Below are 140,155 nucleotides of genomic sequence, written 5' to 3' on the forward strand. Positions count from 1 at the left end.
CACTGTCCCCGCAAGCTTGGGTTAAGGGGTTTTGGAATCTTACTCCCTGCCTCCCCCCTTTCTCAATCCACTCAAGTTCTAAACACTTGGGAAAAGGGAGAGAAAAATCTAATCAAACAATGGAAGGATCTAAACCACATTCAGAGGCAAGCCAGTGACTTAAGGAATCCCTTTCTGTGGGACCTATTTCCCTTCCCCTGAGTCATAGTCTCTGGTTTGGATTGTCGTCCGGATCTAGATTTTAAAAGCTAGTCAGCTCCCAGGAGAGGCATTCCTATTCTAAGGATATTTCTCCCCATGTTTCTATTCTGTTGTGTCCTCATTTTTGTAATGCCTAAGCTTATAAAAATTTGGGAAAGGTAGGTCTCAGCACTCAAACCTTCCTGGAAGCTTCCTCACATTGTGATTTACTTGTGTATTTCTGTAGGATTTCTCTATTTCTTTTTTTTTATTTTAATGCTTATTTATTTTTAATTGAGAGAGAGAACATGAGCAGGGGAGGTGCAGAGAGAGAGGGGGAGAGAGGATCGGAAGGAGGCTCGGCACTGACCGCAGAGAGCCCAATGAGGGACTCGAGCTCATAAACTGCGAAAATCATGAACTGAGCCCAAGTCGGGTGCTCAACCAGTTGAGCCACCCGGATGCCCCAGATTTCTCTATTTCTTATAAAGGAAAGGAAGAACCAGACACTCAGAACCCAGGTGGGGTTGCTCCCAGACTGGCCAGCAGGGCTCTCCCTGGTCCTGCATGGTGTTCTTTAAATCTCTCACCAGAAGGAGGCGCTGAGTCCCTGGGGAGAAGCAACATCCCTGCAGCCTCTTCTGGCTCTTCCCCGATTTACCAGCAGTGTGGGAGATGCCCTGTGAGCATCTGGGCCTCATTTTCATGAAGGAAAAAAACACTCTATTTAAAACATGAGCCCAGCGGGTCCCTATTTCTGGAGAAGAGAGTTTCTGTTTCTCCCAAATGCTGGTGGTGGTAACTGATCAAGAATCCACGTGAATCTGTGTCAACCTTTACAGAACATAGATTCCGATTCGTGGGCTGTGAAAACAATAGGAAAGTATCCGTGATACGGTCTTTCGCGGTTTCTCAGATTTGCTCAACAAAATGCCTCCTGGGTCAGTGTTACTTGGAGCTGAATGGAGGAGGTGGCAGGGACAGACCTCTGCCGGGGCCTGCAGGCAGGTAGGTGGTCACGCTGCACTTCTGTCCATCAGGTGTCCCTGGGACCACAGACTTGGGTCCTCAGCCTCCAGATCAGTGTAGTCAACCGACTGGCGGCCTCATTCGTATATTTATTTAAGTGAAGCAAGCCTCAATATATTGGTTCAAGTATGAATACTAGCAGAAACTTGGGCTTTGTATTTCATCAGATGGAAAATGTTTCCTTAACAGAACAAAAACAAACATTTATGGTACTTAAGAATACAGAAATTCTATTTTTGCCATTACTGCCAAAGCAGTAAGATATTAATATAAGAAAGCTATGCGCAATTACAAGTTTCTTGCTGAAACAGGAGGTAGCAACCGTTTATGAATTCTTGGAATATGTCCAGGACCACTTTGTTGAAATAACACTGCAAGGATAGAATATATTGACCAAAAGAGAACCACCTTACCAAAAGGGATTTAAAATATATATATTTTTTAATGTTTACTTGTGAGAGAGAGAGACTGAGTGTGCGTGGGGGAAGGGCAGAGAGAGGGGAGACAGAATCCCAAGCAGGCTCCAGGCTCTGAGCTGTCAGGACAGAGCCTAACACGGGGCTTGAACTCATGAACTGTGAGATCATGACCTGAGTGGAAGTGGGACACTTAACTGACTGAGCCACCCAGGGGCCCCTATTGAAGGAGATTTTTAACCGACTTCTAGTGCAGAATGCAATCTTTCCCCCTGTAGCTCTACTTCCTTTATGGCTTCCTCCTTTAAAAATTCTGAAGACTGGCTTTTTAATACTCAGTTCCCGGGCTGGCTCGTGGCTCAGTCAGTTAAGCGTCTGACTCTTGGTTTCAGCTGAGGTCGCGATCTCGCAGTTGGTAAGCCTGCTTGGGATTCTCTCCCCGTCTCTCTCTGCCCCTCCCCTGCTTGTGCGCTCTCCCTCTCTCAAAATAAGTAAATAAACTTAGAAAAGAAAAAAAGACTCAGTTCCAGAATGTAACTACACTTGCCCCTTGAACAATGCAGGGGTGAGATGCCAACCCCCTGTGCAGTCAAAAATCATGTATAACTTTTATGTCCCCAAAACTTGACTGCTAATAGCCTGTGGTTGACTGAGAAACCTTACTCATAACATAAACAGTTAACACATATGTTGTATGTTCATTGTATTATAGACTGTATTCTTACAATAAAATAAGCTAGAGACAGGAAAATGTCATTTAAAAAAATCATGAAGAAGAGGCGCCTGGGTGGCTCAATGGGTTAAGCGTCTGACCTCAGCTCAGGTCATGATCTTGTGGTTTGTGAGTTCGAACCCCACATTGGGCTCTGGGCTGACAGCTCAGAGCCTGGAGCCTGCTTCAGATTCTGTGTCTCCCTCTCTCTCTACCCCTCCTCTGCTTGTGCTCCCTCTCTCTCAAAAATAAATAAACATTAAAACAATTTTTTAAAGTAGAAAAAAAGAAAATTATGAAGAACGAAAAAGACATAATGTCTGTAAAAAAAATTTATAGTACTGTATAAATTTTATAGTACTATAAAAAAAACCCACATGTAGGTAGGCCCGTGCAGTTCAAATCCGTGTTGTTGAAGGGTCTACTGCAGATAGCTTTAAGTACACAAAATAGACATGTAGTGATAAGTGGTATTGGTAAAAATGAAGAAAAGGGTTTTCTATATATGAGGTCATGGCATCCACAGAGACCATTTTACTTGTTCCTTTCTGGTTTGGATGCCCGTTATTTCTTTTTCTTGCCTAATTGCTCTGGCTGGGACTTCTGGTACTCTGTTGAAATGAAGTGGTAAGAGTGAGCATCCTTGTCATGATCTCGATCTTAGAAGCTTTCAACCTTTCACTATTGAATGGGATGTTATCCCTGGGATTGTAATTTACAGCCTTCATTATGTTGAGGTATATTCCCTCTATTCCTAATGTGTTGAGAGTTTTAAGTTTATTTATTCATTTTCAGAGAAAGGGGGTGGGGAAGGGGCAAAGAAAGAGGGAGGGAGAGAATCCCAAGCAGGCTCTGCACTGTCAATGCAGAGCCCTATGCAGGGCTCGAACCCATGAACTGTGAGATCATGACCTGCGCCAAAATCAAGAGTTGGACACTTGGGGTGCATTGGGTGGCTCAGTCGGTTAAGCGTCAGACTTCAGCTCAGGTCATGATCTCGCGGTTCATGAGTTCAAGCCCCACATCGGGCCCTGTGTTGACAGCTCAAGCCTGGAGCCTGCTTTGGATTCTGTGTCTCCCTCGCTCTCTGGCCCTCCCCCACTTGCAACCTGTCTCTCTCTCTCAAAAAATGAATAAAATGGAGAAAAAAAAGACATTTAACGAGCCGAGCCACCCAGGTGCCCAGAGAGTTGTTGTTTTTTTTTTTTTTAAACCATGAAAGAGTGTTGAATTTTGTCAAATGCTTTTTCTGTTATCTGTTGAGATGATCATATAATTTTATCCCCCTCTCTTTTTTTGTTTGGTGATGGTCACACAGCAGCATGCATGTACTTAATGTCACTGAACTGTACACTTTTAAACAGATAAGGTGGCAAATTTTATGTTATTTGTATTTTACCACCATAAAAAAATTGGGGGAAAAAAACCTTTATTTTAAAAATAGGCCTATCTTTAACTGAACAAAATTTAGACTATAACAGCAGTATGAGATTCATTCTTCAAATAAACAATGAATCAAATGATAGTTTTTTTGGTGGGGGAGGAGGGTGATAGATGAGAATTTTTCCTACAAAATTATTTCACGTCTAGCTTTTATTTTTTTTTATTTTTATTAAAAAAAATTTTTTTAACGTTTATTCATATTTGAGAGACAGAGAGAAACAGAGCATGGCGGGGAAGGGGCAGAGAGGGGGAGACACAGAATCTGAAACAGGCACCAGGCTCTGAGCTGTCAGCACAGAGCCCGACGCGGGGCTCGAACTCACAGACTGTGAGATCATGACCTGAGCTGAAGTCGGATGCTCGACTGACTGAGCCACCCAGGCGCCCCTCACGTCTAGCTTTTATAACCTAAGTCATAAACTTAATTTTTGGAAAATTATTCTAGGGTGCTGATGAGGTCCCCAGAGACCTCTCTTACTCCTTTGATCTCTGTATCATACTTTTTGAAGGCTCATCATGCCATTATCCTTGTGGATGATAGTTTATTCAAAAGTTAACTAGTCAGGGTGCCTGGGTGGCTCATTCAGTTGAGTCTCTGACTTTGGCTCCAGTCATGATCTCAAGATTCATGAGTTTGAGCCCCACATTGGGCTCCATGCTGACAGCAAGGAGCCTGCTTGGAATTCTCTCTCTCTCCTTTCTCTCTCTCTTTGCCCCTTCCCACTCATACTGTCTCTCTCTCTCTCTCTCTCAAAATAAATAAATAAACTTAAAAAAAAAAGTTAACTGGTCTGTCTCTGTCAGATCCCAGTTGGTCAAGGGATTTGAGTGGGATTCCATCACTTTCCCCACCCCCTCCCCCCCACTTCACTTTCAAAGACTTTTTGTAACCAAGCGTCTTTTGTAAGATCTGCAATTTCACCTTGCATCAGAGGGTCACAGAGAGGCTGGCCTATAAGGAAGTTTCTGTGATGAGAGAGGATTCACACTAGTGGTAAACAGGGACATACGTGCTGGTGGGGACTACTGCATTAAGGGTCAGTTTAATATTTTTGTGACAACAGCTTTTATTTCCCCATGCAATCTGGTAATTGCAAGACTTAGATAATGAACCCTGATAATGAGGACTCCTGCAGCCAAGAACCTAGTGGTTTGGTAAATGTTTGCTGCTATTATAGCAAACAAACAAAGTTTGTGATAAGCTGCAAATACTACACATTTCTCTATTAAGTTAAGCTGCGACATGAGTCCTTGTCTTTTTTAATGTTTATTTATTTTTGAGCGAGAGCTCGAGAGGAGGGAAGGGACAGAGAGAGAGGGAGACACAGAATCGGAAGCAGGCTCCAGGCTCCGAGCTGTCAGCACAGAGCCCGACGCGGGGCTCGAACACACGAACCGCGAGATGGTGACCTGAGCCCAAGTCGGACGCTCAACCGACTGAGCCACCCAGGTGCCCCCTTTTTTCTTCAGTGCTAATTCTTTCTGAGTCCACTAGCACTTCCTCCTTGTTACCTCTGCCCCTGGATTCAAACAAGCCATGCGCAACTACCTCAATAATTGCCAAGTCTCCTTGAACCCATTCACACTGGCAATACTCTACTCCTCACATCTTACCCGCGCACGGCAGCCAGAATGGCCGCTTCACTCCACCTGAACGCCTTTACTGGTGTCCCATTGCCTTTTGGAAATCAGGCAAACCCTTCATCATCCTAGAAGGGCCTGCCTAATCATGTCCCTCAGCAGTGTATTTGGCCTCCTCTTAGCTCTCCCGGTGTCCAGTCTTCCTTTCTCATCTGAGGGCCTCCTCACTTGCTTCTTCCTCTGCCCAGAATGTTCTCTCACCTGTTCCTCAGAACGAAAAAGCCCTTGGTCCTCCAGATTCCCTCTCCTGCCCTACCTTGAGAGCCCCTCCCCCCCCCCCATTGTCACTGCCTCCACTGTCTTCATTGTATGTAATTTCGCAGATGGCCTGTCAGTGTCTTTTGTCTTTCCAGCACGCTGTGAATCTGCTTGGTCTGGTTTACTTGGCATTACACACTGTTGACAGATCAACAAATGTGTCGAGGAAAGGAACTGCCTGTATCTTCCCTACACAGAATTCTGCCACAAATACATTTCCCATGAAAATAAGAGGAAAGAGCCTCAGAAAATTAAGACCACATTTCACAAATGTGTTCTAAGGGTGTCTCAGTCTCCGTCTCAGTCTCTTGGCTCCGGAAACCACACTGCATGGCATGTTGCAAGACGGAAACGGCTCTTTTCAGAATCATCCCTTTAAGTCCTCCGCGAGAGGACCTCCACATTGTCTTGATACCTGTGTCCCTGTTGAACCACCATTCCTACCGGAGGTTCTCTTAAGAATCTCTCTCTGCGTGTGTGTGTGTGTGTGTGTGTGTGTGTGTGTGTGTGTGTGTAAGTATGTATATCTACCCTTTTTTGTCCTTCATTTTGTTACTGTGGTGTATCACATCTTTTACTCGTGTATGTTGAACCACCTTTGCAGTGCAAAAATAAATCCCATCTGGGGCGCCTTGCTGGCTCAGCTGAAAGACCACGCAACTCTTGATCTTGGGGTCATGGGTTCGAGTCCTGCGTGGGGTGTAGAGATTACTTAAATAAAACCTAAAAAAAAAATCCTATTTGGTCATAGTGTGTGATCCTTTTTATGTGTTTTTTTTTTAAGTTTATTTATTTATTTAGAGAGAGTGTGTGAGTGGGGAGGGGCAGAGAGAGAGAAACCCAAACAGGTCCTGTGCTGTCAGCACAGAGCCAGATGTATGGCTCGAACTCACAAACCGTGAGACTGTGACATGACCCAAGATCAAGAGTCAGAGGCTCAATTGACTGAACCACCCGGGTGCCCGCTTTTTATGTGTTGTTGAATTCAACTTGCTGATGTTTTGTTGAGGATTTTTGCATCTGTTTCATCAGGGATATTGATCTGTAATTTTCTGTTAGTGTCCTTGTCTGGTTTTGGTATCAGGGTAACACTGGCCTTGTAAAATGAGTTCGGAAATAATTCCCTCTCCTTCAGATTTTTGGAAGAATTTGAGAGGGATGGGTGTTAATTCTTCTTTTCAATGTTTGCTAGGATTCACCAGTGAAACCATCAGGTCATTATTGGTCTCTTCATCATTTCTCTTTCTTCACGATTAAGTCTTGGTAGGTTGTATGTTTCTAGGAATTTATTAATTTCTTTTAGGTTACTCAAATTGTTGGCATATACTTGTTCATAGTAGTCTTTTAAGAACCACAGTATTTTCCTGGTGTCAGTTGCAATGCTCTTCATTCATTTATACTTCTTATTTGAGTCCTCTTTTTTTTTCTTGATTAGTTCAGCTAAAGGTTTGTCCGTTGTGTCTGTCTGTTTTCCAAAAAACCAACTCTTAGTTTCATTGATTTTTTTTTTTTGTATTGTCTTTCTAGTCTCCATTTCACTCATTTCTGTACTGATCTTTGTTATTTTCTTCCTTCTGCCAACTTCGAGCTTAGTTTGTTCATCTTTTTCTTGTTCCTTATGGTGTAAAGTTAGGTTGTTTACTTGAGATCCTACTTTCTTAATGTTGGCTTTTATCACATTCCCTCTTAGAACGGCTTTTGCTGCCATCCCATAGATGTTGGTATATTGTGTCTCCATTTCTGTCTGTCTCAAGATATTTACATTCCCCGCCCCCACTTTTCCTGAGATATAATTGACGTACATCACTGTAGAAGCTTAAGGTGTACAGCATAATGATTTGATTTACATAAATTGTCAAACAGCTACTGCACTGAGTTTAGTTAACATGAGTGAAAGCGGGGCACTTGGATGGCTCAGTCGGTTAAGGATCTGACTCTTGATTTCAGCTCAGGTCAGGATCTCATGGTTCCTGATTTCGAGCCTGGAGTCGGACTCTGTGCCGACAGCACAGAGCCTGCTTGGGATTCTCTCTCTCTCTCTCTCTCTCTCTGTCTCTGCCCCTCGCCCACTTGTACTCTGTCTCTAAAAATAAATAAATAAAACTTAACAACAACAACAACAAAAAAGAAATACTCTTTTTAGCATTTCTTGAAGGCAGATCTACTGGTGATCAACTCCCTCAGCTTTTGTTTGTCTAGGAAAAAGTCTTTATCTCACTCTTTTCTGAGGGACACCTGTGCTGGGTAAAGTACTCTTGCTTGGCAGATTGTTTCCCCCCCAGAACGTAGAATATGTCATCTCATTCTCTTGTGGCTTGCAAAGTTTAAACTGAAAAATCCACCATAGACTTAGGCTATTTCCCTTATTTGTGAGGAGTTTTTTTCCCTTGCTGCTTTTAAAATTCTCTTGATCTTTGATTTTAGGCAGTTTTATTATAATGTATCTTGGAGAACACTTCTTTGGGTTGAAATTTTGGGGGGTGGGTTAAGAGCTTCATGAACTTGGATGCTTGAATCTCTCCCCAGATTTGGGAAATTCTCAGCCATTATTTTGTTAAATAAGCTTTTTGCTTTTTTCTCCCTCTCTGTTACTCCAATGATGCATTTTTTTGTTTTGTTTTGATGGCATCCTGTTGTTCACAGGTTAGGCTTTTAAGGTTTTTTTTTTTTTTTTCTAATTTTTAATTTTATTTTAAATTAATCTCTACCCCCAATGTGGGGCTTGAACTCATGACCCCAAGATGAAGAGTTGCATGCTCCTCAAACTAAGCCAGCCAGGTGCCCCTCACAGTTTAGGTTTTTAAAACTCTTTTTGGGGGGCATCTGGGTGGCTCAGTCAGTTAAGTGTCTGACTCTTGGTTTCAGCTCAGGTCACGATCTCACAGTTCATGGGTTTGAGCCCACAATGGGCTCTGTGCTGACAGTGTGGAGCCTGCTTGGGATTTTCTCTCTCCCCTCTCTCTGCCCAACACCCATGTGTGCTTTCTCTCTCTCAAATAAATAAACCTAAAAAAAACTTTTTAACTCTTTTTCTTTCTTTTTTCTTCTTTCTCCTCTGATTAGATCATTTTGACTGACTTGTCTACCACTTTACAGAGTCTTTCCTCTGCTTGATCATGTCTGCCACTGATGCTCTCTATTTCATTTTTTTCACTTCATTCATTCACTTCTTCAGCTCTGGAATTTCTGTTTGGCTCTTATGATTCCTATTTCTCTGTCGAACTTTTCACTTTGATAGTGTATTGTTTCCCTGAGTTCATTGAATTGTCTTTCTGTGTTTTCTTGTAGCTCATGGAGCTTCTTTAAAACAACCATTTCGGGGCACCTGGTTGGCTCAGTCAGTTGGGTGTCTGACTTCGGCTCAGGTCATGATCTCACAGTCTGTGAGTTCAAGCCCCGTGTCAGGCTCTGTGCTGACAGCTCAGAGCCTGGAGCCTGCTTTGGATTCTGTGCCTCCCTGTCTCTGCCCCTTCCCTGCTCATGCTCTGTTTCTGTCTCTAAAAGATGAATAAATGTTAAAAAAATTTTTTTAAAAAAAGCCCAACCATTTTGAATTCTTTGGGAGGTAAATAGCAGGTTTCCATTTCTTTGTGGTCAGTTACTAGTTACTAGAAAGTCATTGTGTTCCACTTGCAGTGTCCTGTTTCCTTGACTTTCCATGTCTCTTGAATCCTGGCATTGCTGTCTTTGCATTGGAAGAAGCAGTCACCTCTTCCAGTCTTACTGACTGGCTTTGGGAAATACCTTCCATTGATCCTGTTAGGGATTCTGAGGCTTTCTTAGACCTTTTCTTTTTTATGTTTTTAAAATGTTATTTTAAGTTCATTTATTTTTGAGAGAGACAGCACGCAAGTAGGGGAGGGACAGAGAGAGAGGGAGACACAGAATCCGAAGCAGGCTCCAGGCTCTGAGCTGTCGGCACAGAGCCCGACGCGGGGCTTGAACCCACGAGCCGTGAGATCATGACCTGAGCCGGAGTCAGACGCTTAACCAACTGAGCCACCCAGGTGCCCCTAGACCTTTTCTATGGATCCTCCTGCTCCACACTACTTGTTCCTGCTTTGGGTGAAATTCTTTTTTTTTTTTAATTTTTTTCAATGTTTATTTTTGAGAGAGCGAGCAAGTGGCGGTAGGGGCAGAGAGAGAGAGAGAAAGGGAGACACAGAATCCAAAGCAGGCTCCAGGCTCCAGGCTCCAGGCTCCAGGCTCCGAGCTGTCAGCAAAGAGCCTGAGCAGGGTTCAGATTTGCGAGCCGTGAGATCATGACCTGAGCCAAAGCCGGACACTTAACTGACTGAGCCACCCAGGCGCCCCTGGGTGGAATTCTTAAAATCGGGTGCCTTCTCTTGATACTGGAAAGGCAGGCCAGGTGCTGACAGCCTCCCATTTGTTTTTCCTGGGCAGAGCTGAATGCCCAAGTTTGTGTGCCTTCTACCCATCCTGCAGAGCTGGATCAGTGTCCTACATGTGCTCTCTAGCTGTATGCAAAACCAATGTGAACTGGCTGCCCCCCCCCGCCCCCCCCCCGGGGCATGCACTAGGATGAGTGTGTGGGGGGTGGGTAGAGATGCACACGGGATTGGAGGTGCCTGTGGGCCATTTGGAGGGATCTACAGGTGAGGCATCCCTAGTAGCTCACGGGTGGGCTTCCTGGTGGTGTGTGCAAAGTAATTCGTAGGATCTGTAGCACCTTTATGCCCTCAAGACCCTAGCTTCTCTTCTCCCAGCCTCTCCCCGTTCCCCAGTCATGTAGCACACCTCCGATCTCTGGATGGGGTAAGGAAGAGGTTAATCTCTTTGGCACCATTCCACACAGCTGGGGAAGCCACGTGCTTACTCACAGGCTCTCACCTTCCCCATGGGAGAAACCACAGCCTGAGAAGGTCTCTCCAGGCGCTCAACTGTGCTGCCTTTGGGGAGGTGTAATGAGAATCGGGTGAAATGGTTTCTCTTACCCTTTCCAGTGTGGCCAATCTTAGCTTTCCTTTCCCCTTCCTTCCTTCCTTCCTTCCTTCCTTCCTCCCTCCCTCCCTCCCTCCCTCTTTCTTTCTTTCTTTCTTTCTTTTCTTTCTTTTCTTTCTTTTCTTTCTTTCTTTTCTTTCTTTCCCCTCCAGTGGTGTGCTGGAACTTCTGTGTTGGACCCCAGATTTCCACAAAGGCAGCCTTGTTTGTGGGTGTTACGACTTTGTTAAATTAACAGTTGTTAAGCGGAGCATGGAGGGCCAACTAGCTGGTAAGCCAAGGTTCAATTAAAGATCACAAGAGAAATTGAAATAAATAATTTGTTACAGGTTCTAGAAGAAGTACATGGCAAGACGCAAGGGGCCACATGAGGTGGTCAAGGCAGGGTGCAGGCAGAGAGAGAGAGAGAGAGAGAGAGAGAGAGAGAGAGAGAGAGGCAGGACTCTGGGCACATGCCTTTATTTAGGTCTATGAGTGGAATGTTTTGGGGTCCCTGGGCTAAGGCCAGATTGGTCCATTTAAACCATAAAGGGCAGTGTTTCGGTAAGGTCCACAGGGATCTTATCTAAGGGGCACCCAGGGGAAGGCCCTGCGGGGTAAGGGAGACTGTTGACCTTAAGTGCTGTTAGGTAAATCAGGAACTTAGATTTGCTTCTGACTCAGCGGGCTTTTATGTGGGGTATGCACTTGCACGGGGGAATGGGGGAGGGTGCCAGTTTAAGGTTCCCTGAAGGCTGCTTGGCCAAATAAAAAGGATTTTGAGGCACCAACACCGTGGAGTGGCTGAGCTAAACTCTTGAATGGTAGGTGATCGTCAAAATCAATGCTCTTTGAGGGGAAGATGGTAGAAAACTTCCATTTCACCATTTTGATGACACTTCTGTTACTCCTTCAGGTAACTTAAGGCAATTAGAAATCCTCTTTCCCAAGGGCTGGACACAGAACAATGTAGTAATCTCTCTTGGGCGTTATCTCTAAGGGTGAAGCCTATAAGCCTTACTAGATCCTTCTACTCTGCTCTTGCAAGAATGAAGACTCTTTCCCACATGCCATTAGCAACTTGAAGCATAATGAACTCAGCAGCTAGGAGTCCCAATAGGCCTACTGGCATCTGTCATATCTCTTAAGTTAGGAGGCCATACAGAAGTACAAGCAAGTCTGAAACATGCTGGAAAATCTTCTCCAGAGAAGTTATGAGTCTGAAGAGCACATTATTTTTGCAACAGAATCCCATGGATATTTAATAGCAAAAGGGGTTTCATAGAGCAACCAAAGAATCACGGGTGCCTATGGTACATGGCACCTCCGTGAGGTGATTGATTAACACGTATCAGCAAGGGTGGTGAATCAGGACAGAGGGACCGAAGGACAAGGGAGCAATGACAGAGATAATGGGCAGACGTTAAAATGGAGCACACTGGGAAAACCAAGTGGCAGTCAGCTAAGGTCTCTCCAAGGTGGAAATCCCAGGCTCTTCATTGCACAGATGCTGATGCCTGCCCCAGCCTTCCTTTCCAAGCTGCCTTAGTGGAAATTTATTTTCTTCAATATCTTTCCAAATGAGAAAACATCTTTCTGCTGCAAAGAAGGAGGAACCAATAAATTATGAAGCACAGACAAGGGGATGAATGATAAGATTTGAGTCACTGCTGGAGATTAAGTGAGCAGGGTGTCCTCAAAAGGAATGGCCTAGACACCCACACTCCCTTCCTCCTTTCTCCTCATCCCTACCCTCTTTTCCTCAGCCAGGGGCAAGGTTCTTACCTGGCACAGTCCCCGGAGATGGGGGAGGAATAGCATCGAGACTTCACACCCAGAACCTTCAACTTCACAACATACTTCTTGGGGTCAAAGGACTCAGGACAGCAGAGCTCAAAGCAGGGCCAGAAGGTGCAATTAGGGCCACAGAGGTTGGTCCGATTCAGGGGCAGGATGGTGTCATCATTACAGCACTGCTCCAAAGGGTTGTAGATCTTGTCCCCACACCTGGGTGCCTGCTGACATAGCCACAGCCCTGGGCCCATGGGGGCATCTGGGCAGAGATTGCTGGTGTGAGCCCAAGGAGGTCCCGGCACTAACTCCCCCAGTCAGGAGCCCTCTGTGAACCGTGACCCCACTTCCCAAGGGGAGCCTCGTCCCTCTTCATTCTTCCCCATCCTGGTACTCACCAGTGACAGTCTTTGAGTGCTGGAGGAGAAGAAAGACTAATACACACACAGGAGCTGGAGGAGAGGGAAAGGAGGTTGAGGATGGGGCGGGAGTGCGGCCACTGGGTTGACTGGCCTCAGGGAGGTCAGGCCAGTATGGGGAAGGCTTGGCTCCAGATTTGCTCTATAGGCTTGGGTTTGGGGCCATCTCTGCCCAAGGGCTAGTTCCTGATGCATGTAAGAGTCTAGACAGCTGGGTCCGAGCAGCCTGGACCCTTTAAAGGGGAGTGAATGCAAGAAAAACTTGGGATGCCATAGCTTAGGATTCTAAGAATGCAGTGGAGTTTCCCAGGTGGGAGAGGGGGTGGGGTAGGTGTTAAAGATATCCAGAGGATGGAAAGGAAGAGGAAGGAAGCTGGGGTAAGATTGACAAGGAGAGAATTTGGGTGCAGGGCTGCTTTGGGGATACGGCTGGGCTTGAAAGGGTCTTGGGCTTGAAAGGGTCTTGGACTTGGAGCTCCCCTTACCTGTATTGCGCCTTCTGCCCGCCCCCCCCTCCCCCCCCCCACGACTAGGGATGGAGTTGGAGAGATGCAGGAAATGGGAAAGAACGGAGGCGACCCGAAGGGTGTTTATAAATGCAATCACGTGACCGGGTTAGTGCCCAAGTTCACGCATTCCACAGCTGTCCTTGCTTTGAAAGCACACAGAGGCAGGTAACCATGAGATCATACGGATAAAACAGGAGGCAAAGGTCTGGGTCCATCTTCTACGACTTGCAGATGGAAAGTGTCCTGTTCCTCCATAACCTGAGCCCCCACCTCCTGGGCTACCGCATATCAGGTAGCGAGTGCGGTTTCCTCCGCGTGGTGGCCCCAGCATTAGCGAGGATGCAGAGAGGATGGCTTCTCCATTTGTTTCAAGTTTCCTCCCCTACAAAACACCTGCCATTTCTGTGTCTCCCAGGTACCTTATCCTTAGAACTTTCAAGCAACTCTGTCCCAAACCACTTTATTTACTCTCTGGAGAGCTATTTGGGACCCTGCTCACGGTTATCACGTGATCTAGCAGAAGGGCGCAGGCTCCATGAACTCGAGGCAGGGAACCAGAGGAGAGTGACAGTTTGCGGATTTCTCCCCCCATGGATTGTTGTGAGGATCCGAAGAGCATATGGCTCAAGGGCAGATCATAATAATGTTAACGGTAAGTAACGGATGGCATGTGAGGTGGCACTTGAGCATGCAGCCCAGGTAGAGGGGAAGCTTAGGGTAAACTGAGGTCTTTGGATCTGGACACTCCCGATGGGCCCCACCTGTCAGCTTGTGTGTCTAATGTGCTTTTTAAAAAAATGTTTACTTATTTATTTTCAGAGGGGGCAGAGGGGCAGAGAGAGAGGGAGAGAGAGAATCCCAGGTAGTCTCTGTGCTGTCAGCGCAGAGTCCCATGCAGGGCTCGAACTCATGAACTGTGAGATCATGACCTGAGCCTAAGCCAGGGGTCGGACACTTAACCATCTGAGCCACCGAGGTGGCCCTAAGGTACTTCTGAGATGACCCAGTACTAGAGGGGAAACTACTGGCCAAAATCAGTTTAGGGAGTAAAGCAAAACTGGGGCAGTGGGACCTTTACTAGATGTGGTCTGCTTATAAAAATTCAGGGAAAGATCTGAAACCCCTTTATGATAATAGTCATTTCTGAGATGCATCTATTGAATTGGTAAAGTAATACCAGTGGCTTTTTGTCATGTCCTTCGTCCCTTTAAATTTCATTTTAAAAATTGGGGCACCTGGGTGACTCAGTCGGTTGGGAGTCTGACTTCAGCTCAGGTCACGATCTCGCGGTTTGTGAGTTCGAGCCCCAGATCGGGCTCTGTGATGACGGCTCAGAACCTGGAGCCTGCTTCACCTTCTGTGTCTCCCTTTTCTCTGCTCCTCCCCCATTCACGCTCTGTCTCTTTGTCTCTATTGAGAGAGTAAATAAACATAAAAAATTTTTAAACAAATTTCACTTAAAAAATTTAAAATCCCCAATACTTTTTTTCCCTTGGGATTTTTCTGCCTTCTGGGCCTTTTTTTTTTTTTTTTTGAATGTTTAAAAATATTGGCCTGATAGTTCAGTTCTTTACCAGTGACCTAGGTGTAATACAGTTATTGTCACTGGAACTTAGCGAGTATTAGTCATGCACGTGTGGGGAAATATGTTTGGGTATGTATGCTCTTGTGAAATCAGAGCTATAAGAGTAGGTGGTTAGAGTGCTGATGTGTTGCTCTCTATGGTAAGAACTAATTCTGTTGCATCACACACGCGGTTACCAATCACTTTTCTTCCCTCTTGCAGTGCAAATAAAGGTTTTGAGTTCTAAACAAACAAACAAACAAAAAAAGATAGATAACCCAGCAATAACTGGAGACTTCAACACCCCATTTTCAATAATAGAACAAAACAGCAGATAGATGGTCATCAAGAGTATAGAATACTTGGGGGTACCTGGGTGGTTCAGTCTGTTGAGTGTCTGACTCTTGATTTCAGCTCAGGTCATGATCCCAGGGTCATGGGATCGAGCCCTGCATGGGCCTCTGAGCTGAACATGGAGCTGCTTGAGATTTTGTCGTGCTCTCTCTCCCTCTCTCTCTCTCTCTCTCTCTTTCTCTCTCTGCCCCTCTCCCCAACTCCTGCTCTCTTTCTCTTAAAAAAAAAAAAGAATATAGGATACTTGTAAAAGCACTAGAAGCCAATTAAACCTAACAAACATCTGTAGAGCGCTTCAAAATAGCAAAATACACATTCTTTCAAGTACACGTGTAACATTCTATAAGCTCTACCATATTCTAAACCATAGGAAAAGCCTCAATAATATAAAAGGATTGAAACCATACCAAGTACGTTCTCTGACCACAGTGGAATTCAAGGAGCAGTAAATAACAGAAGGAAATTTGGGAGGCTCACAAATATGCAGCAATATAAGAGCCAGTTCCTAAGTAAAATAACCAGTGGGTCAAGGAAATCTAAAGTCACAAAGGAAATTCAAAAATGGTTTGAGACAAATGAAAACAAAAACACCATGTATCAAAACATATGGCATACAGCTTACAGCAGTGATGGCAGAGAACTTATAGACGTAACGCCTATTTGATAAGAGAAGAAAGATCTCAAAGCAATAATTCAGTCTTCTGACTGGAAAAATAAGAGCAAACAAACCCAGGGGAGCAGAACCAAGGAAACAGTGATGATACCAAGGAAAGTAAATGAAATGGAGAATAGAAAAAACAACACGGAAAATCAATAGAATTAAAAGTGTGTTCTTTGAAAAGATTAACAGAGTCGACAAAACTGTAGCTAAAATGACCAAGAAAAAAACCATCCTTAAATTAATGCCAATCATTCATAAACTTCGAAAAAGAATGTTGGGTTGTTTTTTTGTTTTTTTGAGACAGAGAGAGCATGAGCAGGGGAGGGGCAGAGAGAGAGGGAGACACAGAATTCAAAGCAGGCTCCAGGCTCTGAGCTGTCAGTACCGAGCCCGACATGGGGCTCAAACTCACGAGCCATGAGATCATGACCTGAGCTGAAGTCAGACACGTAACCGGCTGAGCCATTCAGGTGCCCCATAAATTTCAAAAAATAAAACAACAGAACTTCCCAACTCAGTTTATGAGGCTAATATTACCCTACTATCAAAACCAAAGACATCACAAGAAAAGAAACCTATAGACCAACATCTCTTATGAATATAAATTAAGAAATTCTCAAGAAAAAATACTAACAAACAAAATCCAACAGCTTATATAAAGGATTCTACACCATGACCAAGTGGGATTTATCCCAGGAACGCAAGGTTGGTTCAACATATGACAATCATTCAATGTAATAAACCTTATTAGTAGAATATGGGCAGAGGGAAACATGATTATCTCAAATGATACAGAAAAGGCATTTGACAAAATTTATACTCTTTTGTGATTAAAATAGTAACAACAACAAAGAACAAATTGGGAAGCCAGAGATCTTCCTCAACCTGATCTACAAGAAAACCCACAGCTTACTGTACCTAATGGCAAAAGACTGCATGCACCTCTTCCCAACGTCTGGAACAGGACAAGTACATTCACCCTCACCACTCGATTTAACATTGCACTAGAAGTTCAAGCCAGAGAAATTCCGCAAGAGAAAAAACATTCAAATTGGAAAAGAAGATGTGAAACGATTTCTGTTTTCAAGTACCACGATCATCTAGTACGTTAACAATGCTTAAGGAAGCTACTCAGGCCACTACAGAACTAACAGATGAATTAAGCAAGGTTGCAAGATGCAAGGCCAACATATAAAAGCCCATTGTACACACTAGCAAAGAGCCATCTGAAATTGAAATTAAGAAAATAATTCTACTTACGGGGGTGCCTGGGTGGTTCAATCGGTTAAGCATCCGACTTCAGCCCAGGTCATGATCTCATGGTCCATGAGTTTGAGCCCAGTGTTAGGCTCTGTGCTGACAACTCGGAGCCTGGAGCCTGCTTCGGATTCTGTCTCCCCCTCTCTCTCTGCCCCTCCCCTGCTCACACTCTGTCTCTCTCTCAAAAATAAATAAACATTAAAAATTAAAAAAAAATTCTACTTACAATAGTACCAACAATAATAAAATGCTTGTTAATAAATTTAACAAGGGGAGTGCAGAACGGGCACACTGAAAACAATACAGCTGTTGAAAGAATTTCAAGAACATGTAAATAAATCGAGCTCCATAAATGTACATGAGTTGAAAAATGTAATACTGGTAAGACGTCAGTGCTCCCAATTGACCTATAAGTTCAACGCCATTCCTGTCAAAATGCTAGCTGGTTTCTTTGCAGAAATGAGCAAGCTGATCCTAAGATTCAGACTGAAATACAAGGGGCCCAGAGTAGCCAAAGCAAAGAACAAAGTTGTTGAACTGATGCGCCATCATTTCAAAGCTTACTCCAAAGCTATACTAGTTAATTCTGTGTGGTATTGACCTAAGGGACTCACATGTAGATCAATGGGCCGAATCGACAGTCCAGAAATAAACCAGTGTAATTACAGTCAATTAAATTTCAACAAAAGTGCTATGACAATGAACTGGGGAAAAGAATAATCTTTTCAACAAATGGTGCTGGGAAAACTGGGTGTCTGTGTGCAAAAGAGAATAAGAAGGATGTGGAGAAGGAGACAAAGAAGAATCTCTCCCATACCATACACAAAGATTAACTTCACATTGATCATAGACCTAAATATAAGAGCTAACACCATAAAATCATTAGCAGAAAACAGTGGAGTAAATCTTAATGACCTTGGGTTTAGGCCATGTTTTCTTGGCTATGACATCAAAAGCACAAGAGACCAAGAAAAAAAATAGAATTTATGAAAATGAAAACCTGTGTGCTGCACACAAAAATATCAAGGAAGTGAAAAGACAATCACATAATGGGAGGAAGTATTTGTAAATCACATATATGATAAGAGGTAAGTATCCAGAATTTGTTGAAAAACTCCTACAGCTCAATAATAAAAGACACCCCAGTTTAAAAGTGGAAAAAGTATCCACTTTTCCAAAAGGACATACAGACAGCCAGTCAGCACATGAAGAGATGCTCATCACTGTTCATTAAGGGAATGCAAATTAAAACTATAGGCTATCTCTTCACATCCACGAGGGTGGCTATAATAAAAAGAAAAGTGGAAAATCACAAGGATAGGGAAGGAGGTGGAGAAATCTGAACCCTCGTACATTGCTGATAGGAATATAAAATGGTTTAGCAACCGTGGAAAACAGTTTGACAGCTCCTTAAAGAGCTAAACATAGAATTACCATTTGACCCAGAAATTCTACTCCTAGGTATATACCCTGAAGACGTGAGAACAGGTACTCAAATACACATATACACATGTTCATAACAGTACTATTCCCAGTGGCCAAAAGATGGGAACAGCCCAAATGCCCATTAAAAGATGCACGGATAAACAAATTGTGGTATATAGACAGGGTGGAATATTATTCAGCTCTAAAAAGGAATGAAGTAGGGGCACTTGGATGGCTCAGTTGGTTAAACATCTGATTCTTGACCTCTGCCCAGGTCATGATCTCCTGGTTGATGAGTTCAAGACCCGTGTCAGGCTCTGAGTGCTAAGTGCAAAGAGCCTGCTTGGGATTCTGTCTCTCTCCCTCACTCTCTGCCCCTCTCCAACTCCCCCCCTCAAAATAAATACACTTTTTAAAAAAGGAATTAGTACTGGTAAATTCTACAGTGTCAATAAGCCTCAAAAATATTATGCAAAGGGGAAGATGAAAGTAACATAAAAAGTCATGTATGGTATGATTGATTCCCTTTAATTTTTATGTTTATTTATTTTTTGAGACACAGATCAAGCTGGGGAGGGGCAGAGAGAGGGGGGGGGGAGAGGGAAACCCCAAGCAGGCTCTGCACTGTCTATGCAGAGCCCGATGTGGGGCTCGAGCCCACAAACCATGAGATCATGACCTGAGCTGAAACCAAGAGTCAGATGCTCAACCGACTGAACCACCCAGGTGCCCCTGATTGATTCCATTTAAACGAAATATCTAAACTAGTAGGAAAATCCATGGAGACAGAATGCACATTGGTGGTTGTCAGGGGTGGGGATGAGAACGAATGAGCAGCTAAATGGGTGTGGGGTGGGCTCTCGCTGGATTCCTAGGGTGGCTTGGATAAAAAGCAATTCTGGAAGGTGGTTGGGCTACTCTTCATTCAACTTGAGCGAGAGGAGAAGAGAGGGGAAGGAGAAGGGGGGAGGGGCAGGAAGTACACAGAAGGAGATGCTGGAGACTCATAGTTACCCAAAAGGAAGTGTTATGAACACAGCAGGCATTGCTCATCTGAATGGACCATAGATGACAAAACTCCATCCACTTCTCCTTCCTCCCTGGGCCTGAATGTGAATAGACCCCTCACATGGGCACAGATCCTGGTGCAATCGAGCCTCATGCCTGGGACCTTCAACCTCCCAGCAGCCTGTTTTGAGAGCTCAAGGACTTGGGAAAACAGTGCTGGAAGCAAAGTCAGCAGGTTCACCTGGAACCCCCGAGTCAGGCCCCCTCACCACAGCACTGCTCCACAGGGTAACAGGGGTCTCTACACCTGAGCACCAGCTGTGACATCCACAGTCCAGGATCTGGGGGACTCAGAGCTGGATTGGATTCCAAGGATTAGTCTGGGACCTCCATCCATAGTACCGTCCCTTCTTCCCTTCTCGCTACGCCTGCTCTCACCTGTGATTCCCTCTGAGCCTGAGCTCAGGAGTTCAGAAATCCAGACAGCAGCTGAGAAGCAGAAGGGGAACGCGAATAATGCGAGAGAGGAGCCTTCTGGTCGCCACCAGGGTGCACAACGTGACGTCACTGACCTCCTTTCGCTGTTGGGAACAGCTCAGGGTGGATGTTGACTCAGGGTGGCACGGAGGGCCAGGGGAAGAGCTGAGTCAAATATTTTTGCAGGATAGGACCGATGAAGTCAGAGATAACCTGGGGGTGATTACCAAGTAGGAAGCCAAGCATGGGTGGGCAGGAGAGCATTAGGTCTGAGGTTCAGAGGTGCATTAGGGGTGTGATGTCACAGAAGCTTGGGGCTGGAGTGCCCTTACCAAGGGTCCTGGGCACCATGGTTCTCGATGCAGCTCCAGGGCAGTCGATGGCAGGGCAGCAGAAGAGCTGGGTCTGGGGCCTTATACAGAGACTTCAATAGACACCGTTACCCACACCTGGGGAACCTACTCATCTCCCATTGCAACACAGGAGGCAGTGCTGCTAAAAGGGGAGGGGCATGAAGACTCCAGGTGAGTGGAGCCTACCTTCAGCCTCCCCAGGAAACACCTGGGACTAAGGATGGAGGAGCTGAATCCATTTTTTATTTTTCATTTTTTTTAAAGTTTATTTATTCAGAGGCAGAGAGAAAGACAGAGGGAGAGAGAGAACAAGCGGGGGAGGGACAGAAACAGAGAGGAGGAGGAGGAGGAGGAGGAGGAGGAGGAGGAGGAGGAGGAGAGAGACTGACTCCCAAGCAGACTCCTTGCTGCCAGCGCAGAGCCTGGTGCCGGGGCTCGAACCCACGAACTACAAGATCATGACCTGAATCCAAGTCAAGAATTTAATGTTTAAAGCACCCGTTGTGACAAACTCGTTGGTCTTACATCCTGGGCAAGTGTCATGATCCACAGTTTGGAGAACACTTCTCTACCTTGCGGCTCACTGAGGAGAGGAGAGGCCTGAAGAGCAGGGGAGAATGTACTGGCAGGACAGCGTGCCATCCCCCATCCCTTGGAGGGAGCAGACATTTAGGACTCTGGTTACTCCACAGTGTCTGCTTCAGAAGCCTCCTCCTTGGCCTCCTGCCTCCATCTCAACCCTCTGACCACCCCCCTCACAGGAGACAAATGCTGGGATCTTCCACAGACTCAAATCTCACCACTTCCATTTCTGCATAGGACCCCATGAGGTTAAGTCCAGAATCCTCTCAGAGGCCCACGGGGTGATTTGCCCCACCCTATGCCCTCCCAGGGCTGAGCCTCCTTGAAACAGTCAGTTCTCGCTCATTCTTAGAGTCATAGCTCTGATGTCCCTTCCTCCAGGAAGCCATCGTGATCCCCTTGACCCTCTGTTCCAGCCCTACTCACTGTGAGTCACTATTGTTTGGGATGATTTATGTTCCCCATTGGACATAAGTACCAGAAGGATAGGTCCTGGGACTAAGTCACCACTGTGTCTTTAGCACTGATTACCATAGGGCTGGTGACAGAGCAGGTGCCTGAGGAATATGGAATGGATGGATAGATGGATGGATGGATGGATGGATGGATGGACGGATGTATGGATGGATGGATGAATGGATGCATGCATGATGAAAGCCCTGTGTTCAGGGTGTATCTAACTCCACATGTCTGTCTTGACATAATGGCTTTCTGTGAATTGGTCAGAAATCAGCCTGAAGCTCGAGCCTCTCCCACCCCAGGCAGCCTCTCTGCCCTGCCTGTAATGCTGTTGCTCATGTGGGTCCTGTGGGATTTCATGCCCTGGGGGCGGTCTCAGGACCTCTCTCCTGGGTAGCCTCCCTCACAACTCCCCACTCCCCAGCTCCTCCACCCCATACACATCAGACTCAGCCCTGTGCTGGGGGCCGGAAATTCAGGCCACCAACAGCATGGGGGCCCTGCCAGGACCGAGGGAGTTGATCTTGGGCTCAGAGCCTTCTCTGTTCCTGATTTTACTAACCACTGGCCTGTGTCCACTGGGGAAAATAGATCGTACGTCACTGTGCAGCTTACACTCAGTCTCAAAAGAAGATGAAAAGAAAAATAGGCAACAAAATGCACTGTCAGCCTCCCTAAGGGAAGTGGCTCCATGTTCTGGTCCCAAGTGGCTTCTCACTGAGGAAGAGCTACTCCCCTGTCTCTCAGATCAAGCATAGTCAGGCACAAAGCTGATTTATTTCCATGAAGGAGATGAGTGAAAACATTTATCCATCCTGTTGTCTTCATTCTAATGAGGCCATGGTCTACCTGAGGGTCTAGTGATGGTTGTGGGCTTTTTCATCCAGCATATCAATGAAACAAGTAGGATAATGACACTGATATCACATCAATCAACTCCAAAGCCATTGATTACTCACCTAGTGCCCAGCACAACTTCTTCCCGTTCTCTCATTTATATTCTCTCTCCTCTCCTGGGCCCTTCCATCTCTCCCAGTCTCTCTCCCCTCTGAGCCTAATGAGAACAGTGAGTTTTGCGGGGTCAGCCTCCACACTGACTCTCAGATCCTGAACCTAAGATCAGTGCCTGCGATGTACAAGTTGTGTGTCCTCAAATAAATGACTAAAAAGCTGATATGAAAGTTGACATGGTATCCCTGTGGCATTTGAGTCCCTGTCTTGGCTTCACGAGTGACCCCCAGAAACCTGGCAAATTTCCCGTTTTGCCGACTCATTCAAATAAGAATTTCCAAATCTGGAAAGAAAATGTCACTGCCTGTCACAGTCTCTTGCACCTGAATAATATCAGCTGTGGTTACTACACTCTGGTCCTTGGGCTGGGAGTGTGAGGTCAGGGAGTGGACGGGCAGGGCAGGTAGTCACATACAGAAGAACCTGGAAAAAGATTTGCAGGGTCACATCGATAAGGCATTATTCACTATTTCAACTTGGGAGAGTGGGGATGGCTCTGAAGTATATGCCACACCTTCCTTTTTGCTCAAGTGGCCTTATTACTGGAGGCATTTAGGGGAATGAAGGGGTCATCTCTCCTCTCCTGGCTCTTAAAGAATCTGACATCAAGTTCCAAAGTGACAGCTATCCTGTCTGACATCTGCCCCAGCTCCAGAGCCGAGCAATACCCCTGGGGGGCCAGGGAAGAGGACTGGAGATCTGCCATCACCATTCGTTCTCTAGAGATAAAGGGACCTGCGGAATCTGCTGCTTGACCATCGACTGAACCAATGGCAACCCCAGAGATGTGACTATCTCAGTGCAGCCTCCAGGGGACAGAGGACAGAACCCCATCTCCAGTCACAGCCACTCCCAAGCGAACCTCATCTTCTACCCCAGCCTCTTCCTTTCCCTGCCCTCATCTCCTTCCATAGCAAGGTCCCATCCTCACCCCCAAAATCAGTTTCATTTACATTGTTAAGCTTATTGCCTCCCAAAGCAATCTATAGATTCTATTCAATCCCTAGCAAAATCCCAATGGCCTTTTCCCCTCCTCCTCCTCCTCCTCCTCCTCCTCCTCCTCCTCCTTTTCCTTCTCCTTCTTCTTCTTCCTCTTCCTCTTTCTCTCCCTCTCCATCTCCTCCTCCTTCTTCTTTTTCCAGAAATGTAAAAGCTCATTCTCAAATTCATATGGAATTTCAAGGGGCCCTGAATAGCTAAAAGAATCTTGAAAAAGGAGAACGAAGTTGGAAGATTCAAACATCCTGATTTTACTTATTTAAAAAAAAGTTGTTTTTAATGTTTATTTTTGAGAGAGAGACAGAGACAGAGACATAGCGTGAGTGGGGGAGGGGCAGAGAGCGGGAGACAAAATCTGAAGCAGGCTCCAGGCTCTGTGGGGCTCCGTGGGGCTCCATGGGGCTCGAACTCACGGACTGAGAGATCATGACCTGAGCCAAAGTCGGACACTTAACCGACTGAGTCAGATGCTTAACTGACTGAGCCACCCAGACAACCCCACACATCCTGATTTTAAACTTACTATAAAGATACAGTAATCGGGGCGCCTGGGTGGCTCAGTCGGTTAAGCGGCCGACTTCGGCTTGGGTCATGATCTCGCGGTCCGTGAGTTTGAGCCCCGCGTCGGGCTCTGTGCTGACGGCTCAGAGCCTGGAGCCTGCTTCAGATTCTATGTTGCCCTCTCTCTCTGCCCTTCCCCTGCTCATGCTCTGTCTCTCTCTGTCTCAAAAATAAATAAACGTTAAAAAAAATTAAAAAAAAATAAAGATACAGTAATCAAAACAGTATGGTACTGACATAAGGGAAGACATACAGATCGACGGAATGTAATTGAGGTTCTAGAAATAAATCCATACATCTATGGCCAGTTGATTTAAGATTTTATTTTTAAGTAATCATCACACCCAACATGGGGCTGTAACTCACAACCCCAAGATCAAGAGTTGCACGCTCTGACTGTGCCAACTAGGTACCCCTATGGCCAATTGATTTTTTTAATGTTTGTTTGTTTATGTTGAGAGAGCAAGCAAGCATGGGAGGGGAACAGAAGGAGAGAGAATCCCAAGCAGCCTCCATGCTCAGCGCAGAGCCTGACTTGGGGGCTTGATCCCACAACTGGGAGATTATGACCTGCGCCAAAATCAAGAGTTGGATGCTCAACTGACTGAGCCACGCAGGCGCCCCCAGTTGATTTTTGATGAGAGCACCAAGGCCATTCAATGTGGAAAGAATAGTTTTCAACATGTGGTGCTGAGTCAAATGGATATCTACAGGCAGAATAATGAAACTGGACCTCTCTCTATCAAGAAGCGCGGAAATACAGCCCACAGAATGGGAGAAAATATTTGCAAATCATAATCTGACAGTGATCGAGAATATCATATCCAGAATATATATAGAACTCTTGCAAAAAGACAAGACAATTTAAAAAATGGCAAAGGGCTTGGATAAATATTTCTCCAAAGAAGATATCCAAATGTCCCCAACACGCACATGAAAAGATGCGCAAAGTCATTTTTATTCAGGAAATGCAAATCAAAACTACTAGGAATTATCTGTCACTACGCACCCACGAGAATGGTGATGATTTTTTTAAGTGGGGGGAAAGGTATTAGTGGGTTTGGAGAAATTGCACCCCAAACTGTCTGTCCTTCAATAAGTTATTAAGCAGAGAATTACCGCGTGAACCAGCAATTATGCTCCTGGGTAGATACCCAAAAGAACTGAAGTAGTTGTTCAGACAATCACTTGTTCACAGTGGGAGGATTCCCAAGAGTCAGAAGGTGCAAATATCACGAATGTCCATCAGTTGACGGGTGGATAAACTGAATGTGATGTATCCGTATAATGAAATCTTATTCCTCACAACATACACAAGATACCGATACACACAACAACCGGATGCCTATTGAAAACAGGTGAAAGAAGCCAGACAAAGCAGAGGACCACGTATTGTATTCGTATTTTTTTAAAGTTCATTTATTTATTTTGAGAGAGAGCCTGGGGGAGGGGCAGAGAGAGAGGGAGAGAGAGAATCCCAAGCAGGCTCCCGCGGTCAGCGCAGGGCCCAATGTAAGGCTTGATCTCGCGAACTGTGAGATCATGACCTGAGCTGAAATCAAGAGTCGGATGTTTAACCGACTGAGCCACCCAGTATTATTCTAACAATATGAAAAATCAAAAATAAGCAAATCAGTCCTGTCTGGATCTCCCTCCACCTTCCTGCCCTTTTGTGACTCAGCTCCTTTGAGAGATGAGGCTCTGGGCCCTGGAGCATGCGGCTGGGGCCTTGCTTGGCTGTCCCTCCTCAGAGACCTCTCCAAGCCATGCCCCGTGGTCTGTGCTGTCGCCATCACCCTGGCTGGTCTCTATGCCTCTACTGTACTTTGGATGTTGGTGAGGCGTCCAGGCCTGCCCTGCGTCTCCCCAGGAAGTGCATTGAATCCAGGCCTCGAGAGATGGGCCCTCAACTGGGAAACAAGACGGGCAGCCCAGTCTGAAAGCGGGGCTCTCGCCTGGAGCCCGCTCCATTACTGAGTATCGAACCATTTGGCCGCCAAGGTTTACAACGGCCCTGAGGAGTTTCAGTAAACAGCATTTGATACGATTCTGTGAGGCACCTAATAACCATTTTCTAATCTATTTTGATTATAAAACATATCATTCAAGACTAACTCAAGGGGTTGTACAGCCCGCTACCGAGGTGGTGAGACCCACAGTGGAGAATGCCGCTGCCAGAGGAAGCAGGCCCGAAAGGGGGCCATGTGGGGTGGGAGAGGAGAGCTTCCTTCTCAGGTCTCTCTTTTCCACTCCTCTGCCCACATTCTGTCTGTCCCTCCATCTCTGTCTGTCTCTCTCCTGCTCACCTTCTCTGTCCCTCTTCAGTGTCCGCTGACTGCTGGATTCTGCTTCCTGAATGATCCTGGAGAGAGGGGTCTGTTGTTGAGTTGGGTGTGGAACATGGAGTTGTGTTTGGGGACAGGAGACGCTCAGCCTGACTCTCTCCTGCGTAGGGTGACTGGTCCCCTTTCTATGATTCTGGACAATCCTGAGAGATTATTGTGCTCTGGGAAGTCCCCAGGGCCCTGACCCCTCACCCTTACCCCTACACAGTATCATTAGGTACAATCCCCAGGCTGGCCCTGGGGACACTGCCCTGACATATTTTTCAAGACCTTAGGCCCTTTTCTGGCCAGATGCAAAACGCAAGAGACTCCATACATCCTACAATTTTACCTAGATTGTCATCAGGGGAGCTTGACAGTTTGGGAAGGCCATAAATGGTGAACCTGGGGCGTTTCTCTGCTCTCACAGGTGGCGAGGTACGCCTGCTTTTTCAACGTATGAACGCATTTCAAGATACTCACCATGGTCGCCTGGTTTCAGTGAGTAAAATCCCATCTTTATCACAAAGCCTGGGGTTCTTGCATCGACCTCGCCAGGGTGTGGGACAGGGGGTTGGGCCACCATCCATAGAGAAGGAGGAGTGGTCAGTGCTGAGTACCTCCTGACTCCTCTTGCCCGGAGGAGGGAGGACCGGACCGCTGCGCCCCCTGGAGGGCATCGGGGATGGGGCAGGGCTGTGCGAGCGTGGACGAGGTGGGAACGGCCACCCCCAGGAAGCAAAAATTCGCCTCTCCTGGAATCCCAAACCCAGGGCTGGACTCACCCCTTGGCCCCACGGCCAGTAAGCAGTGGTGTGGGAGTTTGGACGCTCACACGGGAAGAATTTATTTGCCTCCAAAATGATTTCTTTGTAATAAACCAAACATGTCGGCATTATGAGATTCTGGAAACTGACAGATCTGGACTTAGTAACACAACATAGAGGACACGGTCAAAGTGGACAATCCATAAGACTCTGACCTTCCCCCTCAGAGGACTCTTCAGGGCCCTCCTGAATCAACGTTGATGGATGGGAGGCTGGGATGTTTGAACTAAATGTCATCTCAGGTGCACCTGGGTGGCTCAGTCAGTGAGCCAAAGATCTGGAACCTTTGAGAAAGCCCGCGAGGGAGGCGCCTATTTGCACCCTGTTTGGGGAGACACCACCTCAATGACCCAGAGCACCTCCCTTTTCTGTCCCAATTTTGATATAAGTGTTGAAAAATGAAATTAATACATAGAAAATAATTTTAAGGTCTCAGAATTTATTCTTTTTTAAGTTTATTTATTTTGAGAGAGAGTGTGTGCATCTGGGGGAAGGCCAGAGAGAGAGAGGGGGAGAGAGAGAATCCCCAGCAGGTTCTGTGCTGTCAGCACAGAGCCTCATGCGGGGCTCGATCCCATGATCCTGGGATCATGACCTGCACTGAAATCATGAGTCGGATGCTTAGCAGACTGAGCCACCCAAGGGTCCCTAATGTCTTTCACAATTTGAAAAGTGCATTATCCCACAAACCCTGGGATCAGGAAGGGAAGGAGGTTCATTCCAGACTGAAAAGGGGGATCTGGACGCCATTTCAAACCATCCCTCACCAGAACTTCTCTCCGGGAGGGGGTTGGGTGCAGCTCTGCTCGGAACTGAGCTGGAGAAGATCAGAAGTGGGAGGTGGGGCACTCGAAGTGTGGCCATATGGGGCCCCCCGCCCCAGGAAACATGGGGCCAGTTCTCAGACTAGCAGATCAAGTGCTGGGTGGACACAGCCGGGGGTGAGGCAGGCTCTGGGGACACTTGGAATATGGCAGAATCAGAATCAAGTCTTCATTTAGCCCCTGGGGTCTCTCTAGGCTCTCCTTTATCCTGCCACTTCTGTGACCTTCCCAATTTCCTCTCTTTTTTATGCTATGTCCTCTGGGTTCAGATCCACCCGTATGTAGCCTCACGACCAGTTTCCAGTTTCACATCAGGGTTTTGACACCATCCCTTCTGGGTCAGATGCGGGGGGATTATGGGCACTGGGACTAAGGATTGGCACTCAGTTCTCTTCCTCTTTTCCTGTGGGCCGGGGGGTGGAGGAGGGACTCTGAACCTGGGCTCAGGTTGGGGGGAGGGGTCTGTCCCCATCATGTCTGAGGTGGAGAGGGACACTCCCTCCAAAGCCACCACCCAAACTTAGGGACGCATGTCCCGGGACAATGAAATGTCCTGGTGTCTCCAGGCTTGGAACAGGACTTGAAATGGCCCCGGTTGATGCATTTCTGGGCCCACAGGGCCGTGAATGAGATCATAGCCGGGTCAACCTTGCAGAGCTTGTGAGATGATGAACTCATTGGGTTGGAGAGAAGATTCTCATTCTCGAGGGGTGGAGGTGACCGGGGAGGGGATGATGCGGGGGAGACACTTTTGCAGTGCCGACCCTCCTTGCTCCATCCAGATCCCCATGATTTGTTCAGCTCATGAGCTCCGTACTCCCCTCACCTGGCTTCACGATGAAATGGTGGCCACTGGTGCAGAACGTGCTTGCAAACGTACTAAGTGCTTTTTTAAAAAAAATCCACACCTGTATACGGAGAGAGAGAAATGAAAACATCTCACTTTTTTCAGTGTAATGTACCACATAACGTTCCCCAGATACAAGGCCATGAATATCTCAGTAAATATTTTAAAGTGTATTGTGTTCCTGGGGCGCCTGGGTGGCTCCGTCGGTTAAGTGTCTAACTCTGGATTTTGGTTCAGGCCGTGATCTCGGTTCGTGAGTTTGAGCCCCGAGTCAGGCTCTGCACTGACAGCACGGAACCTGCTTGGGATTCTCTGTCTCCCTCTCTCTCTGCTCCTTCCCTGCTCACACTCTTTCCTTCTCTCTCTCTCTCTTTCTCTGTCTCTTTCAAAAGAAGTAAATAAACATAAAAAAAGGAAAATACAGGGTAATAAGCTTAAAACACAGTGGTAATAATTGCGTCGTGATGACATATGAGAAATTCAGTGATTCAGACTCTTATCCAAACCAAAATCTTTTTATGGTATAATCGTTTTGTGGGTAGAACTGAGCGGATGACAACATCTGTGGATGTTCGGGGAGGAACCATGGTTTTTATGTGGGAGAATGAAATTAGCAATATGGAATTGCAGAGGGGAAAAAAATAACCGGCTAAGGAACCAGGCCACCCCCCTCCCCATGAAATTCCTCTTTAGAAAGTCTGGGGTAACCTATATAATTGACGGGTTGAGTGCAAGTCCTGATGTTATGCTTTATTTATTTTGACAGAGGGAGAGAGAGAGCGTGCGTACGACCTGGGGTGGGGCAGAGAGAGAGGGAGAGACAGAACCCCAAGCAGGTTCTGGATTGTCGGTGTGGAGCCTTGACGCGGGGCTCAAACTCACGAACTGTGAGATCATGACCGGAGCCGAAATCAAGAGTCAGATGCTTAACCGACTGAGCCACCCAAGTGCCCCCTGCTCTTATGCTTTAAATTCACCCAGAAAGAGTGAACCTGTGAAACCCTAGACACCGCATCCTCGGCCCCTAGTAGAAGCAGAGCCCCAGGTGCGTGCATCTTCCCTCTCTCGCTACCTGGGACCTCGCCGTGTGTCCCTGGGCATGCCGCGTACCCTCTATGACTTGTGCGTGATCAGTCTTATTCACAGTTCCCTGGTGGTTGTTGCCGACGCGTGTTCTGGGATCATAATAAGAAATACAAGGGTGGGGGCACCGGGGTGGCTCAGCAGTTCGTTGAGTGTCCGACCTCAGCTCAGGTCATGATCTCACGGTTTGTGGGTTCAAGCCCCACGTTGGGCCTTGTGCTGACGGCTCAGAGCCTGCTTCAGATTCTCTGTCTCCCTCTCTGTCTGCCCCTCCCTCGCTCACACTCTTTCTCCTCTCTCTCTCTCAAAAGTAAATAAACATGAAAAAAAAAAAACCCACAAAGGCAGATCCAGCCACCACACTGCCTGCGGTTGGGGAAATGCCAGTGGGGACTCACCACAATGGCACGGGCGCCCGGGTGAGCCCTTCAGGCGTTCCCAGCAGATAAAGGCTGAGACCCACACCACACCCATTCACCAGCTGATAGACATTCAGGTTGCTCCCAGCTTGAGGCTATTATGAATAACTCTGCTACAGATATTCTTGTACAAGTGGATGGGAGGAGGTATTTCCTTCTTTTCACCTGGGAGGGCCTTCTGAACAACGATGGAAAGAATGCCCTCAGGATGCCAGGAGGGAGACGCAGGTATTTTCTCCTGGAGCGAAGTCGGAAGCCGGTGACAGGAGGAACGGAAATGTCCTTTTCTGTTGCACATTCCAGAAGGTACAGATTTGCCAGCGGTAACCAAGAGGTGTGGGAACACGGCACCCGGGGCCTCTCCCTCAGGAAGGGCTGAGGGCAGGACCTTCCTGTCCTTTCTGGAGGAGCTGGCCAAGGACTGATGGAGGTGGGCCGGGAGGTCAGTCCAGACTGTGTCTGTGACCTGCGGTGGGTCCCTTTGCTGGGGTCTTTCCTGTATCCTGGGACCCAGGGTGGGGATGGGAGATACTCTGACTTCCTGTGAGACCCTGAGCATCCTGAGGGGGAAAGAGACAGAGTCCCGACAACTGGGTATGTGGCGTTGGACACGGCAGCCCTAGTCTGTTTCCCCGTAGAACTCTAGGACCATTACAGATGGTTGACTCATCCCTGGACAAGAGTGGCCAGGGCTGGGATGGGGGACAAGAAGGCAGCTGGTTGTGAAACTTTTTTTTTTTTTAATGTTTAATGTTTTTTATTTTTGTTTGAGAGGGAGAGAGAGTGCAAGAGGAGGGAGGAGCAGAGAGGGAGATATAGAATCCAAAGCAGGTTCCAGGCTCTGAGCTGTCAGCACAGAGCCCGATGCAGGACTCGAACCCACGACCTTTGAGATCATGACCAGAGCTGAAGTCGGAGGCTTACCTGACTGAACCACTCCCGCGCCCCTGGTGGTGGAACTTTTTATTTGAGTATCTAGTGTCTCCTGTTGGAGGCTGGACAGCCCCTGCCCGGGGAATTTATATTGATGTGGGACAGATGACACCCGTACAAAATAGAGTTGATCGTGCACACAGAGAGCAACGGTACAGGGCAGGGCTCATGAGCAGTCCGGAGGGAAGTCCACGTGAGATGACTGAAGTGGGTGGCTTGGCCTTCCTTTGGGCTAGGACTTGGGGGCCAATGAGGGTTCCTGGATGTGGGACGGGTTTAAGCGCTTGGAACTTCCTGCCGGTGCCAAGAGAGGGAGAGTATTGGCTCTCTCATAGGTCCGTCTGCCCACGCGAAGCAGAAGCCGGGGGTATGGGGCCTGAAGCCGTCAGGACCTGACATCAAAAATGGAGGTGGGTAATACTACCTGCGAACGGCATCTTGGCACCTTCGGAAGGTACGGGGACAAGATTGAGACTCGGGGCTGTCTGACCCCAAAGCCTCACTGCTGTCAGATTGGCGGCCTCCAGTGTCCGAGAGCCCTGGCCCCGCCCCCAGCATGGCCTCCAAGACCCACCCCACCCCCACTTCCGTACCTTTTCCTGATCTCCCTCCTCCTCCTACCCCAGGGCCTCGCTCAGCTGCCCTGTGAGACCATGTTCCGGGCCCCGGAAAGCCGGCCAGCCTCCTCCCGTCTCAGAGACACCAAGCTCAACCCTGTCCTGGGTAGCATGGTTTCCTCCTGTGCCCTGACCTCACCCTCTTCTTTGGTAAACACGACCAGGCCTGGAGCCCAGCCCACCTCCAGCCTCGCCAGGAAACACCTGGACAGAGGTTAGGAGAGGTAGACTCCTTCTGGGGAAGACTTGACTTCGAGTCAATGGCTCTTGGCAAAGGGGCCAGTGAGCCCCTGCCCAAAGCCTTCTCCACCCCGAGTTCACTAACCATTTGGCTGTGATTCGGTGGGAAGCAAGCACAGTGGTTGTTCGGCAGCACTGAGTTTGGGGCGTATTGTTACGAACTAGGAGGTAACTGAGACACCGTGGAGGCATTGTGACTGAAGTCAAGGAGGGTGTGGCATCCCTTAGTTCACTGCTCCCTCCTCAGGCCTACATCAGGGGCTCCACGGTGGCCATTGTCAAGAACGTGACTTCCAGTGGCGCCTGGGTGGCTCAGTTGGTTGAGTGTTGACTTTGGCTCAGGTCATGATCTTGCCGTTTGTGAGTTCAAGCCCAATGTCAGGCTCTGTGCTGACAGCTCAGAGCCTGGAGCCTGCTTAGGACTCTGTGTCTCCCTCTCTCTCTGCTCCTCCCCTGCTTGTGCTCTCTCTCTCCCTGTCTCTCAAAAATAAAGAAACATTAAAAAAAAAAAAAAAAGAATGTGACTTCCAGTGTGCCCTTGTGCCTGACAGTTGTGGGAGGGTCTTGTCTCTGGTTGAGTTTTTGTGTAGCATGCTTCGTTGCGCCCCACCTCGTTCTCCTTCTTCTCAAGGGAGAGGAAATATTATCATGCAAGTTTAGTGAGTGATTATGTGCTAAGAGCCATTCAAGGCTTATACCCCTTGGGGCACCTGGGTGGCTCAGTCGGTTAAGCGTCCAACTCTTGATTTTAGCGCAGGTCATGATCTCATGGTTCGTGGGATCAAGCCCCATGTTGGGCTCTGTGCTGACAGTGTGGAGCCTCCTTGAGATTCTTTCTCCCTCTCTCGATGCCCCTCCCCTGCAGTCTCTCTCTCTCTCAAAATAAATAAACGTTAAAAAACCTGTGTTCTCCTTGATCCTTAAGTCTCACGTCAGCCCTGACAAGTAGGTACCATGTGATCCCTCTTGTACAGATAAGGAAACTGAGGCACAAGGAGGTCATGCCCTCCTTTGGCATCCAGAACAGAGGCCTCCCTCCAGAGCCTGCTCTTCCCCAGGGCCTTGCCCTCTGGGGGGTCCCACGGGTCTCCTGGGGGCTGAGGGGACTCTGTGTCCTGTGGTATTTCAGTGAGTCTCAAGCCAACCCCATTCCACAGGAGACGCTGTTGCCTCCCCCAGTCATGGCCCTGTTCTTGGTTCCCCTTTCTCTTTTCCTTTTGTCCTTTTGTACCCATTTTCCAAGGCAGCCATAACAAGGTACCACAGGCTGAGAGGAGCTTAAATGACAGAAACTGACTTCCTCATGATTCTGGAGGCCAGAAGTCCAGGATCAAGTGCTGACATGGTTGGTGTTGCCTTTTTTAATTTTTTTTAAATTTTTTTAATGTTTATTTAATTTTGAGAGAGAGAGACAGACAGAGTGTGAGCCGGGGAGGGGCAGAGAAAGACGGAGACACAGAATCCGAAACGGGCTCCAGGCTCTGAGCTGTCAGCACACAGCCCGACTCGGGGCTCGAACTCACGGACCGCGAGATCATGACCTAAGCCAAAGTCGGACGCTTGACCGACTGAGCCACCCAGGCACCCCGGTTGGTGTTTCTTAAAGCCTCCCTCCACGGCAGTCTGCAAGTGTGAAATCAAAATCCAAATTAGGTCCAGATGGTGGGAGGGGAGGGTGGAGAGGTTGGACGAAGGTAATCAAAAGATTCAAATTTCTGGTTACAAGACAGATGAGTACTGCAGTATAACCTAGGACATGACCACAGTTCTATGTAGTTAGACTGCTGTGTGGGATATTTGAAAGTTGCTAAACGTTTCCTCATCACAAGAAAGAAATTTTTTTCTTCTATCTATATGAAATGACAGCATTAAAAAAAAAGTTTTATTTATTTAAGTAATCTCTACACCCAACGTGGGGCTCGAACTCACGATCCCAAGATCAAGAGTCACGTGCTCTTCCAACTGAGCCGGCCAGGGACCCCGACATGACAGATGTTAACTAAGCTTATCGTGGTCGTCATTTCAGGATATATGTAAGTCACATCATTACGCTGTATGCCTTACACTTGTTTATACGGTGCTGGATGTCATTTATATCTCGACAAAACTGAAAAAAGTAAAAAGAAACAAAAAACAAACCTCCCCCCCCCACCAAATCAGGTCCAGACTCTGTGATTGGTTAGTATGTCTCTTAAATGCCTTTTAGCCTGTCGATCCCCCCTACATCTTTTTTGTTTGTTTCCTGGCAGTTTACGTGATGAAGGAACAAGGTTGTTTGTCCTGCGGTTTTCCACAGTCTGGAGCACAATCTCGGCCTCTGCCAAGGGCCTGCGCTCGGAGCAAGATTCCTCCTGTTTCCAGGGAAGGGAGGGACACATCACGTGTAGTGCGCAGGACTTCCACCAAGAGGCGCATCCCATCCACTTGCCCCGCCCCCCCCCCCCCCATCCCCACCAACTCCACGCTGCTACGAGGGCGGCTGAGCTGCCGCTTAGATCTATTCATTCATTCAGAGTCGCAAAATAGTAATAATGTAACTGCCCCCTTTTTCTACCTTTATTGGTTGGACTAATTTTTCTTTAAGTCTATTTATTTATTTGGAGAGAGAAAGAGAGAGCACGCGAGCAGGGGAGGGGCAGAGACAGAGGCAGAGAGAGAACCCCAAGCAGGCTCCGTGCGGTCAGCACAGAGCCTGACGTGGGGCTCAACCCCACGAACCGTGAGATCACCACCTGAGACAAAAGCAAGGGTCAGACGCTTAACTGGCCTGAGCCACCCAGGTGTCCCTATTTGGACTACTTCTAGAAAGAAATACTTGTCTTTCTCAGCTAATTGTCTACACTGCGGTCCAGTTCTTGCGTAAAAAGCAGGATAGATGCTGAATTCATTATCTTTTTTCTGGGGGGTGGGAGGACCAATTTTCGTAATACCGACCTAGTTCCTCGATCCCGTAACAGGAAGAGGGCTTGTCTGATCCTCTCCTGTCCCTGGAGGAAGAAAAGGGTTAAGAAACAAAATCCAGGGGCACAGTCAGTTGAGCCTCAGACTTTGCCTCAGGTCATGATCTCCAGATTTGTGAGTTCAAGCCCCACATCTGGTTCCCTGCTGTCAGCACAGAGCCCGCTTCAGATCCTCTGTCCCCCCCCTCTGCCCCTCCCTCGCTTGTGCTCTCTCCAAAATAAATAAAATCTGGGGCGCCTGGGTGGCTCAGTCGGTTAAGCGTCCGACTTTGGCTCAGGTCACGATCTCGTGGTCCCTGAGTTTGAGCCCCGTGTCGGGCTCTGGGCTGATGGCTCAGAGCCTGGAGCCTGCTTCCGATTCTGTGTCTCCCTGTCTGTCGGCCCCTCCCCTGTTCATGCTCTGTCTCTCTCTGTCTCAAAAATAAATAAAAACGTTTAAAAAATTTTTAAAAAATAAATAAAATCTTTAAAAAAAAGGAAATAAAATCCAACTGAGTAAAATTTAAAAATCTCATGGGCTTTATTCAATGATTTATCAATCAGGCAGCATCCCATCCTGCAGGCCCCACCCCAGGCAGTGACCTGTCACCTCACTGTCCCTGACCTCCTCTGCCCAACAAGACTTCAGCCCAGAGCGTGTGTCTTCTCTCACACCCAAGTGTGGGGTATCTGGTGCAGGCTCAGGGAGGCCTCACCTCTCTGAGCCACCCCAGCCTTGCTGCGCCCTCCCTGCCCCCGGCTCGAAGGTGAACAGGGCAGGGACTCCCAGGTCTCAGCTCCCGGGTCCTTAGATCCTGGGGCTCTGCCCTGTGGCCCTCGCTGATGACAGTGCAAGAAGAATTCAACATCAGAATATCCCAGGGCCAGCCAGTGGGGCCTCCCAGGCCCACCCAGAGACAGGGCCATGAGGTCATAGTGGACAGTGAGGGTCCCCCAAGGGAGGAGGACAGCCACCCACGTGATTCCCTCGACAGGTTCAAAGTTTCTAACAGCTGCCTCCCTCTTTCATTATTTAAATCACGCTATTCTGTCTCGTCCTGTCCCAGAGGCGAGAGCACAGGCTCGAGTGGAGTGTTTTGGGATGGACAGGACAAGAGAAGGAGACCCGAACAGTGTAGAAGTCAAAAGACTATACATAGGAGAGGGGCCTTTGTTTCCAGAAGTTACAGGCCAGAGATTCAGAGATGAGGCGGTGAGGGGTGATGCTGGCCACTTACTCTCAAACGGTTCAGGAAACAAAAGTGAGGAAATAATATTCCCTCGTAGGGGAGATGTGAGGATTGAGTGATAGGATGTGTGATAGCTTGTAACAGTCCTTTGCATGTAACCTTTCGACGGGTGGTGATTCATAGGTGAAATCACTCTCAATAATGAATAAATAAGCTGAAAAAAATTATTGAGGCTCCCCAAAGAGTTTTCATTTATGCGGGCTAGATATATATAGCGTAGCCTACTGGTAAAGCAGCTGTCTGAAGGAAAAGTAACCCGGTGATGCGGTGTTTCCATGGTGTAAATACTCCCGCCACGGCCCATTTCAAGCTACTCAAATCCTGAAAATTACCTTACATAAATTTAAACAAATTTTTAAAAGATTTAGCTATTCGTTTTGAAATAGCAATAATAAACCCACTACGTGTTAATATCAGAGCAGTGACATCATCCCCAGTCACATGGCCTCTGAAAAAGTTCACTGGACTCTGGGGAAAAGAACCGGCAAATAACATCTCGGAATTATTATGGGAATGGTTTTGCCCTTGTGGACCCCACGAAAGGATCTTAGAGACCCCCAACCTCTGGGTTAGAATTTCATTTCTCCATTCAATCCAGTGCCCTTCTTAAAAAAAATAGATATTTTAGGGGCGGTTGAGCGTCCGGCTCTCTTTCCGGCTTAGGTCATGATTTAATGGTTTGTGAGTTCGAGCCCTGCGTCAGGCTCTGCGATGACAGTGCAGAACCTGCTTGGGATTCTTCTCTCTCTTTCTGATCTCTCTCTGAGATCATGATCTCTCTCTCTCTCTCTCTCAAAATAAATCAATAAACTTAAAATTAAAAAAATACTTTAGATACCCTTTTATTATCATGAAATTCAGTTCACGTGCAGCATAATTTACCCGTGCATATCATCTCTAACTGAAATGCCTTGTGAGAAGTTGTCTGTAATATAAAGAAACAAAGGAGGGGCGCCTGGGTGGCTCAGTCAGTTAAACGTCCGACTTCGGCTCAGGCCGTGATCTCACGGTTCGTGGGTTCGAGCCCCGCGTCGGGCTCTGTGCTGACAGACAGCTCAGAGCCTGGAGCCTGTCTCAGATTCTGTGTCTCCCTCTCTGTCTGTCCCTCCCCTGTTCAGACTCTGTCTCTGTCTCAAAAATAAATAAACATCAAAAAAATTTAAAAAAAAAAGAAGCAAAGGAAAAACTACCACGTACAGTCCTTCACAGATGCGCGTGTTTAAGAACTGAGGGGGTAGGTGGTTAGGTCTTAAAAAGGCGTCGCACATATATGGTGCATTACTGTGACAGCCCAGCTGGGGTCAGGGTGGCACTTTAGTATTTCTGCAGGGACATGCGGGCTGGCCACATCAAAGTGGGATAAATACCGATTACCAAAAATAGCATCAGGTCAGGCTTTGCCATCCACTCAGACAAACCTTTCGTTTTCAGTTGTTTGGATCTGGGGATTGTGAATGACCGATGGGGAGCCTGTAATTTACAAGAAATACAAGGTGCTCCATTAGGTCAGTGCTCACAGCCATAACACAGCCAGATGCTCCTGCTTTTGGCGAATTGGAAGTTTAACTTTTTTTTTTTTTAACCGTCTCTTTATTTTTGAAGAGTCGGAGACGGACGGAGCACGAGCGGGAGAGGGGCAGAGAGAGAGAGCGGGAGACACACAGAATCCGAAGCGGGCTCCAGGCTCCGAGCTGCCAGCACAGAGCCCGACCCGGGGCTCGAACTCATGCACCCTAAGATCATGACCTGAGCTGAAGTCAGCCGCTTAACCCACTGAGCCACCCAGGCGCCCCGTGGTGAATTACAGGTTCAGATTTAAGGTGAAGAGGACAAGATTTAGTCAAATGTCTCTATTTTTTTCTTTACCGTTGACATTTTGGAATAAGGGCTAAATTAGACGATTCGTATGTCCATGTGGGTTGCAGGAGAAGCCAAAGCAGAGGGGTCAGCTTTGTTGTCTGGGATTCAAATATCATGATGAGGGGGGATGTTGGTGATGTGATTCTCCGAGACAGTCAACGCTCCCCAATAGCAACTGCTGTCCCAAACAGAGTATGATCTTCCCTTGATTCACATGGACTTGCTTTTCTGGAAAATACACAGCATATTAAAAATAGAACTAAATTCTTGCTTTTTTTTTTTTTTTAAAGATCCAGCTTCTTTTTCTTTTTAATGTGTATTTATTTTTGAGAGGGGGGAGGGCCACAGGGTGGGGGTGGGGGGACAGAGGATCCGAAGCGGGCTCTGAGCTGACAGTGGGGCTCAGACTCAGGAAGCCGCTTAACTGACTGAGCCACCCACGCGCCCCAAATTCCTGCCGTTTGTCTATGAAACAGGAGTCGCTGTAGCCTCTGACAGTCACAGATTCTTCCTGCACGTACCGATTCCAGGAGGACCCAGGAAACCCTTCCTCGTCAGGGCCGTGCAACGGCGTCGCAAGAGCTGGGAGCCCCTGGCCCCGGCCACCAATGGCCAGAAACCTTACACACGTACATAACCCTCCTGGGACGCCCTGGCTGCTCAGTGAGCTGTAAGAAGTGTCAGCAGGTGAGCTGGGGGGCTCAGGGCCCTGGGAGATTCTCTTGCGGGGGGCGGCGGGGTGTTGAGGGAGCCAGAGGGGGACCTGGGCCACAGCATCCACCCATCATCCCACGGCCCGGGGCAGTTACCTGCACCGACACAGACATGCACACGAGCATCTGTACAGGGACCTGGGACGTGCGTGAGACCCTTCCGTGCGTGTGACCATCTAGGCATGCGCGCGAGCTGCCTCCCATTTCACTGATGTCAGGTGCCCTTCTTTACGGAACCCAGATGCACACTCATGCCAATGCTCACCCGCGCGCCCACGTCGACAAGCCTGCGCATACCAAGGCCTGTCTAAGGCTAAGACACAGATCTCAGTCTTAAGGTCTACGCCATGTGGCTTGTTACTGACGTGCATTAACACCATCCTGTCTTGTGACCCCTACCTGTGCGACCCCGACATCCACGTGACACGTATGCGCGTGGACACGTACATGGGTAGTGAAAGTGCCCGTCTGAGCCTTTCTCGTCCACCCTCCAGGCTGGAGCCCCTTGGCCAGCAGGGACAGTTCCGGTGAAATTCTCTGACGCTCCACCGGGCAGAGAGTAGATGTATCATTAAAGCTCGTGTAAATGACCGAGTGAATGATAACTAATACCGCGAACTCGCCAGGTGGCGGGCACTGTGCGAAACACTCACATGCCTGCTCTCATCAAATCCACACCACAGGGGCACCTGGGTGGCTCAGGGGGTTGGGCGTCCAACTCTTGATTTTGGCTCAGGTGGGATCAGGGTCGTGGGATCGAGGCCCGTGTGGGACGCTGCGCTGAACATGGAGCCTGCTTGAGATTCTTTCTTTCTTTCCCTCTGCCCCCCCCACCCCCAATCCACACCACAGTCTAAGACGTAGGGACTATTATGATCCCCACCATCCAGACGAGGAAAACTGAGATACCAGGACACTATGTAACTTTCCCAAAGTCATACACCATGTACGTGGCAGACCCTGGATTTGACCCAGGCCTCCCAAACTCCAAACTGAGCATCCTTAACCACTGGCCTCTAATTGTGAGGGGAGAGTCCCCTCCCCCAATTCCTGGGACACACTGCCATCCTTCCAGGGCAGGCACTCAGCAAGCTAGAAGAGCAGAAGGCAAGCAGCTTTCTATTATCAATTCAGAGAAGAAAAGAAACCAAAGATACACTTCGGTTTTTTTAAAAATGTTTATTTATTTTGAGAGAGAGAAAGAGTGAGAACAGGGGAGAGGCAGAGAGAGAGGGAGAGAATCTCAAGCAGAGATGTGGGGCTCAGTCTCACGAACCGGAGATCACGACCCCAGCCAAAATCAAGAGTCAGATGCTCAACTGACTGAGCCACCCGAGTGCCCCAGTAGATACACTTTAATCCCAATTTAATCCAGAAGCACGTGTCCCTGTGGGGGTGGGGTCCAGTGGACAACTAACTTTCAGGTAGAAGTAGGTGGGGGGGGGCTCCTCTCCCTTCCTCATCATCATGGATCCATAGTCCTTATGTTAGTGAGGATGTGCACATATTGGAACCCTTGTTCATTGCTGGTGGGAATATAAAGTGGTACAACCACTGTGGAAAACAGCTTGACAGTTCCTCAAAAGGTTAGAAATTACCAGCAATTCCACCTTCTAGGCGTATACCCCAAAGAATTGAAAATGGGTGTTCAAGCAAATACTTGTCCATGAATGTTCATCATTCATAACAACCAAAGGACAGAAGCAACCCAAATGTCTATCAACTGATGAATGAGTAAGCAAACTGTCGTGTAGCCATACAATGGACTAATATTCACCCATAGAAAGAAATGAAGTAGAGATACAAGCTCACCCTGGGTTACTGTCTGAACCTTGCAAACATAGTGCTAAGTTAAAGAAGCCAAATTCAAAAGGCCACATAATGTACAGTTCCACTTACATGAAATATCTAAAATACATAAATCCATAGAGACAAAAAGTAGGGTGGTGGTTGCCAGGAGCTGGAGAGGGCAGAGACAAGAGTGACAAGTGAGTGACAAGTTTTCTTTGGGGCTGATGAAAATGTTTTTGAAGTAGATACAAGTGATGGTTCCACAACACAGTGAATATACTAAATGTCACTGAACTATATACATCTTAAACCGGTTAATTTTCCATTATGTGAATTTTGCCTCAATGGGAAAAAAAAAAGAAGGGCACCTGCGTGGCTGAGTCGATTGAGTGTCCGGACTTCGACTCAGGTCACGATATCATGGTTTGTGAGTTCAAGCCCCACATCGGGCTCTGTGCTGACAGCTCCAGGCCTGGAGCCTGCTTCGGATTCTATGCCTCCTTCTCTCTCTGTCCTTCCCTTGCTCGTGCTCTCTCTCTCTCTCTCTCTCTCTCTCTCTCTCTCTCTCTCAAAAATAAATAAACATTAAAAAAAATAAAAAAGAAAAGAAAGAAGAAAAAGAAAGAGCTACCCCAGAAACTGAAAATAAAAAAATTCAGTTCCCCAATCACCCTGAGCACATTTCAAGTGCTCAGTAGTCACACAGGACCAGTGGCTGTCATTTGGGCCGGCAGGGATCTAGAACATTTCCATCAACTTAGAAAGTTCTGTTGGGCAACGCTGGTCTAGAGTTGCCCGCAGTCTACATCTGGCTGATTGTTCTTTCACAGTGTTGTTTAATGTGTTCGTCCGTCCACTGCCTTTCCTGTAAACGGATGGTTACATCCGGGAGCTTAATCAGATGCAGGTTCAGTTATTCTGGTGGAAGTATTTCATCGGTACTGTGTCCTCCCAACAGGGGGCACACCACATTCCGTGGAGTCTTGTGTGTGTATACCGACAACAGCATCTTTCCCCTCTGATTGGCCAAGCGATGTCACGTGACCAAATGGGCCAGGGAATGCGTTCCATTTGCTTAGGAGAGCCTCCATGGTCACATGGGAAAATCATGGACGGGTGGTTCTATAACAAGGAGGGAATGGAGACTGGAAAACAATAATCCAATCTATCCCAGGTGATATTATTTTCTATCAAATGCATATATATATATATATATATATATATATATATATATTTTTTTTTTTTTTTTTTTTTTTTTTTTTTTAGAAACGGCTCTCTGGGGCGCCTGGGTGGCTCAGTCCGATAAACATCTGACTTCAGCTCAGGCCATGATCTCACAGTTCGTGGGTTCAAGCCCCACATGGGGCTCTGTGCTGACAGCTCAGAGACTGGATGGAGCCTGCTTCGGATTCTGTGTCTCCCTCTCTCTCTCTGTCCTTCCTCTGCTCGTGCTGAGTCCCCAAGACACCGTCTTATGAAGAGTGTGGCAGGGGCACCTGGCTGGCTCAGTCAGTGAAGCGTCTGCCTCTCGATTTCCCCTCAGATCATGACCTGATCAGGGTTCGTGGTTCGAGCCCCGCCCGGGTCTCCGCGCTGACCGCGCAGAGCCTGCTTGGGATTCTCTCTCTCCGTCTCTGCTCCTCTCTTTCTCTCAAAATAAATTAATAAGCCATGATGTGAGAAAGCCCAAGCTGCCACGTGGAAAGGTCACTTGTAGGTGTTCCGGCCCCAGCCCGCCGATGAGGTCTCAGCTGACAGCGGCATCCACTGCCGGGCAGGTGGGTGGGGACGCTTCAGATCCTTCCGGCCCACAGCCCTTGAGCTGCCCCAGCCGAGGCCAGGTAGGGCAGAGACGGCTGTCTACGCCAGTCCCTGCTCGGATGGCAGTTCACGAGCAAAATAAACCTCGGGCGGTGGTTTGTTTCAGAAACTAGAGAGCTTATAGTTAGTTCTTTCGTTTAAGGGAAGGGAAGGAGGACTTCATTCAGACCTAACTCCAATGCCACTTCCCTGTACGAAAGCCTCCCGTGCTCCCATCTCCCTCACAGCGAAAGCCCAAGTCCAGGGAAAACCTAAAAACCCACCCTACACCCTACCCCACCTCTCTGACTTCATCTCCCACTCTCCCCATCCATTCTTCAGCTCCAGCCACACCGGCCTCCTTGCTGAGCCCTGAACGGTCCAACCTCAGGACCTTTGCATTTGCTGTTCTCTTAGTTTAGCACAGTCTTCTCCCAGAAATCCACAGGGTTTTCCCTTCATCTTCAAGTCTTTGCTCAAATGTCACCTTCTCACTAAGCTCTTCCATGATCAAACTATAAAATTATAGCTCCCCCCTCCCCCCCTCCGCCAAAAATCACTATCTGCCTCCATTCTCTGGGTTACATCTCTCTAGAGCACTTGTCACAATATAACATACTATGTATGTCACTTATGTCTCTTTGTATAGTCTGTCTGCCCAGAGTGTAAATTCCGTGAAGGCAGGTCAGAGACCTTGACCTGTCTTGTTCACCACTGTATCCCCAATGCCTACAACGGTATGTTTGTCATTCCGTGGAAATGTGTGGGATAAATGGAATGAATGAATGAATGAATGAGGGGGTGGGTGCATTGTAGGATAAATAGATCCAGGGGAGAGGGAAGAGAAGGACAGAAAAGACTTCAACTCACCTTGAAAACAGAGGATTCCCTTTGCCCAAGGCAGAGCATATTCAAAACAAAACAAAACAACAACAACAAAACCACAACTTCATCCATACAACCAAATAATCAATCTCCAAGCCATGTCCCTCTGGCCTCCTGAACATTTGTTTCTCCCAACGTTTCTTTATGAGCATTTTCAAAGATATAGAAAATTTGAAAGATTTCATGGTGACGAACACGAACCGTGTCACCTAGGTTCTACGATTGCCATTGTGTTGTATTCATCCATCCACGCTCCACAGAGCAGCCAGAGGAATCTTTATAAGGCACACATTGTGTTCCTGTCCTGCTCAAAACTCTGCCATGGCTCCCTAGTGCCTTCAGGAGATTGCCCAGCCTTCTTTCATGGTTTTCAGATCTGGTTGGATTTCACCTGCCTGCACCCCTCCACCACCAGCTCCCACCTCTTCTCTTTACGCTCCGGGTTGTAGTCGGAGCCCACTTCAAGCATTGCCTTAGCTGCCAGGAACCGCCAAGTTAATGCTAACCTAGATTGTAGATGCCTGGTGCATCCGTACGTATTTTTAAATTCTGTTTTGATGTGTATTTAGCAAGTGCCAGCTTCCCTTGGGCTCTGTCAATCCCTCGCATTGGCTCTCTGCTATGACTTGCACAGCCCCTGCTTCCGCATGTAGGACACTGCTTCCCCTGCAGCCCTTTCTAATTTAGGCCTCTTGTTTTCTCATACCCCACGTGCCTCCACACTGGAGCCTGGGAGATATTTTCTCTGTTTATCAAGATTCTTTTGAGTGAAAGCAGCTGAAATCAACTCATACTAATCTAAGCACAAAGTCAACGAATAAGGTTATATTTAACAACAGGCACAGCCCCAAACACCATAATGGTTCTGAGATTAACTTGGAGTTCAGGAATGGCTGGATCCAGGCACCCAGATGCTGATGTCAAGACTGTCTTTCGCAAACTTTCATTTTCTTCTGTATTGACTTTCATCTCACAAAGCCTCTTCTTTCCTGGGGACAGGGTGAGCCCCATCTGCTCCAGGGTCACCTCCCACCAGCTGGGCAACTCCAGCAGAAATACAGAATCTTTTTCTTTCCTTGCAGCAAATGTCTCTGGGTTGGTTCTCACTGGGCTAGGGTTAGGTCCCATGTCTTCCCTGAACCAATCACGGTGACCAGGGAAACAGAATAAACTGATTGGCTAGGTTTGGATCCTCCTGTCCCCGAGCAGGTGCGGGGAGGGTTAGGGCCAGCCCTATTCAAATTTAAATAGAGTAAGAAGGGAGAGAAGTGGTTCCCCACTCGTAAACTGAGTGAGATGCTGGGAAGGGGCAAACCCTATAAACTTGGGCCATAGTATCCTTTTCCCTGTCCAAAGCTGCATCTGGAATACTGGTCGGCCGTGGATTAGTAAACCGCTCCCCTCCAACACACAGACACACATGCGCGCGCGCACACGCGCGCGCACACACACACACACACACACACACACACACACACACAGTCTGTTCCCAATCCGATCCTAATGCTTTAGCCACTCCTTGGTGACCTTGTAACCTTCCCGTCTTACTTCGCTAGTAGATAGCATTTCTCAGCTCTTTTAAAAAGTTGGTGTGATTGAGTTGTACATATTTACTTGACATAAACTTGATCATTCAGCAGTGGGAACTTGAAAAGGGAGTTAGGGAGGCAAGAAGGTGGGGCTGAGGGTGCAGAGGGTGCCAGACTGGAGGAGTGGGGGTGAGGTGGGGATACTGGCTGCAGGGATGGGGGCAGAGGGGGCTGCGGACGAGAGGGAATGGTGGGGTCCATTGGGGGAGGGATTGGAGAGCTGGGGTGCGGTTGGCAGTGGGGGGTGGCGAGAGGCGGGGGTTCTCGCCAGTGGATAAGGGCAGAGCTGGGCGACTTGGGAGTGGGTGGGACGGTGGTCTGAGGGGCCCCACCGGGGGTGGGAAATGGAGGGCCGGGCCGGGGGTGAGAGTTGGGGGGTGCGGTGTAAGAGTCGGAGTGAATTGGGTGGATTCGGGAGAGGGTTGGTGTGGGAACTTGGCGAGAGAGGCTGGGCCGGGAGGCGCGGCCCGGGGACCCTGCGGGCGACACTGGCGAGGAAGTCCGCGGCGAGGGGTGTGGCTGGGGGGCGGTGTGTGCCGCGGTATACCCCCCCGCCTCCGGAGTTCTAGGTCCTCGCCTCTGGTCCCGCCTCTTTCTCGGAAGTGACAGACCCATCGTCCAACCAGAGCCGCGGGCCGGGCACGCCGCAGCCAACGGTGCGGCGGGGGGCGGAGCTGGGGAGGGGGCTCGCAGGGCCAGGGGAGGGGGCGAGGGGCCTCGAAGGGCTCCGGAGCGGCGACGGCGAGCCATGGCGCTGGGGCTGCAGCGCGTAAGGTACGGGGGTTCGGGGCGGGGATGATGGAAGTCGGGGGGCTTTCCTTCTAGGGACCCCTGAGCCGGGCGGGGGATGTGCGGGTGCCGGCCAAGGACGCCCCGGGACGCGCGGTTGGAGGCACATCCCCGCCGCACCCTACACCCTACCCGAGTGCAGGCGAGGGGGATTCCTCCAAGTCCCCGGCTGCCCCGCCCCTCTAGCCTGGAGTGACTTCAGGGCCGTGATCCCCACTTTCTTGCTGCCCCGAGTTCGCTTTCCCACCTGGTTGGGGTCCCCCACGGAACTGGGGGTGCTGGTGTTCGAGCAGTTCCCGGGCTTCTACGTAAGGCATTCTCCCTCCACATGTTGACATTACCGGCCTCCGAATTCCCAGAATTGAGGTGGTTCTTTGCAACCGGATCCCTGGGATCTTGGGGTGTATACAGCTATTACAGATATAGACAGCCCCTTGGAATGGGAAGTCAGATTCTGAGTTCAAGAGAAGAGACATCTCCTATAATTGGATGCTTCCCCCCCTCCCCCCGCCAGTCTTGCGAACCTTGGGTCCCCTAGAAATAAGCAGAGGTGGGTCTCCTTTCAGAAGCTATCTGGGAACCTTCCCCGGGACCTTTTGGTAAAGGTAGAGGCACCCCTTTTCATAACAAGGAAACAGCCCGACCCACTTCCCAAAGCCTAGCCCCTTCTCTCCCTCCTCCACCCCTACTCAGTGCCTGTGACCATGGCACAGCCTTATTTAGGGAATCCCCCCCCCCCCACCCCACCCCAGAGGGTGCTGTGTCTGATTCTGTGCAAGCAGGGAGTGTTCAGCTGGGTCCTCCTGGCCGGAGCGTAGGTTTCCGTGACCCCCTCCCAGCAGGTGCAGATCCGCTGGGTGCTCTGGGTCTGCTGCCCTGGGGGGGGGGGAGGGGGGTGTCTATCTGGCCATGTTTTCATGGGACCCTGGAAAATCTTGCAGGCCCTCGGTTTCCCTTGTCCAATCTGAAGCATCCGGGAAGCCTCACCCCCTTCCCTCCTCCCTGGCTTCACAGGTCTGATTGGATCTGTCCACACCCCCATGTTTTTTACCACCCCCCACCCCAAGCCGTTCCCCCCTCAGTTCTATTCCAGTCTCTGGCTCTGGGCCTGCCAGGGAACTCCATCCCAACCCTTCTGGGCCAGCCTCAGCCCAGCCCCTCCCAGCGCCCCCTCCTGGCTGGGTGGGGGCCCCCTTGGCTGAGCTGGGGCGCTCCCCTTCCCCACCAAGGCCAACCCTTTCCTGTGGTGTCATCCCAGTGCTGTGCACCACCCTCTCATAACTCGCACCCGGATCCCAGCCACGCTCCGTCCCCTCCTGCACCCCTAGGATGGCACTTGGGCCAAAGGGGGCCTAGGTGATGGTGAGTGGGCCCCCATACCTCGTCACCCCCTTCCCTTCCTCCAGCTCAGGCTTACTGCCATCCCACCCCGGGAAGGGATGTTCTTGGGAAGTTCCTGATGGGTATAAGGGCCCGGGTGCCCTCCCCCCACCACGCCCCAGATCAGAGGGTTCCTGGAGAAGATAGGACCTTGGGTACAGGCACCGCACTGGATTACCACATCCTCCGGAATGAGCAGAGGCAGAGGCAGAGAGACTCCTCCTGACTGGCCCCCACCCCGAGTCCCTTCTCAAACCCAAACCCTGCCTCTGGCCTCACGATGTCAAGAAGGGTCCCTGCCCAGATACAACCAAAGCCCCCCTAGATCCGCTACACTTTTTGCAAGACCCCCAATACCCAACTCAGTGTCAGAAGAGAGAGGGCCAAGGGCAGCCCTTAGTGTGCACAGGGTCTCCCTACTTTCTCATGCCTGTGTTCTTGGGTGGCAAGTTCTTCAGAGGTGGGCTTCTCCCTCTCTTGGTTGTGTGTGGGGGGGGGGCACTGGGCCCCAGCCCCCATTCCCAGGCCTCACCCTGGGGCCTCCAGGCCCTGGCCCCACCCCCTGTTCTCTGCTGGAACACAGAGGAAGGGTGGCCGGGTTCCAGCTGCACGTCCCAAGCCGGGCAGAGTGCCAGGGGGCTGGACCAGGGCTGGGCATGGGGCCAGCTGGGGAGACTGGCCAGCTGGGGAAATCCGGAGGCAGCAGAGGTGGGACACGGGGAAGGGACTGAGGCCACGGGGCCAAGGAGGGTCAGGGCAGGGGCCCCTGGGGTGGACATGCCCCCCAAGCCATGGCATCTAAGAGCACAGGCCCCAGAGTCAGGTTCGAATCCCAGCTCATCTGCTTCCTGGGTGCGTGGCCTTGTGTCAGTGACTGCCTCTCTGAGACTCAGTCACATATCCTGGAAGATGGGGATCATCCCTCCCCTCCACTGCACCACATCAGGATGAGGAGCAGTGAGGGAACCGATCTTTGGAGCAGGATACCCCCTAGGTGTGTGAAAGTCACGTGTGTAATCACACACACACATACACACCACACCACAGGCCTCCCTGGTGCGCAAGAGGCTACTCAGCCTTCCGTTCCTAATGTGGACGAAGAGGGGATAACAGAAAGTTTAAGTCTCTCCTGGGACTCCCCAGTCGCCAGGCCCCCTTCTGAGTCCTTGCCGTATGGTAATTCATTTCATCTTTAAAACAACCCTGTGAGGTTGTATTGTGATGCTCGGGGGAAGCCCTGCGACTTGTCCAAAGTTACACAGCTAGGACATAGTGGGAGTCCCAAACCTGAGGAACGAGTCCCTACTCTGTTTAATGAAAGGCTGAACAAGTCCCTACCCCATTTAACGAAAGGCCGGAGACCCAGGCCCGGAGACCTAGGCAGCTCTGAAGCCAGTGAGAGGCCCACACTTCCCGTCAGAAGAACATCCAGAGAACAGGCTGGGAGCTAGAAGGAGGGTCCTGCCGCAGCCACCAGCTGGCTCCTTCTATCGAAGTCTGCCACAGACAGGATTACAGAGCCCAGCTGCCCGGGAGGTGGGGGGCCAGCCCCACCCCCATTCCTGTTCCTACTCCCTCTTCCCTCCCTCTGGGCCCCCAGCTCAGGGAGGCCCGCCCACCCCCACCCTCTGGGCAGGAAGACAAACAGGGCTGGAACAGAACGGGACAGGACGGAATGTCCTCTGGGCAGAGCAGGACTGGAGGCCCCTGCCTCCCACCAGCCAGGAGGGAGGGAATGGGGGGGTGGTGATTGCTGGCTCCCTCCACCCCTCCACCCAGCCTGCCCCCTTCTGTGCCTCCCACTGGCTGCAGTTTTTTCCCCCAGCAGCCTGACAGGACAGTCCCCTTTCCTCTCCCCATCCGTGCCTGTGGGTGGGGCTTCAGGTCTGCTTGGGGAGCGAGGTTGATGCCATCCCCAGGAGTGGCCTCTGGTTTTTGGAAGGGACAACCTCCCTTCCTAGAGTTAGTTCTGCTTCCCTGGGCTGGGTCACCAGGAAGGGATCAGAGAATGAAGGCATTGGAACCTCACTGCCTAAGTTCAAATCCCGGCTCTCCCAGTTACTGGCTTTGTGACTTTTGGGGCAAAGGACTTTCCCTGTCAGAGCCCCAGTTTCCACTCTGTGACATGGAGGTTTAAAGTGCCTCCTGGAATTGAATGAGTACACATAGGCAGAGTACTTAGGACAGTGCAAGACACATGCATGTTTAGCAAATTATAGCTGCTTATTAATGGCTCTCTCAATATGATAAGTACAGAGAAGATTAGGGGCGCCTGGATGGCTCAGTCGGTTAAGCATCTGACTCCTGATCTCAGCTCAGGTCTTGATCTCAGGGTCGTGAGTTCAAGCCCTGCACTGGGCTCCGTGCTGGGCCTAAAGCCTACTTAAAAAAAATTACATATATATATAGGGGCACCTGGGTGGCTCAGTCAGTTACGTGTCTGACTTCGACTCAGGTCATGATCTCACAGTTCGTGAGTTTGAGATATATATATATATACACACACATATATACACGTGTGTGTTGTGTGTGTGTGTGTGTGTGTATTCAGAGAGGGAGAAGATTATATATACTATACGTAATATACTCTATAATTTTTCTTTTTTCAAAAAACCACGCAGTTTGGATTTGGACACTTAAGACAGTGGCGGTAGCAGAGAGAAGCACTAACCTGGAGATAAACCCAGAGCCACAGAACAGAGAAACGTGAAGAGTTCAGGCCCACCATTGTTCAAACCTGGCTTCACTCGTTAGGGGCAAGCGCTGTGCCTCTCTGTGCCTTGGTTTCCTCGTCTGTTCAATGGGGATAATATTATTGCCTTCTTGCTGGGGTTGTCTGAGGTCTAAGTGGGTTCAGGTCTTTTACCTCCTTGGCCTGGGGACTGACAGTACATGCGGGATAAGTGGCAGATATTTGTGACAAAACAGTACTCATCCGTCTACCCCCAACCCCACGTGCAGAAGTCAGGCATTTGAAATCGGATTAAAGGGCAGGGGTGAGTGGTTAGCCGTTGGCTTCACAGAACACGGGTTGGTTTGCTGTGTCACATCGGCAGGGCCCCTGGTGGTGGGTGGTTGGACTTTGAGATCTGTGTTCTAAGATTCTGAGGATTCAGCTCAGCTGAGGAGGGGAAAGGGCAGGAGAGAGGGTTCCGGGAGGCTGTAGGGTAGGGGGCCTGGAGGCTGCTGACATCATGCCTCCTCCCTTCCCTGGCTGGGGGCCAGCTCCGCCGGCCCTCTCCCAGCAGGAGGCCACCCTGTCCCCCAGGCGTCCCGGGCCCGGGGAATTGACAGCAGATAAGTCAGGGAGGGGACAGCGGCCCTTAGGCACGCCTCGGAGAGAAGCAAGGCGCTGGGGGCAGCAAGCGCCGGCGCGGGGACAGATAAAACCCGCGGCCGGGGAGCTGCCCCGGTGTATAACCCTCGCGGACCTAGAGAGCTCCGGGAACTCGCCCGGGCCACACAGCGGGACCTGCACGGTCGCGGCCCTGCCCTCTGTGAGCCCGGGCCCCGTGTGGCAGCGCCCCGCGCGCATGTCCCATCCAACTCTTTCCCTTCCGGGGGCGCCGCCAGTGACCGCTGCCGATGCCCGCAGGTCGAGCACCGAGCTGCGCAAGGAGAAGTCCCGGGATGCGGCCCGCAGCCGGCGCAGCCAGGAGACCGAGGTGCTGTACCAGCTAGCGCACACGCTGCCCTTCGCGCGCGGGGTCAGCGCCCACCTGGACAAGGCTTCCATCATGCGCCTCACCATCAGCTACCTGCGCATGCACCGCCTCTGCGCCGCAGGTGAGCCACGCCCCCCGGGGGGGGGGGTCCCACCTCGGCGAGGCCCCGCCCCCACGTCTCCCCGGCGGGGCCCCACCCCCTGGGAGGTGCTTCCCCGGCGGGGCCCCGCCCTCTCCGTAGTCTCTCACGTGAGGCCCCGCCCCTTGGGAAAGCCCCACCTCCTTCTAGGTGGCCCTCCTTGAAGAATAGGAGGCCGGCTAACTCCCTGGGGTGGTGCTTCAGCCCTTAGGATTTGGGAGACCTTCTTGCAACGAATCCCCCGGGGAGGCTTAGCTGCCCGATTTCTAATGCCTGCTTGAGAGAGTACCCTCCCCAGCTCCCTAGGTCCATCACCCCTCCCCTTAGCCATCCTCTTGAATTCCCACCCAGTTGGAATTCTACCCTGCAGGAGGCTTTGACACACACACACACACACACACACACACACACACACACACACACACTTTGGAATCCTCAGGACTTATGAGGAATGTGGAGCCCACAAGACTTCACTGCCCCCAAAGAATTTTATTTCTCTGGGAAGCACTGCCCCCTTAGAATTCTGTCACCTGGAAGCCCTTGCTTCTTTAGAATTCTGTCCATCTAGAAGGTCCTGCCCCAAGTATTCCGAACCCCCCTCCCCCCCCCACCCCGGGAGTCTCCGGCCCCCTTAGAATTCTGACGCCCTTGAGCTCCTGGCCCCTTCAATGTTGATCTCCTGGGAATCCCATCTTTTTAGAATTCTGCCCTCCTAGGAAGCCTACCCCCCTTAGAATTCTATTCCCATGGGAGGCCCCCCACCGCCTTAGAATTCTGTGTCCCCGGCAAGCCCTGCCCCCTTAGGATTACAATCCTTGGCGGCCCTGCCGTCTTCCTTGGGGACTCCAAGCCACCGGCATATGTTTCTTGCTCACCTGGGGGTACCTAGAAGCTCTTCTGAGTGAGGGAAGGCAGAGGGAGGCTGGCCAGGGTGGATCCATGGCTGACTAGACACACCCCACCCACCCTGGCCCTGACACCAGGGGAGTGGAACCAGGTGGGAGCAGGGGGAGAAGCTCTGGATGCCTGCTACCTGAAGGCCCTGGAGGGCTTCGTCATGGTGCTCACTGCCGAGGGAGACATGGCTTACCTGTCGGAGAATGTCAGCAAACACCTGGGCCTCAGTCAGGTGAGAGGCGCTGCCTGCCTTGTGCCTGGCCCTGGGCAGGCGATGCCGGGATCCAGAGGTGACTGAGACTGCCCTAGCCCTGCCCTGACAGGGTTCACCATACAGAGGGGAGGCAGACGTGTCACCAGACAGGAGGACTCAGAATGATCAGGGCTGGGATGGGGCACCCTAGGGGGCTGTGTGAGCCAGGGGAAGGGGTGGGGGGGGGTTACCTGACCCAGCCTCAGGGGGAATCGAGGGCCTCCTGGAAAAGAAGACACCTGAGCTGAAACCCCAAGGACTTAGCCAGTCAGAAGGTAGGGCGAATGGACGGGAACAGCGAAGGCTGGGAATGTGCATGGCTGAGGGAGCAGAATATGCAAAGGCCCAGAGGTGAGATAAAACAGAGCATTTGGAGGAAATCGAGATGCTTCTCCTGGCTAAGTGCAGAGTGCAAGGGGAGGGGTGAGAGGAAAAAAAAAATCCTGAGGTCAACAGAGCTAGGTAATTTAGGACCAAAGCAGGTTTACTGCCAGGGCACTGGGGAGCCATAGAAGGATTTTCAGCAGGGGAGAGGCTGTGGGAGAGGTAGAACAGGACTTACGTTTTGGAAAGCTCTCTCTAGGTGTGCCCAGAGGTAGAGGTGGAGGCTGGGATTAGAGGCTGAGGGCCCACAGGGAGCGGTGCGGGGCCCCGGGTAAGAGAAGAGGAGCCTGAGCAGGGGTCTGGGGATGGGGAGGCAGGAGATACGGGTGGGGAACTGATTTCAGCTCATCCATACAGCATGCCCCACGGGAGGGTTACCCTTCTTTTTCCTGTTTCACATAAACGGACTCCATACTTGGAGCCTATCTCCTGCTTTGTTATCCCACTCTTGGTACCATTTCAGCCCGAGCTTGGGGGTTCAGAGAGGTGAATGTCCCAAGGCCCCGAAGCTAGGAAGTGGCAGGGCCAGGATTTGAATCCAGCTACAAAGGGGCTGTTAGAGGAGAGAGAGCTCTCTTCCCCTGGTCCACACCACCACTGGATTGAGAGCTGTGTGGATCTGCCTCCATCTGATGCCCCTCCAGCCAGCGCCAGGCTCATTGCCTGAACTGAAACAACACGCTGAGTCCTTGGCTTGCCAAACAGGTGGGATTTGAACGGGGTCTCACCTCAGGGCCTTTGCACTTGCGGTTCCCTCTTTCCAGAACACTCCAGAGAGCCACATGACCACCTCGCTGGCTTGGCTCAGCGATTTGTTTCACTATCACAGGCCCTGACTACTGCCTCTAAGATAGCAGCCCTTCATTTCACTGCCTAACCTTGATGTTCTTCGTATCACTTCCTCTCTTGCTTTATAACTGTGGCGTTTGATGTGTTTGCTCATCGGCCATCTCCCCTACTAGCCAGTAAGCTCCGAGAGGCAGGGATTTTGCCTGCGTGGCCACAGCTTTGCTTACCATCTAGAAGAGGGCTTGGCAAACAGCAGGTCCTCAAGAAGTAGTTGCTGAGTGAGTGAGTGAGTGAGTGAGTGAGTGAGTGAGAGAAAAGCCTGGGAAAGTAATCCAGGCTCACGAATTGGGGGGGGGGAGAATCGGGGGGGCAGTGAGGACAGGAAGGAGGAGTTGGGTCAGAGGCCCTGGTGAAAGTGCACCTCCTCCCAGACACCTCCTGCTTCCCTCCCTGGCAGCTGGAGCTCATCGGACACAGCATCTTTGATTTCATCCACCCCTGTGACCAACAGGAGCTCCAGGACGCCCTGACCCCCCGGCCGAGTGAGTTCCCTGGAGGCTTCTGTCCCCTGGTTATAGAAGCTGAGGCTTTCCCCCCGCATATCCCGTTTCTCCAGACTCCGAAAAATGGGAAGAGGGGACCCGGCCCGGCCCTGGGGTGTCGGCAAGGAGCACTCCCTAGCCCTGGGGCCCTCCCTGGTTCCAGGTCTCAACTGTGGGAATGAGGCCGGGGAGACTTTAGTCAAGTCTGTCCAGAGCCGCCCAGCAACCCGCTCACCCCCTTCCCTGTGGCCCTTCCCCAGGTCTGTCCAAAAAGAAGCCAGAGGCCCCCACCGAGCGGTGTTTCTCTTTGCGCATGAAGAGTACCCTCACCAGCCGCGGGCGCACCCTCAACCTCAAGGCGGCCACCTGGAAGGTGGGCAGGGCCTGGCCTGGAGGAGGGTGAGGGGCCTGGGGGCCTGCTGGGGCTGGGCCTGAGCCCGAAAATTCTCCCAGCATGTTGCGAGTGCGGGGATCCTGTGGGGCACCCTCAGGCTGAATCTAGAAGGCTGGGTGTCCGTGGAGCCGGAAGGCTGGGAGTCCTTGTGTCCTTTCTGAGCCTGTGGGCCTGGAGCTGGGGGGGGTCCTCAGCCTTCGGTGCCTAGAGTCTCCATGGGGCTGGAATCTGGGGTCTTCAGAGCTCCCTGAGTCTCAGAATCTGGATCAGAACCTCCTTAGGTCAGGGGTTTGTTCTCGGCTCCCGGTGGGGCACCTAGAGACATACCTCCCAGGCCCATGGGAACCCCAGGCCCATGTGCATCACTGCCTTTGCCTGCCCCCCCCATCCCAACTAGGTGCTGTACTGCTCTGGACACATGAGGGCCTACAAGCCCCCTGCGCAGACTTCCCCCGAAGGGAGCCCCAACTTGGAGCCGCCTCTGCAATGCCTGGTCCTCATCTGTGAAGCCATCCCCCACCCGGGCAGCCTGGAGCCCCCGCTGGGCCGGGGGGCCTTCCTCAGCCGCCACAGCCTGGACATGAAGTTCACCTACTGTGATGAGAGGTGGGCAGGAGCCCCGCGGCCCCCCCACCCCCTCCCCTGGCCCAGCTCCTCCTCTTCCTTCATGCCTAGCTCCGGCCCATCCACCGCCCCCTGCCCTGCCTCCACTGTTCTCCCTCTGGTCCACTTCCGTCTGTCTCTGATGCCATCCGTCTCTGTCTCTGTGTGGCTGTCTGTGAATCCTCTGTGGGTCTTTTGGCCTTGGGTTTTCTCCTGGTCTGTCTCTGAGTCTTTGTTCCTCCCTCTCCTTCCTGTTTCGGCATCTTCCCTCCTTCCCTCACCCTGGAGTTGTGCTCGGGAATGGCAAGTCTGGGCTCAGACGGCTTGGGTTTAAAGCCTGGCTGTGTACTCTTGGCCGGAGGCTATCGCATCTCTGTGCCGCGCTCTCATCTGTCCCGGAAAGTGACCAGAGTCTCCTTAGAGCACCTGTTCCGAGCACCCAGTGTGTTGCCTGGGAGAGAGTTCTAGAGAAGCGTATTTTGGTTTTACTGAAAAAAAATTTTTGTTAATGTTTATTTTTGGATTTATTTTTTTTTAATTTTTTTAAGGTTTATTTATTTTTGGATTAAAAAAATTTTTTTTGAGGTTTATTTATTTCTGGATTAAAAAAAATTTTTTTAAGGTTTATTTATTTTTCAGAGACAGAGAGAGACAGAGCATGAGCGGGGGAGGGGCAGAGAGAGACGGGGACACAGGATCCAAAGCAGGCTCCAGGCTCTGAGCTGTCAGCCCAGAGCCCGACGCGGGGCTCGAACTCACGGACTGTGAGATCATGACCTGAGCCGAAGTCAGATGTCCAACTGACTGAGCCACCCAGGTGCCCCTAGACGTGTCTATGTTTAATCATCAGCAGCATTATTACTTTCTATTGGGTTTTTCCTCTCTTACTGTGATTTCCTTTCTTCCTTTCTCTTCCCTGCTCCTTCGCTCTCTCCCTCTCTTTACTCTTCCCATTCCCTGCCCCACCCCCACCTCGTACTGATTTCTTGCTGCCGTAGTGGTCACCACAAAACCAAGTGGCTCAAAACGACACACAGTCACGACCTCAGAGTTCTGGAGGTCCAGAAGCCTGAAACGAGTCTTATGGAGCTAAAGTCGAGGGCTGCATTCCTTCTGGAGGCTCCTTGCCTTAAAAACTTCCGGAATCTTCCTCCATTCCTTGGTTTGGGGCCCCTTTCTCCAACTTCAGAACACACGGCCCGCCCCCCCCCCCCCCCCCCGCCTCCATCAACACTTGCCCTGGACAGAGTATTCCTCTGTGAGGGCCCCTGTCGCCACACTGGGCACACCCGGATCATCCAGGTGAAGCGAGACATCTCAAGATCCTTCACTTAATCATCCCCTGTGCCCAGCACGGTCCCCTTTGCCACCTGAGGCCTCATAGTCACAGGGTCCGGGGATGGGGAGGTGGATCTCTCCCGGGGCCGTCATTCAGCCCAGCACGCCTCTTTTTCCATTTCTTACTCTCCCTTTCTCTGCATTACAACCCTGTCTCTCTCTGTCTTGCTGGCTGGTCCCCCGTGTCCCCCAGCCCCACCCTCCACCCACCATCCACCTCAGCCAGTCCAACTGACCAGGCCCCACTGCACCCACCCCAGGATCGCGGAGGTGGCTGGCTACAGCCCCAATGACCTGATCGGCTGCTCCGCCTACGAGTACATCCACGCTCTGGACTCGGATGCCGTTGGCCAGAGCATTCACACCTGTACGTGAGACTCCCCGGCAGTCTGCGACCGACCCCCCAGCTCCCCACGCTCCAGGGAGCCCCGCTCCCCACCCAGACACCAGCTCCCTGCTCCCCACGCCCCAAGGAACCTTCTCTGCCCCGGCTCCCGCATCCCCAACCCCCTGCCCCCAGAGCCTCCTCTCCCCGTTTGCCCCTTCTGGGGCCCTGACCCCTCCCTGTCCCCCTTCCCCAGTGCTGAGCAAGGGCCAGGCGGTAACGGGGCAGTATCGCTTCCTGGCCCGGAGTGGTGGCTATCTGTGGACCCAGACTCAGGCCACAGTGGTGTCAGGGGGCCGGGGTCCCCAGTCTGAGAGCATCGTCTGCGTCCACTTTTTGATCAGGTAAGTGAGAGGGGGTGGGGCGGCTGTGTGTGTGGGTCTGGCGTGCATGTGTGTGGATAGGTGTGTGCGTGTGTCAGGCACACATCCGTGAGAGGGAGTATTCACATGTACGTGTACGCAGAACGCGTGACCGAATGTGCACAGGTATGTGCGTGGGTGTGCCTGCTATTTAAATTTAAATTAAACAAGAGTCCGTTCAAATCAAAGTAAATCTAGCAGAATCATGGGGGCTTTGCTGCCTTTTAAAAATTGAAGTATAGGGGTGTCTGGGTGGCTCAGTCGGTTAAGTGTCCAACTTCTGCTCAGGTCACGATCTTGCGGTCCGTGAGGTCGAGCCCCACGTCGGGCTCTGTGCTGACAGCTCAGAGCCTGGAGCCTGTTTTGGATTCTGTGTCTCCCTCTTTCTCTGACCCTCCCCTGTTCATGCTCTCTCTCTCTCTCTCTCTCTCTCTCTCTCTCTCTCTCTCTCTGTCTCAAAAATAAACATTAGAAAAACATTTTAAAAATGGAATATAATAAATTCACTCTTTTTGGTATACAGTTGTATGAGTTTTGACAAAGGCCCGGGATTGTGTAACCACTTTCACAATCAAGCTATAGAAAATTGCCCCAAAACATTCTGTCATAGTGAACCCCCTCCACCCACCCTCAGTCCCTGGCAACCACCGAACTGTTCTCTGACCCTAGAATTTTGCCTTTTGCGGAATGTCATGTTCATGGAATCCTATAGTATGTAACCTTTTGGTTCTGGCTTTTTTCAGTTAGCATAATATATTTAAATTGTATCTATGTTATATTTGTCAGTAGCTCCTTTTTAAAAAAATTTCTTTTAATGCTTATTTATCTTGAGAGAGACAGACAGACAGAGAGACAGAGTTTGAGCAGGGGAAGGGTAGAGAGAGAGGGAGGCACAGAATCGAAGCAGGCTCCAGGCTCCGAGCCGTCAGCACAGAGCCCGATGCGGGGCTTGAACCCACAAACCGTGAGATCGTGACCTGAGCTGAAGTTGGATGCTCAGGACGTTCGATCGACCGAGCCACCCAGGTATCCCTCAGTAGCTCCTTTTTTAAGATGTTTGTTTAGAGAGAGCAGGGGGGAGGGGCAGAGAGAGAGAGAGAGAGAGAGAGGGAGGGAGGGAGAGAGAAAATCCCAAGTAGGCTCCATGCTGTCAGCACAGAGCCTGACACGGGGCTCGAACCCATGAACCATGAGATCGTGACGTGAGCCAGAATCAAGAGTCCGTCGCTCAACTGACTGAACCACCCAGGCGCCCCAGTGGCTCCGTTTTTGCGCTGAGTGGTGATCTGTGGTATGAATATCAGCAGACCAGTTGGTTTATCCATTCACCCGTTGGAGGCCATTTGGGCCGTTTCCAATTTTGAGTGATTACGAAGAAAGCTACTGTAAATGTTCTCCTACGAGATTTTGTAAGCCCATGTTTTCATTTGCCTCGGGTAAACACCTAGGCGTGGAACGGATGGGTCATATGGTCAGTGTATGTTTAATTCCATCTCCTGAGAAGGCTGTGCCATTTTGCATTCCTACCTGCAGCGTGAAGGTTCCTCTGCACGGCTGCCAGCATTTCGTTCTGTCTGGTTCTGTCTCGTTTTGTTTCATTCTACCGGGCGTACAGGCTTTCCCCCACTGCATCAAGCATTTAGAAGTTTCCCACCATGACAACATTGTGACGAGGACGGCAAGGGAGCACCTAAGACAGGGTGAATTACAGCTTTTCTCTGAAGATTACCTTCCAGCTCATGGTATGAGTTTCTAAAGCCTCAGGAGTTTCCCTGTGTCTTTTTTGATCAAGGACGCGTTCTGGTAGAAAACAGAAGTGGGTAACAGGTGCATCCGCACAAGTCTTTTGTGTTGCACAAGAATACGGGGCTCATTACCTTTGGAATGCCCTCACTTTCACACCTTTTCAAATCAGAACCTTTGAATAACTTGCAGATGTGGAAAGAGGTCTGGCCATTTGTCACTACAAAGGAGAGGGGGTCCTGCCCCCCTCTCTGCTCAAAACCCCTTTCATTCATTGTGAAGGTTTGCCTTTCTGTGGCCAGGCCCCGTGATTCCAGTCTTCTGCACTCTAGGCAAAGAGCAGACCCAGGAAGTTCAGTTTTGTTGGCAGAAATGGGTGAGGAATGAATAGGAGTTTGCCTAATATCAGAGACATAAGGAGCCTATGGTACTAATCATCCTTGTTCTTCGCACGTGTGGTGTGGTGTGCACTTGGGTAGCTATTTGTGTGTACGCGGGCACTTCTATTCTGTCGTGTAAAAATCCCTCCCCTTCCAGACCTGAGCTTCCTTCCACTGCAGTAAGCGATTCCGTTACAAAAATACGCCTCAAGGGGCGCCTGCGTAGCTCAGTCGGTTAAGTGTCCGGCTCTCGATTTCAGCTCGCGTCACGATCTCATGGTTCGTCGGTCTGAGCCCCATGTTGGGCTCTGTGCTGGCAGGGCAGAGCCTGCTTGGGATTCTCTCTCTCCACCCTCGCCCCTCCCCTGCGTGTGCGCGCGCGTGTGCGCATGTGCGCGCGTGTGCGCATGCGCTCTCAAAATAAACACGCACAAAACTTAAAAAAAAAATACAACTCATTCCTACGCGGCCCCGCTGAATCTTCAGCACCTAGAACAGCGCCTGGCACCTGGTAGGTGTTCGACAAACAAGAATCGCAAATATTTATGTAGCGCTCACCAGGTACCAGGCCCGGTTCTCTGCATTTTATGTGTGTTGGTCAATTTAAGCCTCCTAACGACCTGGGGAGAAGGTGTTATTGCTATTGCCTCTTTCCAGAGGAGGCAAATGAGGCACAGAGAGGTTCAGCCACATGCTCAAGGCCGCACAGCTTGAACGTGGCACCGCTGAGATTTGAACCCAGGCCTCAGGCTGTCGAGCCGCTGTTCTTAGCCAGCAGGCAATACTCGTTGTCTAGGAAATGGTTATGGAATGAACGATTGTGCCAAATACGCACGTGTGAGCCCTAGAGCATGGCTTATGCACAGCTGTCTTGTGTATACACTTGGGTGTATATGAGTGTTACTGTTTGCGCTTGTGTGTACCGTGTGTGTATAGGTGTGGCTGTGCGGCCTTGTGTTTTTCAAAGGGGATGGGGTGGCTTTGGTCCAGCCTAAATGGGGATGTTTCCAGCCCAGAAGGGGTTCCGTGAGGGTGGGGAAGGGTCCTAGTGTCTCAAACGGGCTCGTGGGAGAACCATCCACCTGCCATCCTGGGTATTTTTATGCAAATGAGGGCCTGGTTCTCAGCCCCCAGACCAATTCTCCAAAAGCCAATTTGCTCAGCGAACATTTGGGTTGTCTCGGCAGCTAGCGATTGGGGGGAAGGGAGGCGCGGGGGACATAAGAAGGATATATTTATAAACCCATTCCCTTGAATATGAAAAATGTCTAGGAATAGAAACTTCATAAATAAAATCTTATTCATTAAAATGTACCCCTCTGAATTCTTCATATTTGGTAAGGTAAGAACATCAACTATATATACTTCATCAATCCATCTATGAGAATATCTTTATAAGTAAATGTGAAGAGAATATTTTGTTCTTATGCCTTTTCACCCTCCCCTTCTCTGTCCCTCCTTCCCCCCCCGCCCCCATCCCTGTCTCCCCTCCCTTACCCAGGCTGTGCTAAATGCCAACTCGTTTTTTCCGTCTCCCTCCACAGAGAGAGCTTGGGAAGACACACATAACTTTATTTTAAATGCTATTATAATAAAAAGCACTCAACAAAAATTAAATCCTTAAAAGAAACAAGTAAATGTGGCAAATAACTTTCTGCACGATGCCGCCCTGCCCCTGCATGGGGTTGCCTCCCCGTGACGGGACATGAGCTGAGGGGGCTGCCTGGGCTGGGGCCGAGGACCCTCCCTGACTTCCTCTTCTTGCCCTGTACCCCAGCCGGGTAGAAGAGACCGGAGTGGTGCTGTCCCTGGAGCAAACCGAGCGACACTCCCGCAGACCCGCTCAGCGGGGCACCCCCTCCCAGAAGGACGCCCCTGATCCTGGGGACAGCCTTGGTATGGGGCAGGGCTGGGACTGGGAGGGGTTGTGGCCCCAGGATGCTGGAGGGAAAGCCCAAATGCTTTAATAGTGTGGCTCACCGGGCCGTGTGTGACCTGCCTCCTGCCTCCCTCCCCTTCTCGCTCACACTCTGAGTGGTGCCAGCTTCCTTAGTGCTCATGGAATATGCTAGATTCTCATGCCATAGGGCCTTTGCACTGGCAGTTTCCTCTGCCCAGAACACTCTTCTCTCTTCTATCCTTCCTCTTCTGTGTCCCCGGGATGATTGCTTCAGTCTTTTTGCCCCTCTGCTCTGAATCCTGCCATGGCTCCCCATTGCCCCCACCCTTCAGCTCGTTCCCTGCTCCCACCTCACTGCTCATTGGCGTCCAGTCATCTTACCCTCCCAAGTCCGGCTCCTTTCTACCTCTTCCTTCTTCCCCCCACCTGACGCCTCAATCCTGGGCAAACTTCTTTTCCTGTTGGTTCTTCAAGGCCGTCACCTTCTTCAAGCTGTTGCTGGCAACCCGTGCTCTTGGGTGTGGTGTGGGGTCACTGATATCCTTTCCTTTTCTGGCTCAGAACTGACCTCCAGGGACCTTAGAACCTCCTTGAGGGCCTTGGGCCAGTCTTTTCTCCTAACATGCAAGCCCCCCAGAGCTGAGTGGCTGATTGCTGTTCTGTGCCACTGGAGAATCGGGTCAGTCATGTGCCTTGGTCCAGCAGTATTGATTTTAAAGATTAAAACGTTTCCCCCTCGTTGGGCAGTTGCTACTATCCCGAGCCTACTGCGTGCCCCCTCCCCCACACTGGCCCCTCTAGGACCCTTCAGGGCCTCACCACAATCTGGCAGCTGAAGAGACAGAACCTGGTCCAACAAGGGTTTTCCAGAACGCAGTTCCCCAGCACTGTGGACAGTGTCTACCCTGATTTGTTGTTGAAAATGTCAACTAGGCTCCCTGGGGTTTGGGGGCGAGGGGGCTCTGCCCCTCAGCCCTGGATGACCATCCTGTGTCCTCCCCACCGATGTGTCCTATAGATGCCTCTGGTCCCCGGATCCTGGCCTTCCTGCACCCCCCTGCCCTGAGCGAGGCCACCCTGGCCGCTGACCCCCGCAGCTTCTGTAGCCCTGACCTCCGTCGCCTCCTGGCACCTATCTTGGACGGGACTTCAGTAGCTGCCACCCCCAGCGCACCCCCAGCCACACGGCGCCCCCAAAGCCCTCTTCCGGTAAGCGGTACCTCCCATGTGAACCCTTGGGATCCAGGCTGCTTTGGCCTTTGGCTTGAACCTTGCTATTCTCTGGGCCTCAGTTTCTCCATCTGTGCAGTGGGGAGGTTGGGGTGAGATGGGGTTTGGGGTTTAAGACCTAGATCCCAGGTTCTTCAACTGTTGCCTGGACCAAAACCTGGGATATTTGGGACTGGCATGGGTGACCCCTCTCCTTGCTTGTGGCCAAGCATCCAGGCTCTCTGAGTTTTGACCTCAAAGAGTCAAGAACATCTAATGTCTTAAATTACACAAACCTGGATTCAAATCCTGAATCTGCCACTTACCAGCTGTGTTACCCTGGACAAGCAGGCCCTCAGTTTCTTCATCCATAAAATTAGGATGGTAACAAGTAGCCATCTCATTGGTTATTGTGAGGGTCCCCAGCTCTCTGATATGTGACCCTCACTCCTACCTCTGAGCTCAAATGTGTGGACTACCTTACTGTTAATATTTTCTAGGCTCAAGATTTCCTTAAGTGTCTACTCTCTTCCCACAGGCCGATCTGCCAGATGAACCACTCATGGACATGGAGAATACACACAAACTCTTGGCCTCTGGGAAAGACCTTGAGGCTGTGGAGACAGATCTAGATATAGCTCAGGTAAGGGCTGGCACGGAAGGAACAGTCTTCACCTCTTTGCTCTGAGGGCGGACATGTATGAGCCTGAGAGAAGGTTGGTGGAATTGTTGAGGGGATGAGTGGATGGATGGATAGAAAGGCCATTGTATCCATTAGGTGGATAGATGGATGGGTGATGGTTAGATAGCTTTTTGGATGGATGGATGGATGGATGGATGGGTGGATGGATGAATGAATGAATGGACCACTATATTCATTAGGTGGATGATGGTGGATAGATGGACGGGTGATGGTTAGATAGCTATTTGGGTGGATGGATGGATTGGATGGATGGATGGATGCGTGGGTGGATGGATGGATGGGTGGGTGGATGAATGAATGAATGGACCACTGTATTCATTAGGTGGATGATGGTGGATAGATGGATGGGTGATGGTTAGATAGTTTTTTGGATGGATGGATGGATGGATGGATGGGTGGATGGATGAATGAATGAATGGACCACTATATTCATTAGGTGGATGATGGTGGATAGATGGACGGGTGATGGTTAGATAGCTATTTGGATGGATGGATGGATTGGATGGATGGATGGATGCGTGGGTGGATGGATGGATGGGTGGGTGGATGAATGAATGGACCACTGTATTCATTAGGTGGATGATGGTGGATAGATGGATTGGTGATGGTTAGATAGCTTTTTGGATGGATGGATGGTTGGGTGGATGGGTGGATGGATGGGTGGGTGGATGGATGAATGAATGGACCACTGTATTCATTAGGTGGATGATGGTAGATAGATGGATGGGTGATGGTTAGACAGCTATTTGGATGGATGGATGGATTGGATGGATGGATGACGCATGTTTGGCTGGGTTGTTAGACAGGCCATTGGTTCATTAGATGATAGATGGATGGATAATGTTTGGATGACTGATTTAGTGGCTAGATAAATGACAGTGACATGATATATTAGTTACCTATTGCTGCCTAACAAATTACCCCAGAACTGAGCACCTTAAACGACTAACATTTATTATGTCACACCATTTCTGAGACTCGGGAATCTGGGAGCAGCTTAGCTGGATGGTTTTTGCTGAGTCTCTCATGAGGCTGAAGTGAAGCTCTCCCATCAGGGGAGTCATGTGGGGCTAGAGGATCCACTTCCAAACTCACACACGTAGTTGTTGGCAGGCATCAGTCCCTCACTGGCTCTGGCTGGAGGCCTCAATTCCTTACCACACAGGCTGCCTGAGTGTCCCCACAGCATGGCAGCTGGCTTCCCCCAAGGCAAGGAATCCAAGAGGTAACAAGAGTGAGCCCAAGACAGAAGATTATAACTTAATCTCAGAAACAGCATACCATCACTTCACCGAATTGTATTGGTCATACAGACCAATTCTGGTACAATGCAGAAGGCATCCGCAGGGAGGGTGAACACCAAAAGGCAAGGACCACCGGGGATCCCACCAATGCATGTCTCTCCCTCTTGCAAAATATACTCAACCCCCTCCGAAGTGCCCCCAAAGTCTTCCCGTGACAGCGTCAGCCTGGAGTCCAGAATCTCATCACCTACATCAGGTCCGGATGTGGTGAAGCTCCCCCTCTGTTGGCCTGCGAACTAAAGAGACAGTGATGAGCCAGCCACATGCCCCACACACAGTGGCGGGACAGGCATGGAGTGATGCCATGTATCCTCCTGGTCAAAAAGAGGGAGAGGAGGGGCACCTGAGTGGCTTGGTCCGTTAAGTGTCTGACTCTGGCTCAGGTCATGATCTTGTGGTTCGTGGGTTCGAGCCTGATTAGGATTCTCTCTCCCTCTCTCTCTGCCCCTCCCCCACTTGTGCTCTGTCTCGGTGTCTCTCAAAAATAAACATTTTTTAAAGTTAAAAAAAAAAAAGAGGGAGAGAAGAGTGCACAGGTATCGCTGGCCCGCGGCAGTTTTGAAATCCAGTTGGGCAACTATGGGAAGTTCCTTGATTAGAACCCACTGCTACGACAGTGGAACCTTGGTCTGCGCGTATAATTCATCGAAAATGCGCTTGTAACATGAAGTACTCGCATATCAGCGAATTTCAAGAACCACCGGGCTCATTTGTGATCACGTGACATTCACCATCATGTACACTCGTATTGCAAGACCTCACTCGTTTATCGAGTTAAAATTTATTAGAAATGTTTACTCGTCTTGTGGAACACTCGCAGAACAAGTTACCTTGCAGTCCAAGGTTTTACTGTACTTCCTAGAGGCTTTCTCCATGGTTCTTGGTTCCACGCTGTAGACGCTGGGCTTCTCCCTCAGAATCCTCCTCCCTTTTTCATAAAAGGTGACATGTATTTGCAGCTGAGGGCAGGGGGGGGGTTCAGAACCTGCTGCTTGTCAGGGAACTTTGGTGGCCCAAAGGTCTCTTTCCATTTAGCACGATCTCTGTCCCTTCCAGTCCAAGCTGGCAGTGTTTCTGTTTATATAATAATCTTTATTTTAAAATGTGTGGGTCTTACGTGAATCTCTTTGGAATGCACTGCATTAGACAAAAGTCACGCTCATAGGTCTCTTTGAGATAAGCCCTTCTCTGCCTTGGGATTTTGCGGAGATGATGAGTGACAGAGTGAGGAAGTTTGTCTGAGATCGACTAGCATATCCTTAAGTTCTAGTTTATCTGCCTGAAGGATGTTCTAGGCAACGCCTTTGATCTTCCTGAAGTCTAACCAAAGACTTTTATAGTCACACGCTGGCTTCATCTTTAGACCATGCCTTCCGGAGAGCACTTTCCTTTGCTCAGAAACCATTTCTCAATTTTAGTGTCCTTCACCATCTGGGGAGCTCCCAGGGTCAGCCAAATGTAAGGTGAAGGTCGCCGTCCTCCAGTCTGCCACTTCTGTCCAAGACTTGTGACATCGGCCGCCAGCTTGGGGGTCCGCGAGGCCACCCTCCCTTCAGACCAGCTGCCTACAAATTCAGAGATTCTCACGGACTCCCTCAGTGTCAACAATTTGCTAGAGCTGGCTGTAGAACTTAGGACAGCACTGGACTTAGGTTGATCTTTTAATGATTTTTTTAAGGTTTACTTATTTTGAGAGAGAGAGAGAGAGAGAGAGAGAGAGAGAGCACAAGTGCGTGAGCCAGGGAGGGGCTAAGCAGGGAGAGAGAGGATCCCAAGCAGGCTCTTTGCTATCAGCTTGGAGCCCAACGTGGGGCTGGATCTCACCAACAGTGAGACCATGACCTGAGCTGAAATCAAGAGTTGGACGCTTAACCAACTGAGCCACCCAGGTGCCCCAGGACGATCGTTTTGTTGGAGCAAAAGAATACTATAGCCAGAGGAAGAGATCCATAGGGTGGAATCTGAGACTAGGAGGTTCCCAAAGGCAGGCCTTGCGTGACCCCGGGGACGTGTTCCCCTCCCGGCACCGGTGTGGGGGGGCACACACGGAGTAGCCCCACTCCAGGAAGCTCACCCAAGCTGTGGTGTCTGGAGTTTTCACTCTGTCAGCATGGCTGGACTGTTGCCCATGTGGCTGACCTTGATCTCCATCTCTACACACGCTTCCCCTGGAGGTCAGGCTGATCTCACGTGGCCTCAACCCCTCTCATGGCATAGTTGGCCTTTCGGGCACGACCAGCCCCCCCGCCTGAGTCATCTTGTTGCCAGAAAGTATCCGGTGTGGCACCAGGGGCTCACCGCGAGGAGCAAAGACACCCCCGCCCCCCAGGAAATCCCAAGGAGCCCTGACAGAGGACACACCCCACTTTGGGGAAAGTTAATTTTTCGCTTCACGGGGAGGTTGAGAATCTTCCAGACTTTCCAGTCCCAGCTCCTGCGTGTTTTAACGTTTCTCTTTTAGCTCTTCTCTCCTCTTGCCTTCACTCCCAAGTGGCAAGAAATCAGGCAGCCATCCCGTACCGTGGCTGGGAATCCCGTAGCTAGATGGCCCGGCTCACGAGTCACGTGTTCTCTGTTCCAGAAAACTGCACGCAACGCCCGGTGTTCAACTTTAGCTGCCACAAAACAAAAACCTCCTTTCCTCAGGCTTCTCGTAACACATCCCTCACCTCCCTTTATGCCCTCACAGGCTGGCTCCTCATGGTTCACGCTTCCACCAACAGTTTGTTCAAGGCGGTCTCGGCCCTGACAAGCTCTTCAGGGCCTTTCCAGCCTGCGCCCACTGCCCTGTGCTAAAGCCACTCCGCCTTTTAGGTTTTTCGTTACGGTGGCAAAACCTTGTCATCTGTTTCTGGATAACAGATTACTACTCTGAAGCTTAAAACAATAAGTGTGTATTACCTCACATCATTTCTGGGGACCGGGGGGTCTGGGAGCCACTTAACTGGGTGGCTTTTGCTTGGCGTCTCGTGCAGGAGAGATGTCACGAGACATCTTGCAGTCGAGATGTCATCCAGGGTTGCCGTCACTTGAAGGCTTGAAAGGGGCAAGAAGATGCGCCTTCGAGATCACTCACGCGCCTGCAGGCAGCAGGCCTCCGTTTCTCACCATGGGGGCCTCTCCGGAGGGCATCCCCCAGAGCAAGGGACCAGCAAAAACAGAAGCCACAGTTTCTTCACAACCCAACATTGGAAGTCACACACCATCATCCCCTCAATATCCTATTGTTCCCAGATCAACCCTAGTCACTGGAGTAGGAGATTACGCTGGGGCGCAAATACCAAGGGTGGGGATGCTTGAGAGCCATCTTGGTGACTGGTTACCACAGGGTCCTTATGCCCATTTTACAGATGAGGAAACCGAAGCTCAGACTTTTCTTTTGAGAGAGAGAGAGAGAGAGAGAGAGAGAGCGTGAGCAGGGGGAGGGGCAGAGAGAGAAGGCGACAGAGGATCTGAAGCAGGCTCTGGGCTGACAGCAGGGGACCCAGTGTGGGGCTCAAACTCACGAACCGTGAGATCGTGACCTGAGCTGAAGTCGGACACTTAACCGACTGAGCCACCCGGGCGCCCCTCAGACTCTTGGCTTCAGGTACACAACTCGGATGCGACGGAGCTGGGACTCCAGCCCGGGCCCACTGAGGCCAAGGCTCTTGCTCTTAACCTCCTCCTGCCTCCCGCAGGATGTCGATGCTCTGGATTTGGAGATGCTGGCCCCCTACATCTCCATGGATGATGACTTCCAGCTCAACTCCAGCGAGCAGCTACCCAGGGCCTTCCGCAGACCTCCAGGCGCTGTCCCCCGGCCCCGCGCTCGGAGCTTCCATGGCCTGTCGCCCCCAACCCCTGAGCCCTCCCTGCTGCCCCGCTGGGGGAGTGACCCCCGGCTGAGCTGCTCCAGCCCTTCCAGAGGGGACCCTTTGGCATCGTCCCCCGTGGCTGGGGCTCGGAAGAGGTGAGCCACAGTAGAGGGACGGTATGAAGGGAGTGAACTCCTGTCTTGTTCCTGCCTTCCTGTTTCAGCCTCACCCTTCATCGTTCCTCCTGCTGACCTCTGCTCCCGCCAGGCCCTCAGTGTCCCCAGCCCATGCCATGCTTGTTCCAACCTCTCTCCTTGCCTAGGCTGTGCCCTCCTTCTGGAATGCCCTCCACTGTTCTCCTTGTTTATCCAAATCCCACCAGCCTGCCAGGGCCCTCTCCTTTGGAACATATTTATATCTGGCCTAGCGACAATTTCTGTCACAGTTAAGAGGACGTTGCAACAGTGTCAAAGAAACTGTCTAGAACTAAGTTTCCTAACACCTTTGAGAATCTATTGAAAGCTATGGACTCTTTCCCAAGAACGTTCATACACGTACAGATGCACAGTTGTGCATGTAACTTCAGAGGGTCCGTGTCCCCCTTCCAGAGACATTAAATTACTAATACTCAAGTTTTTGCACTCTGTGTGGTAGGCATGTGCCCAATTGGTGTCCAGAATGGTCCCTTTACTATCCTTATGAGATTTTGTGGCTATATCTCACTGTTTCCCAAGGCTCTCAGCTTGGTGCTGGATGTATAGTGAGTGCCTAATAAAGACTTATTGAATGAGGGAGGGAGGAAATTAATGAATATGGTAGGTAGGTGGATGGATGGATGGATGGATGGATGGATGGATGGGTGGATGGATGGATGGATGGATGAATGGATGGATGAATGGATGGATGAATGGATGGATGGATGGATGGATGGATGGATGGATGGATGGGTGGGCGGGTGGAAGGATGGACGGATGGACGGATGGACGGGCGGGTGGGTGGGTGGGTAGGTGGGTGGATGGATGGATGAATGGATGGAAGGATGGATGAATGGATGGAAGGATGGATGGATGGATAAATGGATGAATGGATGTTTGGATGGAAGGATGGATGGATGGATGGATCAATGGATGGTTGGGTAGATTGATGGGTGGGTACATGATCAGATAGGTGGATGGATGGATGGGTGAGTGTATGAGTAAAGGAATAAACACTTAGGGGAATGAATGAATGCTCATCATCTCCCACAGTGGCGCCCACACTTGCTCAGGTTTATTGTATTCTGAGATTCTTACCTGTGTTTCCCCAGGACCCTGGCTCAGAGCTCAGAGGACGAGGCCGAGGGGGTGGAGCTGCTGGGAGTGAAACCCCCCAAACGGTCCCCCAGCCCAGAACCCGAAAACTTCCTGCTGCCTCCCCTCAGCCTGGTATGTTGGGGGATTAATGGGATTCTCTGGCCCTCAGAACCTAGCAGGCTTAAACCTACTGTTTTATGTATGGGGGAGGGGGGAACCAGAGAGGGGCAAGGGGTGGCTGAAGGTCAAATGGAAGGTCAGTCGTCCAGGTGAGGCCATGCAAATTTATCTAAGTTGGTGGTAAGTTCTAAGAAGAAAAATTAAGCAGGGTAAAGGGGAGAAATGACAAAGTTTAGTAGGTATGGGGACGTCCTACACTCCCATGGGCCTCCCTCCCAGACCTAGAACAGGTCTTGGCCTTGGATTATTAGTGTAGCATTAGGAGGCCAGACACTAACTAGAGTCAGACGGACTTGGGTTCAAGTCCCAGGTCTGCCACCTGATAACTGTGAGACCTTGGGCAGGTACGGTGACCACTCTAAACCTCAGTTTCCTCATCTGGGAAGGGGGGTGGTGACATCCCACAGGGCTACCACGAGAAGCAAATGAAATTAGGTCCTGAGCTGATCCTTAGTGCCTGTCAATAAACAGGATAAAAACAACCAAGCGGAAGCAGCAACCCCCGCCCCCCTTCTTCCTGTCTCCCCGCTTCCATCTTGCCTCTGCCGTCCTTTTTCTGCACAATGGCAACCAGGGCACCCTTTCCGAAACCTGCCCAGGCTGTGCCACTTCCACAGAGCCTCCCTCCAAGATCTTCCATGGCTGTCTGATGCCCACAAAAGAGGTCTCTGGCTCCCCACGCTGAGCAGGGCTATTTGAACGCGAGAGGCGCGGTGGATGACCACTCTTGAGATGTTGTGGTTGTTGTTATTATTATTATTTTTTTTTATTTTTATTATTATTATTATTGGTGGTGGGATTCACACTCACCCACGAGAGGTCAAGCAACCGCATCGGTCAGAGTCTGGGCAGGAAACGGCGCGCTCAGACGGGGGTGTGGAGGAGCGTCTAAAAACGGGACTACTGGCCAGGGTGTGGGCAGCGCATAGGGAATCAGCAGGAGGGGTGCAGCCCCCGCTGGGGCCAGCAGCGTGGGGGAGCCGGCACCGCCCGCAGTCTGAAGGCACAGGGCAGGCCGCAGTCGCCAGGTCCTGGAGAGAGTAGGTCTTGTAAGAGCAGAAACCTTCCATGGAGGGACACCGCCCGCTCGTGACAAGCCAGCAGAGAAGCAGCGAGATCAAATACCGCCCCGCTTCCTCCTCCCTCCTGAGAGCATCTCCCGTTATGTGAGCCCAACAGGAATGCCTAGAACAAGGCTGCATATTGCTGGAATCCACCCGCCCAGGTCGGCCTGCTGGGACACAGAGGAAGGGGCAAACAAGGCTCTGGAGGGACACACAGAGGAGAGCTGTCTAGGACCCTGGCTCAATCCAAAGTCCCATAGCCCACAAGTGGCTGCTGAACCCCACAGTGCTCCTAACCGCCGCGCCATCCTGCCTTCTGGGATGTTCACGATGATGGCGGTGGTGGTGGTGGTGGCAGCTTTGTCTCTGTCCTGCAGAGTTTCCTTCTGACAGGAGGGCCAGCTCCAGGGAGCCAGCAGGATCCCAGCACCCACCTCCTGGAACTGAATGAGCCCCTCCGTGAGTAGCACCCTGTGTATACAGAGGACCTGGGTCCCTTTCTCTCCTAGGACGCCGCCCCCCCCCCTCCGCCCCGCCATGTTTGAGAGAGGGGTGGGGCAATCCGGAAGGTGGCAGGGGTGAGGGTGGGGGGCTGTCAGCGCCTGGCTGTGACCTTGGTAGATACAGCCCCTCCCTGCTCTCAGTGGCACCGAGGGGGGAAAGAGAGGCTCCGAGGGGGGCAGGGGCTGGCCAACGCGGCCCGTTGGGGTGGAAGCTGAGCCCAGGCCCAATCTAGATCTCCCGAAGCCTGTGTCTGCTTACACTTTGGGGGCTGTCCAGCTTGGTCATTCCCAGCTGCGTGGCTTTGGAAAACAGTTTCTGCTTCTGGAGCCTCAGTAGTCCCCCCTCCGTCAAATAGGATTCATTGCAATAGTTCTTACCTGAAGGAGAGGTTTTCAGGATCTCGGGGGGGGGGGGGGGCAGCACAGGAAGAGCCTAGCACAAGACCCGAGGAGTAAACACTCAAGAAATGTCTGCCCTCACGCGAAGCTGGTTCCACAGCTACTGTCCTCACCTTCCAGCAAAACCATCAGGAGCCGGAGCTCCACTCAAAACCTCCGTGTAGGGGCACCTGGGTGGCGCAGCGGGTTAAAACGTCTGATTCTTGATCTCGGCTCAGGTCATGATCTCACAGGTTGGGAGTTCCAGCCCTGCATCAGGCTCTGCGCTGATGGCGCGTAGCCTGCTGGGGATTCTGTCTCTCCTCTCTGCCCCTCCCCCACATGTGCACGTTCGCTCTCTCTCTTTCTCTCTCTCCCTGTCTCTCTCAAAATAAATAAGTAAACTTAAAAACAAAAACAAAAAAATGTCCAGGCATTAGCTAGGAGATCTTTCCAAAGCACGAATCTGACCCTGACCTCCCTCTGCTCCAAACTCATCCATGGCTCCCTACTGCCCTTCTGAGAAAGACCAAGCTCCTCAACCTTGTACTCCAGCCTCTGTAGGGTCTGCCCGGTGCCTCACAGACCCCACTCGGCCTCACATCCATGTCTCAGCCACAGTGACTGTCTTTTGGTTCAGTCTGTCCTTCTTACATAGAACACTTATTTATCGAATACACAGTACGTGCCAGGCACTGTCCTAGGGGCTGGAGACATGACTGTGTACAAAACAGAAATCCCTGCTGTCATAGGGCTGACATGCTAGTGGGGGAGACGGTCCAGAATGAAGAAACACATATAATTAAGGGCGCGAGAGAGGACAGAGCGCTTCTGGAAAAAATAATGTATGCAAAGGAAAAGGGAACTCTGGGGTGGTAGGATTTTGATTTCAAGTAGTATGATTAAGAGTGGTCTCATTGAGAAGGTGACATGTGAGCAAAGACCTGAAGGAAGTAAGGGAGTGAGCTGTGACAATTTCTGGGGGGATGAGCACTCCAGGCAGAGGGAACAGCAAATTCAAAGGTCCTGAGGTGGGAGTGCATCTGTCTTAGTTGGGGGAAGACAGGGCCAGTAGGGCTGAAGCAGAGAGGAGGGGAGGGAGGTGGGTGGCTGACTGCAGTGGGGACTCTGCATTGTGCTGACTTTGAAGTAATCTTGCTGGAGGAGACAGCCTCAGGGCCTTTGCATATGCTGATCTTTCTGCCTGGCATGCCTTTTCTTCTATTCTTTGCCTATTTATTGCATCCTTGTGATCTCAGATCGAGTATTACCCCTTCCATGAAGCCCTCCCTAACTTCCTAAGCTCATGGCTCATAACACTCATCACAGATCATATTTACATAAGCGTTCATGTCATTATTTGATTTTTGGCTGTCCTCTCCCTGGGGGTGTGCGCTGTGGGAGGCAGGGGCCAGACTTGTCTTGTGGTTGCCATACTCTCTGTGTGAGGCAGGGCAGTGGCTGGGCACAGAGCAGGGCCTCAGTACATATTTGTAAACGAAGAGCTAACATTTACCCGGCGCTCACTCTGTGCCACTCTTTGGGCTAAGCATGTTGTGTACATGACCCAACTGATCCCTCTCGCTGGAATGTCAGGGCTGGGAGGTTCATCTGTCCTGTTAACTGCTGTGTCCTTGGTGCCTGGCACACACCAGGAGCTCAACAGTATTTTCTGAGTGGGTAAATTCTCACACGTGAGGCAGATAGAAGCATCCCTGTTTTCTAGGTAACAACAATTCACTAGGAGCTTACCAATACCAATACTTACCAATACCAAAGTGCTTCACGTGGATTGATTCATTTACCTTCCCACAACAGCCCCCGGAGAGGAAGTATTGTTAGCCCATTTTACATACGAGGTAGCCAAGGCACAGAGAGGTGACATCACCCACCTTGGGTCACACAGCAAGTAAACAGCAGGGCCTGCATTCCAACTCAGGCAGCATCTGGCTCCAGCCTTTTGTTTTGTTGTTTAATGCTTCTTTATTTTTGAGAGAGAGAAAGCATGAGCAGGGGAGGGCCGGGGGCGGGGGGGTGGGGTGGGTGGACAGAGGATCTGAAGCGGGGTCTATGCTGAGAGCAGACAGCCCGATGCGGGGCTTGAACTCCCAAACCGTGAGATCATGACCTGATTCGAAGTCGGACATTTAACCAGCTGAGCCACCCAGGTGCCCGTGACTCCAGCCTTCTTAACTACTGCCTTAAACATCCTGGACACTTGAGGTTCAGAGGACAGAACTGGCCCAAGAGTTTGCTATTTGATCCCAGGCATGCCTGCCTCACCACGCACGCTTTTAAATGTCAGGAGGGGAAGAAACGGTTTTGGGTGGGAACCCCCACTGGTTGACCCTTCATCTTTCCCCACAGGCCTGGGTCCCCCGCTGCTCTCTCTCTACCCGGACGAGGACCCCGTGGAGCCCAGGAGCCACTTCCAACCAGCGGCAGGCTTGGCCCAGGCCAACTGAGCCAGCTCTGCGGGCCCTCTTCCCTGCGCCCTTCCACTCCCCAGAAAGGACCTCAGCCACACTCCACGCCAGCAGCCAAAGCACAGGATGGGGGCACCAGGAGAGGGGCTCCCTCTCTCCTTTCAGTGGCCCCCGCCCACCTCGGGCCTACCTCAGCCCTCACCCCTCTGCCCCTCCATGTCTGGGGGGCTTTCTGGGGTGGTCTCAGCTCAGTGACCTCTGGGAGGGGGCCCCTGGCGCCCTCCTCCTCCTTCTCTCAGGACTTCCCTTGCGGCTCTCTGTACTGGTTACCTCATCCCTTTGTCCCACTCTCCTGGCTTGATTTTGGGTAATTAGGGGTGGGGGAGGTAGGGGCTCAGGTCTGTGTTTCTGGGCTCTGGGGAGTATTGATAACCACAGTCACGTTTCTTTCCATCCATTTTTGTTGTTTTCACAACAGGGTTTTAATCGCTATGAATTGCCTGGGGCCCATAAGAATGCAGAGCTCTGATTCCCACCCCCCCCCTTCTTCAGGTGTTAATGGGGGGGGGCCTCTGGGGCAGACCTCACCCCTAGCAACTTCAGATCAACCCCTTAGCCTCCCAAGTGGCCACCCCACTCTGCCTGCCCCTCCCCTGGGAGCTTCCGCTGTCCTCAGTCTCCCCTGGGCACTGGCTTCATTCATGGGCTTCCTATTTCCAGGGGCAGCCTCCAACTTCTACTGCTTCCAGATCGTATGACTTCCAGCTCTCTCCGGTTCTAGGCCACTCAATTCCTGGCCTTCTCCGGTTCTAGACCGCACAGCCCCCCAGACACAGTCTGGTTTCGAGCTCACATGCTCCAAACCCCTCTGATTCCAGACCTCACGACAGCCAGCTCTTTCTCGTTCTGGACCTCACAACCTAAACTTTATATTGGTTCTAGTCTTCCTGACCTGTAATACATTTGGTTCCAAATCCAGACTCCTTAAGCTTCTAAATCATGATGCTTCATGATGCCCAGCTCCTTCCTTTTCAACTTTCTACACTCAAGACTTGCTTTTCCAATCAAAAAGAAGTAAAACGAGCTTTATGTCTTGATCTTACAATCACGCTAATACTTCCAGACCACACACCAATTCTCTTTTGCTCTAGACCTCATGACCTCCATCATTCACTGGTTCGAGGCTATAAAACCATTAGACCTTGCGATTTCCAGGACCCTCTGATTCCAGATCTGATGATCTCATTTTCCCCTGACTTTTGAACTTGGCTTCAAATGTCTTCTGATTCCAGACTTCATCCTATAAATTCTCCTGGTTCTAGACCTCACAATCTCCAATGCCCTCTCTAGATCTTATGACTCCAAATTACCCTAGATCTAGAACTTAACCTCCAAACATCTAATTCTAGATCTTGCCTTAAAAAAATTTCTGGTTCTAGACCCTACAACCCCCAGCTCCTGATTCTAGATCCTGACTCCAAAATCTCTCTGGTTCTAGAACTCGGTCCTCAGACTTCTGAATTCCATTCTGTATAGTCTATAGATTCCTCTGGTTCGAGGCCTCACAGCCTCCCATCATCTCTGATTTCAGATCAAATTCATTTGGTTCTAGAACTCAGCCTCCAAGTGCCTCTGCTAGTGGACTTTACGCCTAAGCCCCTCCGTTCTTGATCTCATGTCCCTGAAGTTTCCCTCTCCTAGAACCACCACCACTGCCCCACCCCCAGCTCTCCAGAGATGCACTTCCCTTTACTTGACCCCAGGTACCTGGGGGACCTGGGGCTCCCTTACAATCCAGATTTCCCCAGCCGCACAGACACACGCACAGCCCTATCTGCATATCACGGGTGGGGAGAGAGGCTGGGACTCCTCAGTACTCCGCCACTACCTGTGTATCCCCCTTTGGCCCCCACCCCATTGCTACGACGGTGCTACTCTTGGTCTCCCCCACAAAAAGGCCTCCCTCTCTCAGCTCAGTTCACCCCCACTTTGGAAGGCACTTCTCTGTTTTGTCCGGGGATGGCCTGTCCAGATTGGTGCTATGGGGGAAGAAGGCTCTGGCCCCTCCTTCCCTCAGGGGGTGACCTGGGCCCTCGATGGAGGGAACTGGACGGGGTTGGGGGAGGGGAAGGGACTGGTCCAGCCACTCTGGCTCTGAAACCCGCTAGTCTGTACACCAGCATAAAGACTTCGCCTTGGTAGGCACCAGAGCTCTGTGTGTTGACTCATCCGCGGGGTCGCTTCGCGGTGCGTGGGTATCCTGGCTGGCTGTGTCACTGAGTCCGTGTGACTCTGTGTTCCTGCGTGGGTCCGTAACAGCGCACGTCCGGTGATGTTGGAATTCTATGTACGTGTCTTTGTGACATCATTCTGTGAACTGGTTGTGGGGTGGGGGGGGGATCGTAACCCTTCTACCTTTATGTGTTAGCATCGGAGTGAAAGGATTCTGCTTTATGGGTTTCTGGCTACCTGGGGTTTCTGCGTTCCTGAGTGTGGGAGGTTTTGTGGTATTGCAATTTTGCCTGCACGGATGGGACTGTTCTGACACTGTCATTTCGTAGACGGATATCTGTGTGACACAGTGCTCTCTGTACTTGAGCGTATGTGCGTTACATGTGACACAGAGAGATTGTGTGTCTACAGATTCATGTGCAGTTGGGTGTGCCTGTTCTGTCCCGTCTCCGTAGATCACCTCATAACTCTTCTCCCATGTAGGAACCTTTTTTTTTTTTATGTTTTTATTTTATTTTTGAGAGAGACAGAGCATGAGCAGGGGGGGGGTGGCAGAGAGAGAGGGAGACACAGAATCTGAAGCCGGCTCCGGCCTCTGAGCTGTCAGCACAGCGGGGCTTGAACTCACAGACTCAGATCATGACCCGAGCCGAAGTCTGTTGCTTAACCGACTGAGCCACCCAGGTGCCCCGGAATCTTTTTTTTTTTTTTTTTTAATTCAATTAACATTTTATTTTTAAGTAATCTCTACGCCCAACCTGGGGCTTGAACTCACAACCCTGAGATTAAGAGTCATGTGCTCTACCAACTGAGCCAGCCAGGCACCTCCCCCATGACATAGAAATCTTTTCAAAGAAAGAAGACACTTTTAAGCCTTGGCACTTGGCCCCTCACCTTAAATGCCTTCTCACTTGGTTATCTCCTACTCCTATTTCAAGTCTTGGTTCAGACTTCCCCTCCTCCAGGAAGTCTTCCCTGCCTACCCTGCAGGGTGAGGTCCTCCCAAGACCTGCTGAGAGCCCCTCCGGGAGCTTCCCTCCCAGCTCTGGTTACTCAGTCCCAGTCTGGGTATTTACAACGGAGTGGATATAAAAACTACTTGATCTGTGTTGGGCCCTGTGCCAAACACTTGATCTTCTCAAACTCTCCTCTAATTGTATACAAATAGGCATGGTTATTGTCCCCGTTTTACAGAGGATGACACTGAGGTTCAGAGAGGATGGTCACTTGTCAAGGTCACACAGCAGGGAAGGGCTGAGCTGGATTCAGATCCTGGATCCAAACCCATCACGGCAGCCTTCCCACACACACCCCTAAACATCTCAAAAATCGAACCCACAAGGTGAGCGATGGAACACAGAGACAGTCGAGCAGGGCCTTAAGAGCGCAGGAATTAAGGTGGGACAAGTTGAAGTTCTGGCTCTGCCACTCTCATTGTATGACCTTGGGCAAGTTTGATGACCTCTACGAATGTCAAAGTCCTCAGCGGTAAAATGGAGCTGATGTTAGCATCTACTTTCTAGGCTGATTGTTGGCTGTGATAGGAGGTTGTGGGGTCAGGTCAGGCCGCCAGGACAAAGCGGCTGGGGGAGTGGTCTAGCTTGTGTCTGCAGATGGGGAGCCCCAGCAGAGCCTTAAAGGGATCTAGAGCCATAGTTCCACATGGGTAGCGGCTGAGGGCTTGGAAAGGATGGCCTGCGAGGGTGTACAGCTGGGGGGTGGGGGCAGGAGTGGGAGTGGCATCTGGGGAGGTTTCCTAGGTCATCAGAAATTTCGGCTTTTTCCTAAGGGCACTGAGGCACCTCGTAAGGCTGGGAAGCGGAGGATGAAGAAAGAAGACGGGTGTATGTAACCAAACTTCCGAGTCTTGCTCCCGACTAGGGCATCCGGGGCGCCTTCAGTTAACAGCTAGCAATACTGACCTCAAGGTTGAAACTTTATTCCGTTGGTTTGAGAAGCCACGCATTTTTCGGGGGGGGGGGGGTGGTAACTGCCCCGATTTGCTCAAGGTCACACGAGTAACTGGCAGTATGGCTAGCCTCCCGGCTCTGGTTCTGCGCCGGGCACGGTGCTGCCTGGCAGCCACACCCACCAACCCGAGGAGACGGTGGGGAAATCCCACCCTAAAACCCCCCGACCTTCTGCCGCCTCGGGACACGGTAACTCTGGGGCGGGGGGCCACGCCAGACCTTCCTCCCGGCCCCCCGCCCCGCGAGCCCCCTTCCTCCCCGCCCCCCCCCCCCCCAATGGCTCATTCTAAGAAGGGCGCTGTCTGGGGGCCCTTTGGTCACCTTGTCCTCCGCGCGCTCTACGGCGAAAGGGCCCTGCGCAAGCGCGCGGAGGGCGCCTTCGGGGCCCGCGCTTTACGACACTTGTGCAGCAGCGGCCGCGGCAAGTCGGCACTCCTTCGCGACGATTCGGCCGGGTGCCGCTGGCGGCCGTTGCCAGGGTGGGGGTCGCTTTGCGGCATGGCGATGGCGGAGGGCGAGCGGACTGAGTGTGCTGAGCCCCCCCGGGACGAGCCCCCGGCCGATGGCGCCCTGAAGCGGGCAGAGGAGCTCAAGACGCAAGCCAACGACTACTTCAAAGGTGCGCCCGCCCGGGAGGGGGCCGGGGTGGGGTGGAGAGCGGCCCAGGGCAAGGGGTGCCCGGCCCGCGCGGAACCATGGCAACGCGGAGCGGCAGCCTGGGCGCGGGGCAGGCACTACCAAGTGACCGCGCGTGGGGAGGCAGGATGGCGCGACCCGGGGGGCGACGGGGCGGGGGGGGGGGCTCTGACAGAAAGGGTGATAGCGAGAGGTGGCGTTCGGAGCGGGTGCTGCTAAATGGGGAGGCCGGAGAGGGCGCTACCAAGTGTGAGGCGGGAGGGGCCGGGAACGAGGGCACTTCCAAACGTGAGGTCCTTGAGAGGTGTTAGCTATGGTGAGCCCTATAGAGGGCGCCTTCAAGTAGTGACAGGGGGCTCGGGAGTGATGGTGCTACCAAGTGGGGAGGTCTAGGGTGGGTGGCACCAAGTGGGGCCTGGGGGGCACTGTCCCAATTGAGTAGGGAATTGTAAGGGCGGAGGGGGGGGATCGATCATTAGGTGGCAAGGCGAGGAGGTAGGAGATTTGGGGTTGCACGAGGAAAAGGGATGCGTGGGAGGCTCTGGGAGTAAAGGTGGGGGAAATCCCAAGAATAGTATGACATAGGATCTTGGGAAAGAGTAAGATGTGGGGGCACTCATTCATTCATTCATTCAGCATGTGTATTGAGCACCTGCTATGCGCTAAGGACTCTGCTGGGCTCTGGGGTTATAGCAGTGAATGAGCCACATGTGGCCCTGCCCTTTTATAGCTTGTAATTTAGCAGGAGAATCAGACATTGAGTAAAAACACCAGAAATAATAAAATACTTAGAAGTTGTGATGAGGGCTTTGAACCCCCCCCCCCCCCCCCGACAGGGTGTGAAGTGGAGATCGGGCTGGAGGCTACTGTGGTCAGGGAAGGCCTTAACTGAGGAGAAGGCATTTAAGTAGAGAAGAGTCGCGAAGGAGTGTTCCAGGTGGGCGCAGAGACATGTGCAAAGGCCCTGAGGTAGGAAATGAAAGACTGGCGTGGTTGAAACTTTAGCGGACCGGCAGGGAGACTGATACAAGATGAGTTTAGGACGGGGGCCAGCCCGGGTAGGGTTTCATAAGTCACTGCAAAGCTAGTTTGGATTTTACGCAGGTGTCCAAGAGGAGACATTGAGTAGATAGATGGTCCAGTCTGGAGCTCTGAGGAGAGGAATTCAGGCATGGTCAGCCAATGAGTGGAATAGAACACCCTCGGAATGGATGAGGTCCTGCAGGGAGAGAAGGGGCCGGAACCTTGAGGAATTCTAATGTGTAGAGAAGAGGAAGAAGCTGAGAAGTGGTCCGTGAAATGGAAGGAAAGTCAGGAAAGATGAGAGAAGAGAGTGCTTCTAGAAGGAGGGCGGCTGTGGCCCGGGTCACATGCTGCCAAGGCGAGCACCGAGCAGTGCCCGTGGGATTTGGCTCCACGGATGTTGGTGCTAGCTAGCCTTGACGGGAGCAGTTTCTGGGGACCAGTGGGGGTGGGCGTCAGCCTGGAGAATACCGAAGAGCAAACTGGGAAGTAAGGAAGGGACAGCAAATGTTGACAAGTGAAGTGTTTCATCCTTAGGGATGAGAGGAGAGGAGGGATCCAGAGCCTCCGCAGCCTTCAGTGGGAGCACAGAGGGATTCAGAGTGGGAACGTGGGTCAGGCTGCAGCACCGAGAAGGAGGTAGGAAGGACCCGTGAGAGATGAGGCTTGGAGGTGGAGCCTTGGCGGCTGGCTGGTGGGGGGGGGGGTGCGGATGTCATCCTGGGGGTGGTGAAGAGGCCTGGTGAGATCCCCCAGCTGCCTGGCTGACATTGGATGCGAGAGACGGAGACTAGGATGGCCGACAGGTGAGAGGCGGTGGTGGTGCTGACCAGAGACCGAAAACGACTCAAGAAATGCATCAGAGAGGAAAAGAGGGCAGCCGCCTGGAGAGAGGGAGGAGGGGACCCCCCCCCCCCACCGGGCGAGGAGAACAGGGTCGGGGAGGCCTATCCTGGCAAGGGGAGCGGAACCTGGCACCAGGGAAGTCAGTGGGGCTGGAGTGGAAGAGGCAGGAGAGGGGGCTGAGCTTTCTGCTGCGGCCTCTGGGGAGCCATGGATAGTCGTGAGGAGGGGAGGGACCAGGTCAGGTTTGTGCTTTAGCAAGACCCCTGCGGAGGGGCAGGACCGGAGGCTGGGAGACCTGGGAGACTTGGGAGGAGGCTGGGGCAGGAACCTGGGCCGGGCAGGATGGAGGCCAGGGCAGGGCGGGGCGGGGCCGTAGGGATGGTGGACGGATTTGAGAGATGTTCAGGAGGCTGGCCTGACAGAACACGGGGACTGGCCTGGCTTTGGGGGTTGGGGGGTCAGGAGAGGCGTCCAGGACAAGGCGCAGCCTCTAGCCGGGGGACAGCGAGGAAGGTGGGGCCATCCCTGAAATGGGGCTCTGGAAGAGGGGCAAATAGGAGGGTGGGTGATGAGGCAAGGTAGGACTTCTGGGAAGCCGTAAGTCACGGGGAGGGGCTCCTTGCCCTCCAGGCCCCGGGCCCTCGGAAGCCCGAGGGTTGGGCAGGCCGCCAGAGGTACTGGCACTGAGCTGGCTGAGAGGAGAAGGGCCCTCCTGGTCCAGACCCCTCACTGTCTGGCAGGCAGTGGCAGGCACCGAGCCCCAGCCTCCGGGGCTGTGGGAATAACAATAAAAAGAATAATTACCGCTCTCCTTAATTGAGCCCCTGTGGTGGCCAGGGACACGCTTCATCTTCCCCGGGGCGCTGGGAGGGAGGGAGGAGCGGCCCTGTTTGTTTCTTAGAGGAAGCTGAGGCTCAGAAGTGAAACCGCTTGCCCAAGGTCAGAGTGTGAGCCCGGATATCCCCCTTCCTCGCCACGTGCTTGGTGCCCCCGTTCAGAGTCCTTACCTGGAGCTTGCAGGCCGAAGAGGATAGCCCCTTGACTGGGCTCAGGCCCCTTCCGGAAGCCCTAGGGGGCAGAGCCTGGTCCCCGATGTTGCCCAGCTCTCTTCGCCTCTCTCTGGGCCTCATCGCCCCCCTCCTGTAAAACGGGAGGGCCTGTATTTAACCCCCAAAGACGCCTCTGGGTCTCTGGCTTTGTCGACATGGTTAAGAGCTCAGGCTGCCTGGATTCAAATCTTGTTTCTTCCTGTTTCGTGCTGTGTGACCCCTGGGCAAATGGCTTAACCTCTTTTTCCCCTGGTGTCCTCCTCCTCTAAAATCTGGAGGACTGGATGCACTCGTACTCGTAAAGCAGATAGAACAGGTTCAGGAACCGGTGTTGTTGGGCAAGTGCGTGAAGTGCAGCTCCTCCCGTTTCCTCTGCTTGGTTCTCCTCTTTGTTCACTCATTTTTTACTCACTTCTTTTGCAAGCATCTGCTGATCGCCTTCTCTGCTGTAGCCGCATTTCACGCGAGAGTTTATTTAGCCCTCAGAGCCACTAGACGAGGCAGGGCAGGGCCGATCGGGCTCTGAGACACCAGGCTCCCCACCCCAGGCCGAACGGGCCCCGTGAGTAACACCTCAGCCGTCAAGAGAGCTGGCCAGCTGGCCTCTGGAACACAGCCAGGAGGCTGAAGTAGTCCTCGAAGGCACTGGCATTCCAGGGAGGGTCCCTCAGACTTAGGCTGTCTAGATCTGCCCTTGCTTGTTTCTGGGAAGTCCTGGGCTTGCCCTCCGGGTCTCCCAGTCCTGGAGAGACACACCCATCACCTAACGGTGATGGGCAGGGCTGGGATAGGGGAGCCCAGGGGCTCGGCGGCCCAGAGGAGTGCCTCACCCAGCCTGAGAGTGGAGGAGGGCTTCCTGAAAGAGGGGACATCTGAGCCATTTGACACATTGCCAGATATTAGCCTGCAGGAGGGATCGTTCTATTGTTCTGGCCGTCTCCCCAGGACCTGACTTCTTTTCCTGCTGTCATTGTCTCTCTCTGTCTGTCTGTCTCTGTCTTCCTTCCTTCGCCCATTCATTCAAGAACTATTCATGGAGCCTGGAACCCTCTTCTTCCATCTTCTTCACCAGACTCACTGTCATCCTCTAGGTCTCTGCTCTGGCATCATCTTGGTCTGCCCCTGTGCTAAACACTCTGGGTCATCATTGTCTGGAGGGGTGTGTGTGTGTGTGTGTGTGTGTGTGTGTGTGTGTGTGTCCCATTGGACTGTGAGCCCTAGGAGGGCAGGGCAAAGGACTGCTGTGTCCTCAGACTGAGCAGGGGCTCAAAGAAGTAAGACAAATGGGTCCTGCCCTCACAGGGCTGAGGTTCAAATTGGGGATGTGGATTATAAGCAAAGAAAACAAAGGAAAGTCATGGTTCATCCAGTGGTGCTGGAACCACACTGGAGAAGAGTGAGGTGGGAGTGAGGGTAGGAATTCCCATTTTAGGCCAAGTGTTAGGAGAAGGACTCTGAAACTCCAGTCCAGAGGGGGTATGTAAGTTGCCCAAGACACCCAGCAGGTAAGAGGTGGGGCCGGGATTGGGCCCGGGCCACCTGCCGCTGTCTGCGTGCTCCTTGTGCTAGGTTTCCTCTCAGGGGTCCCCTGGTGTGAGGGTGAGGCTGGGAGCGTTTGGGGCTTGGCTTGGCTCGGAATTGCCACCTGCCACCTGCCTTGTGATCGTAAGCACGGGATCTCCCTCTCTGGGCCTCCGTACCCTCGTCTGGAAAATGGGGCTAATGCAGCTGTCCTCAGGGTTGTTGTGAGGGTTCAATGAAGGGACTCGTGTACCAAGAGCCCCGCACGGCAGCTGGCACATCATGGTCCCCCAAACCAGGCAAGCCTCTGAGCCTTGCTCTCCTGCCTGTCAGACGGGCATGTGGGAAGGGTCCAAGCCTGGCTCTGCAGATACAGACTGGGTGTCTGACCTTGAGCAAGGCTTCTGTGGCTCATCTCTAAAGTGAACACCGGATGGTGCTTATGCCGTGGAGATGTGAGGATTCCACGGGTGACAAGTAAAGCGCGGGGCACAGCCATAGCTCGTTGCAAACAAAATCAGCCTCTTCCCCTTGGTCAGGCACATCCTGTCACTCTACGCCTAGAACATCGATATCTACACCCTACCGTGGCTGTGGCCTTCGGGATCTGTCTTGCCAGCCTCCCTGCTCTCAGCCTCCTCCACCCCAGCCACACCAGCCTCTCAATGGTCCGAGGACACAGGCGTGCGCTGGCAGCACACCCCCTCACTTCCCACCCCGGGGCCTTTGCACCTCCTATTCCTTCTGTTGGGAATGCTTTTCCTCCTGTCCAGTTTGTTGCTTCCTTTGGGTCTCTGCCGGTGTGTCCCCTTCTCCTTGAGGCCTAAGTAGGTTCCTTCTCCTTTCCCACTTCCTATTCTCCTACTAGGCCCCTGCTTTGGGCTTGTTTACTTGTGTGAGTGTGGGGGCTGGCCAAGCAAAGGGCTCAGTGCTGGATTCACAACATCTCGGCTCTGGCACTCATTGATCTGTCCTCTCCGGGCCGTGGGACCAGAGGAGGACCCTCTGGAAGTCCTGCCTGGAAGAAGTATTGCCCCGGTTGGCGCCTTAAGGGGTGACGGCTGGGGGAGGTGGGGGGGTGGTTGTGTGGAAGTGACTTTGAGTCCTGGGGATTCGAACCTGAGAAGACCAAGCCCGTGCCGGGGTGGGACGGTTGGAACAGGGAGGAGGGGGGCGGGCCGAAACAGACGTTTCTGAGCTCAGCTGCGGACCTCGGTTTTCCCACCCGTGAGTGGGGGGAGCGGGCCAGGACCCGGCCTAGGGGCCGCTCCTGCCGGGTGGTGGTGGTCTTGCCTCAGGCCGGCTCCTCCGTCTCCTCAGCCAAGGACTACGAGAACGCCATCAAGTTCTACAGCCAGGCCATCGAGCTGAACCCCAGCAGCGCCATCTACTATGGGAACCGCAGCCTGGCCTACCTGCGCACCGAGTGCTACGGCTACGCGCTGGCCGACGCCACCCGGGCCGTCGAGATCGACAAGAAGTACATTAAGGGCTACTACCGCCGGGCCGCCAGCAACATGGCGCTGGGCAAGTTCCGGGCCGCCCTGCGTGACTACGAGACGGTGAGCCGGGCCTCGGGGTGCTTGGCAGGCGGCGGGAGGGTGTGAGGAGGCCGGGCCCGCGTTCACTCACCCCTCACTCGTCCAGCGGCTCGGCCTGGAGCACGCTTTGTGGGTTCCTATCCCAGCTCTGCTGTCACTTGCTTAGTGAAGTGACAAGTTACCTGGCTTCGCTGTGCCTTCTTTTTTTCTTTTTTTTTTTTTTTAATTGTTTTTGAATGTTTATTTTTGAGAGAAAGAGAGAGCACGAGCAGGGAAGGGGCGGAGAGAGAGGGAGGCACAGAATCCAAGGCAGGCTCCAAGCTCCGAGCCGTCGGCACGGAGCCCGCCTGACACGGGGCTCGAACTCAGGGACCGTGAGATCATGACCTGAGCCGAGGTTGGACGCTCAACCGACTGAGCCCCCCCAGGCGCCCCAAGTGCCTTCTTGTCCGCGTCACGAAATGGGGAGAACACTGAGACCTGCCTCTAAGGGTTGCTGTGAAGAATAAATGAGTTTCTGCTTTTCGTGCCTTTAGATCAGTGCCTGGCATGTAGTCCGTGCTCTGTACCCACGAGCTGTTGTGGTTATTGTCACTGTTGGTGAATGAGAGCCACGCAGCCCATATTCTGGTGGAGTTCTAGTCTGGAGGAGGGCAAAAGGCAAACCTGTGTCCTAGCTGAGGCCAACAGAGTCCTCGCAGGCGGGGTACACGGTCGGAAGAAGGCGAAACGGGGCGATGAGCTGTAGAGGGCAGCGGGTGGGGCATGTGTTGTGATGAGGTGACAGGGGAGAGGACCCAGTGCACCGCGGGAAGTCACTAGTTCACCCGCTCGTCAGCCACTCCCATCGCTACGATTGCTCTGATGGTAACGGCAGGCGCTGTGACGTCTGGGGGCCAGCGCTCACTCCAGGCGTGTCCCATGCCCTCCATGGGGACTGGCAGCCCAGGGCGGGGCAGGGACGGTGATGAACCCCACTGTGCAGATGGGGAGGCTGAGGCCCAGGGAGTTCAGCTACCTGCCCGACAGCGTGCAGCTGGCCAGTGGCAGAGCTGGGATTCGAACCCAGGCCCCCGTGTCTCCCTGGCTTCAGAGAGTGAGCCCCCTGAAAGGAAGGATTTTGCTTGTTCGGTTTATTGGGTCCGTGCTTGGCACCCTCAGGGGCTCAGTCGGAGCGTGCTGCATTATTATTTTGCCCTCACCCCCATACTACTTTATTTCGTTCACCATACGCTCTGAGCAGCCTCTGTTGGGTGCGGAGGGTGCCTGGGGGCTGAGAGCCACAGACTGCAGTTAGAGGGAGTGGGGCTGGCCGCCAGCCTGGGGTGGAGGGTGGATTTTAGGCCAAGTGAAGTCTTGAGCCAAGACGGGGCCAGGGGACACCTGTATTGGGGTGGGGGCAGGGCCATGGAAGAGGTGGTGGCTTAAAAAAATTTTTTTTAATGTTTAGTTTGAGGGAGACAGAGTGCGAGCAGAGGAGGGGCAGAGAGAGAGGGAGACACAGAATCCAAAGCAGACTCCAGGCTCTGAGGTGTCAGCACAGAGCCTGATGTGGGGCTCAAGCCCATGAACTGCGAGATCATGACCTGAGCTGAAGTCGGATGCTTAACCGACTGAGCCACCCAGGCGCCCCAGAGGCGGTAGTTTAGAGACTGGGGTCAGAATGGAGGAGGGAGTGGGGTGCCCCCTGGCAGGATGGTGTAGGGAGCCCCAGAACAGAGTCCTTACGAGCTTCGGGTCCCAAGCCGTTCCCCAGCCCAGCCTCCCCTTGTGGTCCCCTGGTGTCCTCATCTGGAGAATTGTGGCAAGAGGAGTGGCCACCTCCGGAGAGGCCATGGGGCTCTGGCAAAGTGGTGTGAGTAGAAGTCATTGGGGCGCAGGCTCCAGTAATGAGTAACCTGGGAGGGCACTCAGGGTTGGATGGGGGCAGGGTTTCTCTGCAGGGCTCGCGGTGCGGGGAGAGGCCTGGAAGAGCCGGGCAGGGTGGAGGGCTGATGAGCCTGCGCACAGGCCTGTGCCAGTCTTCACCGTGCCCAGAGGTGTAGGGAAGTCTTCCCCGGGGCGGGAAGGACCCCTCTCGTAGCTCTGGCCCAGGCAGGGGCCTAACCCCGCCTACTCTGTGAGGCTGAGATGGTCAGTTCTGGCCGTCTTGTAGAAATAACCACGTCGGAACTTCTGCCCAGGCCTTTTATGCCATGGAAGGCAGGTGAGGGGGATCCACAGCCTCTTGGGGACCAAACTGAGGTGGGGGCCACGCTCAGCATTTAAATCGTCACAGCCTGTTTCCCTGTGGTGGCTTCACCAGCAGCCGTGGGAGTCCCCGCACGAGCCTGTGATCCTTGTGGGCCCTCCATGTGCCTGCAGGCTGTCCGCCTCTCCACGCTGCCACATCTCATCGGGCTCTGTGGGCCACGGGCAGAGGGGCCAGCCCGGGGCAGTTTGCCCTCCCGTCTCTACCTCCTGCCCTCCTCCCTTCCAGAGCTGTCTGGGGACATGCTTGCTGGAGCCTCAGGCCCGCTCTCAGATCCTGGCATCCTCGGAGGCGGAGCCAAGATGTGACCTTGGTTGAATAACAAGCCTGAGGCTCTGCCTCTCTGTGGCCTGGCCCTTTCCTTTCTCAGCCTCAGTTTCCTCATCCACACGCTCACTGTGGGCCCAGCTCTGTGTGAGCTCTTTACATGCGTGAATTCAGTCCATTGTGCAGGCAGGAAACTGAGGTCTAGAGGGGGAAACCCCTCCCGGATCTCCTGGCCGAATTGGGCCCTGAACCTAGAGTTCCTGCCTGTAGCTGTGAGTGAGCTGTGAAGTCAGTTTAATGGTTTGAGACCAGCACCTCTGTCTTTCATCAAATAGAGTAGAGAAGAAAACAACGGTTCATTCGGAGGAAGTGGGTATACGTATTTGTGAAAAGCTCGTTTTCACTTATGTAAACACAGGCGTGTGATATAAAATATGTATTCCTTACCGTGAGTCATAGGCAAAAGCCTCAAGGTCACTAATGTAGGAGTTGGTACTGGCAGCACGGTTGGGACACCCCAGCTGTAAGCCGTGTGGCCCGGAGTGCTTTGGCTCTCTGCCCTCGGTGTCCTCATCTGTAGAAGGGCCCACCTCAGGGCCTTCTCGGGATGATTCAGGGAGATTTGTACTTTTGCAGCGGGACCTGCCCACACTACACACTTGATGGCATTTCTCATGGGGGTGTCGGGGCGGGGGGAGCCCGTGGCCCACAGGAAGGGCTGTTTGCGGGTACCAGGACCTTGTTAGGGGCCCCGGGCAGGGTGGGGGGGGCCCACGTGTGTCTCCCTCTGCTGGTGGGCCCTTCCAGGGCCCCTCAGTAGGAACAGTCTCCCCTTTCCACCCCCTCATCTCAGGTTAGTACTCTCAGAGGGACCCTTGCTCCCGGATTCCCTGTCCCATTTTTGGGTCCTCTTGTCGAAAGACTGCCCTTCCCCCTCACCCCACCATCTTCTTTCCTGTCTGTGGTTGGCACTCAGATGGTCGTGTGGGCCCTGGCTGGATCTGGGGGACTCCCGCAGTCCCCACCCCGCTTCGTGGATTTTGGGGGTTTGGTTCACAGTGCGGCTCGCCCTCGGGTTTCTTCTCACAGCATAGCCCAGCGCAGTCAGTCAGAAATGCGTCTTGCCTTGCAAGCCCGTGCAGGCGCCCGCACACCTAAGGTGTGGCTGTCCCCACGGTTGGGGGAGCAGTCAGCTAAGGCCTGGCACGGTGCTCGCCGTGGGCGGGGCGCGATTGGGACCTGCCTGCCCTCGTAACGGAGTCGTCACGCCGACCCTGTGCGTGGGGACTGTTCTCCCCGACCTACAGATGAGGAAACCGAGGCCCAGAGTGTAGTTTGCTCCCTGAGATCCCGCAGCCAGGAAGTGACGGTCTCGTACCAGAGTCAAGCCCCTGGCCCCTGGAGGCACGCAGCGGGCAGAAGCGTCTTGGCCTGGCATCCTCCTGTGGCTCAGCCCCACTCCGGCGGGCCCTCTTCTCTTCTGCTTTATTATGAATAAAAGGGACACTGAGTAAGACCTCAGTTAACTCACTAGAGGGTGTCGCCCTGTAGGGTGAAAACCCTTGTGTCCTGCTTACGGCTGTCACTGTGCAGTGCCTGGCCTAGGAACCTGGCTCTCCTCCAGCTCTCCGTGTGCCTCAGATGGGCACGGCCCCTCTCTGGGGCACAGCTCGTCATCTATGCAGGGTAGGTCATCCAAATGACCCGCCACGCGTAGTCACGTGGGTCCCCTGAGGTCAGGAACGCTCAGCCTGGGCCCGGCTCTTGCTGCTGGACGACAGTCCCTCACCCTCAGTGCCAAACTCGGGCCGTCCTGAAAAGGCCACCGTTGTAGTTAAGTTCGGGCAACTCATCTGGTGGCAAAATCTGACCTGAACTGACGAGAGGTCATTGATGGTCTTGGTGCCTCCATGTCGGGTGACCGGAGGCTTTGCTGCAGTGGTGGGAATACGTGTGACTACTCAGTGCCCCTCGGATCTGCTCGGGGCGTCACGTAACATAGCTGTTCCTGGTTACCCGACACGTGCGAACCTGTGTTACTGTGCCACTAGCTCGAGCACTATGGGTCTTGCCTGTGAACAAGCCCAGCTGAAGGTGGCACTTTCTAGAAACAGCTGTTTTTTTTTTTTGTTTGTTTTAAGCTGATTTATTTTTGAGAGAGAGAGAGAAACAGAGCGTGAGGTGGGGAGGGGCAGAGAGAGAGGGATCCGAAAGATCCCAGAATCCGAAGCAGGCTCCAGGCTCCGAGCAGAACCCGACGCGGGGCTTGAACTCAAAGAACCGCGAGTTCATGACCTGAGCCGAGGTCGATGCTCAACCAACTGAGCCACCCAGGCGCCCCTAGAAACAGCTTTTGGAGAGCGTCGTAGCTTCACGTGCAGTGGTAAGGAGGAATAGAGATCCCGTTCTCCCGGTTTCCCCCGCAGCACCTCTGGCGTGACCACACAGACACCACAGTCAGGATATGGACCCCGACACGGTCCACATATCACTTTTTACAGAAGAGTCTAGTGTTGACTTCTGAACCACCAGGCCCCTCCAATCGGGAGCAAATGACCCCCCCGCGGGAGCAGGGAGGCCACTTCCGCTTTCCCAGCCCCATAGTGAGTCCTATAGCAGCGGCCACCGGGCCTGGAATGAGCACTCTGGCCGACGGAGCTCTCTGCAGGGGTGCTGGCACCCTGCCCTTGTCCTAGAGGCTGAGGCGGGGCTCAGGATGGGGAGGGCCTGCCTTCAGCCCCTGGAGGCCTGGCCCTGTACGTCCCTGGAGGGCATGCGAGGTGCTGTGGGGACGAGTGGCCGAGTGGCAGTGGGCAGGGTGGGAGCACCCACCGTGCTGGTGGAAGTCAGGATCCTAGGCAGGGAGAAGACGGAACTCTGGCTTCTTGGACCTCAGATTCCCCATCCATCAAATGGGGCTTGTGGTAACACCCAACAGAGCTGCTCTGCAGGTAAAGGGAGCAAGTTCGCTGTGCTCCGGCACATAGTAGGTGCTCAGGAAATGAGCCGTGTGTTGTTACTGCTGCTGCTCCTCTTTTTCCAGCCTTGTTGGTATTTGTCCCCATCCTCCAGCCATCCTGCGAGTTCTGTGAGAACAGGGGACCGGCCAGGGGAAATGCTGAGTGCTTCATCATTTCCTTTCGGGGGGGGGGGGGGGATTCATTCCCTCCTGGGACGCAGCCTCAGCCTCGCGGGGCCACCTTCCAGTGGGGAGAGAGCCATCTCCAGCCGTGCTTAGGGCTGGGGCAGGTGAGCCAGGGGCTTGTGGGAGTCCAGAGGGGTGTCTGACCCAAGCTGGGGGGGTGTGGGGTGCTCCTCGAGGAGGGGACAGCGGAGCCGACAGCTGGAGGAGAGGAACCAGGAAGGGGTTGGAGACGGACGTGAGGTGTTCTGGGCCAGGGGGCAGCCTGTGCCAGGTGACAGGGAGCTGGCACATTGGACACTTGTGAGTTCGGTCTGGCCGGGTGGTGCCGGGCAAACAGAAAGCAGGGGTGGGCAGGCCCTTGTGTGCCAGGCCAATAACTTAAGCCAGGCCTGGACTTAACCCCAGGGTGTGGACTCAAACCCTGTCCCCACTGGGAAGGACTCCAGGGGGTGCTGCCTCCCTCCCGGGCCTCGCGCCACACCTACACCCCAGGTGGAGCGGCCTGGCAGGATACCCGGGCGTGAGCCTGCCCAGTCAGGGAGGAAGCTGTCGCCTGCCACGGCCCGGCTTCCTGCCGTCCACCGGGTCTGCGCACCCGTTCCCGGGGTGGATGAGCCACGGTGACCCGCAGGGGTTAGCAAGGGCCTTTGCACAGGCTTCTGGTTCACTCTGCCAGGCTTTCCCCGGGGGTGGCGTCCCCACGCTTGAGGGCCTGCTTTGACACTTCTCTTCACGCCCCCAGCACAGGAGCCGCAGGGACCTAGCTCCTCGGGTGGCCAGCAGAATGGGCAGGCCCGGCGGGGTCCACTCAGAGCAATCACAGTTACAGATAACTAAACTGAGTCCTGGACGGGTGACGTCCTTGCCAAAGGTCACACGGTGACGAAGTGGCAGAGCCGGGATTCGGATCCAGCCCTGTCTGCTGCTGAACTTGGGAAGATCCGAGTTTGTAGAAAGCAGGATAGAAGGTGGAGGGAGGGGTGGGGACAGGCTCCTTTTATCGAGAACTTACTGTACCCCAGAGTCATGTGCCCGGGGCTTTATTGTGTATGATCCCATTTCGAGCACAGCGGCCCAGGAAAGGGGCCGTGACTAGAAGCCGACGCCCGTGTGGACTTTACTCCTGATGGCGCGCTGCACACGCTTCGTGCGTGTCCGCTCCTGTGACCCTCACAGCCACCCTCTGACGGGGCCGCTGTCAGAACTTCCCTCCCGTAGAGAGGGAGGGACTCGCCGCCCGGCGTTCCTCCACCGAGGGTTGGCGGGGCCGGGATTGGAAGCAGGCGGCCTGGCTCTGTGGCCCGTGGTCTTGACCGCCCTTCGGAGGAGACTGAGGGGACGCCGCTGTGTGCTGAGCCCCGTCTTCATTACTTGTCCTTCCAGCTGCCCTGCCAGGTGGGGCGTATCCCGTCCCCCCTTTCATAGATGAGAGAAAACTGAGGCTCAGGGAGTCCAGGTTCCCCAGCAAGTCCTTGGTTCTTCTGCTGGGTCTGGGCTGTTCATTGCCACGGTAGACCCAGCCCCCCCTTTCCTCTTAATCCCCTCCCCACTCGGTATTGACTGGAACGTCAGTAAAGTGGGCCTCGGCCGGTGTGGCTCCCACGAGGAACCTAAAGCTGAACACGTGCTCCTCAGATGGGACACTTTTAACGACAGAGCTAAGATTTTTTTTTTTTTAATGTTTATTTATTTATTTTGAGAGAGAGAGAGAGAGAGATTGGGGGAGGGGCAGCGAGCGAGGGAGAGAATCCTAAGCAGGCTCCACATTGTCAGCACAGAGCCCGACGTGGGGCTCGAACCCATGAACTGTGAGATCATGACTTGAGCCGACACCAAGAGTCGGACGCTCAACCTACAGCGGAGGCCGGGTGGTCTGGCTTCCGTGTTCGTGGAGCCCGGGGCCGGGCAGCCGCGGCGTTCCCCCGTCCTGTCTGCTCCTCTGCGCCAGGCGGGCTGTGCCTGGGCGTTGATGCCTCTTTTCTCCCTCCCCCCCTTCCTCCCCCGGCCCTCCCAGGTGGTGAAGGTGAAGCCCCACGACAGGGACGCCAAGATGAAGTACCAGGAGTGCAACAAGATTGTGAAGCAGAAAGCCTTCGAGCGGGCCATCGCCGGCGACGAGCACAAGCGCTCCGTTGTGGACTCGCTGGACATCGAGAGCATGAGTGAGTCAGGCCTGGGTGCCTAGAACATTCCACGTTCTTGCAAGCTCTCTCCGGGCCCTGTGCGCGCTGGGGGATGCGGGCAGGGGCGGCCGCGGTCTGTTGCTCCTGCATTCCTGGGAGCTCCACAGTCCAGCGCTGGGGCTTGGGTTCCCGCGGTTCAGGCGAGGTGGACGAGCCCCTCGTCCCACCATCAGGGCCTAGCTCCCTAGCGACATCTGTACCGCCCGCCCCGCCCTCACGGCCCCCCTCCCTCCCTCCCCACCCCCCCGCCCCCGCCGGATTTGTGTAGGTCCTCTAGGCGCTCAGATGATTCAGTCCTTCGTTCCACAGATAATTATCGAGCGCCTGCTATGTGCCAAGCGCTGTTCCAGGCACCGGGGGTACAGCTGTGAATAAAATACTCTCAGCCCTCGCGGAGCTGATGCCCTGGTGGGGAGAGAGGGGACTAGACGGTGTCAAGTGCTGTAAAACCACGCAGGCAGCGGGGAGAGGGGGTGCTGGAAGAGGGGGCACACTGCACAGAGAGGCCAGGCACGGCCAGCCTGAGCAGAAGCACCTGGCCGGGGAGAGGAACCTTCACCCTCCGTCGTCCTCTCACCCTGTCTGCCCCGTGCCTCCTCTCGGCCTCACGGTGGCCGTGGCCACTGAGTCTTGTCCCCCACCTCCCCCATTCACCCCAGCCATTGAGGATGAGTACAGCGGGCCCAAGCTTGAGGATGGCAAGGTGACGGTCACCTTCATGAAGGAGCTCATGCAGTGGTACAAGGACCAGAAGAAACTGCACCGGAAATGCGCCTACCAGGTAAGGCCCCATCAGGTGCTGCACACACCTGTGAGCCCAGGATAGCATCGCGGCGCTGGCAGGGCCCAGACTCGGCCACAGAGGGCGGCTCGAGGGGGAGGGTGGTCACGGCAGCCGACGCTGCTGAGCACCGTGCGGATGCGGTCCTTATTCCCGACGCTGCGTTCTCACGGCGAGCATTGCCATTTAGTTACTTTTATTAATAGTTTTCCTCTCCCTGCCCCATATGTTCACGCATGTCGTCTCTTCCACTAGATCCTGTACACATTTGTCATAGTTATTTTAAAGTCTCTGGTAATTGTACCATCTGGGTCATCTCTGGGTCTGCTTCTGTGGTCTGTTCCTCACGTGTCTCATCAGTTTTTGTTGGATGCCAGACATCTTGCGCAAAAGAACAGTAGAGACTGAGCTAAATAAGGAGTTTCTATGGAAGATGGAGGCCCTTTCTTGCATCGGGCTGCTGGCGTGAGGGGCTGTGTCCGTCTGATCTGCCGTCTCGGGCATTTTGCTGGAGTTAGCCCACCACGGGCTTGCGGTGTTTTCAGACTGGAGTCGGGACTCTCCCTTTAGCCCTGGCAAAATCCCAGGGATGTCTTGACGTTGTGACGTCTCCAGCTTCTGGAACTGTGGGAGAGCTCTCTGATTTTCAGCCTCGCGGCCAGATTTTTGGTGTGCCGGGGGAGTTCTGTGCTCTCCCGTTCCGCCCCCACTTTTGTGCTGCCTTGCACCCCGCCTTCCGCGACGGCCGTGTGAGCAAGCTGGCAGGTGAGGGGAGAGGCGTTCAGAGGCGGGGGCCTCTCCGGTCTGTCCGCTGTCACCAACATACCGCCGGCTTCCCTCACTCTGGGCCTCGGCGCCCCTTGGCCTCTTGCCCTCCTGCCGCGCTGCCGGGATAGAAGCCCCAGGGAAGGTTGCTGTCTGCCGTTGACTGATTTAGATCTGAGCGCACGCTCGGCTCTCAGATGGTTTTCGTAAGATTGGATTTTGTGGGTTCGGGGCCTGTTGTCATTAGCGCAAGAATGACCGTAGTTTACAGCTTTCTCCATTCTGACCAGAAGTGGACGCCTTCTACTTTGTTTAACATTTGGGGGTCTTCCCCCTACCTCTTACCTGTGAAAACTGTCAAACCTGCAGAAAAATCAAAAGAACAGTATAGTTAATATTCTTGCCCCCTTCACCAAATTGCACCAATTAACATTTTGACACGTTTACTTTCTCTCTCTACATATGTGTGTGTATGCACACACACTTCTTTTTCTTTCCTTCTCTTTTCTTGGTTTTCTTTTCTTTTCATGAGCCAGAAGTAAGTTGCATCATAACCTGTATCTCCTAAAACCAGGATATTCTGTGTGACCACAGTTCAGGTGTCTCACCTTAGAAATTTAGCGTTGATAAAATAATACCGACCAATGCAGACAGTCCACAGGCCATCCACAAAACCTGGAAACACTGACAAATCTATATGACAAGGTCAAGGTCATCTTTAATCTTCACGTAGCAAAAATTAGTATTATCTACATTTCCAGACAAATACTTGAACTCTTTAGCTTACCCAGGTTTCCCCAAATTAGCTGTTTTGTGGTTTTGGTTTTTTTGTGGGATTTTTTGTTTGTTGTTTTAAAGTTTTGTTGTTTTTTTTAAGTAATCTCTGTACCCAATATGGGGCTCAAACTAAACCCCAAGATCAAGAATCACATGCCCCGCTGACTGAGCCAGCCAAGCGCCCCTGTGTTGTTGGATTTTTTAAAGTCCAGAATCCATTGACGGATCAAATACTGCATTTTTATCTCCTTTCATCTAGAACAGTCTCCTGCCCTTTTGGGGAGACTCTTTCACAACACATTTTAGACATGTCCAGGCCAGTTGTTTTATGAAATGTGCCACATCTGGATTCATCTGTGTTTCTTCATGATGCTGATTATCTTAAGAGGAACCCAGAATCTCTGTTTCCGTGTAAAATAACGTTGATGTTTAGGGGCGCCTGGGTGGCTCAGTTGGTTACACGTCTGACTTCAGCTCTGGTCATGATCTCACAGTGCATGAGTTCGAGCCCCAAGATGGTCTCCGTGCTAACAGTGTGGAACCTGCTTGGGATTCTCTTTCTCTCCCTCCCTGTCTGCCCCTCCCTCACGTATGTCCTCACTCTCAAATAAGCTTTAAAAAAAATAATAATCGTAATGTTTCAATTTTTTTAATGTTTTGGGGCACCTGGGTGGCTCAGTCGGTTGAGCGTCCGACTTCAGCTCAGGTCATGATCTCGCGGTCCGTGGGTTAGAGCCCTGTGTCAGGCTCTGTACTGACAGTTCAGAGCCTGGAGCCTGCTTCAGATTCTGTGTCTCCCTCTCTCTCTGCCCCTTCCCCACTCACACTATGTGTCCCTCTCTTTCTCAAGAATAAATAAACATTAAAACAAATGTTAAATTTTGTAATGTTTTTATTTATTCTTGAGAGAGAGAGAGAGAGAGAGAGAATAGGGGAGGGGCAGGGAAAGAGGGAGACACAGAATCCGAAGCAGGCTCTAGGCTCCGAGCTGTCAGCACAGAGCCTGACGCGGGGCTCAAACCCACGAACCGCGAGATTATGACCTGAGCCGAAGTCGGTCGCTTAACCGACTGAGCCACCCAGGCGCCCCAGTAATTCTAACGTTTAAATGCTGTGGCTCCTGCCAGCGCTCACTTGTCTGGCCTCTGCTGCCCGTTCCTCGCCTGCCTCTCCCTCACCCTCCTCTCGGCAGTGTCTCTTGGTCAGCCCAGGCTCTCCGGGGCCCGGGCGGACAGCAGGCCCTCCCCCAGGCCCCACTCACAGCCCACCCTGCCTTCCAGATTCTGGTACAGGTCAAAGAGGTCCTCTCCAAGCTGAGCACACTCGTGGAGACCACGCTTAAAGAGGTGCGTGCCGTGGGGCGGTGTGTGGACGGGCTGGGGGTGGGGGGCTCCCTGGCTGGGGAGGGGCTGTGGAGCTCAGAAACTCACAGGCCCACCTGGCTTGGTCTGCCTTCCCTCTCCCCCTACTCTGTGTCTCTCCCCTGGATGTCCCTCTCTCCTCCTGGTCTCTGTCCCACCCTTTTCATTTCTGTGTCCCCTGCCTGTGTCTGTTGCATGGTTCTTCTCGGTCTGCCGTGACCTCTTGCCCCTCCCCTCACCCCTGCCCCCTCCCCACGTCTCTCTCTGGGCCCCTCCCTCTCCGGTGGCCTCTTTTCTTCCAGACAGAGAAGATTACGGTGTGCGGGGACACCCACGGCCAGTTCTATGACCTCCTCAATATATTTGAGCTCAACGGTTTACCCTCGGAGACCAACCCCTATGTATCCTTCCTCAGAAGAGCAGGCCCTCCCTGTCCCTCCACCTGGATTTGGGGGAGGCCCTGCAGCCAGAGAGCACAGTGGGAACCCGCGAAGGGAGAAGCCTGAACAGTCGCTCAGGCACGGGGATGTGGGTGGAGTGGCCGGCCAGCGTCAGAGTGGCCAGGGCAGGTCCCCCTGCGCTGTGTGCCCGGGGCATGTGGCTCAGTCCCTCTGGGCCCCAGCCTCTCTTCATCTTGAAATGGGGCTGCTACAAGATCAGGCACGTAACGGCCCCAGGCACTGCCACTCCCCAGCTGCGTGACCATAGCAGTGACGTCACCTCTTGGTGCGTCAGATTCCTCATTTGCAAAATAGGGATAATGGGGTCTGACTCACTGGGTTGTTGAGACGGGTAAATGGGTTCATCTGTGTGAAGAGCTGCGTGGCCCACAGTCAGAGCTGTGTAAGTGATTGCTGATGTGATGACCGTTGCTTGATGAATGGCCACCAGGCCTGTGAATATCGGGTGGGACGGTCCATGTTCCGTTGCCCCTATGGCAGACTGACCACCTCATGTCACCCTCCACCGTCCACTTCCCTGAGAAACGGATGAGGTTGGGGATGTCAGGACCATCCCGCTGAGGCTCCAAGAGGCTGGGCGGCTGGGCCAGAGCCAACAGCAAGGAAGAAGACCACAGCCCAGATTCCCCTAGCCCCGCTGACATCCCCACTCCTAGGGTGGCACCGGCAGGAGCCGTGGGACATGGGGAGGCTGGGGAAGGAGCAGTGCCCCCCACTCCCTGTTTTCCTTAGCAGAGCAGATATTTAATGGCGACTTTGTGGACCGCGGCTCCTTCTCCGTAGAAGTGATCCTCACCCTTTTTGGCTTTAAGCTCCTGTACCCAGATCACTTTCACTTGCTTCGAGGTGAGCTTGGGTGGCAGGAAGGTTTGGGGTCAGTGTGGCCTGATGCAAGATGAGCTCACCAGGGAACAACGGCCACTGGGGGGCGGGGGGCGTGGGTGGGCAGGGGCACATGTCCATTAAGAGGTGGAGAATTGGTCTGGGTTGAGGGCTCCATTGAGACGTGGGGAATGGGGCCAGGCTGGGGGCTGCATTGAGAGGTGGGGAATTGGGCTGGGTTGGGGGCTCCCGGGGGCCTGAGCGTCAGCACTCGGCACATGGTAGGTGCTCGGTGACTGTCTGCTGTGGGCTTCCCTGCGGGAGGTGAGAAGAGCGAACCCCAGCAAAAGAGTTGATGACGCCAGACTCGGCAGACACGGGGGCCCGGGCAGCTTCCTTGTCTGCCCCGAGCCCTGGGAGTCCCGGGAGGGCAGAACGAGGTTGTGTGCGGGAAGTTAGAGGCACAGCGAGGGGCGGGCCCACGGCAGGCATCTTGGAGGGGCCTGTTTTTTGTTCCGACCTGCCCCCTTCCAGCCTGGAAGGCACGCAGGTTCTCCAGAAAGGAGCCCAGGGCCCAGGGGGCAAGGGACATACCCATGGTCACTCCAGGCTGGGCCAGGCCTAGGCCTTGTGGCCACCTGCCCAGTGTGTGCCTCTCAGAGAAGGGGCTAAGAACAGTGTCTCCACCTCACTGGGTTTCTGGTGTGTGCGTGTGTGTTGTTGGCCTCAGGCCCCTGGACCCGGGCCTGGGGGTGCCCGTGCAGGGGGTGCTGACCACTTCGCTCTGCTCCTGGCCAGGCAACCATGAGACGGACAACATGAACCAGATCTATGGCTTCGAGGGCGAAGTGAAGGCCAAATACACAGCCCAGATGTACGAACTCTTCAGCGAGGTGTTCGAGTGGCTCCCGCTGGCCCAGTGTATCAATGGCAAAGTGCTGGTGAGGGCGGCAGGCGGGACCCCTCGGGCCCCTTCCCGCGCCCGCGCCCACGAGGGCCGCCCTGAAGCGAGCTGGAGGGTTGGGGTGTGGCCGGTGCCTCCGCTCACACAGCTGTCCCCGCACTACACCCCAGATCATGCACGGGGGCTTGTTCAGTGAAGATGGCGTCACCCTGGACGACATCAGGAAGATTGAGCGGAACCGGCAGCCCCCGGATTCAGGTGAGGGTGGTGGGCCGGGTGACAGCCCCTTCCCTCCCGGGGCCATGGCACCTCCTGCGTGGGCTTCCTGCCCTTGGCGAGGATGGCAGGGCTGAGCCTCTGCGTCCTCGCCTGTGACTCGGGTTGGCGCATTTCCCCACGGGGCTGTGCCTGCAAGGGAGTGTTCTCACACACCACGTGGGGCGCGCTCTGGTCACTTGTTTGTGAGTTCTGGAGAGTGACCTACCGGGGTTCCCGTGCTAGTGAGGACAGGTGGCCAAGTACTCACACAGACACACACACGCACGACTGTGGGAAGTGTTGCACAGGGCATGGGGAGGGTGGGGTGCTGGGGGTCTGGATGGCCTCTCTAGGGAGTCACACCAAGGACTGACTGGGAAGGAGGCACCCGCCACACAGAATTGCCCCGGGCAAGCACAGAGGGGCTTGAGGCAGGTGTGAGCTTCGCACACGGGAGGAACAGCTGGCAGGGCAGTGGTTTTGGGGTGAGTGGGGATGTACTTAAAGGGGGTTGATGAGGCCCTGCAGAGCCTCAGAGGCCTGGGGGAGGAGCTTGGGCTTTGTTCCTAGGGCAGCGGGAGCCCCAGAAGGCTTTGAACAGCAGAGAGGGGTGTGATCCGAATAGCACTGTTAAAGGGTCCTCCCCCTGCGGGGCCGTAATACATTGGCTGGATCTGGCGGGGCAGTCACGGGGCTCAGAACCCCATTTCACTTGCCCCTGCCCGGCCTCCAGCCCAACTATGCTGATGTCCCCTCTCCTTCCCCCACCCAGGTCCCATGTGCGACCTGCTCTGGTCAGACCCACAGCCGCAGGTCAGTGTTCCCCAGGCTGGGCCAGCGGGTGCAGGCTGTGGGCAGAGGGGGTGGGGCGGGCGGCACCCTGAGCCCCCTGTCTCCCCAGAACGGACGCTCGGTCAGCAAGCGGGGCGTGAGCTGCCAGTTTGGCCCCGACGTCACCAAGGCCTTCCTGGAGGACAACCACCTGGACTACATCATCCGCAGCCACGAGGTCAAGGCCGAGGGCTACGAGGTGGCACATGGCGGCCGCTGCGTCACCGTCTTTTCCGCCCCCAACTACTGGTGGGTCCCGCCTCCGACCCATCCGGGCCTCCCTTCCCCACCCGCTGTTGCTTGTGTTGCTGGTTTTTCCTTTAACTTTTTGCGGTAGAAAGTTTCAGAGACACACGAGAGCAGGTAAAATCGTACAAGGAACACCCACGTCCTCGTCACCCGGGTTCAGCAGTTGCCAACCCGGGCCGGCCTCCGGCCACCCCCACCCTGGGCATCACCGCTTCCGTGCTCCGACACCCCCTGGTGCCCCTGAACCTTTTTGTGCAACCGGAATTCCACTGTCACTCTGTCAAGTGTCAGATGGGATCACCTGAACGCAGAGTCCCGTTTCCTCGTGTCTCTCAAAAATGGCTCTTGTTGGTTTGATTTCTTCCGAGTAACGGGACACATTCTTGGTCTTTCGGTTCCCTGTCCCTCCTCCCCTGTCACTTGTAGGCTTTTGGTTGAAGAAACCAGGCCCCTTGTCCCCCAGAGTTGCCTGTGCTCTGGACCAGGCCGCCTACACCCTGCGGGTGCCGGTCACCATGTTCCTCTATCCTCTGTTTCTTGGTGGTTAGAGCCAGGGTGTGCTTGGGTCAGAGTCCAGGCTTTGGCAAGCGTCCTGCCTCCGTGGGGGCACATGTGCCCCCCACCTGTCCCCTGCTTCCCCTTCCGCCTCTGCTCCCCTCCTACCTGAACCTCCTGGGCCCCCCTCCTTTCCCCTGGATTCCTGCCTTTACCAGTTGGCCTCTCTCACTTCTGTGTCTGGAGCTGTCTGTGTCCATGCCTCTCTCTCTCTGCTCTCAACGTCTCTGACTCCGCTTCTGTCAGTGTCTCTGATGGGCTCTGTCCATCTGTGTCTCCCTCTTCACTGGGACTTTCTGCCATCCAGCCTCCTTGGGTCACTTCCCTCCAGGCCCCTCCCCAGCCCTTCCTTGTGTTTCCCCCCTGCTCCCCACCCCTGACCAGCTGCTCTGCCCCTGTCCCCACAGTGACCAGATGGGGAATAAAGCCTCCTATATCCACCTCCGGGGCTCTGACCTGCGGCCCCAGTTCCACCAGTTCACAGCAGTGGTGAGTCACCCCCTCTGTCCCCTGCTGTCCCTGGCCTGGGGAGCACAAGGCTGAGGCCCAGTCAAGGACAGAGTGCAGTGCTCAGCAGCTCTTGGGGGGAGGGCTGGTCTCTGCATCTGGTGTTCAGACAACCCCCCTGAAGCTGCCCTGTTTCTGTCTCCCTTGCCGTGTGTGCTCTCGTGTCCCAGCCTCATCCCGACGTCAAGCCCATGGCCTACGCCAGCACGCTGCTGCAGTTAGGGATGATGTGATGTGAGGCCCGCATCCCAGGGCCTGCTCCCCATCTGACCCCAGGCCCAGCCCAGGGCAACGTTGGACCCCCTTTTACTTTGTAAAGTTTGTATTTATTCCCCTTTAGGTTTGCAGAGGGGGTGGGGGGCCGGCCAGAGGGTCCGCTCCCTGGAGAAAGAGAAAGGAGGTGGAGAGGCCAGGGTTGGGGCACGTCCGGGCATTGCGGAGGGAGGCCGCGGCGGGTGGGGTAGGCGGGGCCCAGAGGCGTCCCCGCCTCCCTCGTTTGCATGGCCCCTCCCCCCTGAAGCAATAGGGCCCCGCCATAGGAAGACCCCCCCCCCCAGAAGGAGGGTCATCAGGGAGGCCTCGCCTGCGTCTCCCCCTCCTGGCGGCCCCGAGACGGGGCTAGGCTGGGGTTCACCCCCTTCCCCAGCTATTTTATGTCTGTAATTAAATATGTTAAAATAAAGTCATTATTGTAAGTCAGCTTGTCTCAGATGGTGGAGCTGCTGGGATTGGGATGACCACATCATCCAGAGGGGTGGTGGGGGGGTTCGAAGCTCCACCCCCCTCATCTCCCACCTCCTTGGGGTGCCCTGGGGTGCCCTGGGGCTGGGGGCCTGACCAGCCCAGCTGCCCTAGTGTCTGCCCTCACGGTGGGCTCTTGAGGGAGCGACTTGCCACCCTTGCCGCCTGGGAGGGAGAGCCCCGGGCAGCGGCACAGGGTGCGCTCCGGGGAACAGCGCCGGCTGGGCCGGCGAGGCCCGGCGGGAGCAGAAGCTGGAGGAGACTCGTTCTTTCCGCCTCCCCCGCCTTCCCCCCCCACCGACGATCCTGTCAGTGAGTGTGTGCTGGGTCTGCAGCCTGCCTTCTGTCGCGCACAGCCCGCCAGGGCAGACCCCACCCTGGTTCCTGCAGCACCCGATGGAGCCGACTCCCCCACCAAGGAAGACCAGAGGTACCGTCTACCGCTCTGCTTTCCTTCTCCATCAAAGATTAATATCGAATCTTACCCCAGCTGCTCTGCCTGGCTCTGGGCCTATGGAGAGAGGCCTGTTTTCAAGTTTGAACTCCTCTGGACCCACCTTTTTCCAGGGAGATGTAGACCTGGGGTATTGTCTACGGGCAGGTGACAACAGTAGGAGGGTTGAGTCCTGTGAGCACTTTGACCCCCTGGGTTGCCTCCCCCAGGGCAGAGATGAGCAAATGGCATTGCTAATTCCACAGTGACATCTGGGAAGGCCCCGCGGTAGGGTCCTCTCTCTGAAGGAAGTCAGCATCGTGGCATATGAATGCCCTTCCTGGGGGCCGAGCACTGGAGGTTAGAATATCTCGGGGAAGGTAGGCGTGAATCCCCGTTTGCCGACCCCAGGGGTGTCCCATGGGCGGTGTTGTGGGAGGCCTGCAGGCCTGCGGGGGGGGATCCCGCCTGCTGAGAAGCTGCCCTCTGCAGGCGCGCTGGGGCTTTGGGTCGCTGAGAGCTGCAGTCAGGAGTCCCCAGGCCGCCCCTCACGTTCAATACTGTGCTAGAAGAACTCACAGGACTCAGAAAAGTTATCATGGTTCCAGTTTATTACAGCCCAGATTAAAATCCGCAAAGACAAGAGGCGCACGGAGCCCACAGGTGTCCTCCACGTGGTAGAGTCACCCAGCACAGAAGTTCGCTCAAGCCTTGGCGTCTAGGGGCTTTATTGGGGTTGGTCGTGTTCACTGCCTTGCCCCCATGACTGACCCTAGTCTCGGGAGACACAAGCTGATGTCCCGTGTCCCAGGGTCCCCAAACACAAATCACACGTAAGTATAGGCCACCTCGAGTGGCCCAAAACCCTGGGTAAACAAAGACCCTCATCAGGGAGGACATTCCCAGGGCTTCAAGATCCCCTCCCGGGAGCTGGGCAAGGGCCAAACCTTTCTTCGGGCAAGGTGAGTCCTCCATTGCACAGCTGTGCAACAAACAACTTACTGGCCTTAGACGCCCATGTGTTTGCCTCGGTCCTGTGGGTTGACGGGGCTGGGCTGTGTGGTTCTCCACTTGAAGTCTTAGGCATTTGCGGTCAGGTGACATCTGGGGCTGCCATCACCCGAAGATCAGCCTAGCTGCACGTCCCAGGTGGCTTATTCCAAGGCCTGGCCGCCGGTGTAGGCTGCCGGCTGGGGGCTGTCACTGGGCCATCCACACACGGCCTCCACGTGGCTTGGGCTTCTCGCGGCATGGTGGCCGGGTCCCACGGGGCCGCGCGCACCCCACGGGTCCAGGTGGGAGCCCACACGTCTTCGTGAGCCGGTCTCGGAAGCCGCCCTGCGTCGCTGCCGCCGCATTCTGCCTGTCGTCAAGCCCCTAAGGCCAACCCAGATTCAAGGGGGCAGGGAAATAGAAATGAGTGCATTTGTTTATGCAAATGCCTGATTATTCAAAGTAGGTTTTCTTGGTTGAGCTCAAGATGCCAGAATTAACTTTAAGCCCAGAGATGCAGTTTTCCTGTGGAAAGAGGCCCATAGCTAGCTCTTTCATGTGTCTGCTTCCTGGCTTTATATGTTAAGGATGGCTCGGTTCTAGATTGTGCATTACTGACATTCCTCATGAAATCCTGCATGGTTTCTTTCCTTTTTTCCCTTTTTTTTCACCTTTTACTTGGAAACGAACTTAAGCTCAACAAAAAGTTGCAAGAGAAGTGCAAACACGCCTGTATACCCTTGACCTAGATTCAGCTACGCACAATTGGGTGCCGTGGGCTTGACACTATGTGTGTGTGTTGTGTGCACGCGCACCGCTTTGTCCCTGAGCTACTTGGGAGAAAGTTGCATAGCGCACATACGTCATGGGCCTTTACCCTGTGGTTCCGTGTGATTCTCCTACGAATAAGGGTTTTCTCAATGGGGCCAGGGGTGGGGGGTGGGGGGCGGGGAGCGGTGCCTGGGTGGCTCACTTGGTCAAGCTCCAACTCTTGACTTCCGCTCAGGTCACGATCTCACGATCTCACGTTCATGAACTCCAGCCCCGCCCTGGATTCTGTGCTGATGGCCCAGAGCCTGCTTGGGATTCTCTCTCTCCCACTCTCTCGGCCCCTCCCCAACTTGCTCTTTCTGTCTCTCTCAAATAAAAATAAACTTACAAGAATAAGGTTATCCTCACAGACCCACACTACACGTAGCCACCACTCACCCCACTTCACTTACTGTGGAACTTCAGTTTCACAGCGATGGGATGTGTGTACTTAACGGCCACCTGCTGTGTACATATCCGTGTGTGTTGGCTGACCCAGTCATGCCCCGTGTTGTACTTAGCTGTCCTCTTTTTGGTCTTCTTCAATCTGGAATATTCCCTCAGTCTCTTGGTCTTCGATGACATCGACACGACGAATACGATCCTTCCCCCATCCTGCCCTGTAAAGAATGTTTACTGGGGTGTTTGTCTGGTGTTTCTTCATGAGATTCTGGTTGTGGATCTCTAGCTAGAACAGCATGGAAGGGATGTGCCGAAAGACGATGTGTTTGTCAAATATGTTGGCAAATAATTTCCTCCTGGGCTTTCTCTCTCTCTCTCTCTTTATTGTGCTAAAATTTTACCCAGAACATAAAACTTCTAAGTCTTAACCATATTTCAGTTTATATCCCAATCTTTTCCCTTTAGACTTTGGGGTGCGTTTGCCGTGCAAAAGTTTGTTTTGAGGAAATCAAATGTATTGGTTTTCCTTTTACTGTCTCTGCATTGTGAGTCAGGGTTAGAACTTTCTCTACACCCGGGTCTCACAGAAATCCCCATGGCTTTCTTCTAATATTTGTACAACTTCATATATTACATCTGGATCTCGGGTCTCTTTGGAGTTTATTCTTGGATGTGGGGTGTTCCCTTTCTCCGAGTGGCTACAAGAGGAGTTTTTTAAATGAAAAGAGAAACCAATTCAGGAGAGGCTGCAAGGAATATGGGAAGATCCAGTGATCCAGTGAGCAACATCAGGAGATACATCCACAGCAGGAACTAAAGCTGTAAACATCAGCATGACAGAGGTGGGGTTGTGACAGCAGGAAGGACAGAGGAGAGATGTGTTGTTGGGGGAAGATCTCAGGAAGTCCATAAGTGTTTGTTTTTTAATCATTTATTTTTGAGAGAGAGAGAGAGAGAGAGCGCACGAGCAGGGGAGGGACAGAGAGACAGAGACAAAGAATCCAAAGCAGGCTCCGGGCTCTGAGCTGTTAGCAAAAACCCAATGTGGGGTTCAAACTCACGGACTGTGAGATCACTACCTGAGCCAAAATCAGACACTTAACTGTCTGAGCCACCCAGGCGCCCCAGTAAGTCTGTAAATTTTAAGGAATCAGTAGGGACAGATGTATATGAGGTCTGCAGAGGTTCAAGGCAGTTAGTTGAACAACAGAAAACTCACCAATGTCTAAATTCTGAAAAGGAGTTTGGCCAGTAGATGCCCATGAAAACAAGTAATTAAGACGCAGGGCTGCAGATGCTGAGATTCTGGTTAGAGATTCGGTCAGGGTCCCCGAGCTGGGGACACGGGAGGCACACAGGGGTGGTGGAGGGGGGAGGCATTGAGGTCAGGTGTAGACACCGTGACCTGTGGTCATGTCAGAGGCCACTGGAAGGTCTTGGGGTTTGAGCAGGAACAAAGGTGGGGCCCCTGGGGTCATGGGCGTGAATGAGAGGCCCCTAAGATACCTCACTACCTGAGGAGGGCCCGCCGGACTGGGGGTTGGCTGCAAAGGAGAAGCCTCCCACCCCCGCTGGCCGCAGCAGACTCAGGCAGCTGCCCCGTTGGACAGAGTTGAGACTAGGAGGTGACAGCACCTGGGTGTTTCTCTTTCTCTTGGTTCCTTTCAAGCTGTCTTCTCTTCCCCTTCACGCCTCCCTTTCCCCCAACCCCCATCTGTCACAGGCATGATTAGGTCATAGGCCCAAGCTCTGGCCACCAGGGACAAGGAAAGTTTATTGGCCCCCACAGCACAGGGTGGGTGGGATGTGCTGATGTCAGGGGACATCAGGTGCTCAGCAGCCAAAGTGACAGATTGCCCCCGCTCCCCAACCACCACACGCTGCCCCCGTGGGGCCCTCTGCTCATAACCCTCCCGTAGCTCCCATCTCAGTAAAAGCCAGGTTCCTACAGGGCTCCTTGGTGTTCTGGAACCTTCCAGGCACGCTTGCCTCAGAGCCTTTGCATTTGTTCTGTCCTTTTCCACGGTGCTCTTTCTCACCTACTTAAATATCTCCCCCCTGTCCTTCAGTCTCTGTTCAGAGAAGTCTGCTCTGATTGTACCAACTGAAACGGCGACAGTGCCCCACCCTCGCCACCTTCCAACATACTGTCCAACGTTTGCTGCTCACGTTTGTGGCTTGTGTCCCGACTAGAGCATTGGCCCCCAAGGGCAAGGGCTTTCTGTCTTGTCCACAGCTGTGTCCTCAGTGCTGGAACAGCCCCTGGCACAGTGTGGATGAGAACGAGTGTTGCTTGAGAACGAGTCACTGCCATGATCCGTGCCCCAGATTGCTCTCCTGGCATGGCCCTGCTTTTCCACAGCCTTCTGTGTGTACCAGCTGAGGAAACAGAGAGGTGGAGCCATTCGCCTCAGGGCACACAGCAGCGGAGTCAGGATTTGAGCCGCAGGTCTGCCTAAATCCAGAGTTAACAACCACAAGGCTAGAGGCCCAAAGGGTGAGAGGAGCCAGCTTGAGGAACTTGAAAATGAATGTGGGTGGAAGCGGTGGCCAGGAACGGGGAGGGGGGAGGGGAGAGGGTGCAGAGTGTGAGGGTCTACCTCAGGATGAACCTTCCAGGGTCCTGGGGAGCTCGAGGAAGCCTCAGACTGCTGGGGGGGCAGGGGGGGTAAAGCAGGACTATCACGGCGCCTCTGGGAACGGGCTTAGCAGCTCCTGATGCCCAGCAGCCCCACTGCCCGGTGACTGTGTGAAAGAAGTGAAGACAGGTGTTCACGCAAACGCTCGTGCACGAACACTCTCAGCAGCACTGTTCACAGTGGCCAAAAGGCCGGCACAAGGCGAACAGCCATCAGTGATGGGCGGGTGAACAAAATGTGGATCCGGACCGGGAACTATGAACTCGGCCACTAAAAGACACTGAGTTTCCACACGAGCTACGACATGAACCTTGAAAGCACGCTAAGCAAAGAAGCCAGACACAGAAGGCCACATACAGTAGGATCCCAGTAGTAGGAAACTCCCAGGACAGGTACGTCCCTGGAGACAGAGAGCAGATTGGGGGTGGCCAGGGCTTGGGGAGGGGATGACGGGGGTGACTGCTAATGGGGCAGGGTTTCTTTCGGGCCAGGGGATGCTTTGGAAGTAGAAAGATCTGATAGTTGTATAACATTCTGAATGTACTAAACGCGTGCGGGTTGTGCACTTAATTGATTGAGCGCACGCCCCGGTGAGCCGGGGAAGGGCAGACGGAGACGGAGAGAATCGTAAGCAGCCTCCACGTCTAGCCTCGAGCCGACGCGGGGCTCCAGCTCACAACCATGAGATCGTGACCTGAGCCGAAACCAAGAGTCAGATGCTTAACCGACTGAGCCCCCCAGGTGCCCCCAAATTGTGCACTTTACAACAGCTTGCATGAGGGGCGCCTGGCGGGCTCAGTCGGTTAAGGGTCCCGGACACTCTGGGTTTTGGCCCAGGTCATGATCTATTTGTAGGATCAAGCCCCACGTTGGGCTCTGCATTGACAGCACGGAACCTGCTTGGGATTCTCTCTCCTCTCTCTCTCTCTGTCCCCCCCCCCCAAAATAAATAAAAATTAAAAAAAATAATAACATAAGTAAGATGGCTTACACAGTAAATTTTATGTGTATTTCGCCATGATAAAAAAATAAACACATGGGGCCGGCATTTGCAAAAACCAAAACAGGCATGCGCTTAAAAACAGGGATGTAGGGGGCGCCTGGGTGGCTCAGATGGTTAAGGGTCCGACTTCGGTTCAAGTCATGATCTCACGGTTCGTGAGTTCAAGCCCTGCGTCCGGCTCTGGGTTGACAGCCTGGAGCCTGCTTCAGATTCTGTGTCTCCCTCTGTCTGCCCCTCCACTGCTTGCGCTCTGTCTCTCGCATTGTCTCAAAAATAAACGTTAAACAAATTTTTTTTAATTAAAAAAACAAACAGGGACATAGGATGAAGACATTGGGGGACGGAAGTCAGGCAGCTCAGGAACACTGCTCCCCCTGGCCTTGCAGAGACCCTGGGTGGATGACAACCCGGTGAGTCCCATGGGCTCCCTCCCACCTCACTCCATCCTCCCTGAGGGAAGGGCTTCAAGGACCCCCAACACCAGTGCTGGCTGGTTTCCTCCTCTTAACAGGCAACTCTTAGAAAGTAATTTCCCCCGGGGGCACCTGGCTGGCTCAGTTGGTAGAGCACATGACCCTTGATCTCAAGGTCGTGAGTTCAAGCCCCACATTGGATGTAGAGCCTACTTAAAAAAAAAAAAAAAACTAAACATTTTTAATATTTATTTTTGAGAGAGAGACAGAGCACAAGTAGGGGAGGGGGAGAGAGAAAGAGGGAGACACAGAATCCAAAGCAGACTCCAGGCTCTGAGCTTGTCAGCACAGAGCCTGATGCGGGGCTCAAACTTATAGAGCACAAGATCATGACCTGAGCCGAAGTCGGATGCTTAGCCGACTGAGCCACCCAGGCGCCCCAGGAACACATATTTCTAATTTGTGTAACTTGGTTCACCTACCAATTTTAACTAATCTTGACTCAAAGCATTTGGGGCTCACGCTTTTCTGTTGCCCCTTCCGTCTGGGCCTCAGTCTTCCCATCAGGAAGACAGGGATGTTGAAAGGAGTTTTCAGGGGTCTCTTTCCCACAGCTGCCCTTTGACGCACATGGGGCGGTTTCTCTGGAGCGTGAAGCTGCTGTAAAGGCTGCTGGATCCCAGATGGCAGTGCACACACTCCCCTCCATTCCTTCCTTACTGGCCCCGCCCGCCCTCTCTTCTAGCCCTTTCTGGCTCTCTCCTCGATCCTGGGCTCCAAAGCCCCGATTCTAACAGTTATGCGCACGTGGAGAGGAGGGAGGTGGCCACTGAACCACTATCAAGCGCCAAGGCAAACAGGATTTTTTTTTATTTTACTTTTTATTGTTTTTAATTTACATCCAAATTAGCATCGCGTGCAACAATGATTTCGGGAGTAGGTTCCTTAATGCCCCTCCCCCATTGAGCCCACCCCCCCCCCCCCACAACCCCTGCCATAACCCTCGGTTTGTTCTCCGTATTTATGAGTCTCTTCTGTTTGGTCCCCCTCCCTGTTTTTATATTATTTTTGTTTCCCTTCCCTTGTGTTCATCTGTTTTGTCTGTTTTAAAGTCCTCATAGGAGTGAAGTCATATGATTTGTGTCTTTCTCTGACTGACAGTTCCATCCACGTAGTTGCAAATGGCAAGATTTCCTTCTTTTTGATTGCCGAGTAATACTCCATTGTGTATATATACCACATCTTCTTTATCCATTCATCCATCGATGGACATTTGGGCTCTTTCCGTACTTGGCTATTGTCAATAGGGCTGCTAGAAACATGGGGGCACATGTGTCCCTTCGAAACAGCACCCCTGTATCCCGTGGATCAATGCCCAGTAATGGCTGGGTCGTAGGGTAGTTCTGTTTTTGGGTTTTTGAGGAACCTCCATACTGTTTTCCAGAGTGGCTGCACCAGTTTGCATTCCCAAAACAGGATTTAAATGAGAAAGGAGGAGCCCCTGGGTGGCTCAGTGGGTTAAGCGTGACCATGATCTCATGGTTCGTGAGTTTGAGACCTGCCTGGAGTTCTGGGATAACAGCTCAGAGCCTGGAGCTTGCTTCAGATTCAGTGTCTCTCTCTCTCTGCCCCTCCCCCCACTCATGCTCGCTCTCTCTCTCTCTCTCTCTCTCAAAAATAAACATTAAAAAAACATTTAAAAAAAAATAAAAAGAAACGAGAAAGAAAAAGCAAGAAACCTGCAAACAGTCCAGGAAAGGGTTTTGTTTTTACATTTTGCGGGGGGGGGGGTACAAAATGATTATCTAGAAGCCAGGAACGAGCGGGCTTGCTGGGGGCATGAAAACAATTTACAGGATGTTTAGGATTTTCCAGAAAACCTCGCGGGTTCAGCTGCGAGGCATTTTGGGGGAGGCTGTGCGGGTGACATCAGCGGTGGCCTCACTTTGGTGGCAGCCCACAGTCAGCCCGGGCTGGCTCTGTGCCTTCATCGGGGCTTCCCTCGAGGTCCGTGTTGTCTCTGTGTCCGCAGCCACAGTGCGTTATGTGTCCATAGACATCTAGCTCCGTTTCTACCCTGCATGTCACGTCTGCGGCCATGCCCTCACCCCTGCCGCCTTCCAGACTCGTCTGTGTTCATCTCCTGGGGCTGCCCTACCTAATCCCCACGTACTGGTTGGCATGAAGCAACAGACGTGTGTGTGTGTGTGTGTTTCCCTCCCAATTCTAGAGGCCAGAGGTTTGAAATCATGTTAGCAGGGCCACTCTCCATCCCAAGGCTCTGGGGACCATTCTTCCTTGCCTTTTCCAGCTTCTGCGGCTCCTGGCATTTCTTGGCTCCCACCTCTGCCTCTGTCTTTGTCTCCTCTGTGTCTTCTCTTCTCTGTGTCATGATGATGCTTGTCACCGGATTCAGGGCCCACTCAGACAATCCAGGACGATCTCATTTTGAGATCCTTCGTTACATTGGCAAAGACCTTTATTCCAAATGAGGTCCCAGTCGCGGGTTCGAGGGGTCAGTAACCTAACGGATGTGGATGTATGTTTGGGGGGTGGATCATCATTCAACCCACTGTAATATATATGCCTATGTCTATAGCCATTGCGACATCCTTATCTGGATCCAAATACGCATCTACAGCAGTATTCATATCTCCAAGCCTATCCTTGTCTATATGCACATTATTACCCGTATCTGTATCTATATCCCTGTGTCTGTGTGACCAAGGTTATAAGTATACAATCAAATAACAAGAGGAATTATCTTATTTGTGGTTGAAGGATCCTAGCTGATTTGTCTTTTTATGATTTTGTGTTTATCGAAATCCTTTCGAAGAGTATATGTTCGTTTCGTAATAAAAAAAAAAAAAAGAAGAAATCTGTCACTCTTTTGAGGAATACAGAGAAACCTGCACGGTGTGCTCAGGATAAACCCCTAGCAGAGCTCAGAAGGATTGGGCACAGTCTGGCCTCATCCTGCCACAAACCCCCTCACCCCGGTTATAGCTAAATTCAATAACTTGAGTCTTTTATATCTATAGCTTATTTTGTTTTTAGGCTCTAAAAAAAATACTCTGCATTGCACGTGTCCATTGGCATGTGTTTGGATATATTAAATATGGGGGAGAGGGGGTGCGTGGAATCCATCAAATTCAGAGCAAAACCAAACTGAACGTTAAAAAATAATACAGTAGCTGGGGCGCCTGAGTGGCTCGGTCGGTTGAGGATCTGACTCTTGATTTCCGGTTGAGTATCCTGATTCCCAGGGTTGTAGGATCGAGCCCCGCATCGGGCTCCTTGCTGAGCGTGGAGCCTTCTTAAGATTGTCTCTCTCTCTGCCCCTCTCCAGCTCGAATTCTCTCTCTCTCATTCTCAAAAAAGAATACAAATAATAATAATAATAATCATAAAGCTAGAGAAATGAATGAGGCCAAAACTAAACGCGAGGTACCAATCGTGGCCCAACCCCACCAATCGGAAATATCTGTAAAAATTCAAATAAGTGTTTGGAGATTCAAGTAACAAAGCATCTGCTCCGATCTGGTCAGACTTCCCAGAGCCCTGCTGGGTCTCAGCCCAGGAGCTGGCGCTCACAGCTCCTTGGAAACCCTCTTCCCCACGCCTCTTCTGCAGATGGGGAGTCTGGTCTCAGGCCCAGCGCTCGTAGGGCGAGAGCAAAGAGTCCACAGTCACTGTCATTTTCCTGTTGTGGGACACGCTTGGCAACAGCGGTCCGTTAACCCCTGAAGAAAGTCGGGGCTAGTTTTCCCCTCTGGCTTCAGTCAGCAAACACTTTCTTCCATCATCTACACAAAACTTAGAGGGGTGAGCTTGGGGAGTCAAGTAAGAATATAAAGAAAAAAATAACTTGACGAGACGCTGTCATGGTAATGAGAGACCGTGGGCTTCCAGGCGAATGGAACCAACAGAAGAGTTTTGAACCAAATCCACCTTTTCTTGTCCATTATATCCTTTAGTTGCTAGCTGCCTGGTCGAAGACGTGAACAGAGCGGTTCACGGGAGATGATTTGCCAGCTTTTCATCAGAGCGACCTTACTGCTGTGGCCTATAGTCCTCTTTTTTTGTTGTTGTTATTGTTTTTGTTTCTGAATTCTTATTATTTTCTTTATTAAACAATTTTTTAACGTTTATTTATTTTTGCAAGACGGAGTATGAGCAGGGGAGGGGCAGAGAGAGCGAGGGAGACACAGAATCCAAAGTAGGCTCCAGGCTCTGAGCTGTCAGCCCAGGGCCCAACGCGGGGCTCGAACCCACGAACCGTGAGATCGTGACCTGAGCCGAAGTCGGATGCTTAACCGACTGAGCCACCCATGCGCCCCTGGTTATTTTGTTTTTTGGTTTTTTTTTAAGAAAGAGGGGTGGAGGGGGGGCTTGATCTGACAACCGTGAGACCATGATCTGAGCCGAAATCAAGAGTCCAACTGAGCCACCCAGGCACTCAAGAATTCTTATCTATGTCTACAGAACCTTATTCAAGCTAAGCTCTTCCCACAGTTTATTGTACTATTTAGAAAACACCTTTCCCATTATAAAATATAATACTGGCCCAGTGCAGACGCCCTAGAAAACACAGAAAGTGCTCTCCACTGCTCGCAAACATTGCTGCTAACAAGTCCTTCCTGGCCAGTACCCGAATGTCACTCCCCCTCCCACTAGGGGCAGTCTATTTCCCCTCCCTTGACTCTGGGAGGTTCCTTGTGACTTGTTTTGACCAAAAGAATATCGGAAGTGATACTATGTCAACGTGGGGCCTAGGCCTTACCAGGCCTGGCCACTCCCACCATTGCCATCTTGGAAACCAGCAGCCATTTTGCGCTGCAGCTTGGGCTTACAGACTGAATAATGAAAGATCCCTTGCAGGGAGAGAGACCAGGTGGAGGAGACCCAGCTCGAGCATGCTGGCCACCAGCAACCCCCCTCCCGCCCCCACCCCGTCGCCAGCTGACCGCAGCCACAGGTGAGACCCACCGAAGAACCACCCAGTGAACCCAGTTGGAATTGGGTAATAACTGGGTCATGTAAATACGATTGTTAACAATCATTACTATTTCAAGGCCAAAGCTTCGGCTGGTGGTTATGGATAGTTTAAACAGATGACCCTCGTATGCCGCCCCCCCCACCCCCCAACCCGGAGAGGAACGCCGCTAACATTTTGATGTAGGTACTGCCACATTTCTTTTTCCTGTGCCCAAAAGCATAATTTAAAAATTAGCAACAGAGGGGCCCCTGGGTGGCTCAGGCGGTTTAGCGTCGGACTTCAGCTCAGGTCATGAACTCACCGTTGGTGGGTTCGAACCCCACATCAGACTCGCTGCCGTCGGTGCAGAGCCCGCTACAGATCCTCTGTCTCCCTTGCTCTCTGCCCCTCCCCCCACTCATACTCTGTCAAAAATAAATATTAAAAAAAAAAAAAAACCCAGGAATATGTGAAATCTACAAAATAAACATCTTGTCATTATTTTTGCGTGCCAGGAACTATCCAGAATGACTTTATTAATAGTTGAGCTGCAGGGTCACCGGGGTGGCACAGTCGGTTAAGCGGCCGACTTCAGCTCGGGTCATGATCTCGCGGTTCGTGGGTTCGAGCCCCGCGTCGGGCTCTGTGCTGATGGTGTGGAGCCTGCTTTGGATTCTGTGTCTCCCTCTCTCTCCGCCCCTCCCCTGTTCACACTCTGTCTCTCTCAAAAAATGAATAAACATTAAAAAAAAAAAAAAGTTAAGCTGTAGCAGGAAGGATGGCAATGTTCTCCTCTCAGCCACCAGGAGGGATGCTGAGCTCCCCAGGGCTCTAAGGATCAAACCCAAATTGACCAACTTAACATGTTCATGCCGCGTTGCCTTACTACTTTGTCCGCAAGGTCCGTGGACAGTAGCAAGTTTTTCGAGCCCCTCCCCAAAATGTGTAAGCCAGAAAAAAAAAAAAAAAAAAAAAGTATGGATTCCCTAAATCGGGAAAGAAACCACCAAAGCAAAGTTAGTGAATGCTCCTTTAAATGCCTGACAGTGAGGGGCGCCGGGGTGGCTCCGTCTGGTGAGCGTCCCACTTTGGCTCAGTCATGATCTCGCGGTTCCTGAGTCTGAGCCCGAGTTGGACCCTCTACTGTCAGCACGGATCGTCTGTCCCCCTCTCTCTCTGCCCCTCCTCTACTCGTGTTCTGTCTCTCTCTCTCTCTCAAAAATAAACATGAAAAAAATAATAAATGCCTGACAGTCAAGTAACCATTAAATATGCCTACATGTCTCTACATTTGAGAACAATTTAGGTTAGCTTTGCCTCAGTCCGCAAGAATTCTTGAGAGGGCAGGGTGAGTGCAGAGAAAACAGAGCCAAACTTAAATGAAAATACTGCTGTGGAAAAGAGTCTAGCAGTTCCCCGAGAGGTAAAACAGACTTCCCACATGTGAGGGGCTGACTTGCGACCCCTCCGAGTTCGTATGTTGAAATCCTAACCCCTAGCACCTCTGAATGTGAGCAAACGGGGAAAGTGAGAGGTGGTTAAATGAAATCAGTAGGGTGGACCCTAACCCACTATGACTGGTGGTGGAGGGGCAGAGAGAGAGGGGGAGAGAGAAAGAATCGCAAGCAAGCTCCGTGCTATCAGTGCAGAGCCACACGCGGGGCTCAATCTCATGAACCATGAGATCATGACCTGAACTGAAACCAAGAGTCAGATGCTTAACCCACTGAGCCACCCAGGGACCCAAGGTTGTTTTATTTATTTTTTTATTATTATTTATTTTTTAATTTATTTTTTTTATTTTTGAGAGACAGAGCAAGCACGCACAAGGCGGGAGGAGCAGAAACAAAGAGGGAGACATAGAATCCAAAGTAGGCTCCAGGCTCTGAGCTGTCAGCATGGAGCCCCATGCGGGGCTCAAACCCACAAACTGTGAGATCATGACCTGAGCTGAAATCAAGAGTTGGGCACTTAACCAACTGAGCCTCCCGGGCGCCTCCCCCAGCCCATGATTTTTTAATGGTCATGCAACAGTCCATGGAGTTTACAGGTAGTAACTAAACTGCTACAGTTAAACAGCTGTTTTTTTTGTGATTAACATTGTCAACTGAAACCAGACCTATATACATCACAGTGGTGTCCACCAATGGTGGGTGCTCTCTTGGATGGATGGATGGATGGATGGACGGACTGATGGAAGAATCAATGAATTAATTACTCGATGAATCAATGAATGGCAGGAGTGGTGATGCTGAAGCCTGCCTGACATGACTTTTAAGAGTTTGGAGTTTGAGTATGTGAGACCCATGACTTCCTGTCCTTCCACTTCCCGGCTTAGTGGACTTGGCAAGCTCCCCCACCCTTCTCCCTACCAAGCCTCAGGTTTGTCATCTGGAATATGGGTGTATTAATAGCATCACCCAGCTTTCTCATTTCTCCAGTCTCACAGGTGTAAAGCAATAGCTCGTTGTTATTTCTTTCATATATCTCTAATTTCAATGATTTTTGAGCATCTAACCATGTTCAGATGAGCCTTTGAGCTGCCCTCTCTTTTACATTGCCTGTTCGTATTCTCACCCATTTTTGTCTTGTATTTGCCTTCTTTTTCTCCTTGATTTGCATGAATGCCATGTACATTTCTTGTAGTGTGTTCCCAACATGTAGCAATTTGTGGTGCTCCTCTTCTATTCTGTGCCTTTACTGTGTCTATAATGAGACATTAACAGAAACGCTTGATCTTTAGAATTTTTGTCCAGCTTTATTGAGATATAATTGATATATAGCATTGTGTAAGTTTAAAGTGTGCAATGGGATGATTTAGTATATGTATACACTGCAGAACGTGTACACAATAAGGTTAGTTAACACACCCATCACTTCACATAGTTACCATTTATTTTGTTGTGTGTGTGTGGTGAAAACTTTTAAGAGCTGTTACTCTCTTAGAAACCCTTAATTTTGATATAATCAGATTTCACCTGGATTTTGCCTGATGGCTTATATTTTGAAGTTTTGTTTAAGATGTACTTCTTGCTTACCCCAAATCCCCAAGTTCATCAGGATAGTTCCCTGCATCCTAGTCTTCTGAGCTAGATGGTTTTGGGGGGAGAGGGGGGGCGGGGTTTGCATAGAGTTCTAGAGTCCACCTTTGTGCAGAGCAGTGTGAATTAGGGATTTGATTAGGGAATTTATTTAATTTATTTAATTAGGGAATTAATAAATGTATTTATAATATAAGTATTATAAATATATAATATATAATATTATATTTATTATTTATTTATATTTATTATTAATATATTTTATTTAATATAAATATATTTATTTTATATCTATATTATATATAATATATTTATATTTATTATTTATATATTATACATAATATAAATATATTAATTGATTAAATTAATTTAATTAGGGAATTAATAAACATATAATATAATATAAATATATCATATATCATATTATATTAATTATTTATATATTATACATAATGTAAATATATTTATTTTATATTTATATTATATATAATATAATATATTTATTTATTATTTATTTATATTTATTATATATTATACGTGATATAAATATATTAATTAATTTAATCAATTTAATTAGGGAATTAATAAATATATTTTATTATAAATATATAATATATATTCTATTTATTTATTTTTATTTATTATTTATATATTATACATAATATAAATATATTTATATTATATATAATATATTTATTTATATTTATTATTTATATAGTATACATAATATAAATATATTAATTGATTTAATTAGGGAATTAATATAAATATATAATATATATTATATTGTATTTATTATTTATATATTATACATAATATAAATATATTTATATTATATATAATATATTTATTTATTATTTATATTTATTATTTATATATTATACATGATATAAATATATTAATCAATTTAATTAATTAGGGAATTAATAAATATATTAATTTATTATATAAAATAAAATATATTTACTCATCTTTTCGTGAACCATCTGCGCTTTTCAAACAAAAACCTCCTCTGACAGTTACCTGTTTATACCTTAAAAAGCACCAGTATTGTGGTTCCCAAACCAGGAGCTACTGTGAATTTTTTATTGAAACACAGCGCCATCTGTCGGACACTGTGCGAACTACCAGCTCAGGTAGTTGCGGCTCGACCGCTTCGCTCCAGGCCTTTCGATGACGTCATATGTCCGTGAAGCTGCGTTTTCCTGGGTTGCAGAGAGTAAAAAGCAAACCCCGGGCGAAGATCAATGCGACACTGAACGAAAGCGGCGGTGCTCAGTTCGATCTCAAGGTTTGAGAAGTTGTGCAGCGCCCCCACCGGCGCACACATCCCATTAGTAAATAATTATGCTTATTTAAGAATGAAATTAAAATACTGGCTTTTTCTTTCAATTTATATATAAATATATTTATTTCTTTTCATATGGTTACTAAGCTGTTAGGACATAAGGACTTACCAGGTTGTTTGGACCGAACTGGATAATAAATGAAGCTGTTAGGTATTTATTTGGGGGCACCACGGAAACATGACCGAAACATTAAGAGCCCATGCCCAGAGCAAGTTTGGGCCTGCACAGGGATTGAGAGCTGGGGTTCTGGGGTCAGAAGACCTATGTCTGCAGCCTCCCCTTGCCACTCTTGGACTTCTTGGAACTTCTTTGCCCATCAAACGGAAATCATAAAGGTGATGGAAATTAACGAGACAAGTTCAGGTAAAATTCTCAGACCATTCCTGGCATGTCGTTAAAGGCAATGGATGTCAGATTTATAAACTTATTTCTTTCGTGAACCAAAATGGAGTCATTCAACACTCATATTGCCACCAATGGCTTGTTTTCTTCACTTAATAATATTACCTGGACGTTTTTTCCAGGTCAGCCCTTAAAGGACATAGATTATTCTTTCCAGTGGCTGTGCAGTTTGACGGTTACTTCCTTTTTCCTCACTCTGCATCCTTTGGGTTCTTTTTTTTTTTTTTTTTTAAGTAAATGTCTGTACCCAGCGTGGGGCTCAAACTCACCACCCCAAGATCAAGAGTTGCGTGCTCCACTGACTGAGCCAGCCAGGTGCCCCTACTTCAGGCTCTTTTTAAAGTAAACTTCAGAGAAGTCAACTTTCCTGGGGCTCCCTTGAACCTTTGCTGCAGACTTACAAAGGATTGCTTTGCCTCCCCCTTAAAATAGGTTCTCCTTCTCCCCTCAGACCCTCACCCTTTAGTGACTTCTCTTCCTCTCAGAAAGGACTTCCTTGGAGCGCCTCGATGGCTCAGTCGGTTAAGCAAGGGACTCTTGATTCTGGCTCAGATCATGATCTTGTGGTTCGTGAGTTCCAGCCCCAAGTCAGGCTCCGTGCTGGTAGCTTGGAGTCTGTTTGGGATTCTCTCTCCCTCTCTCTCTGCCCTTCCTCCCCATTCTCACGCTCGAGTTCTCTCTCTCTCTCTCTCTCTCTCTCTCTCTCTCTCTCTCAAAATAAGTAAATAAACTTAAAAAAAGAAAGAAAGAAAGGACTTCCATTTCCTCCTCCCAGTTCTGGTGTCATAGCTTTGCCACCTCCAGACCCTGTCACCCTGGGCAGGTTCCACTGGACATGTCCCTCAACTTCCCTGAAGCTGTTTCCTCATCTGTATAACGGGGTTAATAATAGAACCCACATCCCCCAGCTGCTGAATTATATAGGTCAGCATCTAAGGCTGTGAAGGACATGCCTTATGGCCTGAAGGCCCTGTTAGGGGCTGGGGGGTGGGGGGAAGGCTGCCTGGCCGGAGGTCTCTGCCCCCATTCTCATTAAGGGGAACAGCACCTTGTCGCTACCGTCTCTTTTGGGAACCTTGGCCAACAGCAGAGTAAAGAGCTGTGAAGTCACAGAGGCCGGATTGGAAGCTTATCTGTAGTTTAGATGCTGTGTGACTTAGGAAAATGAAACAGTCTTTCTGTGCCTTGCTTTCCTCCATCCGTCTTGGTTAGTTAGGTCTCATCTCGCTGTTGATGCCAAGGGCGGGTGTGTGGAGCGCTGAGCAGGGGCCTGGCAGGCAGCGGGGCTGAAGTTAGCAATGGTTGATAATAGTTGTTCCTCCTCTCTCAAGGCTGGAGGTGGACACGCCGAATTAGATATTTGTTGGGTCAGAGCGCCCTCTGGTGGGCACAGGAAACCACAGCTCAAGGAAAGGGAATATGGAACCGAAGTTTAAGGCGAGAATTAATCCAGTTCCTTCATTCAGCGAACTTCCTGGAACCCCTTCTGCCTGCGGGGTGGTGCTGGAGACCCATCAATGCCCGTAATAGTCCTGGGCCCGCCCTCCTGGGGCTCACAGTTCAGAGGCTGAGACATTAGTGACAGTCCAGAGGGGCCACCTGACTGATGGGGTCCAGGCCCGTCAGGCTGGAATGAGACCCGGGTACAATACAGGCCAGACCTCTCCAGACCTCCTGGGCCATGATGAGGAGCCGGGCTCTGTGTCTCCCTGGGTGGGCTGGTGTATATGTGAGAGCGTGAATGCGCCTCGGTGTCTGTTAGAAAGTGTGAGTTGTTGGGGCGCCTGGGTGGTGCAGTCGGTTAAGCGTCCGACTTCAGCCAGGTCACGATCTCGCGGTCCGTGGGTTCGAGCCCCGCGTCAGGCTCTGGGCTGATGGCTCAGAGACTGGAGCCTGTTTCCGATTCTGTGTCTCCCTCTCTCTCTGCCCCTCCCCCGTTCATGCTCTGTCTCTCTCTGTCCCCAAAAAAATAAATAAACGTTGAAAAAACAAACAAACAAAAAAAAGAAAGTGTGAGTTGTGACCGAGTGGGTATCTTATGAGTGGGTTGCGTTTTGTGAGCCTGTGTGTGTGAGCGTGTTAGTGTGATTGCGACGAAGCGGACACGAGCCTACTCCGCACCTTGGAGTCCTCAAACCTCCCTGCGTCTGTGAGAGGAGGGGCCACTGGGAGCTTGCACCGCCTGACCGGCTCCCAACGTTTAGACGTCACCCTCTTGTAATCCCCCGCATCCTGGCGATTCTCAAGTACAGGGTCACTGACTCCTGTGCTCCTAAAGCAAATAACCGCAAAATAAACAGAAACAAACATAGCAACACAAGCCCTGTGAAGACCGAAAACCACAAAGCCCAAGGGTGGGTGGTGATGATCTCAGACAGCTATTCTTTCCCAGGAAATCCACGTTCGTATTTATCCAGACACTACTTCCTAACTCAGCTCCTTCAGGCTTCTGCGCGTTCTCACCAACCGGTGCGGCGCTCCGAGACTCCTGGGGGTGCGACCAGGTCTCAGAACAGCCGGAGGGACCAAATGAGGCTCCTGGGGGTAGAAGGCGACCCCCTCCCGCCACCCTTCTTCCCCCAGCCTGCAAGATCCCGGACGCAAGTCCACGCAAGTTGCGGTTCCCGGGATCCCCACCAGGGGGCGCTCCCTGGCCGCTGGCCCTGGAGGCTTCGGAGCGCGCAGCGGTGCAGTCGAAATTCCGTGCCAGGATCGATTCGGCTCCGAATTGGGGTTGAGATTCAACACCGATGACAAAAATAGCACCAGCTGTTTCTTCTGTAGCTCTTGCTACATTCCAGGTACCGCGTGCAGTGCCCCAAATGCTTTTTACCTTTATTTTAGGGGTTTTGTTTGGTTGGTTAAAACACACGTGGCACAAACTTGACCTCCAGAGCCACTTTTACTTGTACACTTCAGTGGTATTTACATCCACACTGTGGTGGAGCCGTCGTCACCATCCATCCGAGAACTTTCCAGCTGTAAATCTGCCTCTAGACTTGTTGAACGGCAATTCCACATTCTCCCTGTCCCCCCGACCCCTTCCGACCCACCGATATACTTTCTGTCTTTACGATTTTGACCACTCGCGGCACCTCATCTACGTGGAGTGAGACAGCGTTTGCCTTTTTCGTGGCTGGCTGATTGCCTGGAGCGTAATGTCCTCAGGGTTCATCCACTTGGAGCGCGGGGCAGAATTAACTTCCTTGTTAAGGCTGAAGACTATCCCATTGTATGTATATTACACATTTGGCCGGACACGCGGCTTCCTGCCGTGTCGTGGCGGTTACGTTCAGATCGTCCTCGTGCAGCTTTGGGCCCTTACTGTTCACAGTTTGCCCATGAGGAAACAGACCCAGAGAAGGTAGATGATTTTGCCTAAGGTCACACGGCGCAGGAGTGTGAAAGCAGGCGGTCTACAACTGTGTGACTCCAGAATCCGTGATGTTTCTCCCTTGGGGTCCCCCCCCACCCGACCCCCCGCAGGTTTCCCGCGGAAGGGGGAAAGCGTGGGGGTTTAGGGGTGCTGCCTGAGGTGAGCTGGGATAGATCGGGAGGGCCCTGAGTCACCAGGAAGAGGCCGGTATGCCGCCTGTGGGGGAGACTCGCTTCCGGCGGGGGGGTGGGGTGGGGGGCGGGAGGGGGAGGGGAGTCCAGCTCAGCCTAGGGCCGCCGCGCTCTAAGAAGGAGCGATTCACCGCCTCTCCCGCCCGCCAGAGGGCGCGAGGAGAACATGATACCCATTTTCAGGTGGGTCAACCGAGACCCCCTGCGAGGTCAGTAACCAGCCGAGGGTCAGGCGGAGGGTGGGCAGAGAGTGGCTGTGACCCCCAGCAGCCCCATTCCAAACACCTGTACTCCTGCTGCATCGTTTCAGCATCTCGCCCTGCTCCCCCCGGCCCCGTAAGGATGGCGGACCGAAAATGTCCCCATCTGTCTCCAAAATGGCCTCTCTCCCTCCACTTGCCAGCTCACTTGCCATCAAGCGCCTGGTCCTTTCCACATGGAGACGTGGGGTCTTTTTCTGCTCCGTTTGAATCTGGGCTGGCCTTCTGACTCGGTTTCACCGAGAAGTCAAGTCCCACCCAATCACTCCTTTCCCCAAACCCTCTGATGTTTTCCTAGATCTCTAAAGGCCAAAGCAAAACTCATAATGGTTGGACATGTTCTGTCCAACACCACTGGGCAATCGGGACAATTTAAAATTGAATTGATTGAATTGGTTAAGTGTAAGATTGAACATCCACTTCCTCAGCCATATCAGTGACGTTATAGGTGCTCAAGAGCCACATGGGGCGGCTGGTTACCATCGCAGGGAAAGTATAGGACATGTCCGCCATCACGGAAAGTTCTCTTGGACAGCACCGCTCGGCTTCTCTGTCCCCATGTGATCTGCCTCAGTACCCACCACTCTCCCGTGGCTTCAGACACCCAGATCTCCTCGCTGTTCAGGGAACACTGGGGACCTGTTCCTGCCTCAGGGCCTTTGCACCTGCTGCCCACCCCCACCCCTTCCGCGGCCTGGAGTGCTTCTCCCCAGGATGTTGGCACGGCTCCATTCTTCACTTCATTCCAGCCTTTGTTTCCTGATGACCCACGGACTGTATCTGTCGGGGGGGGGGGGGGTTCGTGGGGGAATGGGTGACGCGGCCATCGCGGGCCAAAGTGCAGAAGGACAGGGCAGGTGGCTCAGGGCCCCCGGGGGAGGGACCGCCGCAGCCCGGAGCCCAGGTCGCCGCGCTAAAGGGTTCCACCAAGCAGCAGACTTCCCCGAGGAGGGACCCGGGAGCCCCGGGCCCGCGTCCCTGCCGCCCACGCCGCAGCGCGAGCGGCTCCCGGAGAGCGTCCCCCGCCCCCCGCCTTCCCGCTGTCCCCCGCGCCCGAGCGCCCGCGGCCCCGAGGACACCGAGGACACCTCTCGGTGGCGGCCGGAGGAGGCGGGAGGGACGGGGCGGGCCGCGCGGGACCCGGAGCTCGGCGCTGGCGCGGCGGCAGGACGCACGCCAAGTGCAGACCCTTGCGGAGCGTCGTGGGCCCGGGGACGCACAAAAGACGCTGCCGGAGAAGGGCACGCTGCTGCACGACACCGGGAGGCCGCGGGGCGAGCATGCGCGGCGCAGGGTTTGCGATCGGCGCCTAGTTCGGGGGCGGGGGGCCAGGCAGCCCGCGCTGACAAGGCGACCTTTGGGCGAAGACCCGAAGAGGTGAGGGCTGGGGCGGGCCGGTGCCCGAGGGAGGCTCCTTCGGGAGGCGCGGGCCTAGCGGTCGCTCACGTGGGATCACGGACCCCACCGGGGCCAGCCTCCCGCGCTGTTTGTGTCCCCGCGGGGTCAGTTGGTGGGGGAGAGATTCGGGCCGTCGTGTGCGTCCTTATTGGATTCTGCGCACAGAACAGGCGTGGGGGAATTGGAGGAAGGCAGGTTTTCACTGCCATTTCCCAGACGAGGAAAGGGAGGCTCCGGGGCGGGGCAAGGGAGCTCGAACCCGGATTCGTCCTCCTCCGGGGCTCCCTCGCGGAACCGCGGGACCGTTCCAGACCACGTGGCCGCGGTGTCCCTTTACCCCGTCCCCGACCCCACCTCGGCCCGCACGCTCGGGCCGGACCCGTCCGCCCCGTCGGCCAGCTCGGGTCCCGGCGCTCCTGGGAATGGGGTCGGCTCCCACATCTTCCGGAGGGGAGGTCGAGGGCTCCCGGGCCGGCCGGCGTCGCCCCCTGCCCACGTCCCACCCCTCGCCAGAGGGGAGAGAGCCCGCACGACCTGCGGCTCCCGCGCCTCCCGCCAGGGGGCGCCCCAGGACCGCTGCTTAAAGGCGCGCGGCGCGGGCTTCCCCGGAGGGCGCCGGAGGCTGCAGCCACTGGCCCAGGACCTGAAAGGGCCAAAGCTCCACGTGGCCTTTGAACGTCAGGCAGCGGCCCGTCAAGGGAGGTCCCGAGATCAGCAGCATCAGCCTCCGCTGGAGCTAGATAGACATGCATATCCTTGAGCCCACCCCAGACGGAAGGAATGACTTCGGGTTGGGATCCTGCAGTCTGTGTCTTAGAAGGCCTTCCAGATGATTCTGATGCACGCCCAGCTTGAGACGGGTCTGCTGTGGGGTCTGATTATCTCCCGGAGCCCTGGGGGGATCCGTTCGCAGTCCCGGGTGCACAGTGGAATCATCTGGAAGCCTTAGGGCTCTGGATGCCCCAGCCACACCTGCGCCAGTTCAGTGAGCGTCTCTGAGCGTGCGGGCTGGGCGGGGGTGTTTGAAAGCTCCCGGGTCATTCCACACCAGCCAGGATGGGGAAACCACCGTCCCCGGGGCCCCAATCAGGGCTGAGATGTCTCGTGAGGAACTGACCGCCTCTGGTGTATAACAGGAATAGGACAGATGATGTCCACTGGGGCGGATTTGAATTCCAACACATTACATCTCCTTCAGTCCTTCACCAGCCCTGGGAGGAAAGCTCTATTATAATCCCCCCTCTTGGAAGATAAATTGATTGCAGGCACAGAGAGGTTAAGTAAGCAGCTGAAAATGATACAGCTTGTAAGTGGCAGTGCTGGGGGCGGAAGGGGGGGGGGTGATCCGGGCTCCAAATCCCTCCTCGCCCTGTCCCCCTAATGGGTCCCTGTTTGTCACACCATCATGGGGCCTGATAAGGGGTCCCCATCTGTATGGGGTGGCATCTCTCCCCTCCTCCTCCGTGTTTCAGTGTTTTCCTCCTTGCTAATGGTCGAGGGCAGCTGGGTTATTCCAGACAAAGGACCGTTTAGGTTCCCTGGAAATCCTCCCTGGAAATCCTGGAACATTTGAAATCACAATGCTGGAGACGCCAGCAGGCTGCATCTGGGGACTGAGCCCTGCAGGCACCATTTGAAGCCCCCTCAAGTTAAAAATAATGTTGACGGCCCTAGAACCATCTCGGGTGACCCAAACATCCTCCTGCTTCTGGGGCTGCGTGCTGGGGACTCTGGGGAAGGGAGGGCAGAGACGGCTGTGCCCACTCAAGGGAGGGACAAACTGAGACTCAGTAGAAAACAAACTTGTCCCAAGTCTCAGGGCTACCCACCAGGGGTCTGAGGATAAAAACCCTGTGTGTGAGTTGCACGCATGCCTCTGTGTGTGTGTGTGTGTGTGTGTGTGTGTGTGTGTGTGTGTGAACGGTCTCCTCAAGGAGACACAGACAGACTCAGAAGCAGACTCCTCGGGGAGTTGCAAGAATGACAAGGGTGGGGGACACCTCGGTGGCTCAGTCAGTTAAGTATCTGACTCTCGATTTCGGCTCAGGTCACGATCTCATGGTTCATGAGCTCAAGTCCCGTGTTGGGCTCTGTGCTGACCATGCAGAGTCTGCTTGGGACTCTCTCTCTCTGCCCCTCCCCTCTCATGCTCTCTTTCTCAAAATAAAGAAACATTAAAGAAGTATTAAAAAAATAGTAACAAGGGTGGGCTCAAGTGACCAAGGGACAGGAAGACACACGCAGCTGGCTTTGAACAAGGTTTATTGGAAAATGCCATAGTGTTTGGTCCTCGCTGAGCCCCTGGGGGTGGGGGCGGGGGTCCGCCTCCTGGCTCTCTGGACTCTTCCCAGTGTCTCCTACTATCTCGGCTTCTCCCATCCCCTCCCACCTTGCAGATCCCCAAATAGGTGAGCCCTCCTTAGTCTGTGGCCGACAGTGCACCCTCCCTGCCCCCATCCAGGCACCCAAGCCTTCTCTACAGACAGCTCCACAGATGTCCCCTGTGCAGTAAAGGGGTAACCGAGGCTCCTGCACATTCCACAAAAAGCCAAAAAACCCAGACTGGCCCCCTGGGAGGGAACCTTTAAGTCCCCGGAAGGAATGTCCTCCTGATAACAGTCTGTTTACCCAGGGCCCTGGGCCAGACACGTCACCTGCGCCAACAATGTGATTTATGCTGAACACTTGTTTCTGCCTCCAGCCTCCCTGCATCGATCTGCCCGCTGGAGGGAACAAAGGCTGAGGCACTAAGGTCAACCACGTGGGTGCTCCATACCTACGGGACCCACCCCCAATAAAAACCCTGGACACGGAGGCTCAGGTGACTCTCCAGGCTCCCTCATAGCCCACCAGAAAAGTCGGGATCACTTCACTTTTAAAAAACGTCTCCTGGTGCATTAAAAAAATGAAGATGTGTGGAAACATTTTGAGCACGCGCTACCTGGTGGTATAATTTGATCAGTTACGTGTAACAAGCGAAAGCGGAAATAAACACATCAGGTGACACAATTACTGCTGTGCACAATCACTGGGCCCCGGGAAAGAGTAAGGATTTCCAGCTCACTGCAGGTTGGCTCGGGCTTCAGGTTTGGAGCCTCAGGACGGCTGACCTGCGGGGCAGACCGTCCATCCGCCTGGGGCTGCCCATTGATTGGAGGGTGTAGCCGCCCATGGGCTCCATGCAGCGGGGATAGTTTCCACGGGGTCCTTTTTAGTAAACACGGCGAGAGGCCAGAGAAGTTGTATGTATGCAGTATGGTCTCCTTTTCTGGTCAAAAAAGACTATACCCCAAATAACCTCTGTATCTCTGTATGTGACCATATTAGGCTTTACTGAACAAAGCGAAAATGTGAAGGCAGTGTGGGGCTAAAGAGGGACTCAAGGGCAGGAGAACAGCCAGATCCTGGCTTCGTGGCTGGGTTTTGTGACCTCTCTGGGCCTCAGTGTCCTCATCTGTAAAATGGAGATGATAGTATCTGCTTTGCAGGATGTAAAGGGCTTCTAACAGCTCCTGGCATACAGTAAGTGCTCAATAAATACAAGATGCAGGAAGTTAACCTGGTTATGTAGGGAGATGGGGTTTGTGGGGGGGATAGGAGGTGGATCTAGACTACAAAGACCATAAAAGATCACCACCCATGTGATGACATTTGTCTAGTCATGTAAAGTTATATGTGTGAAGCTAAGTAGAAGGGCGCCTGGGTAGCTCAGTTGGATAAGCATTGGACTCTTGGTTTTGCCTTGGGTCATGATCTCATGGTTTATGAGTTCGAGCCCTGTGTGGGAGTGTGGAGCCTGCTTGGGACTCTCTCTCTCCTTCTCTTCTCCGTATTTATTCTCAAAATAAAGAAATAAAAAAAAAAGAAAACAAAAGAGAGGGATACTGGGGCAAGAGAAACCCAGACAAGAGAGGCCAGTGGAGACAGAAGTACAGACCCAACAGAGTGATGCAGCCATGAGCCTGGGAACACCGGGGCCATCAGAAGCCAGTGTGCTGGCCACAGCCAATCACAGAGATGGACTCAGGCCCCGTCCCAAACCGTGTGGCTTAAAACAACAGAATGTGTTCTCTCGACGTTCCGGAGGCCGGAAATCTGAAATCAAGGTGTGGGCAGGACCGTGCTCCTCTGGGAGAGGATTGTCCCCTGCCTCTGCCGGCATCTGGTATTGGCCACGATCCCGAGAACCCTTCAGTTCAGAGCCACGTCATCGTCATCTGCCCTGTCATCACGTGGTCTTCCCTGTGTATCTGTGTGTCTTCCCCTATCAGGACACTGATCACCGAATTCAGGGCCAACCCTGAATCCAGGATGGGCTCACCTTAACTGGGGTTCTGGGTGGACACGAATGTTGGAGGACTCTATTCCACACACCGCAGCCCCTCTCTACTCTCTCTTTCTCTGTCTCTCAAAAATAAACATTAAAAAAAAAACCAATTTGACAATAAATTTCATATTAAAAAATAAACTTGACTTATAAGTAAAAACAAAACAAAAGGCAACTACAAAAGTGAGAAAAAAATAAACATTAAAAGTTTTTTAAAAGGAAAAAAAAGAAAAACCTGTACTCACCCAAGAATCCGGTCGTGTGACACCCACGAACTTGGAGGGTTGTCGTAGCAGGGAAACAGTGACCTAACAGGGGAGGCAGAGGTTCTCAAAGTGTGTTTCCCCGAGCAGCGGCAATGGCCTGGGTACCCCTCTTCGCAGAAACTACTGACTTAGAACCCCAGAAAAGGACAGTGGTTCTCAACCTTGGCTACACGTTTGAATCCCCTGGGGAGTGTTTAAGAAATTGGGATGCCCTGCTGGACCCGCAGAGTTTGAAGCTGTTGGTTGGGGGTGTGGCCGACCATTAGAAACCATTTCTACTCCAATCCCCCATTTTCTAGGCAAGAAGCTGAAGCCAGATTGGGGAAGGAATTAGCTGAGGTCACAGGGCACATGGGTGACAGAGAGGGGGTAGAACTCAGGAGTCTTGATTCCCACTCGAAACTTCTTTGCAGGACACGGGGGCGCCTGGGTGGTTCAGTCCACTAATCGTCTAACTCTTGACTTCGGCTCAGGTCATGATCTCATGGTTCATGGGTTGGAGCCCCACATCGGACAGCGTGGAGCCTGCTTGGGACTCTCTCTCTCTCTCTCTCTCTCTCTCTCTCTCTCTCTCTCTCTCAAAAATAAATAAACATTTTTTAAAAAACACCTTCTTTGTATTACACATGTCACCCCTGGACCCTGACGTTACTATTATCGTTGTTAATATGCCATGGGAGTCCCGCTAATGGCTTACTTTAAATGCTTCCATATTCTGGGGCGCCTGGGTGGCTCAGTCGGTTAAGCGGCCGACTTCGGCTCAGGTCATGATCTCACGGTCCATGAGTTCGAGCCCCGCATCGGGCTCTGTGCTGACAGCTCAGAGCCTGGCGCCTGTTTCAGATTCTGTGTCTCCCTCTCTCTGACCCTCCCCCACTCATGCTTTGTCTCTCTGTCTCAAAAATAAATAAGCGTTAAAAAAATTTTTTTTAAGGCTTCCATATTCTTCGAATTAAAACCAGCATTCTAACTTTAAGAAGCAAAATTCTCAGGGTGCCTGGGTGGCTCGGTCAGTTCAGAGTCTGATTCTTGATTTCAGCTCAGGTCATGATCTCATGGGTCGTGGGATCGAGCCCTGCATCGGGCTCTGTGCTGACACCGCGGAGCCTGTTTGAATAAACTTAAAAAAAAAAAAAAAAAAAGATTCTCTTTCTCCCTCTGTCCCTTCCCCACTTACACGTGTGTGTGTGTGTGTGTGTGTGTGCTTTCTCTCTCTCTCTCAAAAAAAAAGTAAAATTAAATTGTTCCGCAGTAAAAGGTTAGTTATATGTAGGGCAAAATGATGGGTGATTTTTTCATATTTACTGAGGGTTTTCTGCAGCAATCGTAATTACTTTTACAGGCCGGTGAGGAATGTCCATATAAACAGCACTGGGGGAAAAAGTCCAAAACAAGCAAAGTATGGTGGGGGACGGACGGAGCACTTTAATGGAAATGCTAGCTCTAGCCAGAAAAAAAAAAAAAGAAGAAGAAAGAAAGGAAGGAAGGAAGGAAGAAATATGTACAAATGATTCATTTTTCCCTTCAACCTCTAAGCTAGAAACCTTCCCAGTGTGTGAGTGGGTGGCCCCGGAGTGCAGCCTTATTTCTGTGTAAACCTTATTTCAGTTGGAATAAAATCTCCTGACTTACAGGCATGTTCCTCAGCAAGACAATCCCTTCCTAACGTCCTGCATATTTCTTTACGTTTAGGCCTTAAATAGACGTGATTTTTGTTCCCTCCACGTATCTTCTGGGCCCACAAGAGAATATGATCTCTTTCCTTAACAAGTGGCAAAAAAAAAAAAAAAAAGGGCGCCTTGGTCGCTTAGTCGGTTGAGCCTCTGACTTTGGCTCAGGTCATGATCTCACGGTTCGTGAGTTCGAGCCCCACCTGAGCTTCGCACTGGTCGCGCAGAGCCTGCTTCAGATTCTCTGTCTCCTCCTCTCTCTGCCCCTCCCCTGCTCGCGCATGCTCTCTCTCTCAAAATAAACATAAATATTTTTAATTACAAAAATGGCAGAGAGACCCTCTCTTCATTATGTTTATTAAATTTGGTTTACTGGTTTGTTTCTCTGCAGTGTTTTGTCCAACATAAATACACAGAGTTTAAAGACCATAATCCACATCTTGTTTTTAAAAATTAAGCAAAATAGGGGCGCCTGGGTGGCTCAGTCCGTTGAGCGTCCGACTTCGGCTCTGGTCATGATCTCCCCGTTCATGGGTTCAAGGCCCGCGAGGGGCTCTGCGCTGACAGCTCGGAGCCTGGAACCTGCTTTGGATCCTGTGTCTCCCTCTCTCTCTGCTCCTCCCCCACTCACGCTCTGTCTCTGTCTCAAAAATAAACCTTAAAAAAATGTTTAAAATAAAAATTAAGTGAAATAGTTCATTCTCTTTCTTTTTTCTTCGGTGAAAGGCTTCGGACAAAAAGCAGGATTAGTCTCCAGCCAAGGCTTTTTCGCCCACGTGACACTTTCCAGACACCAGGAAGAAACATGATCAGCCTCCATAACATAAACGAGAGAAGCTTCACCTGACTCTGCTGTGCCTTTCGTTTGGGAGTCTTTTCAAAATGCACGTTTGTTCCACCGGGTTCAGGTTTTCGCCTGCGGAACATTCTGGAAAATAGGTAGAGCATTTATTTTCTCACTGCCGCTCTCTCAGTGTGTGACTGTTTTTTAAAAAACATTTGAAAAAACACAGTGGACTGTGTCGCACCCATATGGAAATGTGCCCCCCACGGAAACATACACTGTAACAAATAATTATATAGCGAATTCCGTGATACTCAACCCACCAGGAAATAGCTCAGAAGAGCCTCATGTGCCCTGCTCATCACAAACTCCTCCCTCCCCCAGGGTAAATAATACCCTGTTTTAGGAAAAACAAAAACTTGATTTTCCAGAGAGATGGATCCTTATTGCCACACGATGCATTTCTCAACACTGCGGAATTGACTGTGTTGAACCCCACGTTAATGCAATCTTGCCCTACAGATTATTTTGCCGTGCGGCTGTTTTTTAGGAAAAATAAATTAAGCGGAGAAAAAGAACGTGGGGCCTCTGGGTTTCCTGGCCACGTTTCCTCGCTTGGAACCTCGTTCCCCTGCTGCAGGGTGGAGGCGACCGCAGGGGACTTTTCGCCAGGGCCTGCAGCTGGCCGCTGTAACCTGAGCCCAGCTTGGATGAGAGCGCTTCACTCCTCCCTCCGCAGAATCCCAAGGTTTTGTGGTTATTTCCAGAGAGGGAGAGAGAAAGAGCTCAGAACGGTCCCCCGGGGGACATAGGGCCCGTGGTAATGAAGCATGAGGCTGTATGTTAGATTCCTGTTCTGCGCAATGATATAAAAATGTACAAACCAGACGCTGTGTCTTTTAAAAACATCATCATTCCTTTTTTTTTTTTTTTTTTTTGAAATATTTATTTTTGAGAGAGAGAGAAGTGGGGGGAGGGGCAGAGAGAGGCAGAGAGCTGGATGCGGGACTTGAACTCACTAACCCTGAGATCATTACCTGAGCTGAAGCCAGACGCTTAACTGAGCCACCCAGGAGCCCTTAAAAAAAAAAAAAAATCATCATTTCAAACAAATTAAAGACCCACCTCTGAATGCAAACAACATAGAAAGTTAAGGGCACCAGCCCCCCCACCGACAAATGTCAGCTCTTCATTTGAAATGGCGAAGAACTGGAAAAAAGCCTACAGGGGCACCTGGGTGGTTCAGTTGGTTGAGTGTTCGACTTTGGCTTAGGTCATGATCTCGCGGTCCGTGAGTTCAAGCCCCGAGTCGGGCTGTGTGCTGACAGCTCAGAGCCTGGAGCCTGCTTCCGATTCTGCGTCTCCCTCTCTCTCTCTCTCTGCCCCCCCCCCCCCACTTGTACTTTGTCTCTCTCAAAATAAATAAATTATTTAATTTTTAATTTAATTTTAAATATTTAGTTATATTTAATCAAATTATTTAATTTTAAAAAAGCCTGCGGGTCCACCCATGGGGGGGGAGCTAATGAACCAATCCATGGTAAGAAATGCATTTTATTAAAAAAAAAAAAAAGGAAATGCATTTTATTGTGACCTAGGATACACACACACACACACACACACCCCCAAGCTTCCTAAAATACTGCTATGTGAGATGAACACAGATATTTGGTCTTCTGTTGTTTCATTTTACTTTTATTATTTTTTATTTTTTTTAATATTTATTTCTTTTTGAGAGAGAGACAGAGAGAGAGAGCAGGGGACGGGCCGAGAAAGGGGGGTGGAAGGAGGATCCCAAGTGTGGGGCTCGAACTCAGGAACTATGAGATCATGACCTGAGCTGAAGTCAGATGCTTAACCAACTGAGCCACGCAGGCGCCCCAACTTTTATTTTTTTTAAGGTTTTACTGTTGAGAGAGAGAGCGAGAGACAGAGTGTGAACAGAGAGGGGAGGGGCAGAGAGAGAGAGGGACACACAGACTCTGAAGCAGACTCCAGGCTCCAAGCTGTCAGCACATCACCCGACACGGGGCTCAAACCCACAAACCGCAAGATCATGACCTGAGCCAAAGTCAGAGGCTTAACTGACTGAGCCACCCAGGCGCCCCACTTTTTAAAAAAATGGCAACAGAGGCGCCTGCGTGGCTCAGTCAGTTAAGCGTCCGACTCTCCACTCTCGATCTCAGCTCGGGTCTTGATCTCAGGGTCATGAGTTCGAGTCCCCGCAATGGGCCCCACGCTGGGCGTGATGTCTACTTAAAAAAACACGACAATGAAGTTCTCCGTGCAACGTGGCTTTGTGAGAGATTTGTATTCTCTTCGGTTATTTTTTTTGTCACTTCTTCATAACAGGTATACCTTGCTCTCTTTTTGGGTATTCTATAATCAGACAAAAATGCTATTCATACCTGCTTCCCTCCGCCCCCCTCAAATCAGGAAAAGACAAAAAACCGGATGCTTGTCGCGAAGAGCATTCGTATCGTTTCTCTCCCCATCTTGGATAATAAATACCGGTGAAAACTGCCCCGTTCTGGCACATGCCAGGCCCCACGATTCATTCGCGTTGTCTCCAGAATCCCCCAACGCCCCGTTCGACAGACAGAGGGACTGAGGCTCGGAGAGATGGGGCGGTGTGCTCAAAGTTTCACAACCTCTGACGTCCCGGAGCCCAGAGGCAAATCTGAGCCTTGAGCCGGTTGTCTTGGCCGTCACCTTAAACCTCCTCCCTGCTCGCATTTGTGTCTTTGGAGAATTTATGGCAAATCCATCCAATGAAAAGAATCCCTGAGCCCTTTCTCTGTGGCCAGCCTGTGCTAGGGACACAGAGGCAACCGGTGACCGTCCTGGCCCTGCCCTCCGTGGGCTCACAGTCCAGTGGGGGAGACAGACCCATCCTCCGACAGTGATGGCCCAGAGTGGGTAGAGATAAGACAAAGGAACCTATAGGGGACGCCGGACCCAGCTTGGGGGTGGTCAGGGAGGGCTTCCTGGAGGAGGAGGTACATAAGCTGAGGTCTGAAGGGCGAGGAGATGTGACCCGGGCCAAGAGTGACCAATGCTTTACAGAGAGAAGGCCCAAGGGGCTTCAAAAATTTACAGTAAATGTAAACGTCCAAGTCAAACAGTAGAAGAACATTCCAGAGCCTCTCCAGAACTACGCTAAGTAATCACATATTTGAGGCCTGGGCTTTGAGGCTTGGTCTCAGACTGGCGGGTGGTGGAACAGAGGAGCATCTCGATGACAGCAGCTGTCTGTCTGTATCAGGCCCAGCCCTGCTTGGGCCGCTCTTCCTGTCTTCTCTGCTCAGTTCCAGAGCCAGTGTCACCAAGCTGACTTTATTCCCTTTGTTTGGGGCCCAAGTCCCCAGTTAGAGGCACAGGAAGCCGGATAGATGCAGGTTCGAATCCTGCATCTATACAAACTATATACAAACGGTACAAAGTGGATGTGTAGTCTCTGAGCCTCAGTATCCTCATCTATAGAATGGGTTCATAATCTCTATTCAGTCTCTGCAGACCAGGTTACACCTCTGCTCAGATGGCCAGTGGCTCCTGTGTTCCTCTGAGAAAAAGCCAAGTCCTCCCAAAGCCCTACAAAACCCTGCTTTGTTCCCTCTCTGACTACCTCTTCCACCCTCGCCCCCTCCCTCGCTCTGCACCAGCCAGACGGGTCTCCTCGCTGCTTCTTAAGCGTCGCACAAGCTCCAGCCTCAGGGCCTTTGCACGGGCAGTTTCCCCCACCTGGAAAGCCCTTCCTGCACGCATCTCTAAAGCTCATTCTCTCGCTTCATTCAGGTGTCCATTTAAAAGTCACCTCCTCAGGGCACCTGGGTGGCTCAGTCGGTTCAGCGTCCAACTTTGGCTCAGGTCATGATCTCATGGTCCGTGGGTTCGAGCCCTGCATGGGGCTCTGTGCTGACAGCTCGGAGCCGGGAACCTGCTTCGGATTCTGTGTCTCCCTGTCCCTCTACCCCTCTCCCACTCATGCTCTGTCTCTCTCGCTCTCAAAAAATAAATAAACATAAAAAATTTTTTAATTAAAAAAAGAAGTCAGCTCCTTAGAAAAGCCTTCTCTGACTACTCTGTTGAAAATAGACTTTCTTGTCACTCTCCACTGCCTCATACTTCTTCATGGCGCCTCTCATCCCCGGCATGACGTTCCATTTATTTGTTTATTGTTTGTCTCCTCCACTAAAGGCTCATGGCTGAATCCTCAGTGCTAGAACCATGTTTAAAAAAGAATAGCAGTCATGTTATATTACACTATCTGAATATATGAATATACTGATGATGGTGATGATGATGATGGTGATGACGGTGGTGATGATGGTGGTGATGATGGTGATGATGATGATGATGGTGATGATGGTGGTGATGATGGTGATGATGGTGATGATGATGATGGTGATGATGACAATGATGGTGATGATGATGGTGATGATGATGATGGTGACGATGGTGGTGATGATGATGGTGATGGTGATGGTGATGGTGACGATGATGGTGATGGTGATTGTGATGGTGATGATGGTGGTGATGATGGTGATGATGATGGTGACGATGATGGTGATGGTGATTATGATGGTGATGATGGTGGTGATGATGATGATGATGGTGATGATGGTGACGATGATGATGATGGTGATGATGGTGGTGATGATGCTGGTGATGGTGATGATGATGGTGACGATGATGGTGATGGTGATGGTGATGATGGTGATGATGATGGTGATGATGATGGTGATGGTGATTATGATGGTGATGATGATGGTGATGATGATGATGATGGTGATGACGGTGATGATGATGATGGTGATGATGACAATGATGGTGATGATGATGGTGATGGTGATGATGATGGTGATGATGATGATGATGGTGATGATGATGATGGTGGTGATGATGGTGATGATGATGGTGATGATGACAATGATGGTGATGATGATGGTGATGATGGTGGTGATGATAATGATGATGACGATGATAGTGACGATGATGGTGATGGTGATGATGATGGTGGTGATGATGGTGATGATGGTGATGATGGTGGTGATGATGGTGATCATGGTGATGATGGTGATGATGATGCTGGTGATAAATATTTCAAGAGCCCCTAGGGGCATTCAAGATCTCAGCCCCATCCAAGATTTACCCTCCTAACTCAAGTCCTCCCTTTCTCTGCATCCTAGCCCACCCTGTAGCCAGGCCAACATTTTCCTAGAAGATGGCTCTCCTTGGCTCTTACCATCTAGCGATTTTTTTTTTCCATCTGGACTGTTAGGGAGAGGGAATTGAAGAAATCCCTCTCGCCAGTTCACCAGGCTAAAAAAATAAATGTTTGTGGTAAGGCCAGATACAAGCGATGGAGTTTTGTGAAAATGTGCGTGTCTTGGGTGGGAGCTGGTAGCCATCAATGGCACACTCCCTGTGCCTAGGGGACCTAAGTGTAGGGAGAGGCAGTAGAGAGAGATCAGATTGGACGTCTTCCCGAGAATGGCCACCCACACGACTCGTGACCATCTGGAGTGACTGGCCTCGTTGACTGGCACTGGGGAAAAAAAAAACCCTCCCAAGGCAGAGGGAGGGCAGGAGTTTCTCCCGTGGAGTTTACTATTTACCCGTCTACACTGATGAATAAGCTCCCCTTTGTTCTCGCTTTTTTCCCAGTGCTGCAGACACAGGCAACCTTCTCTCTTTCTTTTTCCTCTTCTTCTTTTTCTATTTTTTATTTTTAGTTTTTAATTTTTATTTTAGAGAGAGAGAACATGCATGATCAGGGGAGAGGAGCAGAGAGAGAGAGAGAGAGAGAGAGAATCTTAAGCAGGCTCCATACTCAGCACAGAGCCCGATGTGGGGCTCAATCCCACGATAGTGAGATCATGACCTGAGCTGAAACCAAGACTCAGACGCTTAACTGACTGAGCCACCTAGACACCTCTCTTCTTTTTTTTTAAAAGAGCATCTCACTCTCTGGCTTTAGTTAGAATTACAGTGATTGTCCAAGTGGCCTGCTCCATTTCCAACTCAGTGGACACATTCATTTATTCACTCAACAAATAGTGATTAAACGTCTCTCTGTGGCAAACACTGTCTTTTGTACTGGGAATGTAACAACGAACAAGAGAGAGAAGGTGTCTACCCTTGGGTGGCTTCCATCGCCACAAGGACTACAATTTTAGGTAGTGTAAGCCCCATCTTTAAACCACTTTGGTTGGGGGCTGTTTGTTACGCAGCAAATGCTAACTGATACAGTAATAAGCCAATGTACTGTGATAATGATTTTTGTGAGTGTGCGTGAGGGGAAAACTACTTTTGTGGTTGGTAGGTGGGGTCTGGTAAGACTTCTCAGAGGCAGTGACATTTGGACCAGTTTGAAATGACAAGAAAGGAACCACACAAAAGGCACAGGAAACAGCAAGTGCAAACATCCTAAGGTAAGAAGCACAGAAGATCATGGCTGAGAAAGACCTAAGTGACCAGGAAATGCTTCCACTCTTAAGCAGGGGAGGCAGGTGGGTGGGGAAGCGTGCACCCAGGTGCTCATGCTGTTATTATTCATACCTTTCTTCATCGAATTAAATATTTGATAATGGCAGTGTTCAAAAATGATTCAGAATAATTATTCGAATAGAGAACCCAGTACATATTCATTTGGTTAACTATTTGAATAAGATAAGGAGGGATGGGGGTGCCTCTTTCTTGTCAGTTAACAATATAAATTTTACTTTTTAAAAAAGTCTATTTATTTATTTTGAGAGGGAGAGAGTGCAAGCGAGGGAGGGGCAGAGAGAGGGAGAGAGAGAGAATCCCAAGCAGGCTCCAGGCTCTCAGCGAGGAGCCCGACTCGGGGTTCCAGCCCATGAACCGTGAGATCATGGCCTGAGCAGAAATCAAGAGCCGGCCGCTTGACCAATTGAGCCACGCAGGTGCCCCTTCACATTTTACCTCTTAAAAAGTTACGGGATGGAATACATTTTATAAGATTTAGGATTAAAACAATAAAATCATGGGGGGGGGGTGTATGTCACTCTGTAAACCATGTTAGCAAAAAGAAAAAGAAAATCCCAAAGACAGAGGCACCTCTTCCCTTTTTTTTTTTTTTAAATTTCATTATGGAAAATTTAAAATACATACATCAGCAGAGAGAACAGTATAGTAGCCTCCAGCTGTAACAATGATCAACTCAGGGCCAATCTCATTTCATCTCTACCTCTTACCCTCTCTTTTTTTTCTGGAGTATTTTGACAATAATTTTTTAAGAGAGAGATTATGGCTATTTATCTTTAAATCTATTTATTTTTAAACCTAGAACCATCGGGCATCTGGGCGGCTCAGTCGGTTGAGCGTCTGACTGCCTGCCACTCAGGTTATGATCTCCTGGTTCACGGGTTCGAGCCCCACATTGGGCTCTGCGCTGACAGCACGGTCTCTCTCTCTCTCTCTCTCCCTCGCTCTTTCGGCCCCGCCCCCACTCATGCTGTCTCTGTCTCCCTCAAAATAAATAAATAAACTTCAAAAATAAATAAGTGAATAAATAAAACCAAGGGCCCGGACACCAAATAAACACCCAAAGGTGAAACAGAGAGGAAGACGATGGAAAGGTGACCCCAGACCGGAAGTGCAGAGATGGGTCGAAGGATTTGGGCTGCAGGGATGTGTTGTCATGGAAACCACAGCACCGGCTTCCGTCAAGAGCACTTCAAAACTATTTTTAGATCTGCTGGTAATCAGGGTGGCTCCTTGCTTGGAGAGAAATCAGGTGGCTGACTCCACTTAATACACACACACACAGACACACGATCACCCACCCACGTACACACACGCACACACACACACACACACATATATATATATACACGCACATGTATAATACACATCATTGTACATTTACAAATATATATGTATATATCCCTTTTGATATGTATAAACAAGCTTAAAATTCTTATCTCTTCAATATTTATCTTTTACTCTTTTGGAATGCCTAATGAACCCATAGCAATCTGCTTCTCTGATTGATTCCTGATGGATACTGCCTAGGCATCTGTGCAGTAAAGGATTAACTCGGCAGGCCTGGGTTGTGCAAACCTGCACATCCCAAAGAACTGACTGGCTCTTGGGGCACCTGGGTGACTCAGTCGGTCACCTGTTGTCCAATTCTTGATTTCAGCTCAGGTCTTGATCTCACAGGTTCGTGGGGTCGAGCCCCGCATCGGACTCTGCACTGACAGAGCGGAGCCTGCTCGGGATTCTCTCTCTCTCCCCCTCTCTCTCTCTGCCCCTCCACCCACCAAAATAAATAAATAAACTAAAAACAAATCATAGTTGCGAGATTCGTCTATAATGTTGTGCGTAGTTGTAGATCAGTTTTCTAATCACTTAGTATTCTATGGTGTGAACACGTCACAATTATCTATTCCTCTGTTGTTGGCATTTGGATAGCTTCTAGATTCTACCTATTAGGAAGAGTGTTGCACCCACTGGTTCAACCATCCCAGAACAAACTCCGGGTCGCTGGAAAGAGCCTAAAAGAAGTTTGCTCAACACTGGGGAGGCCCCTGGAAACTCTTGCCGTTACAATAATAATAACAGCTCGCTCTGTGTTAGGACCAAATACACATTTTAACAAAATATTGAATGGCTATTTGGTCACAGGCAAAGATCGCCATTATAGAATAAACTTTAGGGAATATAGGAATAAATCTGAAATTGTATCAAAACTTTTAAATTTGTATCACAATTTTATTTTTTTAATTAAAAATTTTTAAATGTTTATTTTTGAAGGAGAGAGAGAGACAGAGTGTGAGCAGGGGAGGGGCAGAGAGCGAGGGAGACACAGAATCCAAAGCAAGCTCCAGGCTCCGAGCTGTCAGCCCAGAGCCCAACACGGGGCTCGAACTCAAGAGCAGTGAGGTCATGACCTGAGCCGAAGTCAGATGCTTAACCAGCTGAGCCACCCAGGCGCCCCTATTTTAAGATTGTTGCTCTGTTTTCTTTTCTTTTCTTTTTTAATGTTTATTTATTTTTGAGAGAGAGGGGAAGAGAGAGAGCAAGAGTGGGAGAGGGGCAAAGGGAAAGGAAGACAAAATCTGAAGCAGGCTCCAGGCTCTGAGCTGTCAGCACAGATCTCGAACTCACGAGCCGCGAGATCATGACCTGAGTGGAAATTGGACGCGTAACCGACTGAGCCACCCAGGCGCCCCATGTTTTCTTTTATAGTAATGGTTTGTCAATTGTCATTGATTCTCGCCACATTCCACCTCTGCAGTATCTTCGAGTTATTGACCGCTGCCTAATAAGCAATCCTAAGACGTAGTGATGTCGAACAACTGTTTGCTTACACTCATTGACTCTCTGGGTCAGGAATTCACACAGGCTACAGCAGTGATGGCTTGTTTCTACTACATGGTGGCTGGGTCTCCACCAGGAAAATGTCAATGGTTGGGGAGTGAGTCAAACGTTTGGGAGCTGGAGTCACCTAGAAGTTTCCTTACTCCCCTGTCTGGTGCCTGGGCTGTGATCAGTTGCAGGAGGGGCTAAGCTGGGAATTGTTGACTGGAGCACACACATGTGGCTTCTCCAGCTGGCTTGAGCTTCCTCACAACATGGAAGCCAGAGGAAAGTTGACTTTCCTCTTTGGAGCTCAGCGATCCAAGAATGAGTGTCCCAATGAACAAGGAAAAAGTTGCATGGCCCTTTATAACATAGCCTGAGAAGTCACATGGTTTTCCTTCCATGATACTCTTGGTTCAATCTTTTCCCTTTGACCACACTCTTTATTAGTCAAAGAATTTACAAGCCAGCTCAGATTCAGTAAGAAGGACAGAGATCACCACTTTTCCACAGGAACATCAAAGAATTATGGCCGTGTTTGAAAGCCGCTGCATGATGAAATACATTCATTCTTCAGTTGATTCATAGAACTCCAACAGGTAAAGTGCATGAGCTTTTTAA

The 140,155-nt window shown here is 51.6% G+C and overlaps 4 protein-coding genes across 14 annotated transcripts; 3 read left to right on the forward strand and 1 right to left on the reverse strand.

The window, feature by feature from the left end:
* Window positions 1–10,790: 10,790 nt before the first annotated feature.
* Window positions 10,791–76,003, forward strand: HIF3A (hypoxia inducible factor 3 subunit alpha). 10 transcript variants are annotated; one of them, XM_053211380.1, is made up of 17 exons: window positions 10,791–10,912; window positions 13,755–13,991; window positions 26,808–26,878; window positions 50,759–50,949; window positions 51,951–52,096; window positions 53,748–53,832; window positions 54,093–54,205; window positions 54,624–54,832; window positions 56,428–56,534; window positions 56,749–56,896; window positions 60,815–60,933; window positions 61,956–62,146; window positions 62,685–62,789; window positions 67,834–68,105; window positions 69,257–69,374; window positions 70,864–70,945; window positions 73,735–76,003. In XM_053211380.1, the coding sequence occupies exons 3-17, from the start codon at window positions 26,862–26,864 to the stop codon at window positions 73,830–73,832; spliced, it is 2,001 nt and encodes a 666-aa protein (XP_053067355.1). In that variant the 5' UTR covers window positions 10,791–10,912; window positions 13,755–13,991; window positions 26,808–26,861; the 3' UTR covers window positions 73,833–76,003. The 10 variants fall into 10 exon arrangements, 8 of the variants coding, with proteins under 8 accessions (XP_053067355.1, XP_053067356.1, XP_026893659.1 ...); XM_053211381.1 differs by lacking the exons at window positions 10,791–10,912; window positions 13,755–13,991 and adding an exon at window positions 20,070–20,612; XM_027037858.2 differs by lacking the exons at window positions 10,791–10,912; window positions 13,755–13,991; window positions 26,808–26,878 and adding an exon at window positions 45,689–45,768.
* Window positions 11,853–20,563, reverse strand: LOC106973627 (insulin growth factor-like family member 3). 2 transcript variants are annotated; one of them, XM_015070702.3, is made up of 4 exons: window positions 20,421–20,563; window positions 12,810–12,863; window positions 12,406–12,673; window positions 11,853–12,219 (listed from the first exon to the last, which is right to left on the reverse strand). In XM_015070702.3, exons 1-4 carry the CDS (start codon window positions 20,437–20,439, stop codon window positions 12,186–12,188), a joined length of 375 nt encoding a protein of 124 aa, XP_014926188.1. In that variant the 5' UTR covers window positions 20,440–20,563; the 3' UTR covers window positions 11,853–12,185. The 2 variants fall into 2 exon arrangements, with proteins under 2 accessions (XP_014926188.1, XP_053067358.1); XM_053211383.1 differs by lacking the exon at window positions 12,810–12,863 and having other exon boundaries at window positions 20,421–20,545.
* A 2,263-nt stretch (window positions 76,004–78,266) lies between the features above and the next one.
* PPP5C (protein phosphatase 5 catalytic subunit) lies at window positions 78,267–101,427 on the forward strand. Its single transcript, XM_027037862.2, has 13 exons — window positions 78,267–78,614; window positions 84,391–84,632; window positions 92,289–92,436; window positions 93,117–93,238; window positions 96,061–96,126; window positions 96,444–96,542; window positions 97,343–97,448; window positions 98,223–98,365; window positions 98,499–98,586; window positions 99,359–99,399; window positions 99,488–99,666; window positions 100,629–100,710; window positions 100,899–101,427. The coding sequence occupies exons 1-13, from the start codon at window positions 78,272–78,274 to the stop codon at window positions 100,959–100,961; spliced, it is 1,722 nt and encodes a 573-aa protein (XP_026893663.2). The 5' UTR covers window positions 78,267–78,271; the 3' UTR covers window positions 100,962–101,427.
* Window positions 101,428–122,569: 21,142 nt separating this feature from the next.
* LOC128313172 (translation initiation factor IF-2-like) lies at window positions 122,570–126,166 on the forward strand. The gene is made up of 2 exons (XM_053210098.1): window positions 122,570–124,437; window positions 125,859–126,166. The coding sequence occupies exon 1, from the start codon at window positions 122,570–122,572 to the stop codon at window positions 123,830–123,832; it is 1,263 nt and encodes a 420-aa protein (XP_053066073.1). The 3' UTR covers window positions 123,833–124,437; window positions 125,859–126,166.
* The last annotated feature ends 13,989 nt before the right edge of the window (window positions 126,167–140,155 follow it).

This window comes from Acinonyx jubatus, chromosome E2 (genome assembly GCF_027475565.1).
Source record: "Acinonyx jubatus isolate Ajub_Pintada_27869175 chromosome E2, VMU_Ajub_asm_v1.0, whole genome shotgun sequence".
In the NCBI taxonomy this organism is placed as follows: Eukaryota; Metazoa; Chordata; class Mammalia; order Carnivora; family Felidae; genus Acinonyx; species Acinonyx jubatus.

Coding starts and splice junctions, on each gene's coding strand:
- PPP5C (XM_027037862.2), top strand. CDS start 78,272: ATGGCTCATTCTAAGAAGGGCGCTGTCTGGGGGCCCTTTGGTCACCTT. Junction 98,366..98,498: donor GTATCAATGGCAAAGTGCTG/GTGAGGGCGGCA, acceptor ACTACACCCCAG/ATCATGCACGGGGGCTTGTT. Junction 98,587..99,358: donor CCGGCAGCCCCCGGATTCAG/GTGAGGGTGGTG, acceptor TCCCCCACCCAG/GTCCCATGTGCGACCTGCTC.
- LOC106973627 (XM_015070702.3), bottom strand. Junction 12,674..12,809: donor GCACTCAAAGACTGTCACTG/GTGAGTACCAGG, acceptor ATCTCTGCCCAG/ATGCCCCCATGGGCCCAGGG. Junction 12,220..12,405: donor ATCTCCGGGGACTGTGCCAG/GTAAGAACCTTG, acceptor CCTTCTTTGCAG/CAGAAAGATGTTTTCTCATT.
- HIF3A (XM_053211377.1), top strand. CDS start 50,358: ATGCCTCCTCCCTTCCCTGGCTGGGGGCCAGCTCCGCCGGCCCTCTCC. Junction 54,206..54,623: donor TCAAGGCGGCCACCTGGAAG/GTGGGCAGGGCC, acceptor CATCCCAACTAG/GTGCTGTACTGCTCTGGACA. Junction 56,897..60,814: donor TGCGTCCACTTTTTGATCAG/GTAAGTGAGAGG, acceptor CCTGTACCCCAG/CCGGGTAGAAGAGACCGGAG.
- LOC128313172 (XM_053210098.1), top strand. CDS start 122,570: ATGGGTGACGCGGCCATCGCGGGCCAAAGTGCAGAAGGACAGGGCAGG.